This window comes from Panicum hallii, chromosome 2 (genome assembly GCF_002211085.1).
Source record: "Panicum hallii strain FIL2 chromosome 2, PHallii_v3.1, whole genome shotgun sequence".
NCBI lineage: Eukaryota > Viridiplantae > Streptophyta > Magnoliopsida > Poales > Poaceae > Panicum > Panicum hallii.
In genome coordinates this window covers 39,223,810-39,367,575 of record NC_038043.1, presented here as the reverse complement: position 1 = coordinate 39,367,575, position 143,766 = coordinate 39,223,810, and the positions used below count along the sequence as shown (strand labels likewise).

General features: G+C 48.1%; 5 protein-coding genes across 5 annotated transcripts; 1 reads left to right on the top strand and 4 right to left on the bottom strand.

The window, feature by feature from the left end:
* Positions 1–3,626: 3,626 nt before the first annotated feature.
* Positions 3,627–5,986, top strand: LOC112883106 (clavaminate synthase-like protein At3g21360). The gene is made up of 3 exons (XM_025948338.1): positions 3,627–4,252; positions 4,338–4,591; positions 5,541–5,986. The coding sequence occupies exons 1-3, from the start codon at positions 3,680–3,682 to the stop codon at positions 5,884–5,886; spliced, it is 1,173 nt and encodes a 390-aa protein (XP_025804123.1). The 5' UTR covers positions 3,627–3,679; the 3' UTR covers positions 5,887–5,986.
* A 1,973-nt stretch (positions 5,987–7,959) lies between these two features.
* LOC112881023 (UDP-glycosyltransferase 82A1-like) lies at positions 7,960–9,937 on the bottom strand. Its single transcript, XM_025945735.1, has 2 exons — positions 9,451–9,937; positions 7,960–8,936 (listed from the first exon to the last, which is right to left on the bottom strand). The coding sequence occupies exons 1-2, from the start codon at positions 9,935–9,937 to the stop codon at positions 7,960–7,962; spliced, it is 1,464 nt and encodes a 487-aa protein (XP_025801520.1).
* Positions 9,938–28,347: 18,410 nt separating this feature from the next.
* LOC112882224 (ankyrin repeat-containing protein At5g02620-like) lies at positions 28,348–32,331 on the bottom strand. The gene is made up of 4 exons (XM_025947232.1): positions 31,991–32,331; positions 31,394–31,900; positions 29,403–29,962; positions 28,348–29,294 (listed from the first exon to the last, which is right to left on the bottom strand). Exons 1-4 carry the CDS (start codon positions 32,277–32,279, stop codon positions 28,524–28,526), a joined length of 2,127 nt encoding a protein of 708 aa, XP_025803017.1. The 5' UTR covers positions 32,280–32,331; the 3' UTR covers positions 28,348–28,523.
* A 5,984-nt stretch (positions 32,332–38,315) lies between these two features.
* Positions 38,316–79,318, bottom strand: LOC112881022. Its single transcript, XM_025945734.1, has 6 exons — positions 78,884–79,318; positions 77,165–77,456; positions 70,554–70,845; positions 54,002–54,921; positions 39,341–39,897; positions 38,316–39,213 (listed from the first exon to the last, which is right to left on the bottom strand). The coding sequence occupies exons 1-6, from the start codon at positions 79,316–79,318 to the stop codon at positions 38,452–38,454; spliced, it is 3,258 nt and encodes a 1,085-aa protein (XP_025801519.1). The 3' UTR covers positions 38,316–38,451.
* A 4,797-nt stretch (positions 79,319–84,115) lies between these two features.
* LOC112881021 (ankyrin-1-like) lies at positions 84,116–87,960 on the bottom strand. The gene is made up of 4 exons (XM_025945733.1): positions 87,287–87,960; positions 87,033–87,255; positions 85,056–85,633; positions 84,116–84,963 (listed from the first exon to the last, which is right to left on the bottom strand). Exons 1-4 carry the CDS (start codon positions 87,908–87,910, stop codon positions 84,202–84,204), a joined length of 2,187 nt encoding a protein of 728 aa, XP_025801518.1. The 5' UTR covers positions 87,911–87,960; the 3' UTR covers positions 84,116–84,201.
* Between the last annotated feature and the right edge of the window lie 55,806 nt (positions 87,961–143,766).

Below are 143,766 nucleotides of genomic sequence, written 5' to 3'. Positions count from 1 at the left end.
TAGTTTCGTTCAAAGACACCAAAGGGAACTTAGCAATGGAAGATATCGTAAACCTCCAACGAGATGATGTTAGTATGTATGAGTACAGATAAGGTGTTGATTGTGGAAGGGTGCATGGGTATCGTAGCATGTGCTTGGTTTGGAGATGAGTTGGTCCATCCCTATTTTTTGGATTGGATTCAACTTGGATTCTATCTATCTATCTAGTGTTTGGTTAAAGGGATGGTTCCAACCTAGTTTTTTTTTGGTTGGAGAGATTTGCAGGGACGGGATGGACGCCAATTTCACACCGTTAACCACAGTAGCTCGTGGACCGTACATGTCATCCTCTTTTATTTTTTATTTCTTCTTCAAACCCGTCTCCTTCCTCATGCTGAGCAGGGGCGCTCTTCCGGCCGATCGCCGCCTTGCCCCGCGCCGTTCCTCCACCTCACCTCACGCCGCTCCGCCACTCCTCCCTCACGCCGCTACTGTGCCGCACTGCTCCTCTGCGGGCCTCGCTCTCCTCCCCTGCGCCGCTCCTCCATGGGCGTCGTCCCACACCGCTCCTCCGCACGCCCGCTCGCCCACCGCACTTGCCGAGCCGAGCCGCAGCCATGCTTCACGTGCCCTACGTCGGCCCTCCGGCCAAGCCGAACACCGCGGGCCCCCGCGCGCTGCTCCTCTGCATGCCTCGGGCCCCGTGGCCTCGCCCCGCCGGCTGCGCCTCGGGACCCCGCAGCCTCGCCGCAGCTCGCCTCTCCAGCTTCGGCGGCGGCACCCTTGCCTGCGCGACGGAGCTCGGCTCCGCCTGCCTTGCGCCGCCCGCCCCTAGCTCTTGCTCTTGTTCCTGTGAGACGGAGCGTGGCGGTGTTGAAGTGGGTTGGGGTGGTCCGCTCGATTTGGACGACCACTTCGACCCGCATCTGAGAATATTCCCTATCAGGGATGGACCCAACCCACCTTCGATTGCAACCAAACGCAGGTCGAAGTGGGTCAAACCCGTCCCGACCCATTTCGACCCACCAACCAAACACACGCGTAATGTCAGCATGGTGCCTCTATCTATTCTCTACTCTCAATATATTTTAAAAAAAATAGAAAAATCTTTTAGAGCTAAGGATGCAGCTAAGCTAAGGCAAAGATACTAATTAATCACCGCACACCCTACAACAGGTATAATATACTAATTAGCCTTAATGTTTTTCTCTTCCACATTGCCGCTAGGAACTACCACTTTTCGCGGCCAGCAAAGACAGCTTCGTTGTGACACCCCTCTGTCCACCTCCAACTGCACTCCTTTTTTTCGAAGAACCAGTTGCCACCCTTTCACTTTCACGCTACCCTCTGCAAACCGAGGCGGCTGCAAATCCCCACAGCTTGACCCTCCCCACCGGTTGTCCTCTACCACTAGCCTGATGGTTTAGCCGTTAGCCCGGCCTTCCATCCCTCTGAACTGTTGTACATCAAAATTCCAACCCCTAAGCCCAAATCCCCACCCCAGAAACACCGAATCCGAAATGCAGTCCTGCCTCCTTCCTCAACTCGGGACGAACCCCCAACCCTAAATCGTCTTCCTCTTCAACTTTGGCCAGTGATCCAGCCATCACCATACTTCTGATCCAAGATGGAGGAGGGAGGGAGGGAAATACATGCTAGTTATCCCCGCAAAAAGGAAAACAAACAACATGCCAGTTATATGGACCGATATCTTAAAGTGGGGAAGGAGCGTATTTGATTATGTGCATTTTCACTATGCTTAATTAGTTTTCTTGGGATTTTACCTTTCGTGAGATTTGAGATTTCAGCATGCCAAGTTAGGAGACTTGAGATGATGCAGAAAGTGTCCACACATTGGTGAGATTTCAGCAATTGTCCACACTTTGGAAAAGTTAATTTTTTATGCCATGGGTAGTAACAAGAAGAACAATACAAAGAAGCTCCTGTAGAGACTCAGTAATCACGTGCCAACTGGCAACAGTCGGAGAAGTAGCAGCGTGTGAGCCCGCATGATGTTACGTTGTCTGAATGTACTAGGACTGCAAATTATATATTTTCATAAAACATGCAGGACAACAGAAAAATGTTACGCGTTAGCATGTCGATTTCTAATACAAAGTGATTTACACTACAAAATGCAAGTTTAATGTTGTTGTAACTTGTAACCAGACTACAACATGTAGGTGTACGTCTCTGACAGAAACTTCATAATTTTCTTTAGTTGAAGCCGTCTTACCTGCTTGGATACGACGTCTTCATTTATCAGAGATGTCCCACGATTCCATGTTTCCTGCTTGGAGAATGTATACAAACTCAATGCTGCGACATAAACAAGGATTTGATGAAAAAATTGTAGAATAAAAAATTTCCGGTCCACTAATTCTGGTAGAGGTTGCACATATCCATACAGTTTATGTGGTTAGTTTGTTTAATTTTGAAATTGTAATGATTTTGGGGGAGACAGAGACGGCATTCTCAATTAATAGGGAACAAAAGAAAAAAAAAGAGTAGTCCGCAACCCATTGAGGTGTGGTCAAGCCGTCCAGCCACGTCTGGTCATCACCTGGTCGGAGTGAATCACACTTGTCAAATATCCTCCTCCAATTCTTGCTACTTATTTCTCCATCAATTACGTGCCCATGATTTCCAAACACATGGCTTTCTCCAGAAGCATTTGGATGTATTTAGCAGCGATTGATGTATGTAGTATGCACAATCTGATTTGTGTCTGCAAAGAGCGAATTGAATAACAAATCTCTAGCTTAGTAGGACATAAAAGGAATCTTCAGTAAGCATTCTACAGTTTTCCAAGGGAACCTTTGTTTTGGACTATCCAATGGCGTCATGTTTGAACCTGGCTACTTGACTATTGTCATCTTTTTTTTTATTCCAGCACAAAGCTCCAAGCAGAAACATAACGGGGGCTACGAATTGCTTATAAGAGCTGAGAGTATAGCATTATAATTGCTTATAAGAGCTGAGACTATAGCATTATAATTGAAACCACCCTTCAAAACAGCTAAATGGCTAAATGTAAACGGTTTTGATAGTTGTCGAAGATTACTGATTTCGTAGTTGGATGGCTAAAGTCAAACTCAGGTAATAGTTCTATGGTCATAAATGGACTTTTTCCTATTTTATTTATCATCTTAAATTTTTTGGAACTGTTTCCATACAGTTATATGGGTGTCTTAGCCTCAATATGACAACCCATCACAAAGTCAAAAAGTTGCTATATGTCTGTGATAGGTGAAGTTTCAGATGGTGAATCCACCAATGTTGTTTAGGTCGCCAAGTGGAAGACTGGAAGGAGGTATGCCGTCGATTATCGTGAGGCATGCTGCTATTGTTGCTATTTTGCCTCCAAAATTGACCTTCCTTGCTTAGTCCTTACAACAATTGGCAATTACCAGCGCCAGCCATGCCCCACCAATTATCGCAAGATTTCCGATACAAAACTGCCCTTGTTATCTCCTCCATCCAGCAATCTTTCTTTGACAGGGATCCCTTCAAATTATGTCATTTTCTGAACTCCAAAAACTAGAGAGTACTAGAATAGTTCTGGACTGCCTGAATTTCCTGCCTATAAATACCAACATTGTTCTTCCACTGTGTTTGAACCACAGGGGCGGAAAACCGGAGCCTAGATAGAGTTATATTAATCGTTACAATACACAGGAAAAAGGAACAAGAAATCACCATGGAGGGCACTTCAAAAGATGACCAGTTCATCGTTGATGAATGCAAGGATCAAAAGATGATAGGTACCAAGCCGTTAAAAGAAAGCGGAAGCAACGAAGACTACGCAGCTCTCATGGCGGCCCTGAATGCCAACAGGGAGTGGCTGCAAGCGAAGGTCTCCATCAACAACGCGCTCGTCATGGAGGGCGCCTCCCAGTCCCAGTCGCAGCCCAGCGATTTCTTCAGCGTTGGCGAGTGCCAGGGGCAGAAGACCATCGACGGCGAGCAAATGCCGCTGGTCGTCGGCCCCTCGACGGCAGACGAAGATCACACGAGCCACGAGGCTCTCGTCGCCGCGCTGAGGGCCAACCGGGAGTGGCTGGAGGCCAAGGTCGTCGCCAACAGCGCCGTCCTGCTGCGCGGTTTCGACGTCCGCGACGCCGCCGAGTTCGACGCCGTCGTGGAGGCCATGGGATGGTCGGACATCCGGTACGTCGGCCCAGCGCCGCGCACCCACGTCCACGGCCGCGTCTGGACCGCCAACGAGGGACCCCTGGAGCAGTTCGTCTACTTCCATCACGAGATGGTGCTGGTGCGTAGCTGCTTATCATTATTTGCCGTCGATCCTCGTGGCTAGCGCTAGATTTCTTGTGACGTTTGGAACTAATGATGTGCAGATCAAGGAGTTTCCCGAGAAGATTATACTGTTCTGCGAGGTGCCGCCGCCGGAGGGCGGGGAGACACCGTTCGTGCCGAGCTTCCGGGTGACGGAGCGGGCGCTGGAGGAGTTCCCGGAGACGGTGGAGGAGCTGGACGCCAAGGGGCTCCGGTACACGCTGACGGCGCTGAGCAAGAACGACACCAAGTCTATGAGGGGGCGAGGATGGGAGGACGCCTTCGGCACCTCGGACAAGGCAGAGGCGGAGAAGAGGTAATCAAGCACACCGTCAACTTGCTGTCTTTCAGTTTTTCTATCACACTCTCTAGTCTCTACTCTCTAGCTATGTCAATGGGGAAAATCTTAGGTATGTGTATGCTGGCATTGTTCCCTAGGATGCCACCTAAACAATGGTCAAGAAGAAGAGTCCAATATTGGCAAATAATTTATTAGTGAAAGGACGTATGCAACAAGAAACCGTTCCTCAAGAGTCAAGACCAATCAAACCATTCCTCACATAAGTCCATAAATTATGATTCGTGATTGTTTTAAGTGTTGCTCTGTACCGTGACGCTGCTACTGGCTACTGTCTCTGGTTATTGAACATCGACATATTGAGTATTAATGCAATCCCTGCTAATGAAAGGTCTGACAACGCCTATGAAAATCACAGATGCTTGAACACAGGCACACATATGAACGGCTAAGAAAGACTAGACTTGCAGATAGTTAGCCTAATGAAGTCACCAGAAACACCTCAGTGAAAAAGTATACAAATTACAAAACCAACATTTGTTTCTGGACTGATAGAGTACGTATTTACTTTTTATTTGACATTATAATTGATATTTTCCCGGTTAGCAACATTTTTCCTACAAAACCTACATATTCACGCTCCACTTTGAAGCCTTAAAATAGGTGTTTGCAAAACAAAATGTGTAGCTAAGATACCACGTGGACAAAGAGTAAAAGGAAGAGACCTACCTTTACCTAAGAAACAAAAAGATGAAGCCAGATGCATTTGTCCAGTACTTTTTTCTTCATTTCTCGAACTGTTTAACTCAACACATTTTAGCGGTCAAAGCCAAGCAGAAAAAAAAAACATGACAGCACACCATAAGTTTTCTTTTATGAAAAACTATTCAAATGGACCATGGCCTCATTCCTATTTGCCCATCGATATCTCTCCTAGAGTTTCTATTGCTCTTGACAATTCGTGCAGAGCTAAAGCGCTCGGCATGGACCTTGAGTGGCTACCTGACGGCAGCGTCAAGACGATCCTGGGACCGCGCACGCTGACACGGGTCTTCCCGGGCCGGAGGGGCCGGAGGATGTGGTTCAACACGGTGGTGGGGATGCACGGGAAGGACGAGAGCTCCGCCACGGCTGCAGACGGCAGCGAGATCCCGGCAAACTTCGTCCAGCGGATCGGGGAGATCATCGAGGAGGAGAGCGTCCAGTTCCGGTGGCGCAGGGGCGACATCCTCATCCTCGACAACCTCGCCACGCTCCACGCGCGGCGGCCGTCGTTGCCGCCCAGGAGGATCCTCGTCGCTACATGCAAATGAGGACGTCTGTATCGTGCCAATTACCAGTTTTATTGTCCCGGTCTTTGTATCAAGTGACACATCTGGCTGTTCATTATTACATCAAAGAACTTCGCACAGAATCCCCACATCCGTTATTTAACAGTTAGTAGATTTCATTGTCGTGTATTTTTTTTCTCAATAATTACTCAAATGAATTTTCTTTTTTTCCAAAATACGCTGGCCATCTTATATAATATAAGTTTGTATTAAGAAACAAATGAATCATTAAAGACAAAAATCATGGATAAAAAGGAAAGTTTAATAAAATTTGACAGTCATTTTCTCTACCGCATTGACGATCTAGTTTGAGGTCTTTGCACCAAACCAACAATAAGGCAATCTGGTAGTGGTAAAGTGCTTGTGAGGCAAGAAGAATCAGAGAAGAAAAGGTGAATGAACCAAGGCGCGAAGAAAGAGCCATACTGCAGAAGAATGAGAAGGTTACTATCACTGAACAAAAGGAGAAAATGTAGTGTGATGAAAGTAAGATGCTGCCGTCACCCGTGCCTCCCTTTCAAATCGTGGGTAATGGTAAAACTAATCAAGGTATGTGGCATAGTTCAGCCATCAGGAGGTAACTTGGCATTATCTTTAATTTTTTAGCATGACTTAATTTCTTAGATATATCAAGACACTACTAAAAATCGATTCGTAGGGGCACCTAGGGGTGGTCCAAAAGATAACCCGCTCCTACAAATGACGGGGCTATTGTAGCAATTCACCCGCCCTTGTAAATTCATTTTTAGGTGCGGGTGATAGCGTCACCCGTTCCTGAAAATGACCATCATTTTTAGGGCCGGGTGACACCATCACTCGCCCCTAGAAATATAAATTTAGGGGCGGGCAACGCCATCACCCGCTCCTAAAAATGTATTTCTAGGGAGGGGTGATGGCATGACACACTCCTACAAATAGTATCACGCAAAAAAAATTCATAAATTTTTCATATGATCTCGGATGAAGTCAAAATTTATACTAAAATTGCTGAGGTTGAAGAGATCTAAAATTTTATAGTTGATAACTTTTTCATGTAAAATCATTTAGTGGTCCAAAAAATCATTACAAGTTCTCTAATAGTTATGATTGTACAGTATTCTCAAGTCATACTTTGAGATTTGTATAATATTAACCTTTACATACACTGAAGTATACTTAGTATATTTTTTCTGTATCTATAGTTGACAATAACAAAGTTTTACTTTTTTATTTGTTTTGCCATATTTAAAGATTTATATGAATTTTTAGAATAAAATAGAAAAATATTTTTAGGGGCGGGTGATGGCGTCACAGCCCCTAGAAATGGATTTCTAGGGCGAGTGATGGCTTCACCGCTCCTGCAAATCGATTTCAGAGTTAATACAAAAGAGTAGCATACCTTATAGAGTCACAAACGACTGTGTAGTGTGGTGGAAAGGAGGGTACGCGCGAGGCTTGAGGTAAGCGGTTCGAATCCTGTTTACGCAAGTGTGCAAATTTCTTCAAAAAAATTGTAGCTTGGTAGTAGAGTGGCTTGTGGTGGTGGCCGGTTGGTTGGGATATTTTTTTATTTTGCTGTTTTCAAGTTTTTTTATTTTTTTATTTTCTGCAAATTGATTTGTAAGGACGGGTCATGCCATGACCTGACCAACAGGTGAGCTCCACCTGCCCCTACAAATGGATTTTTAGGAGTGGACGCATTACTCGTCCCTGTAAATAGTTATTTCTAGTTGCGAGAAGCAGGGGTGGGTGCCGGTGACCTTATAAATATATTTTTATCTGACTCTAAAATGGTTTTTTAGTAGTGAGATCCATTGTTGTCATTTCTTAAGATAGGGAGGTACGGTGGGAACCATATTGTAGGATGCATGTGATATTTTACATTATTGTGAAGAAGCTCCTTACTGAACTGTTATGGTATTTTACGGGTGCAAGTACATGAAAAACACATTTTGTTAATCGACACAAATAAGTAGATCTATCTAATAACTTTTTAAATTTATTTTACGCCTCTATTCCTACTCTTTCGTAGTAACAAGGTGAAATTGCACATATCAGAGCAAATTCAACCGAGGCTTAGCCACAGTTTTGTGGTGTTACTTGATTTCTTCTGATGTCTTCATCTGACAAATTGTTCTTGATTCTCTCCATGAACAAGCTGAGGCTCCTCTTGGCAACACACATTGCCTCACCAACAGTGATTGTTTTCCTCAGTTTATTTACCATTTGCTGCAAATGCCTTCCCTCTTCGCCTTCCATGACTCTTCCGATGCAATCTTTCACATTGCTCTGGTCACTGCTATCCAGCGCAATCCCAACCTCCCACATGTGAACTATGTATGCGCAGTTGATGAAATGGTCCGAAGAGATTGGGTAGCATATCATGCGAACCCCATGGCGTACAGCTTCCAGCACTGAGTTCCAGCCACAGTGCGTGATATAGCACCCCACTGCCTTGTGCTTAAGAATGTCATCCTGTGGTGCCCATGAAACAATCTTGCCATGGCAGGCGACCTTCTCCATGTACCGGTCAGGGAGGCCTGCTCTCCATGATGGGTGGTTCTTGAGAGCCCACAAGAATGGGCGGCCCGAGGCCTCCAAACCATGCGCAAATCCGCTTATTTTCTCAGGTTCCATAGGTGCAGCCCAGCTTCCGAATGATACATAGATCACTGAACCAACACTCTGCTTGTCTAACCAACCAATGCAAGTCTGGTCAACCTGCCACATTGCAGTCGTCTTCTTCGAGTCATCATTGAACAATAGCGGGCCAACGGGTAGGATTTCCTGACCCTGTGGTGGATCATACAACTCAGAGTCGCCACCCTCACCATTGATGGAGTTGACAAGGATGGAGCGGATGGTTTTCGCACGATTCACTGTTTGTAACCAGAAGGCTAATCTTGATTTCTGGGATACTGCGCTACTGCTAATGAGCCACGGAAGATCTTTGAATCTCAGTTTTAACTTTGCAGGCAATATGTGGAGATCTGCAATGTTCTGGTGTATGTTGCAATGGCCACTGTCGATTTGGTCAGGTGATACTATGGTACCTTCATGTTTGTAAGGGCAATCAATTAGCATATATATGTAAACGCAAAAATAAAATCATACAGAGGCTGAGGCTTATTAAACCCCAATGTTACCATCGCCAAATACCACGATAGACCGCGGAAGCAGAAATATTGATACAGATCTCACGAGAAGTAGAATGGAATTTTAATATTTTTGATCTAGGGAATAAAGAAAAAAACTGAAAAACTGTTTCAAAAAAGGGAATCATGATTGACGCCTGAAGAGGTGCATTTAGGGGTGGTAACAATCATGGCACCAGTACTCTCTTCACAATCCAAATTATCCTTATATATTTTTATATATTTTTAAACTATAAGATTAGAGTCCAGACCTTTTTAGGGTCCGATCCTTAAATTATCTAGCTTATAAGATCTCTTAACAGATGTATCAACAACGTTAAGACATTCCTGCCAAATTCGAAGCTCCCTAGGTGCAGTGCATGGGACTGAAGGCACAAAAAGCAATAGGTCAGCGTGGAGAATGAAGGCATACCAGATTCTGAAATGAGACCCTTGTCCATAAGCTCCGGGATCACCGCCACGGTGCGGTAGGTTGCCGACATCCCCACCCAGAAGCCGACCACCGGCAGGCCGAGGCGCGCAGCCACGGTTATTGCCCATGACGCCAAGAGGTCGACAACCAGGCACGATACACGGCGGGCCCCTACTATGCCGCGCTCTGTCGTCAGCATGCCCTCCAGTTGAGCCGGCATGTAGTGCTCTAGGGCGTGCAGGAAGCTTGGGGGTCCTGGGGGCTCACCGTTGCCGTCATCTTGGATGCCGCTGGGTATGGAGACGAGAGCCACCCCTGGGATGGACAGCTGGGCCATGCGGCAATGGATGAAGTCGGGTACGGCAACGGTGACTGAGACGTCCCCATGGTCCACGAGGGTGCGCGCCAGGCGCAGCGTCGGGGTGACATGGCCCTGCGCTGGAAATGGAACAAAAATGATGGTGTACCGCGCGGCCTTGGCGGCCATATAGTGCCGTTCGATGGAGGCCAAGCCTGAGTTACGACGCGCTATTGTTTGTGTGGTTTCAAAACAACGAGGCGCTGCTGTATTTATAGAGACAGAGCCATGTACTTGATGTCTCGTGTTCGCTTCCTTCCGAGACCAATGTGTCCAGTCAACAGTCATAGCTTTAAATTAAAATAAAAAATGATCAACTGGATACTTTTATATCTCCAGGCTACATACAGACATGTGGATATAGTAGTCATGTTATGGAGATATAGAAATAGGCAAAAGCATCCAATGTGTCCAGTCATAGCTTTAAATTAATAAAATAGAAAAATATCAAGAGAGATACTACTGTATCCCGCTCTAATCTATCTTTGGTCTACCAAATATCATATATAGGAATGGGATCAACAAGATTGTGTCATGAGTGCAATTCACATATTCTATATATTTCAGAGGACACGTGAAGCAAATCGGATTTTCGTATCTGAGAATCTGACTCCCTGTACCTATATCATAGTCCCTGGATCAAGCCCTATCATGTACATAACTCATTGCAGAAACATATCTTAGTCATACAACACAAAAAGTCATTACATGAGTTTAAATAATATATAATCCGTAGGATTGTAGTACAGTTCATTACAAGCCCCTTGGGCTAAATGGATCATGAAGAAAACGGAAACGCAACTTAGTGAATCTCCTCCCATAGGCAACTTTGGGCGAAGCACGAGCCTCAGTCCTTCCCTTTGTAGTCATTGGGGTCGATCTCCAGGACGGATCCCGCATCTAGCCAAACTTTTCTAAATAATAGGATGTATTCACGTCACCATCCGTATGCACGCTTCAAGTGGCGTGAAAGGGTATTTAAAGAGATAGCCAAGAATAGGCCGATGTTTTCCTATGCAAGCAGCAAGCAAGTTTACGACATCATCCATATCTCCTCTACACGGGCCGTCCTGGCATTCCAGGTCCCCGGGTCAACACACACCTTCCATCCACCAAGTCGGTGAGAACTCCCGCTCCTCAAACCTCAGCTGTCCTTCAGGATAGGAGTATCCAACTAGAGGGAGGTAGAAATCAAGTAACACTACTCTTGTTAGCGATGTCAGATCAAAGAGTTGTCCATGACCGAGGACGCGGCTATACGTATAGTTTTCACCCTGCAAGGGTTGCCCACCTGGACCCACTCGAATCGAAGCCAGCCTGGAGTGACCCAACTAAACGATGAGACACTGGTCAATGAACTCTAGGGGTTACGGCACCATCCTGCTTTCCTGGGTTTGGGCGCATCCTCCCGCAAGAGGTCACCCCGGGACTGTGAAGCCTCCTACACCTAGATCCCGCAAGATCCAGCATCTCGGGGGACATGAGGTCAGCATCTGAAGTACCCCGATCAAATAAATCGGAGTTTATTATGTATTACAGTGCCAGTCCCTGGATCAGTAGCTGGCACAATACATAACACAAGTGGTACATAGTCGTATAACACACTAATGACATTCACAACACCTGATCAAGATGATAACGACGACTAAAGCAGCGATGGTCGTTAATAGGAGGGCATTTATTTGGTCTTCACACTCATACATACTAACTAGACGCTACGACTCGACCACAACTCCACATTGAACTCCACAGGCTTGACTTGGTTGAGGACGCGAACTACTCGCAGTCTTCAGGCACGTAATCCGGATCGGCTGCTAAAAACATCAACAATAAAAGAGTGAGTACAAGGTACTCAGCAAGTCCCACCTCGCCAGGGAGGGAGATATATAGAGCAATTAATTAGTGCGACGATCAAATAAATATGCTCAAAGGTGAATGAACTCGAAACTGTAATGCAAATTATCAGGGTATATCCATGCAACAACAATAACTCTATATGCAAACAAATCTTATCCAGAAGCATATCTCATCTCCAAGCATCTCACTCTAGGTGTGATGTCCACACCGTAACCTGTCCTATACCGAGGACACGGCCATTCGAATAGATTTTCAGACTCTGCAGAGCTTGTATACTTTACCCACAAGCCGGAACCGCTCAGCACGGCCCGAACATAGGCGACACCCAGCCATGACCTATCCCGGATAAACCCGTCCAGCACCATCATTATATCCAGACCACTCTCAGTCTCAAATATAAATCAACTCAATCTCAGGACAGTCACCGAAATAGCCAGTGGGATTAGCCTATGCCCTGCCCATACAGGGTCGAGTGGTTGTACGAACAAAGGTTAGGTGAGATGGCACCACAACCACAAATCCTTAATCACAAAACTCGCCTACCCAAGTCTATCACCACGATAGCGCTTGAGCGTAAGCCTACACCAACGGTAGTACTTACACGGCCTTGTCCATAAATCATTATCACTTCTCAAACATAGACAAGTATTTAACCATGCATCCAATAACAAGGAATAATAAATATTAAATGCAGACTCATATCAAGGCATGCAAATTAAGGCAGTCAATGAGGTTCACAACGGCAATGCATTCAACTATGCAATGGTCACCTATCCAGGCTCTACTATAAGCAATCATTCATAGGATAAATATGATCAAAGGGTCAGTGAGACTTGCCTTCGTCCTCGCTAACGTTCCCAACACCCGTCATAGGATCGTTCTGCTCGACGGGATCTTCCTCGGCTACGGCCTCTTTATCGCATCAAATAATCACACAGACAATCAAGCTCAGCACACAATTATCATTATAAAATAGCACTTGAAGTTATATGAATTTAGGAAGAAGAATTGGGTGATTCGGAGTTCGAATGGGTGAGATATGAAATTTACAGTGTGGCTGTGTATTAATTTTGGACATGAAAAACGAGTTCGGAGATTGGCGGGAATGGCTACCTTATTACTGCGAGTTGGAGAAAGCTCAGTGATTCTTGGGAGAGGGTCGATTGGTTTTTCAGTGTTTGGTGAGAGATCGCAAACCAGCGCCGCTGCCTTTTTATAAATGGGATAAGGTGGTTCGGCACAGTGCGAGAAGATAAGGTTGCGCTGCAGCGAGCGTACGACGACGCGTGCTGTGCGCGAACTATTCTTTTTGGTTGATTGCAGCAGAGAGGGCTGGTTACTTGTGTGTGCTTCTGCAGCTTGCCTTTTCACATCAAGGCATAGTAGTCAACTTTGCTTTCGCATGCATGGGACTCCTGACGCTTGTGTCTCTACAGCTTGCCATTTCCCATCCATGCATGGTAGTCAACTTGCACCAGGCATGCATGTCATGTCTCATTTCTCTCCATTCCTTATCACGTTTCATCTCTCTCTCTCTCTCCTCTCACGTCTCATCGCTCTTTCTCCTTTCTTTATGGCTGAGAGACAGGCAGATGGCAGCGGGCAAATGGCTACGCGTGGTCGGGGAAATGGCTGACACAGAATGGCGGTGGCGAGGGAAGGGGCGAGCTCGTTCGAGAAGGTGCTGGCGCTGCGAGACGCTAGCGCGGTACGGAGTTCTATCCGCGCGTATGGAGTTTTGCGTCCGGTGCATGAATGAGTATAGTCTGCGTATTTGTCATTAATCTGGAGAGCCAATATATTGTACAGCTCGATTTAATGTTTAATTTATTTTATTATTATTATTATTTTATTTAGTATATATTATTATATTTTTATTATTTCTCTTCATGTAGATGGGGCTAACGTTGAGGTGTCGTAATTAATCACCACGTGAGCCTTTGGCTGTTAATCAAACTACAGCTGAATAGTTTGTCCGCGGGGTTTGTTCCGTTGTCTGCTAGACACGTACAAGCACTCTTCACCTGTATTATTATTATTATTTTTATTTACTAATCTTTTCTAGTTAAATACTTGGATAGTTATTAATTAAGCTAATTCTAAGGTAATTGCGGAATTAAAAATTCGGGATGTGACAGACCTACCCCACTTAGATTGAATCTCGTCCTCGAGATTCGTTGTGATCCTTGAACAGATAGGGAAACTTCTCCTTAAGCGCATCTTCTCTTTCCCAGGTTGCTTCTGCCTCGGAATGCCGGCTCCATTGAACCTTACACATGTTAATGGTCCTCGTCCGGGTTCTTCTGGCCATGGTGTCCAAGATCTTAATGGGTACTTCTTGATATCTCAGGTCATCTTGTAGGTCCAAAGTGTTGGGTACTACTTGCTCTTCTGGCACACGTAGACACTTTCTTAATTGGGAGACGTGGAAGACGTCATGCACGTCGGACAGTTGCTCTGGTAGCTTCAGCTTATAGGCCACGGCACCTATCTTCTTTGTGATGGGGTATGGGCCAATGTACCGCGGGGCTAACTTTCCACGCACGCGAAATCTTCGTGTCCCGCGAATTGGTGAAACTTTGAGATACACATGATCTCCTACTTCAAATTTTAGCTCTCGTCTTTTCTTGTCAGCGTAGCTTTTCTGGCGTGACTGAGCTATTTTTAAATTCTCTCGCACCTCCGCTATCTTTTCTTCTGCAGCTTTGATGAAGTCAGGGCTTTCGACGATACGATCCGCAACTTCTGACCACATTAGCTGCGTGCGACACTTCCTTCCATAAAGCACCTCGAAAGGGGCCTTCTTTAGACTAGTTTGATATCCATTGTTATAGGAGAACTCTGCAAAGACCAAACTATCTTCCCAGTTCTTGCCATAAGTAAGAACACATGCCCTTAGCATATCCTCTAATACTTGATTAACCCTCTCAGTCTGTCCATCTGTTTGAGGGTGATATGCTGAGCTAAAATCCAATTTGGTTCCAAGTGCCTTGTGTAAACTTTTCCAGAACTTGGATGTGAATTGTGCTCCTCGGTCAGACACTATCCTTTTTGGAATTCCATGTAGCTTCAGAATGTTGTTGACATACAACCTTGCCAATTTATCCCCGCCATATGAGGTACGTACAGGTATGAAGTGCGCGACCTTAGTAAGGCGGTCAACAATTACCCATATGGAGTCATTACCTCTTGGGGTCCTTGGGAGTCCATTAATAAAATCCATACTTATTTCCTCCCACTTCCATTCAGGTACAGGTAATGGCTGAAGTAATCCACTAGGTTTCTGGTGCTCGGCCTTAACCCGCTGGCATACATCACATTGTGCCACGAATCTGGCTATGTCACCTTTCATTCCTTTCGACCAATACTTTTCTCTAATATCCACGTACATCTTAGTGGCTCCCGGGTGAATAGAGTAGGCAGAGTTATGAGCTTCATCCATGATGGTGTTCCTATAATGACCTTGCTCTGGCACACATAACCTCTTCTTAAACCATAAGGTTCCATATTGGTCCACTCTGAAGTCTGGGGCTTTATTTTCTCCAGTTTGGTTCTTAATCTTCATCAATTCTCTATCATCCTTTTGGGCTTCCTTAATTTGGTCATCTAGGACTGGGTGGATGCTAAGGTTGTAATTGAGGGAATGGGGCACAATGGTCAGGTTTAACTTCTTCATTTCTTCACTCAACTCCGGCTTTTGGGTCACCAGGTGGTGGCAATAAGCTTTTCTGCTTAAGGCATCGGCCACTACATTGGCTTTACCAGGATGGTAATGGATCTCCAAGTTATAATCCTTGATCAACTCCAACCATCTTCTTTGTCTCAGGTTCAGGTCTGGTTAGGTGAAGATATATTTAAGACTCTTGTGGTCCGTGTAAATCTCACACTTGTTTCCAATTAAATAATGTCTCCAAATCTTAAGAGCATGGACCACGGCTGCTAATTCTAAGTCATGTGTTGGGTAATTTTGCTCATGGGTCTTCAACTGCCTAGAGGCATAAGCTACTACTCTTCCTTCTTGCATAAGCACACAGCCTAAGCCTTGTCTGGAGGCATCACAATATATGGTGAAGTCTTTGCGAATATCTGGTAGGACTAACACCAGGGCGGTAGTTAGCCTCCTCTTCAACTCACAAAAACTTATTTCACATGCACTGGTCCATTCGAATTTCCTGTCCTTCTGGAGTAGCTTTGTCATTGGTCTGGCTATCTTAGAAAATCCTTCAATAAATCTTCGGTAATAGCCAGCTAGTCCAAGAAAACTCCGAATTTCTGTGACAGTAGTTGGCCTCTTCCAATTTGCCACTGCTGTCACTTTCTCAGGATCCACGGCTACTCCTTCAGCGGTCAGGATGTGTCCTAGGAAGCTTACTTTCTGTAGCCAAAATTCACATTTACTGAACTTGGCATACAGTTGATGATCCCTTAACTTCCCTAGGACAATCCTTAAGTGTTGACCATACTCTTCAGCACTTCGAGAATAGACAAGTATGTCATCGATGAAGACAACGACAAATTTATCTAGCTCTTCCATAAACACCTTGTTCATGAGGTTCATGAAGTAGGCCGGAGCATTGGTTAGTCCAAACAGCATTACTGTGAACTCGTATTGTCCATAACGGGTCACAAAAGCTGTTTTAGGTACGTCCTCAGTCCTAATTCTTAGCTGATAATACCCCAACCTCAGATCTATTTTTGAGAAATACTTGGCTCCCTTTAGTTGATCAAATAGATCATCGATTCTTGGCAGTGGGTACTTATTCTTTATGGTTACTTCATTCAGGGCTCGGTAGTCCACACAAAGTCTCTTGCTTCCATCCTTTTTTGCTACAAAAAGGGCTGGTGCTCCCCACGGTGACGAGCTAGGTCTTATGTATCCTTTTTGCTCAAGCTCAGTGAGTTGCTTCTTAAGTTCTGCTAACTCAGTGGCTGCCATCCTATAGGGTCTCTTGGCAATAGGTGCGGTTCTAGGGACCAGGTCTATCACAAACTCAATTTCTCGTTTGGGTGGCATTCCAGGCAACTCTTCAGGGAACACATCAAGGTACTCCTTTACTATGGGGACATCTTCAGGGTTTTCAACTTTTAGGTTGTGGACAAAGGAGTCAGATAGGCTTGGTCTGATGTGACAAATGATAGTTTTTCCTTGGTGGTTTGTGACAGTAACGGTTCTTTCCGCACAGGCGATGTTCCCTCGGTGTTTGGATAGCCAGTCCATTCCAAGGATTACATCAATCCCGTGGGAATTTAGGACCACTAGGTTGGTGAGGAATACTACCCCACTTAGATTAATAGGAATGTTGATCACTCCTAAGTGGCATGGGATGTGGCCTCTAGGGGATTTAGTTATTAATGGCTTTTTCAAGGCTACGGTGGGTATATCATGGGTTTCCACGAAATATGACGAAATAAAAGAGTGGGAGGCTCCGGAATCAAAAAGTACCATAGCTAGGAAGGATTGGACTAGGAACTCACCGAGTATTACTCCTGGTGCATCCTCGGCTTCCTCAGTATACACATGGTTCACCTTGGCTTTTCCAAAGGATGGTTGTGTCTTATCAGTTGTCCCACGAGTGATCCCAGTCATTGGCTTTGGTCCATTCACAGAGTTGGAGAAGACCGATGGGGTTGCTTTCTTGTAAGGGCAATTGGCAATAAAGTGTCCAACCTCTCTGCAGTTGAAACAAGCCTTCGGATTGGTCACTTGACTTCCTCCCGTCTGCTGCTTCTGGAAAGATCCTTGAGTTTTTGCGGGAGAAGTGGGTGGCTTGTAAGTGGATGGTTGGTAGGTCTTGGTGAGGGCTTGATAAGAATTCTTACTATAGTTCTTCTGTCCAGAGAAGGTAGGTTGCTGCACCTTCAAAGTCTTCTCTTGGGAATAAGCCTTCTTTGCCTCAAATTTTCTTTTCCTGTCTCTCATTTCATCCTGCTTGTTCTTTGCAGTGGTGATGGCCTTATTCACCATGGTGCTAAAATCAGGATAGACAGAAGCTTCAATATAAGTCCTCAGCTCAGGGTCAAGGCCACGAAGGAAAGCATCTTGCTTCTTCTCTTCGGTGTCCACCTCGTACGGGGCATAACGGGATAACTCTGTGAACTTATGCAGGTACTCTGTCACTGATAAGTTCCTCTGTTGAAGGCTCATGAATTCCTGCCTTTTTAACTTCATCACACTGTTAGGGATGTGATGCTCCCTAAACAGTTTAACAAAATCATCCCAGAGCATGGTGCGTGCTTCCGGATTAATTTCCTTATAACTCTGCCACCATGCTAGTGTGGGTCCAGTCAGCTGCTGAACAGCTAAGAGCACCTTATCTCTGTTGTCAGCATGGATAACCTCCAATTTCATCTCGATTTCCCTTAGCCAATCATCAGCTTCAATGGGATTGTCAGATCCTCCAAACTTTGGTGGATGAAGTCTGTGGAAGTCCACAATCCTGTGGGTATATGATGAAGTGGCATGATGACCATTTCCATTTTCATTCCCATTTCTGTTGGTGTTCTGGGTTAGGATGGCATTGGCTAGCAGCTCCAGGATGCGGTTTTGACGGTCCAGGATGGTGGCCAAGTCAACAGCCGGGGGTGGTGGTAACTCTGGATTGTTTTCCTCTACGTGGTCCTCCTGATCACTCGCCCTAGAGTGCTCGGCTAGGAGTGGGTTTGGGGTAGAGAAAGCTCCCCTTGCTCCTGCAGCTCGACGAACTTCACACTCGGCCCTTTGAGCCAAGTTCACCATCTGCTAACCAGGAGGGGATAGGAGGTTAGACTCTTGTATGAAATGTTACTGTTACTGTTTACTTAATAATAAATTTTTATTTTATTATTTTTTTATTATTGTTTTATTATTATTATTATTTATTTATATATATGTTTTAATATTCCTGCTATACCGCAGGCTAATTATTAAGCAATCAATCACACACCAACAAACAGGCACAAACGAGGACACACAAGCAATACATTCATTTAAACCAAGCAGGGCAATAGTCTACTACAACACAAGATACAATACTCGGCATAAAGTCGGCCGGGACGAACTTTAATGCTATGACACCTAAGGGTCTCATCTTCGGGCTTGGCACGGTCACCAAGGTCTTCCTTCTGGGTGGTTCCCTCATCGCGAGGCGATGTCGGTGGAGTGGGTGGCACAGGCTCGCATATTCTTTTAGGAGGGCTAGGCTTGTGAAACAGCGGGATTCCCTCTAGAATTGGTGGGTCAGCATTCTCGGGATGGGATTCCTTTCTTTTAGCACGCTCCACTAAATATACACCTCTGAAAAGCTTGCTGTGGTGGTCGGCCTGCTCCATCAGCTCTTCTTCCAAGGTGATAATACGGCTTTCGGCGTGCGCGGCGCGTGCTTCGGCTTTAGCCAGCTCCACTCGGGACTTGTGCCAACGGGCTTCTGCGGCTTCTGCGCGTGCGGTGAGGCGCTTTACTTGTAAAATCTGCCGGTCGCACACGTCGTCCAGGGCAAGTAAATACCCAGACATGGCTACGACAGTAGGGTCATTCTCTTGGGATCCTAAGTTCTCCAAGGTTCGGACTCTGGCTTCCCAGGCTGGTCGGTTGCGGACCAAGGGTGGGAAATATTTCATGGCAGTGGGTCCCAGATGCCATTCATACATCTGGCAAAGATACTTCAAGGCTTTGCGGGCAACAAGCTGGTAGGTGTCGGTCAAGCGAGTTCCTGTAGCAGTAACGCACCAAGGCTTCATTTCCAAGAACTTATCACTGGCGCCAATATGGACTATGACTTCACAGTACTCCGTGCCTTGCTCCACGTACTCTCGACCTACGTACTCCGGGCGACCCGGAATACCAAGTCGGACAGTGGTGGCATAGAGCACCTTGGGAAAACCTTCTTCATGGATGCAGTAGGTGGTGGTCCAGTCATTCATCATCTGACCGAGAAAATAAATAAGGGTCAGGATTTTCAAACAAATCCTATTTCTACGTGATTCCTACGATTTTTAATTTTTTTATGGGGTTTCTTGACCTAAGACCTATGTCCTAGGGTCTCCTACACCCTACGGTTCGCGTCCTACAGCCAAGTACGGCTCTGATACCACTTGAAGTACCCCGATCAAATAAATCGGAGTTTATTATGTATTACAGTGCCAGTCCCTGGATCAGTAGCTGGCACAATACATAACACAAGTGGTACATAGTCGTATAACACACTAATGACATTCACAACACCTCATCAAGATGATAACGACGACTAAAGCAGCGATGGTCGTTAATAGGAGGGCATTTATTTGGTCTTCACACTCATACATACTAACTAGACGCTACGACTCGACCACAACTCCACATTGAACTCCACAGGCTTGACTTGGTTGCGGACGCGAACTACTCGCAGTCTTCAGGCATGTAATCCGGATCGGCTGCTAAAAACATCAACAATAAAAGAGTGAGTACAAGGTACTCAGCAAGTCCCACCTTGCCAGGGAGGGAGATATATAGAGCAATTAATTAGTGCAACGATCAAATAAATATGCTCAAAGGTGAATGAACTCAAAACTGTAATGCAAATTATCAGGGTATATCCATGCAACAACAATAACTCTATATGCAAACAAATCTTATCCAGAAGCATATCTCATCTCCAAGCATCTCATTCTAGGTGTGATGTCCACACCGTAACCTGTCCTATACCGAGGACACGGCCATTCGAATGGATTTTCAGACTCTGCAGAGCTTGTACACTTTACACAAGCCGGAACCGCTCAGCACGGCCCGAACATAGGCGACACCCAGCCATGGCCTATCCCGGATAAACCCGTCCAGCACCATCATTATATCCAGACCACTTTCGGTCTCAAATATAAATCAACTCAATCTCAGGACAGTCACCGAAATAGCCAGTGGGATTAGCCTATGCCCTGCCCATACAGGGTCGAGTGGTTGTATGAACAAAGGTTAGGTGAGATGGCACCACAACCACAAATCCTTAATCACAAAACTCGCCTACCCAAGTCTATCACCACGATAGCGCTTGAGCGTAAGCCTACACCAACGGTAGTACTTACACGGCCTTGTCCATAAATCATTATCACTTCTCAAACATAGACAAGTATTTAACCATGCATCCAATAACAAGGAATAATAAATATTAAATGCAGACTCATATCAAGGCATGCAAATTAAGGCAGTCAATGAGGTTCACAACGGCAATGCATTCAACTATGCAATGGTCACCTATCCAGGCTCTACTATAAGCAATCATTCATAGGATCAATATGATCAAAGGGTCAGTGAGACTTGCCTTCGTCCTCGCTAACGTTCCCAACACCCGTCATAGGATCGTTCTGCTCGACGGGATCTTCCTCGGGTACGGCCTCTTTATCACATCAAATAATCACACAGACAATCAAGCTCAGCACACAATCATCATTATAAAATAGCACTTGAATTTATATGAATTTACGAAGAAGAATTGGGTGATTCGGAGTTCGAATGGGTGAGATATGAAATTTACAGTGTGGCTGTGTATTAATTTCGGAAATGAAAAACGAGTTCGGAGATTGGCGGGAATGGCTACCTTATTACTGCGAGTTGGAGAAAGCTCAGTGATTCTTGGGAGAGGGTCGATTGGTTTTTCAGTGTTTGGTGAGAGATCGCAAACCAGCGCCGCTGCCTTTTTATAAACAGGATAAGGCGGTTCGGCACAGTGCGAGAAGATAAGGTTGCGCTACAGCGAGCGTACGACGACGCGTGCTGTGCGCGAACTATTCTTTTTGGTTGATTGCAGCAGAGAGGGCTGGTTACTTGTGTGTGCTTCTGCAGCTTGCCTTTTCACATCAAGGCATAGTAGTCAACTTTGCTTTCGCATGCATGGGACTCCTGACGCTTGTGTCTCTACAGCTTGCCATTTCCCATCCATGCATGGTAGTCAACTTGCACCAGGCATGCATGTCATGTCTCATTTCTCTCCATTCCTTATCACGTTTCATCTCTCTCTCTCTCTCTCTCTCTCTCTCCTCTCACGTCTCATCGCTCTTTCTCCTTTCTTTATGGCTGAGAGACAGGCAGATGGCAGCGGGCAAATGGCTACGCGTGGTCGGGGAAATGGCTGACACAGAATGGCGGTGGCGAGGGAAGGGGCGAGCTCGTTCGAGAAGGTGCTGGCGCTGCCAGACGCTAGCGCGGTATGGAGTTCTATCCGCGCGTATGGAGTTTTGCGTCCGGTGCATGAATGAGTATAGTCTGCGTATTTGTCATTAATCTGGAGAGCCAATATATTGTACAGCTCGATTTAATGTTTAATTTATTTTATTATTATTATTATTATTATTATTATTATTATTATTATTATTATTTTATTTAGTATATATTATTATATTTTTATTATTTCTTTTCATGTAGATGGGGCTAACGTTGAGGTGTCGTAATTAATCACCACGTGAGCCTTTGGCTGTTAATCAAACTACAGCTGAATAGTTTGTCCGCGGGGTTTGTTCCGTTGTCTGCTAGACACGTACAAGCACTCTTCACCTGTATTATTATTATTATTTTTATTTACTAATCTTTTCTAGTTAAATACTTGGATAGTTATTAATTAAGCTAATTCTAAGGTAATTGCGGAATTAAAAATTCGGGATGTGACAGCATCTCCTCCCCCTGCACTGATACTCTATCCTCCTTCAGGCTTGGTTCGGCACCAGCTAGCTCGGGCCGGACCCGCCCGCATAACGGTAAGTGGTGTGCACGCTTAATATAGTTTCATCACCAGGGTTAGACTGACGTGGTCCTTACTTGCCGAAGTGAGCGTCACCGTCACATGCGTATCCATCGAATGGTCCACAACTGCAACCGTTATGGGTACCACCAACTCCTCAATGAAGTATCCACAAAAAAGATGTACCCGCCACCGGTACTCCGTAGGGAGTGCCCTACACACACCCCAAGCCATCGATTAGAAGATCGAGTAAAGTTTGCTCGCTCCCGCTAAAAACCCTAATCACCAACTCCTCAAAAGTGTATCTCCACTCACGCCAAGGATATTGCCAGTGCCACGGGAACAGGGGTCCCCCCAGCCCTAGACAAATTAAGGATAAATGGGCTAAAAGACCCTCTTGGCCCATTAGCAGTAATGGGCCAAACTGAGGCGCCTCCTAGAGAACCTGAGACCATGGGAGGCCAAGCGCCTCCCTAGGATGAGGCGGTTCCTTCGTGGAGAAGGGATCGCTTGATGGTGCATTTAATGTCCCCCGCCCTGCTACAACCGGCCGAGGCCCGTAGACGGCGCGCCTTCCCCATAAAATAAAATGATTATGGGGGAGGCGTGCTCACAGACGGCGCGGCGACCGGGACAGAGGGAGCCTCCCCTCCTAGGTCACATCACATCCTCTGGCGATGGGCGGTGGGGTGGCTCCTGCCACTTACACCTCCCGTCACATCGGATAGATATGGAGAGGAGCGCCTGCGGCCTCGGGCAACGCACAGGAAAGACCCCAGGCGATGCATAGAGCCCGAGAGAGACCTCGGAGCATCCCGGGGTCCCTCGAGGAGGACCCTAGGTGACCACAGTCCTGGCCCACGTCATAGGACCCTGCCTGGTGAGCGGGCGCCACTTGCAGGCCGGTGCCCCTCATCAGGCGCCGCATTCACACTTAAGGCAGTAAGCCTCTTCCCGGGGTCCACGGGGAGGGCTATAAATAGAATAGACGGGCAATGTGTAAAGGGATCGAGTCCAATCAAGCCGAACTTGAATTCAGCTCAATACTTCCACCAGCTCCCCACGGGACGTAGGATCTTACGCTCACAGCGGTCCGAACCTGTCTAAACCACCTTGTCTCCCGATCATCACACGGTCGGAATCCTACTACGTGTTACACCCCTAGTCGAATCTCTAAACGGGGTTCCCATAAATCCCTGCTTGCGGCACTCACCCACCAATAGATGGCGTGCCAGGTAGGGGGTGTTGGCGCAAAGGATCTCTATCCCCGACGAAGAACGTTCAAGAGAAACCATGGTGAACCGCTCTGACCGTTCCAATGGTGAGAGCAACGGTGATCATGCCCCCGAAGGGGGCCATCCAATGCGCCGCCTAGCGTGGGGGCGGTGGAACCACATCCCCTCGCACCAGGTGGGCGCCTCACAGCGCTGCCTTGACTTGACGCTCCTAAGTCCGCCTCCGGAGGCACCACCTCCGCCAATGTCAGGTTCGCCCAGTTTCGGGTTGAGGGCTGGAAGTGGGCGATCCTGCAGGCGTCCCGGGCACGAGGGCACCTCGACCTCGGTGGTGTTCCCCCTAGGGAAGCACTGGTGGCAGCCAGTGCGCACCTGCGCCACCCCCCGGTGAGAGCAGAGCCTAGAATGCCTCTGGGGAAGTGGCTCGATGAGCTAGCCAGTCTTGTCGGGAAGGCATGCCCGAGGCTGGGGGCTCAGGGTCCCGCACTATCATCTGAGGTCCCTCCCGTGGGGACTCCCGGCCGCCGTCGCAACAACCCACTCCAGGCCGATCGTGCACCGGCGGATCGCGTGACTTGCGCTCCCGCCTCGATGAGAAGAGAGCCGGAGAAGACGCCCGGACTACCCTCGAGGTACATGTGAGTGGCGCCGAGAGGCCGAGGAGGATCACGCTGTCGGTGTTTAACCGGCTGCCCACCGAGGGATATACCCAAGGTGGTAAGTTTTGGGTGAGGGGACGCCGAGATCAGGAACACGAAGGTGCAAGGAACACAAGACTTAGACAGGTTCGGGCCGCACGGAGTGTAACACCCTACGTCCTGTATGGTTTGTATTGCCTTTGATGTAGAATGACCTAATGATCTTCCTTTTTGAGGGGGGTCCCTGACCTCCCTTATATATCCGAGAGGTCAGAGTTACAAAGATGCTAACCAATACCAGCTAAGGAATCATACTAGAACATATCTCGAGTAGATTCCTCCTATATCGGTTAGCCTTATCTCATATTTAAACGGAATAAATAAGAGATAAATAAGATGAATAAGAGATAAGACGGACTTAATCTCTTAGACCTCTTTAAACTACGTTATGTTGCCAGCCCGGTGGCCCCGGGTCTGACAAGCCCCCGAGCTCTTCGTAGCTGAGTACTGCAGGCTTATCGAGTACTTTCGAAGCAGTCTTCGACTTCCTCTGAAGCTTCGTCTTGAAGTCCTTCTTCGAGTACTTGCTTGGCTGCATCGAAACTATGAGGTGCTCATGCCCTGAATTTTATTTTTGATATGCTGTGCGATTTGAAAAATCGCACTCCATATGGAGTAGCCCCCGAGCCTTAGGTTGAATCGGAGAATCAGGCTGAGGGTCAAATTGAGCTTGAATCCTCCTTACCTACTCTTCGAATAAATTCGAAAAATAAGTAGTCGATGCCACGTACCCGCAGCCCCCGAGCCTTGAACCCAAATCTTCCAGGTTTAGGAAAAAGGATCCAGGAATCGTGGTATTGGTGTTACTCTGAAATCCCGAGAAAAACTCTTCGCTTCCTGCATAGTGAAATTAAGCCTCCCGCTGGTAAATATTTGTGATGAAAGATATTGAAAGTAAAGATAAAAGGCTCATATGACAAGACTTGTGACTAGACTATGATTAAAATGATGATATTGACAAGCAATAAATACTATATGGATTGATTCACGTGTTTGATGGTAACTATTTATTCTCGTATCCAAATGAAGCTTGTTGATAAAGTCATACACTTGCGAGAGAGCGGGTGGAAGGAGGAAGGGGGAAGCTTCCAGGTGGGACCGGGGCGTCAGCGATAGTGGCGAAGGAGGCGTGGCATGGGTGGAGCTAGGCTGGACGTGGGTTGTGTGCGAGCTAGCTGGGCTGGCTCGGGTGCGTAGAGCAGGCTGGTGTGGGCTGTGTCGGACAATATTTCGCATTTTTGCTCGAATAACGTTCAAGAGAATTCCAGGATGTTACAATGAGGACAATATTCATTTCGATAAAAAGAGATAATCTATTGCTTTGTTTGCAGTCCCTGGATATTCTCGAGATGTTGTGATCAAGCTAGCTAGAAGGGGAAAAATGCTAAAGGATCCTCGATCCTGCCATATACTTCTAATATTACCTTAACTTCTTCAGCAACCTGATTGTAACCATCGCCTAGCATGTATTTCCAGGGTTATAATAATCATGTTGGATCTTCTCGAAATATTCTTATCAAGCTAGATAGGAAAGAAATCTTGTATCATACATGTACTATCGGGGCCGTGGCGCGCGCGAATATCGGCGGAACTATCCTAGAACCAGTTTTTTGAGCAGGCGGCGCTCGCTGATGTACAAACTGGAAGCCTGAGCCTGATGGGCCTCCTCACCCCGCACCCTGATGGGGGCGCCCCAGCTCGTTCCTAGCTGGTGGGCCCCCATCGCGCCGCGCTATATAGACAGGTGGGGGCCAGCGACACGGAACACGAGAATCACCGGCCGCCACCCCACCAACACTACAACCCTAGCCGATCTAGATTGAGCGCGGCAGCGGCGGGAAGCACCACCGCCGGCCATCGTCCACGCCTCCGCCTCGACCCCGAGCCCGTGGACGCGACCCGGACCTCGGCCACCACGAGCACGCACGCCTTCGCCTCGGCTACCGCGAGCACCTGCGCTGCACGACCATGGCGGGCACGACGACGTCGGCTGCGACGCAAGGGCACGAAGGTATACTCCGTGCCCCTCTCCTGTCTCTCTCTCTTTGTTGAACGGATTGTTTAAGAATTACACGAGATCTTCTAGTCTAATCAATGCGGTAGCCGATCCAATGCTAACACGTCTATTCATCCCCCCCCTCTAGGCGACATCACGGTCCTTTCAGTGGGCACTCGGCTTCTACCCAGGCCGTGACCGGTGCTCCAGCGGACCGGACTGCAACGCACAACGCTTGGCTGCTGCTGGGCTACGAGGGCTACGGCAAGGCTCCCTGCAAGAAACGGCGACGTGAAGACCGGGCAAAAGCGGAACGGGGCGCATAGGGCTTGCTACAACGGGCTCATCGGTGGCGCGCGGCTCACCAGCAGCAGGAGGTCGGGACAAGGTCGCGCGACTGCTGCACTTACTGGCGAGCTCGAAAGGAGGTGGTTTGGTGCGGTGGCGGGTCGAGGCCGGTCGGGCTGGTGCCATGCAGGACGCGCGACTAAGGTGACATGGTCGATCGGCGGTGGTAGTCCGGTGCCTCCCCTCTTGGCTCGGCGGCGTACTCTGACAGCGGTGCGGCTCCCAACCTTAGGCACTCTTCCTCCTCCTTCACACCTCCTTCCGTCCTTGCTCCTGCTTGGCTCGGTGATAGCATCTTCCTCCCAGGCCCTCTCCTTTTCTCCTCCTCGGGTACGGCGGCGGCGCTGGTTCAGGAAAGGGAAAAACCCCAAGAGGCTAGGGTTTTGCGAACGCGGGCGCCAAGGTCTTATAGGTGGCAGCTAGGGTTCGGCGCAGGCTCGAACATTGAGGGGCGGCGATGGGGTGCGGCTGTGGAGCGGGGACGCGTGGCACGGGGCTAGGGTTTGGCAACGGGCGGACAAGGCCGCGGGGGGAAAGTGAGCGCTGGCGGTTGCAGCTGATGTTAGTGGGCGCGTCGTTGTGCTCTTGTGTCGCGGAGCGGGGGCAGAGTGGTGCGGGCGTTAAGGAGCGGCGAGAGATCGGGTGGAAGGAGGAAGGGGAAAGCTTCCAGGTGGGACCGGGGCGTCAGCGATAGTGGCGCAGGAGGCGTGGCGTGGGTGGAGCTGGGCTGGACGTGGGCGTGCGCGAGCTGGCTGGGCTGGCTCGGGTGCATAGAGCAGACCGGTGTGGGCTGTGTCGGACAATATTTCGCATTTTTGCACGAATAACGTTCAAGAGAATTCCGGGATGTTACAATAAGGACAATATTCATTTCGATAAAAAGAGATAATCTATTGCTTTGTTTGCAGTCCCTGGATATTCTCGAGATATTGTGATCAAGCTAGCTAGATAAGGGGAAAAATGCTAAAGGATCCTCGATCCTGCCATATACTTCTAATATTACCTTAACTTCTTCAGCGACGTGATTGTAACCATCGCCTAGCATGTATTTCCATGGTTATAATAATCATGTTGGATCTTCTCGAAATATCCTTATCAAGCTAGATAGGAAAGAAATCTTGTATCATACATGTACTATCGGGGCCGTGGCGCGCGCGAATATCGGCGGAACTATCCTAGAACCAGTTTTTTGAGCAGGCGGCGCTCGCTGATGTACAAACTGGAAGCCTGAGCGAGAGGTCATTACGTGTCACAGCGAGCGAGCCCGTCATCAACCCCGACGTTTCGCCCTCCCTGCTAGCTTGGCCTCGCTGTAGACCTGTAGTGACTGTAAGTTGTGCCATTTTGTTGATGTGATTTTTGGCACATGTAGTTTTGCACTAAAATTCTTGTTTGCTAGATTCTTTTTTTAAAAAAAATGTGGACGTGCATCTCGGGTAGTCGGGAAATTAATCCAGTTTTGGATCGCTTGACAATAAATCGTCCCTGACTAATTGTGGACAGCCGCTTGCAAAACAGTCTCATTACTATTATTCTCCAATAATATTGTCCACTTGCTAGAATAATAAGATAAGCGACCAATTGGGTCTTATTATGAGTGCGAGAAACACGTGCACCCATACCCGTTTTGCACTGCTCTAAACTTAAGCAGCGATTAGACTTGCAAGATTGCATAATGCAAAATCCATCAAGTGCTTGATAAAGGTTTGCACAAATGAATAAATTTAGGTTCAATAATAGCATTATATTATGCTGGCAAATACAGTCTTCGTTCACAGCTTTAAATCACAGTATTGAGCTGAAAGTCTTATGAAGAGTACACTGAGGGGATTTTCAAAATAGAAAATAATTATGAAGAGTGGAGACACGCCACATGATGATGATATTCATCAGCTGTCTTCAAGCAAACGTGGCTGGAGCTTGTGCTGGTGATACCGCCTTTGAAATGGGATGGTAATAGGAGGGCAAAGCAACCATCATTATGAGCCAAGATACACAGAGCATGTTTCCCGATAGCATGTTTACCAGGACTACCTCCGTATACTTCCGCAATGTCCAGATTGCCCCTTTCCTAACATACAATGGCATTGCAAAACGGGCCCAATTCAGCCAAAAGTCCTTCAAGCTGTATAGCACCACAAGAGGACTCATGACACAGATCACAATGGCAGTCTTTTGAGCGACAGGAGATAGCACCGTGTACACACCGAGTGCAAAGGCAGCCGCCAAGGCCATGATGGAAGTATGCATAAATTCTATGCTGCAGTAAAAGTGGGCCATGCGTCTCTCCAAGTGTAGCATTGCAGACCCCGCATACATGGAAGCAAGTGTAGCAATCGTGGAACAGATGAAAGCCAATGTGTTGGTTACCATGAATGCATGGAAGGCCAACGTCCCAGCGAGTGTAGGTGTACCTCCGTAATCGCTATCATCAGCTCTGTAACCACCAGGCAGGGCAAACATCGCACCGAACGTCACGGTGGCTACTAGAACCGGTCCAATGGATTGGAACTGTGTCGAATCCTTCAGCATCTCCAGCTCTTTTTCTGCGTAGTTCGTCTTTACTCCATGACGATCTTCATAGTTTTCACGAAAATGGTCCTTGCGAGATGCACCTCCTCTAGCCCCGGCAAATTCGAGAGCCGCACCTATCCAGACTTCAGGGTTCGCCTAAGAAATAAAAATAAATAGGTTAAGAAAGGCATTAGTTAATTAAACAGCCATGTAGTATAGTATGTTTCTTAACAAGGGCGGTCGAGGAGAGAACATATATATTACCGTAATGCTCTCATAGAAAGAAGGGCGGATATTATACAGCGCTATGTCTAGAGGAGTTTGCCCGTCCTCATTTGTTAAATTCAAGTTGACTTGCCTATTTCCAAACAGAAGACGGAATATAGCATGGCTTCCATCTTTTACAGCCAGGTGCAGTGCAGTGTTCCCTTGGTTGTCTTGCATATTCAGAACCCATGCTAGAGATCGATCCATATTGCAGGCATATCTGACCACCCTCTCATTCTTCTTCTCGACAGCAACATGAAGGAACGTCCTCCCCTTAGCGTCACGCAAACCGGCGCTACTGGGACATTTGCTCACGAACTTGGCAATGGGATCTTCAGCCGCTCTCGCAGCGGCCGCCACGTGTATGGGCGATAATCCATCGTTGTCCGGTTGGTAGAGTACAGATGTGGTGGCGTCAAACACTTGTGCACACGCGCTTCCTTCTTTTCCTGCCCCTGGCAGGCCTGCTGCAAAGTGAAGTGGCGTACTACCATTTGCATCCCTTCCTGTTGTAAGGTCCATATTCTTGTTCCATTTCAATAACTTTCTTGTAACCTCTGTCAGATTGACGAACGCTTTTGTTAAGAATCAACACATTGGAAAAAGAAAAAAAATCAACACTCGTGACACCCACTTTGAAAGCAAGCTAAATATCATCACAAATGATACTTTTGTCTACCAGATTATGTTAAATTCTGACAAACGCGTAAATCTAGCTGCTGGTTTTTATTTTGTGCATGTCAGAATATTAAAACAGACGCATATATTCTAGCAGATTGTGGTGTAGAAGTTTTAAGTTACATTTCCTACTATAGGCTCCTTTTGGAGCCTACACGTTAATAACCCTAGTGAGGAAAAACTAGAAAAATAAAGAAATTCTAAAAGAAACATCCGACCGTCGATTGTATGGACTCTGTAACAATATAATTTGTTTCTAAATTATCCACATGAAAAAATTATACAAATAATTTAAAGCAACCACAAAATTTCATCTAAATTATCATATGTTGCCATTATGAAAATGATATAAAGTAGCCTCGTAAATTTGTATCTAAATTTCCCAAATCTGACATTATAGAAACTATGTGAAGTAGCACCCTATCTTGTAGCTAAACTACCACACCCTCCATTAAGTAAAAATAATCTAAAATAAGCACGTAATTTACATCTCAAATACATATATATATACATATATATGACATGATTAATAATCTAAGTTAACCACCAAAATCTACATCTAAGTCAAACTATTACTAATTGGAGACTTTTTTGAAGACTCCATATTAATCTTCATGAGATGCACTAGAAAACTAAAGAAAACCTAGAAATTCTCACAAAAATAAAAGCATACAGTGGTCGAATGTGTAGACTTCTCAACAATAGCCATGAGACCTAATCTTCTTCTAAATGATCCACCAGTTTTATTATGAAAATGATATAAAATAATCATATAAACCCGCCATGATGTAAAATAATCTCAAAACGGCCCTCTAAGTTTACATCAAACAGGTACTCATAGTTTCTTATTTTTTCAATTCCAAATTCCACATCCCTACCTCTCTATAACAGAAACTATGCAGAAACATTGGTAACCAGAGCATAAAGATGGTAAACAAGCCTTGGTGTAAGAGCATCTTCAACACATCCTCATTCCCCAATCCATCTACCCAGTGCTCAACTAGATCCCCTTTAACTTTTTTTTTCCTGATTCATTATTACAGCAAACCAATAATCCATCTCAACTCTCCTCAAATAGAGTGGAAGTTGAAACTCTCCTAATATGATAGTTTTATTTGGATGAGATTATTGAAGAACCGCAAAAGTAACTCTCCTAGTAACCATAAAAAATAATAGGATATCCTCATTAGTTGATTTTTAGAAAATATTTATTTAGGAGCTGCTAGGGATGAACATAGTAAATAAAATAAATAAATGCTTACCCGCAAAATAAATAAATAAATAAATGTATGCTTCTAGTAAGTATGTACCTGGGCCTCGCAGAACCGCAGCATGCAATGCATTTTGTCCATTTGGGCCGGAATAGGAGAGAACATTATTTTCACTTTTCTCATACAGCGTCTGCGCAATGGTCTCGTGTTCCAGTAGGATTGCTAGATACAGTGGCGAAGTGCGTTGTTGGGGAAAACAAGCCAAGTTTGGATCGACTTTCAATAAATCCTCGACCAATTCATGAGCCCCATTACGGATAGCCACATGCAAGACGGTCTCATTACTATTGTTCTCTTGTCTTACGAGGTCTTTAACTATATTGTCGCCAGTTGCTAGAACAATAAGATGAGAGAACATTTGGGACTTCCCTGCCCTTGCAGCGCAGTGCAGTGGCGTGTCACCCTTGTAGTTTTGCCTGGACAGCAAGCCTTTATCCTTGCCGTGGATGAGGTCGGCACACTCCACGGAGTTGTTGCCCTCCCCATTGGCTGCAACCAAATGTAGTGCGGTGTCTCCCTCCACGTTAACACCCTTCAGAAGTGACACTGCATTGATGCCTTCTTCCACGTCAGTAGCAGCTGGCCCTGAGGTATATGCCGCTAGCTTGTCAAGAAACTTTTGGCTACGAGTCTTACTCTTACTTGAATGCCCTTCTTGCAGGTCTCCCCCCTCGAGAAGAAAGATAATTTCTTCCCAGTTGCCTGTGCATGCTGCCTCTGCTAGCAGCGGATGCATGCTCGCTGGTGTATGCTTCTTGGCCGGTGCTTCTTTCCTAGACATTACCACCACCATTGTAGTAGCATCCTCCTTGTTCACCAGTTCTTTCAGGCGCTGGCAATCCCCACGATCGGTGGCCACCATCATTTTGGCAGCCACTTCTGGAGCTTTTGCCGCTGTGGCCAAGCAAGGAGGCGGCAGTGCCATAAGTTGTTGCAACTCTGCCTTGAACTTCCTAATTATAGTTGGATGCTCAATGTGTAAGGGTCCGTTTTGCGTTCAAACCCGACGGGGACACCATTAGTATATATGCTGCACTACTACTGCCAATGACATGCTTTAATTCAACGATTTTGTGAGCAGGACGGTTCCTGGTATCATATTCTTTCCATAAAGGTTACCAACCGCGCGCACCATCCTCGAGACTCGTACCAAAGCTCATCATATAAGTTCAATTATATTTGACCGTTGTTTACTTTGCAGTGATGACTAGCACAGATGACAGCGGAGACTCGTGATGTGAGACGTGTGGAGCCAAAAGCAAATGCAGTAGGTTTTGTTTTAAATGGGCATAGTGTATGACCACCTGCTCTCCACTATCGAACCAGGCATCTTAAACCAGTAACAGGAATTGATACGTAATTAGCCACATGGTGACTGTAGAAGCTTTCTTTGATAGAGGCTGTTCATAGTTAAATTCCAACAAGAAAACGACAACAATGATGGCTACGTACACCAGTAACAGGAATTGATACGTAATTAGCCACATGGTGACTGTAGAAGCTTTCTTTGATAGAGGCTGTTCATAGTTAAATTGGTTTAAGATGCCTGGTTCGATAGTGGAGAGCAGGTGGTCATACACTATGCCCATTTAAAACAAAACCCACTGCATTTGCTTTTGGCTCCACACGTCTCACAACATCACGAGTCTCCGCTGTCATCTGTGCTGGTCATCACTGCAAAGTGAAATTCTTCCTCCATTAGAGTTCTCTGACTTAGAACAATGCATTGAATGCATAAAAGGCAAATTCGTAAAGAAAATAAAGAAAAATGCTAAGAGGAGCACAAGTGTATTAGAGATAATTCACACAGATATCTGTGGTCCGTTCAATGTAAAGAGTGTGGATGGCTATGACTCGTTCATAATGTTCACTGACGATTATTCCCGTTATGAATATATTTATCCAATTAAAGAAAAATCTGAGGCTTTGGATAAATTTAAAATATTTAAGGCCGAAGTAGAAAATCAACACGATTTAAAGATTAAAATCGTAAGATCCGATTGTGGAGGGGAATACTACGGTCGATATACCCCGTATGACCAAGTTCCAGGACCTTTTGCGAAGTTCCTGATGGAGCAAGGCATAGTGGCCCAGTACTCGATGCCGGGCGAATCTGCTGCTGAAAGACGTAATCGTACCCTAATAGATATGGTGCAAAGCATGATAAGCTACTCTACGTTGCCAGTGAGTTTATGGATGGAGACCTTGAAAACCGCCATTCATATTCTCAACAGAGTCCCCAGCAAATCAGTGCCGAAAACACCGTATGAGATGTGGACAGGTAGAGTACCCTCAGTGAATCATCTGCGGGTATGGGGGAGTCCTGCTGAGGCAAAAGTATTTAACCCGACCATTGCGAAACTAGATTCGAAAACAGTATCTTGCCATTTCATTGGCTATCCAAAAAGGTCAAAGTGTTTTCATTTCTACTGCCCAGACAGATCCACAAAATTTGTAGAAACGAGACACGCAGTCTTCCTTGAAGATCAAATAATCCGGGGGAGCGGCACAGCTAGGAAGATTGATCTTGAGGAGAAGCGGGTGTATACACCCAATCCCATGATTCAAGAATCTTTCTTCTCGCTGCCCGCTGTATCTGCACCGCCAGTGCAAGTCACTGCGATGCCAACACCTGTAGTGGCTCCTTCAGTGGTAATGATGAATGAGGAAGTGGAACCTATTCATCAGGCTCCTAACGAGCCCATTACCACACAAGAAGGGGAGCAACAGCAGCCCCAAATAGATGAGGCACCGCAGGCTCAGGCTCGTGGGAGACCTCAAAGAACGAGGAAGCCCGCTATTTCTGACGACTATGAAGTCTATAATAGTGAAGAAATTCAAATGGAGGATGATCCCACTTCATTTGAAGAAGCCATGAGAAGTGAATACTCATCGAAATGGCTTGATGCTATGAAAGATGAAATAAAATTGATGAGTACCAACAAAGTGTAGGACTTAGAGGAGATTCCTAAAGGAGCCAAAACAGTAGGCTGCAAATGGATCTACAAAACTAAATATGACTCCCAAGGGAATATAGATAAATTTAAAGCACGACTCGTGGCAAAAGGATACACACAAAGAGAAGGAATTCATTACAATGAGACCTTTTCTCCAGTCTCATGTAAAGATTCTTTCAGAATTATAATGGCTCTTGTGGCTCATTATGATCTAGAATTACATCAGATGGATATGAAGACAGCATTCCTGAATGGGGATCTAGATGAAACCGTCTACATGGCACAGCCGAAAGGTTTTGTCGTGGAAGGTAAAGAGAAATTGGAATGCCGTCTGAAGAAATCGATTTATGGGCTAAAGCAAGCTTCAAGACAGTGGTACTTGAAGTTCGATAAAAACAATAAAAGAATTCGGGTTTAAAGAGAATTTTGAGGACAATTGCGTTTACGCAAAGTTCAAGAATAGGAAGTATGTCTTTCTAATCCTGTATGTGGACGACATTCTACTGGCAAGCAGTGACGTCAGTATGCTACTAGAAATGAAAAAGTTTTTATCCTCGCATTTCGAAATAAAAGATCTTGGTGAAGCAAGATTCGTTCTAGGAATAGAGATTCATCGAGACAGATTGAAAGGGGTATTAGGACTGTCTCAAAAGACATATATAGAAAAGGTCCTAAAGAAATTTAATATGCATAAATGCAGTGCCTCACCTGCACCTATAGTTAAGGGCGATAGATATGGGGAATTTCAATGCCCCAAGACTCAATATGAAATTGATCAAATGAAAATGGTACCATATGCTACAGCTGTGGGAAGCTTACAATATGCACAAGTGTGCACACGTCCTGATATAGCTTACGTTACCGGGTTGCTTGGTAGATTCCAGAGTAATCCAGGACAAGAACACTGGAAGTTAGTAAAGAAGGTTCTGCGCTATTTGCAAGGAACAAAAGGCCTCATGTTAACGTACAGAAAAACAGAATCTCTGCGTATCGTAGGATACTCAGACTCCGATTATGCAGGAGATGATAGAAAATCCACGTCAGGATATGTGTTTACCCTTGCCAGGGGAGCAATATCGTGGAAAAGTTGCAAACGAACCGTCACTACGTCGTCCACAATGTATGCCGAGTTTGTTGCGTGTTATGAGGCTACGGGGCAGGTGAACTGGCTAAAGAAGTTTATACCCGGTCTGAAAATGGTTGATGATATATCTAGACCATTACAGTTGTACTGCGATAATAAGCCCGCAGTAATGTATGCACACAACAACAAGACAAGTGGTGCTGCCAAACACATAGATATAAAGTATTATGTTGTGAAAGATAAAGTTCGAGATCAGATTATAAATCTCGAGTATATAAGCACAGTGAAAATGCTTGCGGATCCGCTAACAAAAGGCTTACCACCCAGCGTGTTCAAGGAACACGTAGCCGGCATGGGGCTAAGGGATAGCCCGTGATCTTTGGACTACAAGGGCCCTAAAGGTTAAAGAATCCGTCTCTGAATGGAAGCGTGTATTGTAGCTGCTAAATCTATCGACCGATGATTGTGACGATAAGGCAAGCTCTATGCACAAATCTATGACGAAACGTGAAAAAGTAAAAGTAAAAGTAAAAGAAAAGTACAGGGTGAGATCAAGGGGGAGACTGTTAGGTTGATCTCCTGTTGACCATCGGACCCTAACGGGCCTGATGGGCCTCCTCACCCCGCACCCTGATGGGGGCGCCCCAGCTCGTTCCTAGCTGGTGGGCCCCCATCGGGCCGCGCTATATAGACAGGTGGGGGCCAGCGACACGGAACACGAGAATCACCGGCCGCCACCCCACCAACACTACAACCCTAGCCGATCTAGATTGAGCGCGGCAGCGGCGGGAAGCACCACCGCCGGCCATCGTCCACGCCTCCGCCTCGACCCCGAGCCCGTGGACGCGACCCGGACCTCGGCCACCATGAGCACGCACGCCTTCGCCTCGGCTACCGCGAGCACCTGCGCTGCACGACCATGGCGGGCACGACGACGTCGGCTGCGACGCAAGGGCACGAAGGTATACTCCGTGCCCCTCTCCTGTCTCTCTCTCTTTGTTGAACGGATTGTTTAAGAATTACACGAGATCTTCTAGTCTAATCAATGCGGTAGCCGATCCAATGCTAACACGTCTATTCATCCCCCCTCTAGGCGACATCACGGTCCTTTCAGTGGGCACTCGGCTTCTACCCAGGCCGTGACCGGTGCTCCAGCGGATCGGACTGCAGCGCACAACGCTTGGCTGCTGCTGGGCTACGAGGGCTACGGCAAGGCTCCCTGCAAGAAACGGCGACGTGAAGACCGGGCAAAAGCGGAACGGGGCGCATAGGGCTTGCTACAACGGGCTCATCGGTGGCGCGCGGCTCACCAGCAGCAGGAGGTCGGGACAAGGTCGCGCGACTGCTGCACTTACTGGCGAGCTTGAAAGGAGGTGGTTTGGTGTGGTGGCGGGTCGAGGCCGGTCGGGCTGGTGCCATGCAGGACGCGCGACTAAGGTGACATGGTCGATCGGCGGTGGTAGTCCGGTGCCTCCCCTCTTGGCTCGGCGGCGTACTCTGACAGCGGTGCGGCTCCCAACCTCAGGCACTCTTCCTCCTCCTTCACACCTCCTTCCGTCCTTGCTCCTGCTTGGCTCGGTGATAGCATCTTCCTCCCAGGCCCTCTCCTTTTCTCCTCCTCGGGTACGGTGGCGGCGCTGGTTCAGGAAAGGGAAAAACCCCAAGAGGCTAGGGTTTTGCGAACGCGGGCGCCAAGGTCTTATAGGTGGCAGCTAGGGTTCGGCGCAGGCTCGAACATTGAGGGGCGGCGATGGGGTGCGGCTGTGGAGCGGGGACGCGTGGCACGGGGCTAGGGTTTGGCAACGGGCGGACAAGGCCGCGGGGGGAAAGTGAGCGCTGGCGGTTGCAGCTGATGTTAGTGGGCGCGTCGTTGTGCTCTTGTGTCGCGGAGCGGGGGCAGAGTGGTGCGGGCGTTAAGGAGCGGCGAGAGATCGGGTGGAAGGAGGAAGGGGAAAGCTTCCAGGTGGGACCGGGGCGTCAGCGATAGTGGCGCAGGAGGCGTGGCGTGGGTGGAGCTGGGCTGGACGTGGGCGTGCGCGAGCTGGCTGGGCTGGCTCGGGTGCATAGAGCAGACCGGTGTGGGCTGTGTCGGACAATATTTCGCATTTTTGCACGAATAACGTTCAAGAGAATTCCGGGATGTTACAATAAGGACAATATTCATTTCGATAAAAAGAGATAATCTATTGCTTTGTTTGCAGTCCCTGGATATTCTCGAGATATTGTGATCAAGCTAGCTAGATAAGGGGAAAAATGCTAAAGGATCCTCGATCCTGCCATATACTTCTAATATTACCTTAACTTCTTCAGCGACGTGATTGTAACCATCGCCTAGCATGTATTTCCATGGTTATAATAATCATGTTGGATCTTCTCGAAATATCCTTATCAAGCTAGATAGGAAAGAAATCTTGTATCATACATGTACTATCGGGGCCGTGGCGCGCGCGAATATTGGCGGAACTATCCTAGAACCAGTTTTTTGAGCAGGCGGCGCTCGCTGATGTACAAACTGGAAGCCTGAGCGAGAGGTCATTACGTCTCACAGTGACTGTAAGTTGTGCCATTTTGTTGATGTGTTTTTTGGCACATGTAGTTTTGCACTAAAATTCTTGTTTGCTAGATTCAAAAAAGGGGACGTGCATCTCGGGTAGTCGGGAAATTAATCCAGTTTTGGATCGCTTGACAATAAATCGTCCCTGACTAATTGTGGACAGCCGCATGCAAAACAGTCTCATTACTATTATTCTCCAATAATATTGTCCACTTGCTAGAATAATAAGATAAGCGACCAATTGGGTCTTATTATGAGTGCGAGAAACACGTGCACCCATACCCGTTTTGCACTGCTCTAAACTTAAGCAGCGATTAGACTTGCAAGATTGCATAATGCAAAATCCATCAAGTGCTTGATACAGTCTTCGTTCACAGCTTTAAATCACAGTATTGAGCTGAAAGTCTTATGAAGAGTACACTGAGGGGATTTTCAAAATAGAAAATAATTATGAAGAGTGGAGACACGCCACACGATCGATGATGATATTCATCAGCTGTCTTCAAGCAAACGTGGCTGGAGCTTGTGCTGGTGATACCGCCTTTGAAATGGGATGGTCCCTTACATTGAAGGCCAAAACAAACACTATAATGAACCAAGATACAGTGAGCATGTGTTGCAGGATTACCCTCGTATACACCCGCAATATCCAGATTGCCCCTTTCCTAACAAACAATGGCATTGCAAAACGGGCCCAATTCAGCCAAAAGTCCTTGAAGTTGTATAGCACCACAAGAGGACTCATGACACAGATCCCAATGGCAGTCTTTTGATCCACAGGAGATAGCACCGTGTACACACCGAGTGCAAAGGTAGCCGCCAAGGCCATGATGGAATTATGCATATATCTTATGCTGTTGTTAAAGTGGGCCTTGCGTCTCTCCAAGTTAAGCCTTGCAGACCCCGCATACATGGAAGCAAGTGTAGCAATCGTGGAACAGATGAAAGCCAATGTGTTGGTTACCATGAATGCATGGAAGGCAAACGTCCCAGCGAGTGTAGGAGTACCTCCGTAATCGCTACCATCAGCTCTGTAACCACCAGGCAAGGCAAACATCGCACCGAACGTCACGGTGGCTATTAGAACCGGTCCAATGGATTGGAACTGTGTCGAATCCTTCAGCATCTCCAGCTCTTTTTCTGCGTAGTTCGTCTTTACTCCATGACGATCTTCATAGTTTTCATCAAAATGGTCCTCGCGAGATGCACCTCCTCTAGCCCCGGCAATTTTGAGAGCCCTATGTATCCAGACTTCAGTGTTCGCCTAAGAAATAAAAATAAATTGGTTAAGAAAGGCATTAGTTACTCCGATCCCCCTCTTTCAATTAAACAGCCATGTAGTACAGTATGTTTCTTAAAAAGGGCGGTCGAGGAGAGAACATATATATTACCTCATGATCATAGAAAGAAGGGCGGATATTATACCGCGCTATGTCTAGAGGAGTTTGCCCGTCCTCATTTGTTAAATTCAAGTTGACTTGCCTATTCCCAAACAGAGGAAGAAATATATCAAGGCTTGCATCTTTTACAGCCAGGTGCAGTGCAGTGTTCCCTTGGTTGTCCTGCATATTCAGAACCCATGCTAGAGATCGATCCATATTGCAGGCATATCTGACCACGCTCTCATTCTTCTTCTCGACAGCAACATGAAGGAACGTCCTCCCCTTAGCGTCACGCAAACCGGCGCTACTGGGACATTTGCTCACGAACTTGGCAATGGGATCTTCAGCCACTCTCGCAGCGGCCGCCACGTGTATGGGCGATAATCCATCGTTGTCCGGTTGGTAGAGTACAGATGTGGTGGCGTCAAACACTTGTGCACACGCGCTTCCTTGCTTTCCTGCCCCTCCCAGGCCTGCTGCAAAGTGAAGTGGCGTACTACCATTTGCATCCCTTCCTGTTGTAAGGTCCTTATTCTCGTTCCATTTCAATAACTTTCTTGTAACCTCTGTCAGATTGACGAAATCTTTTGTTAAGAATCAACACATTGGAAAAAGAAAAAAATTCAACACTCGTGACACCACTTTGAAGGCGAGCTAAATATCATCACAAATGATACTTTTGTCTACCGAATTATGTTAAATTCTGACAAACGCGTAAATCTAGCTGCTGGTTTTTATTTTGTGCATGTCAGAATACTAAAACAGACGCATAATATATTGTAGCAGATTATGGTGTAGAAGTTTTAGGTTACATTTCCTACTATTAGTAACCACGGTGAGGAAAAACTAGAAAAATAAAGAAATTCTAAAAAAACATCCAACCGTCGATTGTATGGACTCTGTAACAATCAGATATAATTTGTTTCTAAATTATCCACATGAAAAAATTATACAAATAATTTAAAGCAACCCCAAAATTTCATCTAAATTATCATATGTTGCGATTATGAAAACGATATAAAGTAGCCTCATAAATTTATATCTAAATTTTCCAAATCTGACATTATAGAAACTATGTGAAGTAGCACCCCTATCTTGTAGCTAAACTATCACACCCTCCATTAAGTAAAAATAATCTAAAATAAGCACGTAATTTAAATCTCAAATACATATATATGACATGATTAATAATCTAAAGTAACCACCAAAATCTACATCTAAGTCAAACTGTTACTAATTGGAGACTTTTTTGAAGACTCCATATTAATCTTCATGAGATGCACTAGAAAACTAAAGAAAACCTAGAAATTCTCACAAAAATAAAAGCATACAATGGTCGAATGTGTAGACTTCTCAACAATAGCCATGAGACCTAAGCTTCTTCTAAATTATCCACCAATTTTATTATGAAAATGATCTAAAATAATCATATAAACCCGCCATTGTCGGAGGAATTCTCCAGCCGGGTGGCGGAAAGCACCCGCCTAATCCTAGTTAAGGATGGGTTTGGAGGAGACTTAGGAGCGCTCGATGGTGGACAGATGAACACAGGAAGGACACGAAGATTTAGAGTGGTTCGGGCCGCCGGAGTGTAATACCCTACGTCCACTTTGGTGTTGTATTGGCTGCGTGAGCCTGAATGGAAAGCAGCATAAGCTTGTGTGTGTGCAACCTGGAACCTGTCTTCTAACGGGTACACTCTCCCTTTTGTAGTTCAAGGGGAGTGCTTACACTGTGCGGGACCCCGACAGGTGGGCCCGGCCAACAGGGGCCGTTCTACGAGAGATAAGGAGGTCTTCTCCTCGAGCTCCTCTCCGTAGTCCTCTCGATCGAGAAGTTGATGTGCGTATCCACAGCCAGGATATGGCCGTGTACAGCCTTGTCTTGTACAGTGTCCGGTGGCAGCGTTGCACAACAGTGAAGCCGTGCTGTCACTGTTGGGATGGGAACTCCTGTCAGGCGGTGAAGCAGTGCTGAGCCGTCGCGCATGCACTGTTACAGCGCACGCCGTGGCTCGCCTATTACAGGCCATCATCACGCGCGCAGCGCCGTGACGGGACAGCACACAGCCCGCGCACTGTGCACGGTGATACGACGCGCCGCCTTCAGATCAGCCGGGCTTACCGTGGTGTCAGCCTACCTGCCCCGTGTGTCAGTGGCAGGCCGCACCTTTTGACTTTGGCGCGCCCGACCCAGCTACCGCATTAAATGCTGGTAGGTGGGGAGGCGACCCGCAAAGGGGCCTCAGGCCGCAGGCACGCGGCAGGGCCAGCTCCGCTCCTCCCGCTGGGCAACACATGGCGGCACCGGACCCCTTCCCGGGGAAGGGGGGCCCGGGGCCCCCGAGGCCGGTCGGAGTGGGCTGGCCTGTGATGGTCCAGTCATCACACGTGGCGGCCCCGGGCCTTCCAGGGGAGGCCGGGTCCGCAGGGGCTACCCGAGAGCTCTCCCGCCCATCTGGGTGTGCAGAGACCCCGGGCCTCATGGAGCTCGGGGGAGGGTCCGGAGACCGCGGTCCCAGCTGTCAGGCCCGGAGGCCGTATGCCACGTGGTCCAGAGGCGAGGGGGAGCACGGATTATGAGAAGCCTAAGACCTGGTCACCCTAGCGGGAGGTACCCCTATCTGTATGTACCGACAGAGGCCCCCGGGCCCACCTCGGGAGAGGGATGAACCCGCAGGTGGGGCCAAATCCCAGCACCGCGCTGGGTGGACAGCTTGTTCCCGCCGGGCAAGGGCATGGATGTCCTTTCGCCCGGCGCGGGATCCCCGAGGGGCCCGTCCTCCGCGCGCACCGTGCGCGTCAGACGGTTCAGATTCTTGTCTTATTCGAGCCCGTCGCGCGGCTCAGGCGGTTCGGATTCTGCCCTTCCCACGACCCTCCAGCACCCACGCCAATGACTGGTGGGCCCGAGCCCACTGGTCATAGAGTGTGAGGGTAGGGGAAGGCGGCGCAGGCGACTGCTCGACTTCTCCTCGGTCGCCGCAGGACGCTAAGGCGGGAGCAGCCTTTTGCATAAAAGGTATGCGCCGAAGGGAACGGCTACCTTTTCGCTCTTGCCAACAACAGACGCCGTAGTGCCCCTTCGTCTCAGCATCCCTTCTCGCGATCGGCTTCCTTTTGCCCGGCTCTTCAATCTTCCTTGCTCCTCCGCAATCCACCCCAAAAATCCTCATGGCCTCGCTTCCTTTCCCGCGCCGCTTCCAGAGCCAGGAACAGTTGGACGCGGTGTGGCGCCTTCTGGGGTGGACTGCGCCGGCGAACGCCGGGAAGGTCAGGGCCGGCGAGGTTCCCCTCCGAGACCTTGCCGCGGGGGAGTTCGTCCTCTTCAATTCGTACATTATGTGCGGGTTGGTTCCTCCGATCTCCCCCTTCTTCCTCCTGCTCCTGGAGGAGTTTGGCCTCCAACTTCATCATCTCACCCCCCCACTCCGTTCTCCTCGCGGCGGTCTTCGCCCACTTCATGGAGATGTTCGTGGGGGTGTGCCCCTGCACCACCATCTTCAAACACTTCTACTCCCTGGTTGGGACCGGGAAGAAGCGCGGCGAGATTGGCGCGTATTACTTCCAGCTCCAACACGGGATGGCGGGCGCCTACATCGCCGCCTTCCCCAGCTCCAAGTGGGAGGACTGGCGTGAAGGCTGGGTCATCGCGGTAACCGACCCCCACGACCGCCTGGAACTGCTGGCAGAGGGTCCCCAGAGCGATCGGGGCACGTGGAAGGCCAGGCCAACAATACCGGTGGAGCTCGACCTGATATTGAGCCGGATCAAGAAGCTGGCTAGGAGCGGCCTGACCTCCATGATGGTGCTGGGCGACTTCCTGAAGCGGCGAATCGCCCCCCTGCAGCAGTGGTCCCGGATGGCCTACGTGTATACGGGGCTAAACGACTGCTGCAGGATCGCGCGCGGGCCCGGCGGCGACTTCACCAGAGCGGAGCTGGAGGCGGCGATCCGGGCGATGACCGGCGAGGCGTTTGTTCCAGAGTCCCTGGTCCTCCCGAGCGGGGTGAAGGCCCTGTGCGAGGACCAGGCACTGCGGTCATCGGTCCTGGCGTCGATGCCGACCCTGGACGAGGGCGGCCTGGCGGTCCGGCAACTGGGGGGTGATCCCAACCGCGGGCTCCAGATCCCTGGCACCACGCCGGACTGCCAGCAACGTTCCAGCGACAGTCCCGGGGGGCCGGGACCCAGTGGTCCGGCCCCCAGCGGGAAAGGGAAAGAGAAGGCGCCGGTGCCAGAGCACCGGCAGAAGGTCCACGCCGGGGCTGCCCCGGCAGAAGGACGCGGCGAGGCCCAGGAGCCAGCACCGGCCCGGAGCTGAAAACCCGAAGGGAGCAAATCCCGGAGGCTCCAGCGAGGCGATGGCACCTTGGTCGGGGAGCTGGCGCCCAAGCGCCAGAAGACCGCGGGAGCGGAGGAGCAGAGCAGGGCTGCACCTCCTCCACCGCAACACCGGCCTGCCCCGAGACAACAGACTCCTCCGCCTCCACCGCCAGAACGGCGGGAAGAGACACCACCACCACCGTCCGAGATCAGGCCACAGTCCCCGTCGCCGCCGCCCGAAGCTTCGAAGGGCGAGGACCCCCACCAAGGGTCCGGGGGGTCCTCAACAGGGAGGAAACTCCCCCGAGCGGCACGGTGCAGGTGGGAGTGGTATGACTACGCGTAAGCATCCTCCCCAGAGTTTTTTCACTATCCCTCTTGGATTCTGGTCCTTAACTATACCGGTGATTCGGCAGGCCGCAATCCCCAGACGTACCAACTGGGGGAGCCGGCCCCCAGCCAGCGCCGGGAGGCCCGACGCCGACCCCAGCAGGGCCCCCGCCTGTGACAGCTCAAGAAACCTACGGACCCATGGGCCCGGAGCCAGAGGCCGCCTCACCGCCACAACCCGAAGCCGCCCCCCAGTTGGAGAACACCAGGTCCGCTGCAACGATCGAGGCGCCGGCGACAGCGCCGGGAGTCGAGGTCGGGCCCTCTCCCGCTGAGCTAGCAGCAGAGGGGGCCGCTGCCACGGTGGAGGCTGCAGCGCCAGAGGCAGCGGAGGCGGTGGAGGTCGCAGCTCCGGAGGTGGCTGCGCCGAAGGCAACAGAGGCGGCGGCACCAGAAGTCGCCGAAGTTGCCAGCAGCGCCGCCCCTCCGGCAGAGGAGGAGGAATCGGAGGTGGTGCTGGGAAGGCGCCTCCTCCCGAGCACAGCGGAGGTCCCACTCCCCCGGCTCATAGCCAAATGCCAGCAAGCTCAACAGGAGCTAGAGGCTGGCATGCGCCGGGAGTGGGAGAAGCTGGAGGCGGAGCGCCAGCGGCTCTCCGACTGGGAGGTCCGCCTGGGGGACCGCATCAACACCGTCTCCGCCCGCTACGCCGAGGAGCGCGCCAAACTCGTGGCGGAGCGCGAGCTCCTGCGGGAGGAGCTGGAGCAGGTGCGCGTCCGAGAGGCAGCAGCGCGCCAGCGGGAGTTGGCAGCCACTCGGCGGGAAGCAGAGGCTCTCCAGGGGCTGATCGCCGTGAAGAGGATGAAGGAGGCGGCGGCGAACAGGGAGCGGGCCGCCCGGGAGCTGGCAGACGCGGCGAGGGAGGCGTTTGCCACGGCCGAGGCGCAACAGGCCGTCCTCGCGGATCAGGCGGCGGCGGCAGCAAAGAAAGAAGAAGAGCTGGCCGCCCGAGAAGCAGAGGGGGTGGCCCGGCTGCAGGAGCTCCAGAAGCGGGAAGAGGCCGTGGAGGAGGAGCTGACAGCCGGGAACCGGAGGCTCCAGGAACGCGAGGCCGCGCTCCAGGAGAGGGAGGCCAAGGTGGAGGGACTCTTGGCAGAGCAGCGAGCCGGCACCGGCCGGTTGACAAGATGGGTCAACGTGGTGAACCCTCTACTAGAGGAGCTCGGAGCCAACCCCATCGGAGCACCGGAGGCCCCTTCTCCGTTTGGTGCCGCGCTCCAACTGCTGGACACCACCGCCAGGCGGCTTCAGGACGTGGAGGCCGGGATGCAGGACCTCCTGGAGACGGAGGGGCGAATAGTTGCTCGGGAAGTGGCTGAATACATCCTCACCAGCTTCCGGAGCCATGACCCCTCCATCCAGCTGACTCCAGTTTTGGTCGGACCCATCCGGGCAACGGCGGCCGCCGCGCGGGAAGGAGTCCTGGAGGCAGCGGGAATGGTTGCATCACGCCTCCGGCGCCGTCCTGAACCTGCAGAAAGTGGGAGCGCCTCCGGACCGCCAGGGCAGTAGTGCCAGTAGCTTTTTAGTTATCTCTTTTGTAATATAACTTCTGTTATTATAAGATAACTTTAAATTGTTGTGCACGTTTTCAGTAATGCGTTTAAGTATTCCATATGTCTACTTTTTTGCAAAAAACTTAGCTGTTTTCTTGATTGTCGATCTGCAAAGTGCTGTTGGGCACACCGAGGTCCCATGGCCCCCTGGGAGGTAGTCGCGATAGGACGGGACTAGCTGCCATAAAACCGAGGTCCTGCACACGACTTAGGATCGACGTTTAGTAGACATCCCCACGGGTTCTCAGTCTGGCCAGCGAAGGCCGTCTAAGTTGTGTAGCAAGCCAGAGCACTAGGACCTACATTCGAGGATTAAAAGGGGTCCCGGTCCCTTGGTACATGGTTCGAGGTACGACGGCGCTCACCCTAGCAGGGCAGGGCGTGTAGGCTTAGGGTACGGAACCAGGCTAAGCGGCTACACAACCCTGGACCCCAGCAAAGGGCGAGCGCGTCTCCCTGAAGCCGTTCACAGGGGTCCGGTTCCTTTCTCTCCTGCGAAACAGAGGTCCGAGGCAGAGACGTTGCGTAGCAACTTAGAGGAGGCTTTCGGCACAGCACAGACGTGAAGAACACGCGGGGGGTTAGCGTAATAAGAAGCGAAAAAATACAGGGTCACATAGACTTCAAGGACGCATTTGAGAACAAATTTTCCCTTAATGAATTGGTACGGAAAAGTTTGTGCGTTGTACGCCAGGGGCCGGGTTTATGAGGGCGGACCTCTACCGCCCTGATCCGCATGGCAATGCTACCAATTACAAAGGAAAATTTTCCTCTCAACCAGGTCCTAGGGATAAAACTTACGGAGGTGCTCAATGTTCCATGGATTGGGTAGTTGCATTCCATCCTCCGCAGCTAGGCGAACAGATCCGGGTCGGCACACCTTTGTCACCTTGAAGGGCCCCTCCCAGCTGGGGGAGAGCTTGTGCATGCCTTCCCGGTTCAGGATTCGCCTTAGGACTAGGTCCCCGACCCGGAGCTCCCTACCTCGCACGAACCGTTGGTGGTAGCGCCGGAGCGCTTGGTTGTACCGTGCGTTGCGGACTGATGCTCGCCATCTACGCTCGTCTACGAGGTCCATGTCTTGGCGACGCTCCTGTTCCTGCATATCTTCATCAAAAGACCGGACTCGAAGAGAGCCCATGGTGATCTCCGGGGGAAGGCACGCTTCGGCTCCGTAGACCAGGAAGAAAGGGGTTTCCCCTGTTGCGCGGCTGGGTGTGGTCCGATTCCCCCATAACACACTCAGAAGCTCTTCAGTCCACCTTGCGCCATGCTTCTCAAGGTCACAGTAGGTCCGGATCTTGAGCCCTCTGAGGATTTCGGCGTTGGCCCGCTCAACTTGGCCATTGCTCCTGGGATGTGCCACTGAGGCGAAACAGAGCTGGATGCCCATATCCTCACAGTACTCCTGGAAGTACTGGCTCGTGAACTGGGTCCCATTGTCGGTGATGACTCGGTTTGGGATCTAGAACCGGCACACAATTGACCTGAGGAAAGCAGTTGCCGACGCCTTGGTAATGTTGACCACCGGGGTTGCCTCTGGCCACTTGGTGAACTTGTCAATGGCGACATAGAGGTACCGGTACCCGCCGACGGCCCTAGGGAAAGGTCCCAAGATATCCAACCCCCACACCGCAAAGGGCCAAGAGGGAGGAATCATCTGCAGTGCCTGAGCTGGAGTGTGTATCTGCTTTGCGTGGAACTGACACGCTTTGCAGGATCTTACCAAGTCAGCTGCATCCTGGAGCGCTGTCGGCCAGTAAAAGCCATGCCGAAAGGCTTTACCAACCAGCGTGCGGGATGAAGAGTGACTTCCGCACTCGCCTCCATGGATCTCCGCGAGCAAGTCACGGCCCTCTTCCTGGGTGATGCACCGCATGAGGACGCCGTTGGCGCCACGGCGATAGAGATCCCCTTCTACCACCGTATATCGCTTAGCCATCCGGACAATGCGCTCAGCAGATGCTTGATCTTCAGGAAGGTAATTATCCTTCAGGTAGTCCCGGACCTTAGAGATCCATGCATCGGGACCCTCCTGAGAAACTGGGCGTGGCTCCCTGAGGTCTTCGGGACCCTCAAGGGAGCACACGGCCCTTGGCGGGCACCACGGATGGAGCACCGCCGGGACCGCTAGCTTCAAGGTGCTAGTCCGACCCCCCTCGCCCAGATCGGCAGGCTGGGCGGAAGGCTTCAGCAGACGCCTCTGGAAGACGCCCTCAGGCTCGGGTGCCTGAGTCGATGCGCTCGCGGAGAGGGCATCAGCTGCTGAATTGCCTTCGCGTGGAACGTGTTGCAGCTCCAGCACATCAAAGTCCTTCTCCAGCCTCTTCACATGGATGAGGTAGGCTGCAAGCTGGGGGTTGTTGCAGCAACACTCCCCCCGGACTTGTCTGATGATGAGTTGAGAGTCCCCTTTGACCAGGAGCTCCCGGACCCCCAGGGACAGAGCCGCCGTGAGCCCAAAGATTAAGGCCTCATACTCCGCCATGTTGTTGGTGGCCTCAAAATCGAGGTGCACCATGTACTTCAATTGCTCGCCTCGTGGGTCGATGAGGACCACGCCAGCCCCGGCCCTCTTGCTGCGGGCGGAACCGTCAAAGAAGAGGGTCCAGTGGGGTCCGGTGAGCACCGGGGCGCTGGCTTCCGGACGTGGGGGGTCCGTCCCATGGTCCGGACCCCCGGAGGCGCTTGGCGCTGGTGTCCATTCCGCCACGAAGTCAGCTAGGACCTGACTCTTGACGGCGTGGCGCGGCTGGAAGTCGAGTTGGAATCCTGCGAGCTCAGCTGCCCACTTGGCGACGTTGCCTGTGGCGTTGGAGTTGTGGAGGATGGCCCTCAAATGGTAGGAGGTTACCACCACAATCTTGTGGGCCTGAAAATAATGACGGAGTTTCCTGGACGCAACAAGTATAGCATAAAGGAGCTTATGCGTCTCAGGGTACCTGGCCTTTGCCTCGTGAAGGACCTCACTGACATAGTAGACCGGCTTTTGGATGGTCCTGACTCTGCCAGGTGGATTGGACCCTTCGGCTTCAGCTGGGTTCCCGTCGGCCCCCAGGCTGCTTAGCGTTCGTCCGGGTCGGGACCCGGCCGGACCCTCCGAAGTAGGGCCGGTTTCCGGAGTGGTGGAGGCCGGACCTCCTTCTCTTGCAGGGGGGTCCGCGGGGGCCCCCTGCGAGAGAGGCTCGGACCTCTCGGTGACCAGCACCATGCTGATCACTTCGGTTGTTGCTGCAAGATAAAGAAACAGTGTCTCACCTGGGTCTGGTGCGACCAGGACAGGCAGGGAGGTAAGGTACTGCTTCATCTCTTGGAAGGCACACTCTGCCTCTTCGGTCCATGTGAATGGGCCAGACCCCCTCATCAACTTGAAGAAGGGGAGTGCCCTCTCCGCCAGCCTCGAAATGAAACGGCTGAGAGCTGCCAGGGACCCCGTCAACCTTTGTACATCCTTGAGGCGCGCAGGGGGTCTCATTGCCTCGATTGCCCGGACCTTGTCCGGGTTGGCTTCGATTCCCCGGTGGGAGACCAGGAATCCAAGGAGCTTCCCCGCCGATACGCCAAAGACACACTTCTCGGGGTTAAGCTTGGTGGAGGTCGCCCGCAACTTGTCAAAAACTCGAGCTAGATTTTCTAATAGAGAACACGACTCTCTAGTCTTGACAACGATGTCATCGACATACACCTCTACTATATCTCTAACCAAATCACCTAAAGTGATATTCATTGCACGAGCAAAGGTGGGTAGAGCGTTAAGCAATCCATAAGGCATCACTATATAACAATAAAGCCCATCCACTGTTACAAAAGCTGTATGCTTCCTATCATCTCTAGCCATTTTGATTTGATGAAAACCAGAATAGGCGTCTATGAAGGACAGCAAGTCACACCCGGAGGTGGAGTCTACAATCTGATCTATACGCGGGAGTGGATAAGGGTCTTTTGGACATGCCTTATTAAGATTGGTGTAGTCGATGCACATCCGAAGCTTCCCGTTGGCCTTTGGGACCACCACCGGGTTGGCCAACCATACAGGATGGTAGACCTCCTCGATGAAGCCAGCCTGCAGCAGCTTGTGGACCTCTTCACGGATGAAGTTTTGCCGCTCAATGGACTGCTTGCGTGGCTTCTGCCGGACCGGCCTGGCGTCGGGGTGGATCTTCAGATGATGCTCAATCACCTCCCTAGGGATCCCGGGCATTTGTGATGGCTCTCAGGCGAACACATCAACATTTGACCGGAGGAAGGCGATGAGCGCGCTTTCCTATTTCTCTCCCAGGTTGCCACCGATGCGGGTGGTCTGGGAGGTCTCCGCTCCGACCTGGATGGTCTTCACGGGAACGTTGTCCGTGTCAGACGGACAGACCCTTGGTGCCTTGGCCGGAACCTTGGCACGCGAGGTTGAGGGGTCAGACCCCTGGGCGCCAGTCACAGGGGCAAGCCCGGTGGCCAGCGCATGGAGCTTTTCGACCGCCACAACAGCAGCGGCACGATCGCTCTAGACGGTGAGGACGCCTGCCGGAGAAGGCATCTTCAGGACCAGGTACCCATAGTGGGCAACGGCCATTAACCGGTACAGAGCCGGTCTGCCGATGATGGCGTTGAAGGGGAGGTTAACTTCCGCAACCTCGAACTGCACGTTCTCGGTACGGAAGTTGTCCTCTGTCCCGAATGTAACTGGTAGGGTGATGGTCCCTACCGGGTACACGGGATCCGGGCCCCCTCCTGAGAATGGGCGTGATGGAGCCAGCTTGGACTCCGGGATCTGCAGGTGCTTGAATGCTGCATAGCTGATGACGCTGAGGCCGGAGCCCCCGTCAATCAGCACATGGTGAAGGCGAACATTGGCGATGGTGGGTGCCGTGATGAGCGGCAGAACTCCCGCGCCCGCCATGTTCTCTGGGCAATCGGATGGCCCGAAGGAGACGGTGGTGCCTTTCCACCGCTGATGGGGCGCCGTCCTCGGCACCCCTGGCTTCACCGAGAGGACCTCCCGGCGAAGGACCTTGACGTCCCGCCGGGAGACGAGCTCCGAACTGCCGCCGTACATAACGTACAGCTTCATGCGGCGCTCGTCCCCGCCGGACTCAGAATCGGACTGCTGGAAAAGTCCCTTGAGGTCTTTGTTGGGGGCTTGATACCCCAACTCTCTCTCCGTCGCAGCTGCGTCGGCATCGGAGGCTTTCTCCTTACCGGACCGGTGCGGTAGGGAGGAGCCCTCCTTGGAGGCTTGATCTCGCCTCTTGCTGAGGCGCTCTGCGAGCTTCTGGATCTCGCGGCACTCGGTGGCGCTGTGGCGAGCCCCCGGATGAACAGGGCACGACCCGGGGTCGGTGCGCTGCTGTCGCGGGCGCTTGCCACGGGAGTTCTGGCCCCCGGTCGTCGCGGCTGCGACGGCCAGACCTCCAATCCGTGACTTGTCGAAGCCACGGACCTTCTTGTTCTTCTTCTTGCCGCTGCCAGGGGCAGCGACGCTGGGTCCGCTCGTCTGAGCGGGACCTGCCTGGGTTGCAGAGTGCCATGCACGGCCTTCTGCAGCCCGGGCGCATTTGTCCGCCAGAGCGAACAGGGTGGTGACGGCTTCCACTTGGTGGGTCGCCAGCTTCTCTAGCATCTTCTCGTCTCGGACCCCCTGTCGGAAAGCCGTGATAATAGACGCATCGGAGATACGTGGGATAGTTCCACGTACCCTTATGAAGCGGGAGATGAAGGCCCGGAGGGTTTCCCCGGGTTGCTGCCTCACGGCGTGGAGGTGGGCTTCCACGCCATGCTGCTGGTACGCGCTGGCGAAGTTCGCAGTGAACTGTGCGCAGAGCTCACCCCAGAACTGGATGGATCCTGGGGTGAGGTTCATGAGCCAGGTCCGGGCTGGCCCGGTCAAGGCTACATGAAAGTAACTGGCCATGTCGGCTTCGTTACCTCCGGCCGCCGTGATGGCAGTGATGTAGGCCTGCAGGAACTCTGACGGGTTGGAGGACCCGTCATATTTTTCCGGCAGGTGAGGCCGAAACTTGGACGGCCAGGCGACCGCGCGAAGGTGGTCTGCGAGCGCTGCACAGCCCACGCCCGACACCGGTGCCTGGGGGAGTCCCTGCGACCTGGCCGCAGCCGCATCGAGCTCGGGCGCAAGGTTCCGACCCTCAATATTGAGTCGTTGGTTGCGCGCCCGCTCGATGGAGACCCTGGCGTCCTCTCCTGCATGCCTGCGGTTGAGCTCCGCCCGGAGGTCTTCGGTCCGTGCACTCCTCACGGATGGTGAGTGCACGGAACCGGATGCACCACCCTGGCGACGGCGCTGCCTGGAAACAGACCCCCCCGCAGAGCCTGGGGAAGCCTGTGCCAGGTTGAGGAGACGGTCGACGTCGTCACGCCATTGTCTGTGCGCGTCTGGCGACGCTGCCTCGCCAGGGGGGTTGCGGAGCAACTCCCTGGCTGCCATGAGGGGCCCGCTCGGTGGAAGCACCGATTGGGCCACAGAGGCCCGCTCCGCTGCACACGGTGGAGCAGCACGCGGGGCCACTCTGGAGGCGGGATGGCGCGAGGCGTGTGGCGCCGTTGACGCCACTTCTTCACCGATCAGGAGGTCATGGTGACCATTCTCCTGCGCCATTGAGGTCGCGAAGGTCGACCGAGCGCAAACCAAACCTAAGCCCCCTACCTGGCGCGCCAAATGTCGGAGGAATTCTCCAGCCGGGTGGCGGAAAGCACCCGCCTAATCCTAGTTAAGGATGGGTTTGGAGGAGACTTAGGAGCGCTCGATGGTGGACAGATGAACACAGGAAGGACACGAAGATTTAGAGTGGTTCGGGCCGCCGGAGCGTAATACCCTACGTCCACTTTGGTGTTGTATTGGCTGCGTGAGCCTGAATGGAAAGCAGCATAAGCTTGTGTGTGTGCAACCTGGAACCTGTCTTCTAACGGGTACACTCTCCCTTTTATAGTTCAAGGGGAGTGCTTACACTGTGCGGGACCCCGACAGGTGGGCCCGGCCAACAGGGGCCGTTCTACGAGAGATAAGGAGGTCTTCTCCTCGAGCTCCTCTCCGTAGTCCTCTCGATCGAGAAGTTGATGTGCGTATCCACAGCCAGGATATGGCCGTGTACAGCCTTGTCTTGTACAGTGTCCGGTGGCAGCGTTGCTCAACAGTGAAGCCGTGCTGACACTGTTGGGATGGGAACTCCTGTCAGGCGGTGAAGCAGTGCTGACCCGTCGCGCATGCACTGTTACAGCGCACGCCGTGGCTCGCCTATTACAGGCCATCATCACGCGCGCAGCGCCGTGACGGGACAGCACACAGCCCGCGCACTGTGCACGGTGATACGACGCGCCGCCTTCAGATCAGCCGGGCTTACCGTGGTGTCAGCCTACCTGCCCCGTGTGTCAGTGGCAGGCCGCACCTTTTGACTTTGGCGCGCCCGACCCAGCTACCGCATTAAATGCTGGTAGGTGGGGAGGCGACCCGCAAAGGGGCCTCAGGCCGCAGGCACGCGGCGGGGCCAGCTCCGCTCCTCCCGCTGGGCAACACATGGCGGCACCGGACCCCTTCCCGGGGGAAGGGGGGCCCGGGGCCCCCGAGGCCGGTCGGAGTGGGCTGGCCTGTGATGGTCCGGTCATCACACGTGGCGGCCCCGGGCCTCCCAGGGGAGGCCGGGTCCGCAGGGGCTACCCGAGAGCTCTCCCGCCCATCTGGGTGTGCAGAGACCCCGGGCCTCATGGAGCTCGGGGGAGGGTCCGGAGACCGCGGTCCCAGCTGTCAGGCCCGGAGGCCGTATGCCACGTGGCCCAGAGGCGAGGGGGAGCACGGATTATGAGAAGCCTAAGACCTGGTCACCCTAGCGGGAGGTACCCCTATCTGTATGTACCGACAGCCATGATGTAAAATAATCTCAAAACGGCCCTCTGAGTTTACCTCAAACAGGTACTCATAGTTTCTTATTTTTTTTCAATTCCAAATTCCACATCCCTACCTCTATGTAACAGAACCTATGCAGAAACATTGGTAACCAGAGCATAAAGATGGTAAACAAGCCTTGGTGTAAGAGCATCTTCAACACATCCTCATTCCCCAATCCATCTACCCAGTGCTCAACTAGATCCCTTTAACGTTTTCTTTTCCTGATTCATTATTATAGCAAACCAATAATCCATCTCAACTCTCCTCAAATAGAGTGGAAGTTGAAACTCCCCCAATATGGTAGTTTTATTTGGATGAGATTACTGAAGAACTACAAAAGTAACTCTCCCAATAACCATAAAAAATAATGGGATATCCTCATTAGTTGATTTTTAGAAAATATTTATTTAGGAGCTGCTAGGGATGAACATAGTAAATAAAATAAATATATGCTTACCCGCAAAATAAATAAATAAATAAATGTATGCTTCTAGTAAGTATGTACCTGGGCCTCGCAGAACCGCAGCATGCAATGCATTTTGTCCATTTGGGCCGGAATAGGAGAGAACATTATTTTCACTTTTCTCATACAGCGTCTGCGCAATGGTCTCGTGTTCCAGTAGGATTGCTAGATACAGTGGCGAAGTGCCTTGTTGGGGAAAACAAGCCAAGTTTGGATCGACTTTCAATAAATCATCGACCAATTCATGAGCCCCATTACGGATAGCCACATGCAAGACGGTCTCATTACTATTGTTCTCTTGTCTTACGAGGTCTTTAACTATATTGTCGCCAGTTGCTAGATCAATAAGATGAGAGACCATTTGGGACTTCGTCCCTGCCCTTGCAGCGCAGTGCAGTGGCGTGTCGCCCTTGTAGTTTTGCCTGGACAGCAAGCCTTTATCCTTGCCGTGGATGAGGTCGGCACACTCCACGAAGTTGTTGCCCTCCCCATTGGCTGCCACCAAATGTAGTGCGGTGTCTCCCTCCACGGTAACACCCTTCAGAAGTGACACTGCGTCGATGCCTTCTTCCACGTCAGTAGCAGCTGGCCCTGAGGTATATGCCGCTAGCTTGTCAAGAAACTTTTGGCTACGAGTCTTACTCTTACTTGAATGCCCTTCTTGCAGGTCTTCCCCCTCGAGAAGAAAGTTAATTTCTTCCCAGTTGCCTGTGCATGCTGCCTCTGCTAGCAGCGGATGCATGCTCGCTGGTGTGTGCTTCTTGGCCGGTGCTTCTTTCCTAGACATTACCACCACCATTGTAGTAGCATCCTCCTTGTTCACCAGTTCTTTCAGGCGCTGGCAATCCCCACGATCGGTGGCCACCATCATTTTGGCGGCAGCCACTTCTGGAGCTTTTGCCGCTGTGGCCAAGCAAGGAGGCGGCAGTGCCATAAGTTGTTGCAACTCTGCCTTGAACTTCCTAATTACAGTTAGGATGCTCAATGTGTAAGGGTCGGTTTTGCGTTCAAACCCGACGGGGACAACATTAGTATATATGATGCACTACTACTGCCAATGACAAGCTTTAATTCAACGATTTTGTGAGGAGGACGGTTCCTGGTATCATATTCTTTTAATGGCGTGGTGTTGTGAAGAGATGCTGGACAAGCCAACAGAGCATCTGTCCCAAGACAGGATGCGAGAAGTAGTACCAGCATAGGGGATGCATAGGATCTGTCCCAAGATTTTGGATTGATCTTGATAAAACCTATAGCAGCAGCAACTTAATAGTATCCTGACATTTTTTTATCCGTTTTAGTTTAATTTTCTTAAATTACATTATGTATTGAAGTTAGATATTAGTTACAAATATGATTCTTCATAAATTAAGAAATTAGTTTATAATAACTAGATTAGTAGGATATATTAAACTGTAAATATACTTGAATGAACTTAATAATGCAAACAAAGCGACCCTGCAAATTTTGAGTATTGCCTTCTGCAATGAAAAATGTAAAGAAGTTGTTTGAATACTTCAGGATTTTAAATGGATTTCTGAGGATTGACGGCTTGATGTGCTTTGTATGTCTCAGTAAAGCAATAATAAAGCAGGGCATAAGCACAACTTGGTTGTTTACTGATTTTGTGAACAGGAAGGCTGTCTTTAACGCCTTCAAAGATCATGACAAGTCCAATGGCTGTGCAGCAATAAAAGCCTAAGTTTCATTAACCACGTTATGGAAAGGCAGAGTGTGAGCCTGGGAGCTGAAGTCTCTCCAGGTAAGCATGAAAAGATCACTGCAGACCACAGCTAGACCAGTGATATAGAAGGCCCGCATAACTTTTGATCAACCACAGGGAAATTAAATAAAGGTTTGGTGCCAACATAAAATTAGTATGCAGAGGCACGATTGCCACATCGAATTAAAAATTAAGGCCAATGTAGCTGCACATACAACAGTGTGTTTCACGGGCCAGTCACGCCAATGCCAGGGACGCAGGGACCGGATGCATTGCAAGGAATGAAGCATTCCCTTCTGGGTGGGGCTACGCTTTTCTTTTTCTTTTTTTGATGGCAACGCTCGTTACTTTATTAACCAGCCGTGGAATCACGGACCAAGAGACTGTTTGCAAAACTTGGGAGGGGATGCATCCATATGATCGGAGTATCCGGGTCCCGTTCACGACCAGGACGAGCTTTGTTCAACGTGCGCTTTGGTCCAGATGTTCCTTTTGTTTCCTCTACTTACACGAAAGAATGTTTATGGCAGTCGCATGCTATCAAACGCTGCACGGTGGAGCAACGTATCGGATATTTAATGTAGCAAACACAAAAGGTATCAGATTTCAAAGCTGCACGCTCTCAAGAATGATAACGAGGTAGCAGAACCTTGAATGTCATGACAATCACGTTACTACGCTTCCAGAAACTGTAAATCATCGCGAATTCCCCTTGGTTACATTCACATTTTTTTCCCGTACTTTGTCGCGCACCTCACGTCGAGAAAACATTTGCACGAAAGACATGGTAGGAACATGTCACGTTAACTATGGGGAAAAAGTTACACAAAAGTCAGATTACTAAAACACAACGTTGGCTCTCTTTGTTGTCACGTTAACTGTAGAAAAAGGCTTACACACAAAACATGTGTCAGGAGTCATTACTAACACATTACGTTGACTTGTCCCAACACAAACTAATCACGCATGCAGGCATGCAACTAGATCTACAAATCACTCTTGGCGCATGCAATTAAGATTCAATCCAAAATATTTTTTTTTATATTTATCCTATCTCACAAAATATAAAAATGCATAAAATCTGGACATCATCTAGACATTATCTGGTGAAGAAAAGGACCAGACCGACCGGCCTAGGGTGTTTCTGGGCCTTTTGCAGGGTCGCATCTTTTGTAGCCTTGTTCTTAGCTCTATGTCTTGGTTGTTTGTGCTCCAATTTAGACCAATTTTCGGTAAAATAGAATCTTCAAAACACAAGACATATGAAAATATGATCTGATTATCAAGTATGATCAATAATAATGGTACTATTTTCATGCCAATATCAAAAACAAATATGGGTGAAAAAGTATTGTTAATGAGTGCCAACATGTACACACCCGAATTCGTCACCAAAGGTTGAATAGTAGCATAATAGCATCACAATATATAGCTAATTTTACCCCCATGGAATTCAAATTGGTTCAGCAAATGTTCCGGTGATGAGAAGTTGAATAGCACTAGACTGCCCGGAGTTAAAGAGATGAGTAGTGGAGTTCAACGGCTGTGAACTACACTAACTGAATGATCTGGTCATGCAAAAGGGAACACACCGGAGCATCTAGTGTTCATAGTTCCTAGTGACCAGTTGGAGCATGGCACGGAACTATTCAAGAGAACCAGGGAAGAATAAAAATAATTGAGAACCCAAGGTTGGATGCTACTCTTCATTATAAATTTCACAATTTGGCACATAATAATCGAGCTTTCTAGTAGACGGTACACTTGACAACCTCAGTAGTTGAAGACCAAATCAATGAATGCGCAAATACTTCTAGGAGTCTTTGTATTTTACAGCACCAATTGCTGAGTAAAGCACACCTGAAGGAAAAAAAAAGAAGTTCGAGTAAAGGTTCAAAACAAAAAGAAAAAGTTAGAGAAATTCTCTAGCTCATGTAAGAAGGTGTCTCAAATAAGAACCTAAGGACCTTTTTATGATTTTTTTTTTACCCAGCAAGGCTATGTCGCTGATTTCCATATATCCCTCCCCCGTACAAAGGACCTAAGAGCATCTCCAAGAGTGTCCAAAATTGATACCTAAAACTAAATTTTTGACGTGCTCATAGAAATTCCAACTCCAACAGTGCCCAATACCGACGCCCAATTTTCCGCATGCCCAAAACTCCTGGATTCTGGAGCAGATATCCGCACGCACTCAGCACTCCCAATCGCGAATTGACGCCTTTGCTGGGCAAATATCGTGCGCGCTGGCCTGCATCTTCACGCGCGCGGCCGCAGTTGCATCGCGACGTCCCGCCGCCGGCGCTGCATTGGTCCATATGATCTGTGCCCCTAAAGCGAGGAGATCGTCGCCTCGTTGGTGATGGTGCTGATGATGCAGTCCTCCTTATCCTACCCATTCGATTAGGATTAGTGCTTCCCCTTTGCCTGCTTGTCGTGCCCCAAATTGAAGCAGCGGCCATGGTACGGTGTTCTTGCATATTAATGGAGCTAACCTTGATCGAGGCGTTCGATGAAATAAAAACACGGAGAAAGGATTGCGACGCCTAATCATCTGTGATGATGCGGCAGGTTTTAAAATACTTTTGGAACCAAAAATAAGGCCACTGTTGGAGGGATGGATTTTTTTTTGCCTAAAATCGTTTAGGAAGCCTGATATCATATTATTGGAAGTGGAAATATTGATCACGCCTCCTCCGGTGTAAATATTTATGATGAAAAATATTGAAAGTAAAGATAAAAGGTTGATATGACAAGACTTGTGACTAGGTTATGATTAAAATGATAATATTGACAAGCAATGAATACTATATGGATTGATTCACGTGTTGGATGACAACTATTAATTCTCATATCCAAATGGAGCTTGTTGACAAAGTCATAGCAGTAGAAGGGAATTTCTTATGAAGAAATGGAAAATCTATCAATAGAAGATATAAGTTGTAAAGAATTATGAAGAATGGATTTCATGAATGATTTAATTGTGATACAAACTTTTATGGAGATCTATGTGATATAAGGATGAAGGGTTGGAATTCAGGATAGTGTTTCAAGGGACTAAGCTTGGAGAAGGGCAATGGGTTTGTGCCGAGGAACCAACGCTAGGGTGAATAAACTTTCTTTGAATTCAACTTGAAAAATCTTGATCATGTATGGTGTTCAAATTAGCAAGTATCAATCTTTCTAGAAACATATTTTGAAGATGGTGATTTGAACTAGAAGTGGATTTTATTCAAAGATGATGTTTCAAGTCATTAGCTCAAGGAATATGTGCTCAAAGAAAAGAAACAGAACTGATCGCACCCCTCAGGTTGAGATTGATCGAGGCACGGCTTGGTACACTTTTGAGAAGCTCAAGTGGTTGAAATCTAATCTACCTTTGATCTTGAGTATAGGTATGCCGCATTATCAAGAGGGATGAATCATAGTGTGTTTTGGTTTAGTCTCAGTGCTCAAGCAACCCAGGTGAGTTGAGAGAGATACAAAAACCTTAAATGCACATTGGTTAGAACTAACAGGGGCAACCCGGAAGTTCCGGGTTTTGCATACGTTGTACTAATGGCTAGTTGGTTTGAAAATATGGAAGTTCCGAGTATAGAAATTTGGAAGTTCCGGGTTCTAACTGTCACATAACAGCTAGTTCCTTTGGACCCAGTTATATATACCATATATACTCTTGAGCCCCCTTCTTGGTGGGCTACTGTTCCGAGCACTGTTTAACTACTTGCTGGTCGTCCTAGAAAGCTTGGTAGCCTTGTTGAGCTCTCCCGAACCTCTCTTTATGAGATTGTGTGATTCTTGTAATATCATTGAGTTGGGTTTGAGAGAGTGATTGCTTGAGATCACCAGAGAGCACAGCAAACCTTGAGTACTTGAGTTTGACCGAAATCATGTGTTTCGCATTTGTTGCTCTTGGAGGTCTTGCCTCCTAGATGGTTGGAGGTTGTCCGGTGATCTCCCAATCGTGTGGTGAGCCGCGGGAAGTTTGTGCAAGTTGCACTTCGCCTCCGCCAAGGCAGAAGCAAGCTTAGTGAAGTGGGGAAGTGGTTGGAAGAAGACCCGACTCGGTGGAAGTGAGGTGGAATAGACTCACATCCTAAAGAGTTTCTCAATGGAGAGTAGGATTTACTGTGCTTTAGTAGCATCTTTGGTAGCAAGCAGTGAATTCAAACTTTGATAAAACAAATCTTTGTGTTCCCCACAGTTTTGCTTCCCATTGCACTAATTGTGATATTTGTGAAATTGGTTGATCTACTCGATTGGTAGTGTTTTTGTGTGCAGGAACTGTGTGGACCTGCTCCAAAACTTCACTGAGCCCACTCTGCATTTGGGGTTTGAATTTGTATTCATTTACTCGTACTAGATTTATTGTGTTCACTCTGCTTTGTGTAAACCTGGAAGTTCCAGTTTGCAAAACCCGGAAGTTTCGAGTTCATCTACTGCCCTGCTCAGATTCTGAAGTTTCGGATTTGCAAACCCGGAAGTTCTGGGTTTGGCAGATAGTGAATTTTATCTACTACTTTGGACTGAAAATTTGTATGTGGGCCTATTCATCCCCCCCCCTCTAGGCGACATCACGGTCCTTTCAGTGGGCACTCGGCTTCGACCGAGGCCGCGACTGGCGCTCCAACGGATCGGACTGCAGCGCACAACGCTTGGCTACTGCTGGGCTACGGCAAGGCTCCCTGCAAGAAACGGCGACGTGAAGACCAGGTAAAAGGGGAACGGGGCGCATAGGGCTTGCTACAACGGGCTCATCGGTGGCGCGCAGCTCACCAGCAGCAGGAGGTCGGGACAAGGTCGCGCGGCTGCTGCACTTACCAGCGAGCTCGAAAGGAGGCGGTTTGGTGCGATGGCGGGTAGAGGCCGGTCAGGCGGAGCTAGGGTTTCGCGGGGAAGAGGAGACGACGCGTTTGAATGGGAGTGGAGAGGAGAGAGCGGGCGGCCGCGGGGTTAACCCCGCCCGAGGCCACGCTGGTCCAACCGGCGGGCGTCGAAGCGACGCCGCCGCGCGGCTGACCAATGGGCGGGGGCGGAGGCGCGGGGAAGACGGAGGGAGGGGCTGACAGGTGGGGCCGGGGGCGCGGGGAGAGACTGACCGGTGGGGCCGGGCAGGAAAAATAACCGAAAAAGCAAAGCTCTAAATTCTAAATTCAAAAACTGCTACGTCCTGGGCTCCAAAATTTCCCAAATGTTTACTGGAACAATATCACACTACCAAGAAGACATTGCTGCATCAAACACTCAAAAATCTATTAAGCATTGCTCACAGAAATTCAAACAAAATTGCAGTTTTTAAAACTTCCAAGACTTTTATGGCTCGGGATAAGCATCAATAAATTGAGGAAAAATACTTACAAATCACCATTTGAAATCTAATATTTGAATAAAATGTTTGGGGTCATAGTTACTTAATAAAATTTGAACTTGCTTCACAACATTCATTCACACCAAGCAAGAAAAAATAAATTTCTCAATAAAAAAAATGCACATGATGATTGATTATGATTGGATGATGCTCATGATGGTGTGGTATTAATCTTAATCATGTTTTTCATTAACTTGGTTTGTGACAAATCTTCCCCCCTTAAGAAAATCTCATCCCGAGATTTGGTAGAATCAAAAGCGATAAGGCCTCGGGTGAATTAAGGTCATATTCACCTAGACAAGATGAACATGTACAAGAGAATGTACAAAGCATGGGTGGTGGGGAGTGGTAGGACATTCCTAGTTCTCTTTGATGGTGATTGTGTACACATATATGATATTTAGAAAGATGAACTTCATAAAGAAAGTTGGGTGCGGTGGGGGAGGGCTTGAGGACTCACTCATGGAAGAAGAAATCGGGGTAGTCTTGACACAAACGATCCTCACGTTCCCATGTGGCTTCATCTTCGGAGTGGTTGCTCCATTGAACTTTCACAAACTTCACCATACTTCGCTTCACCTTCCTTTCATCATAATCAAGGATGGCAATAGGATGTTCTTCGTAGGTAAGACCCGCTTGAAGATCAAGTGTTTCAAGGTCGATGGCGTCGGTCAGGACACGGAGACACTTCTTCAATTGAGAGATATGGAACACATTGTGAACGGTGGAAATTGATTGGGAAAGATCCAATTGATAAGCCACCATTCCAACCCTTTTAGTGACTCGGAAAGGTCCGACGAAACGAGGTGCCAATTTGCCCTTAACCCGGAAGCGACGAGTGCCCTTGAAAGGAGAGACCTTAAGACAGACATGATCACCAACCTTGAAATGGAGCTCACAGCGGCGACAATCGGTGTATATCTTTTGACGGGATTGAGCAATGCGAAGGTTTTCGCGAATAATCTTGACTTGGTCCTCAGCATCCTTCACTAAATCCGGGCCGAAGAAAGGCCTTTCCCCAGACTCGGACCAATTGATAGGCGTTCGACACCACCGTCCATAGAGAGCTTCAAAAGGAACCATCTTGATACTTGCTTGGTAGCTATAGTTATAAGAAAATTCCGCAAACGGCAAGCAAGTGGCCCATTTCTTCTCATACACTAGAACATGTCACACCCGGTTTAAGAAAAGCAACCGAATGCATCCCATATGTGCGTCAGGATCAAGTTTCGCACATACAGTAGACGTCACAAGCGAATATCCGAAACAATGCATTAACGAAAGGAGTATAATGGTACTTTATTACATGACCGACAGTCTTAATCTTAAGCGAATAAATAAACGTCCATAAATAGCAGCGGACTTCAACTTCACAGGCAGTTGACTGGGAGACATACGCCTAGAATTCTCCAATATCTTCAGGAAACTCCGGAAAGTTATCTTGTTCTGAGCAGCATTGGTTTTAATAAAGCAAGCGTGAGTACACTTATGGTTGGTACTCAGCAAGTGGAGTAAATTATATGACATGCTAGGTCAAATCAAGGATAAGCTGACATGGTTTGACTGCGATAAGCATTTTTAGTTGGTCAAGTTTTATTTAGCAAGCATTAGTTAGGTTTAAGTTTATACCAACCCTTATATAAAAGACTGAACAAATAAACAACAACAATATAAACAAAATAGAGAACACCAGCTTAAATCATCTTTAAGTTCAATTATCATGTGAGGGTCCAAGCCGCTCTTAACCGTGAGCACGGCTGATATATTAGTTTTCACTCTGCAGAGGTTGTACACTTTACCCACAGCTCGTGTTTCCCTTGATGCCCGGGTTTGCAAAGCCCTTAAACACTTCCGAGGTGAGTGGCAGGGATTCACTACGAGGCCTTTTACAAAGATTCCCTAACTTGTATTGATCCGCTAAGGTTTCAGGCCGCAGTGGTCATAACCCCCCCTAATGAGGAAATACCTTAGCCAAGGACCACATAGCCATGTGCCTCAAAAGGACCGAGCTATACCCCATCAACGCACTCCCCTCTTGCCCTTTCGGTAAGACCTTTACAAGCTAAGGTTTCTAATTAATTAGTCAAGACCAGAGCCATGTAGTACTGTGGTTGTACTGTTTTCCTAGGTGGTTCTCCATGTTCCAATTCATTCAATAATCTTATTTATCACCAAACAATATTTCAAAGGTCATGAAGGATACAGGAGGTAACATGATTTCCAACCATCCAAAATCTACTTTTAAGCAACTAGCGTAGCTATAACATAAATGTAAACACCCAGGTTTAACCAAGGAAGGTAATTGAAGCTAGGCATGTCCTTAACTTGGATTCCATCATTTTCTAGACACATGCATGCATATAAAGTAAAGGTGTAATTGTGATATTAATAGGAGTGAAACATGATCAAGGACCACTTGCCTTCGTTAGCAAACTGCTGCTGCTCATGAAATTCTTCAAAGTCTTGACCCTGCGGATCCTCGAACTGCGCACCGTCTATCGCGACACACGAGCACATACAAACAAACAAACGCAATAAAATAAGAACAGTACACTAATCAAGAAAACAGAACAAAATAATGCTTTAAAATCATTGTATACGTCATAAGGATCGCGTGAGTGCAAGAATCGATGAAATCAGAGTTAAAACGAAGAAATTAGGGCTAAAACAGGGTTCCAGGGGCTTTTCTGCGAAAGATTTGGATCTAAAAGGACCTATAACAAAGAAAACAGGGGCTAGATCATATTTAAACCCTAAACAGAGGGGTTAGAACGCAAAACCGAGGGATATTGGACGGCGGGTTCTATTTTGAAAAACTACAGGGGTCTAAACGAAAGAAAAAGGACTAAAACGCGATTACTTTTGAGCTGAGATGGAGCGCGGGTTGATTTCCGGAAAATGCAAGGGCTAATCCGCAAAAGACACACGGTTGACCGGTATCTAAAACAATTGACCCGGGCTAGATCGGTTCTGGGCCGTTGGATCTAGATCCAACGGCCGGGTGGCACAGGGCGGCGCGGGTACGGCGGCGGGGCGCCGGCGGCGAGGTGGGGACGGCGGCGCCTCGCCGGAATTACGCGATATCGTGCTTCCGGCCACGGGTTGGCCTCGGGTTTGGTTGGGGAGGTAGAGCGCGCGACGTGGAACCCATTTAGGGGGTCGCGAGGGGCCACTGGGGGCTATAGGAGGCGGCCGACGACGAGGGGCGGCGCGGGTAGGACGGCGGAGCCGGGCGGACGCGGGGAAGCCGGAGAGGGGGAAAGGAGAGGCGGCCGGAGGTCCTCACCACCACGCGGTGCTTCGGGATAGCTCGAGCAACGGCGGGGAGCAGTGAAGCGGTGGTGCGGCGGCGGCCCGAGGCGCGAGCGGCAAGGGCGGCGGTGGCGGGCGCGGCTGCTAGGGTTAGGGCGCGAGGCGGTGGCTGCGGCTAGGGTTTAGGGGCACGGGGACTGGCGGTGCTTAAATAGGGGCGGCTGCGCTCCTAGGCGTGCGGGCCCGAGGCGGAGACGGCGGAGGGCGGAGATCTCGCGGGGGGTGAGCGAGCCGGACTCGGACCTGAGTCCGGTGCGGCGCGGGGAAGAGGATCCCGCGCCAGAGAGAGAGAGAGCGGGGAAAGGAGCGGGGCTTGGCGGGTTGGGCCGGAAGCGAGGGGCTAGGCCGAGCGCGCGGGGGAAAGAAGCAAGGAAGGGAAAGAAGAGAAAGGCCGCGCGCGGGGGAGAGGAAAAAGAAGGAGAGGGGCCGCGGCTGGGCTGCCAGGGGGAAAAGGAAGAAAGGGAGAGGAGAAAAGGGGCCGGCTGGGCTGGGCCCAAAGGAGAAGAGAGGGAGGGGGAGAAAGAAAGAAGAAAAACAAAATACTTTTGAGTTTAAACCTGAAATTTAATTTAAATCCACATAAAAATGCACCCAATGAAACAATGCAAAGAGCATGAGATGCACAAACATATGGTTTTTCCTATATTCATTTTTATACTTAAGAAGAAAATTGTTTATCAGAATTCTATGACCCTATAACCTATCATTTTATTAAATTTTGTACTTTGCAAAATTTAGGGTGTTACAAACCTACCCCCCTTAAAAGGAATCTCGTCCTCGAGATCCGGCTGGGCTAGCAAAGAGCTGGGGAAATTCTACTTGTAACTCATCCTCTCGTTCCCAGGTAGCCTCATCCTCTGAATGGTGACTCCACTGAACCCTGCACATCCGAATTCTCTTACTCCGGGTAATTCTCTCTGCTGTGTCCAGTATCTTGATCGGGTGCTCCTCATAAGTCAAATCCTCCTGCACATCCAGTTCCTCCAGTGGCAATTGCTCCTCGGGTACCCTCAAACATTTCTTCAACTGAGAGATATGAAACACATTGTGCACATCTGACAACCGTGCAGGTAACTCTAGTTGGTAGGCCACCTCGCCTTTCCGTTCTAGGATCTTGAACGGACCAATGTAACGAGGCGACAATTTCCCTTTCACCTTGAATCTGCGCAAAGGTCAACTCTCGTCGTCAGATATACGTAGTCCCCTTCATCAAAGGTCAACTCTCGTTGTCGAGTGTCTGCATAGCTTTTCTGCCTCGACTGAGCCACCTTCAGGTTCTCACGAACAACCTATACCTGCCTTTCAGCCTCTTTAATAATCTCAGGCCCAAACAACTGACTTTCGCCTGTCTCACTCCAATACAGCGGAGTCCTGCACTTCCTGCCATACAGTGCCTCAAACGGTGCCATCTTTAAACTGGCCTGATAACTGTTGTTATAAGAGAACTCTGCAAACGGCAAACTCTTATCCCAACTGCCTCCATGTTTCAATGCACAAGCTCTGAGCATATCCTCTAACACCTGATTTGTCCTTTCTGTCTGCCCATCAGTCTGCGGATGATAAGCGGAGCTGAAATTCAACTTCGTATCCATTGACTCATGCAACTTTTGCCAAAATCGAGACGTGAACTGAGTACCCCTGTCTGACACTATCTTCTTAGGTACCCCATGCAAACACACAATTCGAGAGATGTACAACTCTGCCAATCGTGCACCTGTATATGTAGTCTTTACCGGAATAAAGTGAGCCACCTTGGTCAGTCGATCCACTATAACCCATATAGAATCGTAACCATCTCGGGTACGTGGCAACCGCACAATGAAATCCATACCGATTTCTTCCCACTTCCATTCCGGCACCTTCAAAGGCTGTAACAATCTGGCTGGTCTCTGATGTTCTGCCTTAACGCTCTGACACACATCACACAATGCCACATGAGCTGCAACGTCGCGTTTCATGCCATACCACCAATACCTTTCCTTCAAATCCTGATACATCTTAGTACTGCCAGGATGGATAGAATAAGCCGAGTCATGAGCTTCCTGCAAAATTTTCTCTCGGAGGTGGTCCACATCTGGCACACATATCCTCTTTCTGAACCATACTGTTCCATGTTCATCTTCAGTAAAATCTGGTGCCTTGCCTGCTTCTATCATTTCCTTTATCTCCTGTATCTTAGAGTCCTCAAGCTGACCCTTTCGTATATCCTGCTCGAGGGTTGGCTCGACTTCTATAGTGATTCCTTCCGTATGAGCGACGAACCCCAGGTTCAGTCGTTCAAATTCCTTGTACAATTCCCGAGGCATCTGACTAATCATTGTCGCGTTCACATAACTCTTGCGACTCAAGGCATCAGCAACCACATTTGCCTTCCCTGGATGGTAGTGTATCTCCAGATCATAATCCTTGATAAGCTCTAACCATCTCCGCTGCCTTAAATTGAGGTCATTCTGAGTGAAAATGTACTTCAAACTCTTATGATCAGTGTATATCTGGCATCGGTGACCCAGCAAATAGTGCCTCCATATTTTCAAAGCATGTACCACTGCTGCTAACTCCAGATCGTGCGTGGGGTAGTTCTGTTCATGCTTCCTCAATTGACGGGACGCATATGCAATCACATGTCCCTCTTGCATCAATACACAACCAAGACCCTGCTTAGATGCGTCGCAGTAGATGTCGAAACTTTTGTAAATATCAGGCATAGCCAACACTGGTGCAGTTGTCAACCTCCTTTTCAGCTCCTCGAAACTGTCCTGACATGCCGCTGACCATATAAATTTCTTGTCCTTCTCTAGCAGTGATGTAAGGGGTTTCACTATCTTAGAGAAACCTTCAATAAATCTCCTGTAGTATCCCGCAAGTCCTAGGAAACTCCGGATTTCCGAAACTGTCGTTGGGGGCTCCCATTTCAACACATCTTTTACTTTCCCTGGATCCACTGCAATACCTCCGTCTGTGATGACATGACCCAGAAATGAGACCTCATTCAACCAGAATTCACACTTACTGAACTTGGCATACAGCTGATTTTCCCTGAGTTTCTGCAGAACAAGCCTCAAATGTTCCTCATGTTCCTCCTCATTCCTGGAGTACACCAGAATATCATCAATGAATACCACCACAAACTTATCAAGATACTCCATGAACACCTTATTCATCAGATACATGAAGTAAGCTGGAGCATTAGTCAATCCGAACGACATCACCGTGTATTCATATAGCCCATATCTGGTAGTAAATGCTGTCTTGGCAATATCCGAGGGTCGTATCCTTAGCTGATGACAATCTGACCTCAAATCAATCTTTGAGAATACCTTGGCTCCCTTCAACTGATCAAACAAATCTTCTATACGCGGCAATGGATACTTGTTCTTGATAGTCACCTCATTCAAGGCTCTATAATCAACACACATCCTCTGTGTACCATCTTTCTTTTCAACGAAGATCACAGGTGCTCCCCAAGGTGAAGAACTAGGATGACTGTACCCCTTGTCTAGCAATTCTTTCAGTTGTTTCTTAAGTTCCTCTAATTCACCAACTGACATTCTATATGGCCTCTTAGCAATAGGTGCAGTACCAGGTAAAAGATCTATAATAAATTCAATGTCACGTTCAGGTGGCATACCTGGGAAGACATCTGGGTACTCGCTGACAACTCTGATATCCTCCATCGAACTTGCCTTCAACTGATTCACTGCACAATCTGCTGCTGACGGACATGTTGCCACGAACTCGAATCTTTCACCTTCCTGACTAGTGAGAACCACTGATCACTTGGAACAGTGAATCACTGCGTCGTATTTTGTCAACCATCCCATTCCGAGAATAATATCAACACCACTCGATGGCAAGACTACCGGGTTTGCACAGAATTCCTTGCCCATGATTTGTATTTTTACCCCGAGACACCGATACACAGCCCTCATATTTCCCCCAGGTGAATTTACTAACATGGAGCTAGGCATGGTGCATAGGGGAATGGAGTACTTAGCAACGTAATCAGCAGAGATGAATGTATGCGATGCTCCAGAATCGAATAAAACTGATGCAGGGGCTGAGTTGACAAGAAACATACCGAACACAACGTCCTGAGCCTCCTGAGCGGTCTCCGCGGCCACATAGTTCACACGCCCGCGGACGTAGTTTTGCTGACCCCTGTTGCTCTGGGGCGTCTGCGTGTTGTTTCGGGGCGGTTGTTGCTGCTGCGGAGTCTGCCTCTGTCCGCTGTTGTTGAACTGGCCTGGGGTGTTCTGAGTATTTTTCTTGGGACACCCATTGGCATAATGTCCCGGTTCACCACATCTGAAGCATGTGTTACCACTGGCGGGAGCAGTGGCATTGTTTCTCATCGGTGTGCCCGTTGGAGTGCTCTGGCGATTCTGCTGAAAGTTGGAGCGCTGCACTCACAGTCCTGCATACTGACCCTGCTGTTGCTGTTGACCCTGTTGGTTGAAGCGCTGGTACTGATTTTGCCCGAAGTTGACATTGTGTCCTCCTGAGCGGAGAGGTGTTCCCTGAGGGGTGTTGAAACGAGGACGTGCATTGCTGCTGGACTGCGTCGATGACTCGTACTTTCTCTTCTGCTCACCCATCTCCTTGCGAGCATGTTCCACCATGATGGCTTTGTCCCCCATCTTCTGGAAACTATCGAACGTGTGCACCATTAATTGATACTTGATAGGATCAATCAGATCCTCCCTGAAATGATCCTGCTTCTCCTCATCATCTGTGACATCTGTAGGGGCGTAACGAGACAGTTGGATGAACTTGTCCCGATACTCACTCACGGACATTGTCCCTTGTTTTAGGGCAAGGAACTCTTGTTTCTTGAGCTTCATCAGCCCCTTGGGTATGTGCTGCTCCCTGAATCTGCTTCTGAACTCCTGCCAAGTGATGGTGTCGGGGTTGTCATGAGCTGCCGTGTAAGCATCCCACCAATCTGCGGCGGTCCCTTCCAGTCTGCCTGAGGCGTACAAGACCTTCTCCCTGTCGGTGCACTGAGCGAGGTTGAGCATCTTCTCCACAGTCTTGATCCAGTCATCAGCTTGAAGTGGATCAGGTGAATGAGAGAATGTGGGAGGCTTGTGACTCATGAACTCCCTGTGCCTGTCCCTTGCTGGTGGTGGTGGAGGTGGTGGAGCTTGATTCATCTGAGCCTGCATGTTGGCGATGGTGTTCGCCATGTTGGTCAGCAGCTGAGTCTGGGCGGCGAGGAACTGCTCCATCCCCGCGGGTGGCGTCTGGTGCGGTTGGCTTGGTGGCGGGTTGGGGTTGGTGTTGTTGCGCGCACTTCGTCGCTGCGCTGCAGGCTGATCAACTCCTGACCCGGACCTGGTGTTCACCATCTGATTGGGTTAGAAAAAGGAGACTCATGAATCCAATCATGGAAAAAGGACAGGAACATGGGTAAGATAAAGATAGCAAAGAAACAGACATCCCCAACATCTTACTAACTATATATTTGTATTAATAGCTTGATATGGTTGTGGTCATCACTCCACAACCTATTGCAATCATTACAAAGATCCAAATCACACCATTATCACAAAACCAAGCACACCTTCACATTAATCTAATTTAGCACACTATTAAGATCGTTCGTACTAGCGATTACAAAAAAACTCTTAGAAACTCCTACCTAGTAAAAGATATACTCCTATCTTAACCCTAGATCCATCCTCTAACGATAGCTGGTGCGGTAGCCGGGCTCTCCGTAGTGAACACGCTTGCGAGGGGGTGACTCAGGCAGGTACTCCCTCGGCTCGTCACTGTCGTACTCCGGGGGTAACACGGGATCTCCTCTCAGCCGAGCCTCCAGAATTGCCTTCTCCCTGATAGTCTTCAGCAGCTTTTCCTTGACCTCCAGGAGTTCTATCCCGGCTGCGTTAAGATCCATGCTGAGAGCGGCGACCAGCTCCTGCGTAGTGTCCATGAGCAGGCTCCATTCCCCAGAGGGTGGGGCAGGAATCTGCGCACAAGTAGCTCCCCTCTTGCGTCGTGGGAACTGCTGAAACTCCGTGCCCTGAAGTTCATTCTTGTAAGCGTGGCAAAGATAGTAGAGTGCCCTCCTAGCGGCTTCACTAGTCCCTGCCTCCAAGGTCCTCCTGGGCACCTTGTCAAAGTGCTTCGAGTACTCCACCCAGCATCCAGGTCTCTCATCTGGGACACAGATCAACATTGACACCAACCATTCTTCCTCCTGCTGGGCATTCCTGAACAAGTGAGCCTCATAATGCGGCTTCCACGGAAAACCAATCCTCTGCATAGCCCTCCAGAGAAGCGCGGGGAGTGGTCCCTCCGCAGAGTCCAAGTGAAGTATCTGCTTCTCATAGCGTGGCTCAGGTGGCGGTGGGTTTGTGGCGCCGGCTGGCTCTGGATCATCATCTGGATCGTTGTCGTCATCTCCTGGTGCATCAGAGTCATCATCATCACCCTCATCCTTATCTCCCTCTGCAGCACCTGAATCACCACCATCTCCTCCTGCAGGGCCCTCATTGCTGCCACTTGAGACCTCTGGATGGTCCTCTGGCAACTCCATGGGCTCCTCTTCAGTGTCGGTGTCCAACCATCCCCCATTGGGAGGATCGTGGAAGTCGTGGTTGTCCTCTGGGTCAGACACCTCCTGTGAGTGATGAATCGGATGCGGTGGTCCGCGGGTGCTCTTACGGGCAGTCTGCCTAGTCCTGACCATCTGCAACAGAAGTGAGGGCAACGCAAGATAGAGGACATTTAGAAGAATGCTATGAGTGACCTTAAAGCAAGAATGCATTTTTTTGTAAAACATCAACACACTTGGGAGACAAGCATGAGTTCAAGGAGAAAAAGATAGTGATGTAATAAAGAAATAAGCAGTTTTCAAAAGCAAGCAGGCAGAAGCTTGGTTTCTAAGCAAGATAAGACTTAAAATTCGACCATTACTAGCTAGGCTAACGTCCTACAGTCAACACTGCTCTGATACCACTTCTGTCACACCCGGTTTAAGAAAAGCAACCGAATGCATCCCATATGTGCGCTAGGATCAAGTTTCGCACATACAGTAGACGTCACAAGCGAATATCCGAAACAATGCATTAACGAAAGGAGTATAATGGTACTTTATTACACGACCGACAGTCTTAATCTTAAGCGAATAAATAAACGTCGATAAATAGCAGCGGACTTCAACTTCACAGGCAGTTGACTGGGAGACATATGCCTAGAATTCTCCAATATCTTCAGGAAACTCCGGAAAGTTATCTTGTTCTGAGCAGCATTGGTTTTAATAAAGTAAGCGTGAGTACACTTATGGTTAGTACTCAGCAAGTGGAGTAAATTATATGACATGCTTGGCCAAATCAAGGATAAGATGACATGGTTTGACTGCGATAAGCATTTTTAGTTGGTCAAATTTTATTTAGCAAGCATTAGCTAGGTGTAAGTTTATACCAACCCTTATATAAAAGACTGAACAAATAAACAACAACAATATAAACAAAATAGAGAACACTAGCTTAAATCATCTTTAAGTTCAATTATCATGTGAGGGTCCAAGCCGCTCTTAACCGTGAGCACGGCTGATATATCAGTTTTCACTCTGCAGAGGTTGTACACTTTACCCACAGCTCGTGTTTCCCTTGATGCCCGGGTTTGCAAAGCCCTTAAACACTTCCGAGGTGAGTGACAGGGATTCACTACGAGGCCTTTTACAAAGATTCCCTAACTTGTATTGATCCGCTAAGGTTTCAGGCCGCAGTGGTCATAACCCTCCCTAATGAGGAAATACCTTAGCCAAGGACCACATAGCCATGTGCCTCAAAAGGACCGAGCTATACCCCATCAACGCACTCCCCTCTTTCCCTTTCGGTAAGACCTTTACAAGCTAAGGTTTCTAATTAATTAGCCAAGACCAGAGCCATGTAGTACTGTGGTTGTACTGTTTTCCTGGGTGGTTCTCCATGTTCCAATTCATTCAATAATCTTATTTATCACCAAACAATATTTCAAAGGTCATGAAGGATACAGGAGGTAACATGATTTCCAACCATCCAAAATCTACTTTTAAGCAACTAGCGTAGCTATAACATAAATGTAAACACCCAGGTTTAACCAAGGAAGGTAATTGAAACTAGGCATATCCTTAACTTGGATTCCATCATTTTCTAGACACATGCATGCATATAAAGTAAAGGTGTAATTGTGATATTAATAGGACTGAAACATGATCAAGGACCACTTGCCTTCGTTAGCAAACTGCTGCTGCTCAGGATATTCTTCAAAGTCTTGACCCTGCGGATCCTCAAACTGCGCACCGTCTATCGCGACACACGAGCACATACAAACAAACAAACGCAATAAAATAAGAACAGTACACCAATCAATGAAAACAGAACAAAATAATGCTTTAAAATCATTGTATACGTCGTAAGGATCGCGTGAGCGCAAGAATCGATGAAATCGGAGTTAAAACAGAGAAATTAGGGCTAAAACAGGGTTCCAGGGGCTTTTCTGCGAAAGATTTGGATCTAAAAGGACTTATAACAAAGAAAACAGGGGCTAGATCATATTTAAACCCTAGACAGAGGGGTTAGAATGCAAAACCGAGGGATATTGGATGGCGGGTTCTATTTTGAAAAACTACAGGGGTCTAAACGAAATAAAAAGGACTAAAACGCGATTACTTTTGAGTTGAGATGGAGCGCGGGTTGATTTCCGGAAAACGCAAGGGCTAATCCGCAAAAGACACACGGTTGATCGGTATCTAAAACAATTGACCCGGGCTAGATCGGTTCTGGGCCGTTGGATCTAGATCCAACGGCCGGGTGGCACAGGGCGGCGCGGGTACGGCGGCGGGGCGCCGGCGGCGAGGCGGGTGGTTGGCCTCGGGTTTGGTCGGGGAGGTAGAGCGCGCAACGGGGAACCCATTTAGGGGGTCGCGAGGGGCCACTGGGGGCTATAGGAGGCGGCCGACGACGAGGGGGGCGCGGGTAGGACGGCGGAGCCGGGCGGACGCGGGGAAGCCGGAGAGGGGGAAAGGAGAGGCGGCCGGAGGTCCTCACCACCACGCGGTGCTTCGGGATAGCTCGAGCGACGGCGGGGAGCAGCGAAGCGGTGGTGCGGCGGCGGCCCGAGGCGCGAGCGGCAAGGGCGGCGGTGGCGGGTGCGGCTGCTAGGGTTAGGGCGCGAGGCGGCGGCTGCGGCTAGGGTTTAGGGGCACGGGGACTGGTGGTGCTTAAATAGGGGCGGCTGCGCTCCTGGGCGTGCGGGCTCGAGGCGGAGACGGCGGAGGGCGGAGATCTCACGGGGGGTGAGCGAGCCGGACTCGGACCTGAGTCCGGTGCAGCGCGGGGAAGAGGATCCCGACAGGCGGGACCCTCGCGCCAGAGAGAGAGAGAGCGGGGAAAGGAGCGGGGCTCGCGGGTTGGGCCGGAAGCGAGGGGCTGGGCCGAGCGCGCGCGGGGGAAAGAAGCAAGGAAGGGAAAGAAGAGAAAGGCCGCGCGCGGGGGAGAGAAAAAAGAAGGAGAGGGGCCGCGGCTGGGCTGCCAGGGGGAAAAGGAAGAAAGGGAGAGGAGAAAAGGGGCCGGCTGGGCTGGGCCCAAAGGAGAAGAGAGGGAGGGGGAGAAAGAAAGAAGAAAAACAAAATGCTTTTGAGTTTAAACATGAAATTTGAATTTAAATCCACATAAAAATGCACCCAATGAAACAATGCAAAGAGCATGAGATGCACAAACATATGGTTTTTCCTATATTCATTTTTATACTTAAGAAGAAAATTGTTTATCAGAATTCTATGACCCTATAACCTATCATTTTATTAAATTTTGTACTTTGCAAAATTTAGGGTGTTACAGAACACAAGCTCTTAGCATATCTTCAAGGATTTGATTCACTCTCTCAGTTTGGCTGTCGGTTTGAGGGTGGTAAGCGGTGCTATAGGTAAGGTCGGTTCCCATGGCTTCATGAAGACTTCTCCGAAAGTGGGCAACAAATTGAGGACCACGATCGGAGACAATTGTTTTTGGAACACCATCAAGGCATACAATGCGAGTGAGATATAACTCCGCATTTTGTTTAGCTCGGTAGGTAGTCTTGACCGATAGAAAGTGTGCCGATTTGATTAGACGGTCAACGATTACCCAAATAGAATCATACCCTTGAGTAGTCTTCGGAAACCCGGTGATAAAATCAATTCCAATATTTTCCCACTTCCATGATGGAATAGGCAAAGGTTGAAGAGTACCGGCCGGTTTGAGATGTACGGCCTTAACCCTTTGGCAAACATCGCACTCGACGACGTATCGAGCGATTTCCCGCTTCATACGAGTCCACCAAAACCTTTTCTTGAGATCTTGAAACATTTTGGTACTACCCATATGAATAGAGAATTGAGAGTTATGAGCTTCGTCAAGAATTAGGCGCCTTAAGTGGTGATCCTTAGGCACGACAATATGCTTCCCAAAGAATAGGACTCCTTGATGATCACAAGAAAAACATTGAGCTTTACCCTCCTTCATCAAAGTACGAATTCGGTCCATACCTTTGTTGTTCTTTTGATCTTCCTTAAGTTGATCGTAGAGGTCGGATTTGATTATGAGAGCACCAAGATAACCCTCCTTGACCATTCCCATTTCAAGTTTCCGGAATTCATCACAAAGAGTATGGAGAGGAGGTCCCATAGTCAAACAATTGCATTGGGCCTTGCGGCTTAGTGCATCGGCAATGACATTCACCTTACCGGGATGATAGTGAACTTCAAGATCATAATCTTTGATTAATTCAAGCCACCTACGTTGCCTCATGTTGAGATCGGATTGGGTGAAGATATATTTAAGATTCTTATGATTGGTGTAGATATTGCAATGATTACTAAGAAGATAGTGGCGCCATATCTTTAGAGCATGGACAACGGCCGCAAGCTCCAAATCATGGGTCGGATAATTCTCTTCATGTCGCTTGAGTTGATGGGAGGCATAGGCCACCACTTGGTCTTCTTGCATAAGAACACAACCGAGACCGATGTGAGAGGCATCACAATAGACATCAAAGTTCTTGTGAATATTCGGTTGAGCGAGAACGGGAGCGGTAGTAAGAAGATCTTTGAGAGTTTGAAAGGCTTCCTCACAAGCTTGGGACCATTCGAATCTGACCCCATTTGTCAATAACTCGGTCATAGGCTTGGCAATTTTTGAAAAGTTTTCTATGAACCGGCGATAGTATCCCGCAAGTCCAAGAAAACTCCGGATATCGGTGACATTTCGAGGTTGTTTCCATTCAAGAACATCTTGCACCTTGCTAGGATCCACGGCGACGCCATCCTTGGAGAGAATATGACCAAGAAAAGATACTTTCTCAAGGCAAAACTCGCACTTGCTAAACTTGGCATATAGACGATGCTCCCGAAGTTTTTACAATACAATGTGGATATGACGAGCATGATCATCTCGAGTCTTCGAATAGATGAGAATATCATCAATGAAGATAACCACGAAGACATCCAGTTCCTCCATGAAGATACTATTCATCAAGTACATGAAATATGCTGTTGCATTGGTGAGGTCAAAGGACATGACGGTGAATTCATAAAGACCATATCTAGTAGAGAAAGCCGTTTTTGGAATATCTTCTTGGCGAATCTTAATTTGATGATAACCCAACCTTAGATCAATCTTGGAGAAATAGCAAGCTCCCGAAAGTTGGTCAAATAAGATATCAATGTGAGGAAGAGGGTATTTATTTTTAATGGTGACCTCATTCAACGGACGGTAGTCAACACACATCCGTAAGCTATCATCCTTCTTCACGAAGAGAGCCGGGCATCCCCAAGGAGAGGAACTCGGATGAATGAAACCCTTATCCAATAGGACATTGAGTTGCTCTTTCAATTCCTTCAACTCATTAGGGGGCATACGGTAAGGACGCTTGGAAATGGGAGCCATCCCGGGCATTAGCTCAATAACGAACTCCACCTCATGATCGGGAGGCATGCCCGGTAATTCTTCCGGAAAGACATCCGGATACTCGCAAACCACGGGAATATTTTCCAACGCCGTGGTTTCGATACCCGTCATGGCATAGAGACAAACTTCCTTTTTGACGAGAGAGAGAAGAACCCTATTCCCGGAGGGGTGCAAGAGATCGATGGTGCGTAGCCCACATTTAATGACCCCATCATGTTTTCCCAACCAATTCATTCCAAGGATCACATCTAAACCTAGCTTATCTAGGATGAAAAGATTTGCTCGAAAGGTAGCTCCCTCAATAAGAATTGGAACTTTATCTACAAAATGTTTTGAGATGATTTCCCCACCCGGTGATTCTATGTGATATGGTAGTGGTAGGGTTTGCATTTGAAGATTACCATGCGTCATGAATTTCTTGTTAATGAAAGGAAGGGTTGCTCTGGAATCAAAAAGAACAAGGGCGGGATGAGAATTTATGAGAAGCGTACCCATGAGCACGTCGGCATCCTCCGGAATCTCTTCCGCGGTGGTGTAGTTGAGGCGGCCACGCTTAGGAGCTTGTGATGGCTTGGCGTCTTGATGTGGCGCTTGCGGTGGAGGGTTGTTGGGCCTCGGTGCATCGGAGGCACCGCCTTACCTTGGAGATGGACAATTCTTGGAGATGTGGCCCATGCCACTACAATTGTAGCATGGACCCCTTGCGGCACCGCTTGGGTTGTTCCAATAAGCATTGGCCGGCCTTGGAGCTTATCCTTGAGGTTGTTGAGGGTGGCGTACAACCCACATAGGGCGTGGTGGTTGCGCACCCGGCGCACGAGGTGGGGGAGGTTGTGGCCCCACATGTGGGCGGGAGGAGCTACCACCTGCCGAGTTAGGAGCGGAACGCTTGTTCTTGGCCTCAAGTCTCTTCATCTTATGTTCAGTGTGAATAACAATATTCACCAAGTCATTGAAGTCATCAAACTTGGTGGTAGAGAGCTTGTCTTGCAATTCCTCCGAGAGGCCGTCATAAAACCTCTCCCGCTTCTTAGCATCGGTGGACACTTCGTCGGGTGCATATTGAGAGAGAGCGTTGAAGGCATTGACATAAGACATTACATCCTGATGACCTTGAGTGAGATTGAGTAATTCATTTTTCTTGATGTCCATGATACCCTTGGGGATGTGGAAGGAGCGAAATGTCGTCCGGAATTCCTTCCACGTGAAGCGATGATTCGCGGGTTGCGAGGCCTTCCAATTCCGCCACCAAGCCCCCGGGGCATCATGAAGTTGGTGAGCGGCGAATAAAACCTTCTCATGTTGCTCACATTGGATGAGATTGAGATTGTCCTCAATAACATGAAGCCAAAAATCCGCATCAAGAGGATCCTTGGAGCCACGGAAGATGGGTGGGTTGGTGCGGAAGAAATCCCCATACTTGTTCACTTGGGGCTCTTCTCTAGGAGCTTGGTTGCCGGCGTTGCCCAAGTTGCCAATATGGTTGACCAATTGCCCGAGGAGTTGAGTTTGTTGGGCAAGCACATCCGCGAGAGTGGGGTGGATGGGAGGGTTGGGAAGATCGTTGTTGTTGTTGTTGTTGTTGTTGTTGTTGTTGTTGTTGTTGTTGTTGTTGTTATTCCCACCCGAACCGTTCCCGCAGTTCGTGCCGATTCTTGAACACAAATTCATCCTAGCAAGAATTAAGATAGGTTAGTGACCGAGGAAGAAAGGTAATGATCTTAAGGAGAAGCGATGAAATGATAAAGTGTAGATAATGATTTGACATAAAACCGAGATTCGAGCGATAACTATCAAAGCAAAATTATAAATATCCGGTTACTAGAGACATAAGTTTGACAAGCGCAAATGATTTGGGCATCAACATTCTAGATTACTTAGGGCAGATTTGGAGATCAAAAAGGATGAGAAACGGTCACTTACATATTTCATAAATTATAATATGCGTATGAGTGCATGCATGCAACATATGAGTGCAATATGTCATTACCTCACATCGTTCCCACACAATAATATAAGGCTCATAATAAGTTTCTAGCAAGCATGCAAAGATTATGCAAGATTAACTTGCATAAATACGCTACACTAATAGCATTTAGGCATAATCATAACCATAAGGCTGACTTAACTTTAGTCCACAAGCATTCAACAAGTTCAACCAACACAAAATGAGCATGTTTTAACGTCCTAGCGCTTAATTCCACCTTACAACCACATTACTCAAAGTGCTACGCCCCTCCTACTAGCACTTGGAATAATGGGCGACTCTCTCTCTCTCTCACCAAACGATAAACGAGTTGCGGGTCAATTAGCTCCGGGAATCCCAAAAGATTCACGCGGGTGACGGGCTTCACATGGAACCGACGCACGTGCAACCCCATCGAAATGGGATTGTATGTTTCTCTCGCCTCGGCCCATGCACCCACCACGTGCGGAAAGCGATGCGAAGGAGGCACCTCCTCTTGTGGCGTGTTCCGCGGCCAATCATCCATGATCTTCTTAGGCAACCTCATTGACCGAAGGTAGGGCTCCAATTGGTTTTGGAGGCGGACGAGACGACTCCTTGTCTCCTCCAACTCCCATACCAAACTCCGGTGCGCCATCTCATAGGCGGAAACGGTGTCCACCATGCCCTTCTCCAAGGTGTAAGGCCCAGCCGGAGGCGAGACAACGTGAGCAATGGGAGCCTCGGGTCCCCGCACCGGGAGGTAAGTGAAAGGAGCCTCCCAAAGCTCGCGGTGCTCGTGGTGAAGGCGGGTGATGGCTTCACGTGCCACCTCTTGAATGACCATCTCCACCGAGGTACCACAAGCGTGGAAGTCGTACTTCACTACCCCCACCACCATCCTTGCCTCAAGGTGGAGGGTCCCCATGTAGTCCACCAATCCGACTCCATAACCACTAGCGTAGACCTCATACTCGGGCTGAAAAGTGTAGTGCACCCTCCTCAACATCTCATTGAGGATCGCAGGGAACCCAATCGTCTCCGGAGCGCGGGTCGCCATGATCAACTTGGCCATCTATCCATACAGACATGAGAGATTAAGCACATTTAATTAATAGGTGAAGCAATAGAGGGAAAAATAGCTCTAAGACCAAGGGAGGAAGTTAGCAATTAATCCTTAGGTTCAAATTTTACAAGAAATAAATATTATTGCAAGTACCAAATTTTATTTCGCTCTCAACCCCCTTGAGCAAAATTTTAAGTTCACTTCATGGAACCTCGGCTCTAATACCCGCTGTGAGAACCGCCCAATTTAACATCATTTTAAGCGAACCGCCGGTACTTATCATGAAGATGAGGACTAACACGCGCTCGCACTAATGGCATGCCACGGGTTAACCCACATTTAAATTATAAAGGACCAACCCATCATTCGCCAAAAATGATATCAAATCCGGTAGTCCCGGTATGTGCTCCACCATATGCCCAAGATCATGCATACACACATACCGTCACAAGCCCATATATCACCAGTGATCCACAAAGAGCAAGTTTTAATACAAAGTTAAACAACTAGTCATTACAAGAGTAATATAGAGGAAGGTTCCAAATCTAAAATTTAAAGGTTTAAATACGAGATACAAGCCTTGGGCTCACAATTAACATTAGAGAGGGGCATAAATCATAAAGTTTAATGTTCAAAATGATATCCCCAATACGAATGCACAGCGGAAAAACATAATGAGATAGAACAATGGCATGTTGCTCAAGGACACCATCCTATCCACATCGGTCTACTCCTCACCTGCGCCGGAATCGGCGGGGTAGAAGCAGCCAAACACCACATCCGGCTCACCTGCAACTTAGTTAATAAAGCAACATGAGTACAAAAGGTACTCGCAAGACTTACGCGAATAAATAATAACCAAGGATTATGCACATGAAGGCTCACAAAAATAAGGCTTTAAGGTTAAGTAATATTAAATAAGCATGAGCTCCCTAATTCCACCACCTAGCTCTCTAGCATTTTAATTAACTTGCCCAACCCACCTCACGTTTTGGTTAATTGAATCAACCAACACTATGCATCATAAAAGAGGTAACATGTACCGATCCAACAAAACCGATACTTCTATGAAGAATTCATAGGATAAAGAGCTTGCTCATGACCGAGAGCGCAGCAATTCGAATTGATTGGTTAACCTTGCAAGGGTGTACTTCTTTACCCACACGACGTAAGGACCATGCGACTTACCCAACCGATCACGTTAGGCAAGGGGGTACTCATGTCAACCTTTTCCGACAAGTTCTAATCGTTGAACATCACGCCTAACTTGCGCGGAGAGTTACTTAGGTCCACTGGGGACACCCCTAAGCCTCTGTACAAAGCCCTATGGCCACGCATCTAGGACCGTGCATCAAAGATTAAAACTAGAAGGTAATCGGTTTATCCACCCCATGAATGGATATGTGGTAGTACGATAAATGCTCAAAACTGAGATTATCCACGGACGGTCCTTAATCGATTCAAGCGGTACCTCCGAGACTCCTTTCTCTAGGCCCTACCTTCCGCTCGAATCGCGAAACAACTTCCCAACTAAACCGTTCCGAACTTCCAAACTTTTTAAACCGAACAAGCGCGAACATAGCTAAAAGTAGTGTAGTGAGCAAGGTGACCCTATTCCAATGTTTCTTGCAAACTAAAAACCAACTCTAAGCATGGCTAGTCATTTGCTTAATCAATTAGTTGTTAACTACGTGTGGCAAGGATATGAAAGTAAAAGCAAGGAAAGTCATAGCATGAAATTAGGATCGACGATGCAATAGATAAACATATATACTCAAGTGAGATAACTAATTCTAAACAAGTTAAGCGGGTCAAGGAATCATATTTAGCTGCTTGCCTTGGTTATCTTCTTGCTCAACGACAAACTCGGCTCCCGGCTCGGCTTCGACGGTCTCGGCGGGCTCAACGGGTTCGTCCTCCGGCTTTTCGGTCACTATAATGCATGAATGAGATGTATTCATTAGAATGATGCCGATGATGTGAAAATGATGTGGTATGTATGATATGAAATAGAAGAAAAATATCACTCCAAACCAGGAAGCAATACAAACGATAAGGACAAGGAAACTCAATCACTACAGACCGATAACCGAAATTCGCTCAAACAAGGGACTTAACAAGCATAAATAATGATTTACATTATGCACACAGGGAATCTCAAAAGGAACTCATGGGAGTTGAATTTGCAGCAAAATTATTTTTATAGAATTACTTATGCATTTTACAATTTTCAGCTGCTCTAAAAAAGTTAAATCTTAAAAGGCATGCAAGACATTTCCATAATTCCTCAGAAAATTACCAGGGAGAATGAACATGACGAAAAAGGTAACTGAAGTGGTTTTGCCATTTTATGACTTTTTAAACTATAGTTATGGAATTAATAAGCTTGCAGGACAGAAAACTATTAAGCACATTAAACCCTACCAAAAGGCCTAGGGTCACTTATACAAGTTACACCATTAGATATATCATTTCACAAGGAATCTAACAAGATTTAATTTGGCATTTTTAGAGCATCACACAGCAAGTTAAGCAATTAAATTGATTTGGAAAGATTAAAATCTAACTCAAAGCATAGGACTCTAACATGCTCAACCATACTTTTTCCAGGTAGATCTATCATAGAGCAAACAAAGAAAACAAATTTCACCATTTTTGGAGATCTACACAAATTTCTATGAATTTTACAAGATCACAGCATAAATACAATGGATCAAAACGTGGAAAAAGGCTAGATCCACCCGGATTTGGCACTCCCGGGCGCCGACAGGTGGGCCCGGGCTGCTAGTCCCGGCCGGGCGGAGTCAAGGCCAGCCGCGGGCCTTGACTCGCCATGGGCCGCGGCCGGTGAGCGCCCGCGACGTGGCCCGCGCGCGAACGTGCGCGCGCGCGGCACGACGTCGCGGCGGCACGGCCCGAGGCACGAACAGGGCGGAGGGGCGTGCGCCGGAGCAGCGCAGCACGGCGGTGGTGCTCACGCATGGCTCGAGTGAGCGGGGCGAGGTGGCGAGCGGCAGCGCGGCGAAGAGCGGCGGCGGTGGAAGGAGGCGAATGTCGGGGAGCGGCTGCAGGCGGGGAGAGAGGCGGCGGAGGTTTAGAACCGAGTGAGGAGGAGGAGGGGACGGTGCACCCGCGGGCAATCGAGCGGAGGCTCACCGACGGCTGTGGATTGCGGCTGCCGGCGGGCGGAGGGAAGAGGAGGCGGCGTTCAGGCGGAGCTAGGTTTCGCGGGGAAGAGGAGACGACGCGTTTGAATGGGAAGGGAGAGGGGAGAGCGGGCGGCCGCGGGGTTAACCCCGCCCGAGGCCACGCTGGCCCAACCGGTGGGCGTCGAAGCGACGCCGCCGCGCGGCCGGCCAACGGGCAGGGGCGGAGGCGTGGGGAAGACGGAGGGAGGGGCTGATGGGGCTGGGGGCGCGGGGAGAGATTGATCGGTGGGGCCGGGCAGGAAAAATAACCGAAACAGCAAAGCTCTAAATTCTAAATTCAAAAACTGCTACGGCTCCAAAATTTCCCAAATTTTTACTGGAGCAAGATCACACTACCAAGAACACATTTATGCAACATACACTCAATAATCTACTAAGAATTGCTCACAGAAATTCAAATAAAATTGCAGTTTTCAAAACTTCTAAGAATTTTATGGCTCGGGATAAGCATTAATAAATTGAGGAAAAAATACTTAAAAATCACCATTTGAAATCTAGCATTTGAATAAAATGTTAGGGGGCATAGTTATTTAACAAAATTTGAACTTGCTTCACAACATTCATTCACACCAAGCAAGAAAAAAATAAATTTCTCAATAAAAAAATGCACATGACGCTTGATTATGATTGGATGATGCTCATGATGGTGTGGTATTAATCTTAATCATGTTTTTCATTAACTTGGGTCGTGACAACGTGCATCTCGGGTAGTCGAGAAATTAATCTAGTTTAGGATCGCTTGACAATAAATCGTCCCTGACTAATTGTGGACAGCCACTTGCAAAACAGTCTCATTACTATTATTCTCCTATCTTAGGAGACCTTCCACAATAATATTGTCCACTTGGGTATGGCGGCAGCGCTGGTTCAAGAAAGGGAAAAATCCTAAGAGGCTAGGGTTTCACGAACGCGGGCGCTAGGGTCTTATAGGTGGCAGCTAGGGTTCGGCGCAGGCTCGAACATTGAGGGGCGGCGATGGGGTGCGGCTGCAGAGTGGGGACACGCGGCACGGGGCTAGGGTTTAGCAACGGGCGGTCAAAGCCACAGGGGGAAAGGGAGCGCGGGCGGTTGCAGCTGATGTTGGTGGGCGCATCGTTGTGCTCTTCTGTCGCGGAGCGGGGGCAGAGCAGTGCGGGTGTTGAGGAGCGGCGAGAGAGTGGGTGGAAGGAGGAAGGGGAAAGCTTCCAGGTGGGACTGGGGCGTCAGCGATAGTGGAGAAGGAGGCGTGGCGTGGGTGGAGCTGGGCTGGACGTGGACCGTGCGCGAGCTGGCTAGGCTGGCTCGGGTGCGTAGAGCAGGCCGGTGTGGGCTGTGTCGGACAATATTTTGCATTTTTGCACGAATAACGTTCAAGAGAATTCCGGGATGTTACAACGAGGACAATATTCATTTCGATATTCACCCTCCCTGCTAGCTTGGCCTCGCTGTAGTGACTATAAGTTGTGCCATTTTGTTGATGTGTTTTTTGGCATATGTAGTTTTGCACTAAAATTCTTGTTTGCTAGAAATTTTTTTTAAAAAAAATATGTGGACGTGCATCTCGGGTAGTCGGGAAATTAATCCAGTTTTGGACAGCCGCATGCAAAACAGTCTCATTACTATTATTGTCCAGCTGTCTTCAAGCAAACGTGGCTTGCAAAACACTAGTATGAGCCACACGATGATGATATTCATCAGCTATCTTCAAGCAAACGTGGCTGGAGCTTGTGCTGGTGATACCGCCTTTGAAATGGGATGGTCCCTTCCATAGGAGGCCCAAACAAACACTAGTATGAGCCAAGATACACTGAACATGTTTCCCAGGACTACCTGCGTATACAGCCACAATGTCCAGATTGCCCCTCTCCTAGCAAGCAATGGCATTGCAAAACGGGCCCAATTCAGCCAAAAGTCCTTGAAGTTGTATAGCACCACAAGAGGACTCATGACACAGATCACAATGGCAGTCTTGTGAGCCACAGGAGATAGCACCGTGTACACACCGAGTGCAAAGGCAGCCGCCAAGGCCATGATGGAATTATGCATAAAAGCTATGCTGAAGTCAAAGTGGTCCTTGCGTCTCTCCAAGTTAAGCCTTGCAGACCCCGCATACATGGAAGCAAGTGTAGCAATCGTGGAACAGATGAAAGCCAATGTGTTGGTTACCATGAATGCATGGAAGGCAAACGTCCCAGCGAGTGTAGGTGTACCTCCGTAATCGCTACCATCCGCTCTGTAACCACCAGGCAAGGCAAACATTGCACCGAACGTCACGGTGGCTATTAGAACCGGTCCAATGGATTGGAACTGTGTCGAATCCTTCAGCATCTCCAGCTCTTTTTCTGCGTAGTTCGTCTTTACTCCATGACGATCTTCATAGTTTTCACGAAAATGGTCCCAGCGAGTTGCACCTCCTCTAGCCCCGGCAATTTTGAGAGCCCTAGGTATCCAGACTTCAGGGTCCGCCTAAGAAATAAAAAATAAATAGGTTAAGAAAGGCATTAGTTACTCCGATCCCCCTCTTTCAATTAAACAGCCATGTAGAACATATATATTACCGTTCTATCATAGAAAGAAGGGCGCATATTATACCGCGCTATGTCTACAGGAGTTTGCCCGTCCTCATTTGTTAAATTCAAGTTGACTTGCCTATTCCCAAACAGAAGACGAAATATAGCAAGGTTTCCATCTTTTACAGCCAGGTGCAGTGCAGTGTTCCCTTGGTTGTCTTGCATATTCAGAACCCATGCTAGAGGTCGATCACTATGGCAAGCATATCTGACCACCCTCACATTCTTCTTCTCGACAGCAACATGAAGGAACGTCCTCCCCTTAGCGTCACGCAAACCGGCGCTACTGGGACATTTGCTCACGAACTGGGCAATGGCGGGAACTTTTGGAAAAAACGTGGCACTGGCCGCTCCCACAGTGGCCGCCACGTGTATGGGCGATAATCCATCGTTGTCCCGTTGGTAGAGTACAGATGTGGTGGCGTCAAACACTTGGGCACACGCGCTTCCTTCATTTTCTGCCCCTCGCAGGCCTGCTGCAAAGTGAAGTGGCGTACTACCATTTGCATCCCTCCCTGTTGTAAGGTCCTTATTCTTGTTCCATTTCAATAACTTTCTTGTAATCTCTGTCAGATTGACGAACTCTTTTGTTAAGAATCAACACATTGGAAAAAGAAAAAAAATCAACACTCGTGACACCCACTTTGAAGGCGAGCTAAATATCATCACAAATGATACTTTTGTCTACCAGATTATGTTAAATTCTGACAAACGCGTAAATCTAGCTGCTGGTTTTTATTTTGTGCATGTCAGAATATTAAAACAGACGCATAATATATTGTAGCAGATTATGGTGTAGAAGTTTTAGGTTACATTTCCTACTATTAATAACCCCGGTGAGGAAAAACTAGAAAAATAAAGAAATTCTAAAAAAACATCCAACCGTCGATTGTATGGACTCTGTAATAATCAGATATAATTTGTCTCTAAATTATCCACATGAAAAAGTTATACAAATAATTTAAAGCAACCCCAAAATTTCATCTAAATTATCATATGTTGCCATTATGAAAACAACATAAAGTAGCCTCATAAATTTATATCTAAATTTCCCTAATCTGACATTATGGAAACTATGTGAAGTAGCACCCCTATCTTGTAGCTAAACTACCACACCCTCCATTAAGTAAAAATAATCTAAAATAAGCACGTAATTTACATTTCAAATACATATATATGACATGATTAATAATCTAAAGTAACCACCAAAATCTACATCTAAGTCAAAATATTACTAATTGGAGACTTTTTTGAAGACTCCATATTAATCTTCATGAGATGCACTAGAAAACTAAAGAAAACCTAGAAATTCTCACAAAAATTAAAGCATACAATGGTCGAATGTGTAGACTTCTCAACAATAGCCATGAGACCTAATCTTCTTCTAAATTATCCACCAGTTTTATTATGAAAATAATCTAAAATAATCATATAAACCCGCCATGGTGTAAAATAATCTCAAAACAGCCCTATAAGTTTACATCAAGCAGGTACTCATAGTTTCTTATTTTTTCAATTCCAAATTCCACATCCCTACCTCTCTGTAACAGAACCTGTGCAGAAACATTGGTAACCAGAGCATAAAGATGGTAAACAAGCCTTGGTGTAAGAGCATCTTCAACACATCCTCATTCCCCAATCCATCTACCCAGTGCTCAACTAGATCCCTTTAACTTTTTCTTTTCCTAATTCATTATTACAGCAAACCAATAATCCATCTCAACTCTCCTCAAATAGAGTGGAAGTTGAAACTCTCCCAATATGGTAATTTTATTTGGATGAGATTATTGGAGAACTGCAAAAGTAACTCTCTCCGTAACCATAAAAAATAATGGGATATCCTCATTAGTTGATTTTTAGAAAATATTTATTTAGGAGCTGCTAGGGATGAACATAGTAAATAAAATAAATATATGCTTACCCGCAAAATAAATAAATAAATGTATGCTTCTAGTAAGTATGTACCTGGGCCTCGCAGAACCGCAGCATGCAATGCATTTTGTCCATTTGGGCCGGAATAGGAGAGAACATTATTTTCACTTTTCTCATACAGCGTCTGTGCAATGGTCTCGTGTTCCAGTAGGATTGCTAGATACAGTGGCGAAGTTCCTTGTTGGGGAAAACAAGCCAAGTTTGGATCGACTTTCAATAAATCCTCGACCAATCCATGAGCCCCATTACGGATAGCCACATGCATTACTATTGTTCTCTTGTCTTACGAGGTCTTTAACTATATTGTCGCCAGTTGCTAGATCAATAAGATGAGAGACCATTTGGGACATCCCTGCCCTTGCAGCGCAGTGCAGTGGCGTGTCGCCCTTGTAGTTTTGCCTGGACAGCAAGCCTTTATCCTTGCCGTGGATGAGGTCGGCACACTCCACGAAGTTGTTGCCCTCCCCATTGGCTGCCACCAAATGTAGTGCGGTGTCTCCCTCCACGGTAACACCCTTCAGAAGTGACACTGCATGGATGCCTTCTTCCACGTCAGTAGCAGCTGGCCCTGAGGGATATGCCGCTAGCTTGTCAAGAAACTTTTGGCTACGAGTATTACTCTTACTTGAATGCCCTTCTTGCAGGTCTTCCCCCTCGAGAAGAAAGTTAATTTCTTCCCAGTTGCCGGTGCATGCTGCCTCTGCTAGCAGCGGATGCATGCTCGCTGGTGTATGCTTCTTGGCCGGTGCTTCTTTCCTAGACATTACCACCACCATTGTAGTAGCATCCTCCTTGTTCGCCAGTTCTTTCAGGCGCTGGCAATCCCCACGATTGGTGGCCACCATCATTTTGGCGGCAGCCACTTCTGGAGCTTTTGCCGCTGTGGCCAAGCAAGGAGGCGGCAGTTCCATAAGTTGTTTCAACTCTGCCTTGAACTTCCTAATTACAGTTGGATGCTCAATGTGTAAGGGTCGGTTTTGCGCTCAAACCCGACGGGGACTGTCACGACCCAAAAATTGAAAGCACGGGATTAAAAATTAAGCAACATCATCATGAGCATCATCAAAGCATTTTGGAGCATCATATGCACTTAATTACATGTGACCATCCATTTTTCTTGTGTGAATTTTGTATAAGTTGTGAAGTAAGTTTGAATTTGGCTATGTGACTGTGCCTCCAAATATTTTATTCAAATACTAGATTTCAAATGGTGATTTTTGGATATTTTTGTGCAATTTTTGAATGCCTAACCCGAGCCATAAAATTCTTGGAAAGTTTGAAAACTGCAATGTTGTTTGAATTTTTGTGAACAATCCATAACGGATTTTTGAGCTCTTGTTGTTGCACTGTGTTCTTGATGATTTAATCTTGCTTCCATAAAATTTTGGTGATTTTTGGAGCCCGGGAAGTGCACGTTTTTAAATTTGCAAGACGAACCGTTGCTTTTCCCTTTTTTTTTCCCTCCTCCCGGCCCCACCGGTCAGCCTCCTCCCCCTCTCCTCCGCGCGCCTGGGCCCACGGGTCAGCGCCTCCCTCCGCGTCCCCCGCGCCTCTGCGCCTGCCCGTTGGGCGTCCGCGCGGTGGCGCACGCCGGCGGCCGCTGGGCCGTCCAGCGTGGCCGCCGCCCCTCGTGTCCCGCGCGCCGCGCCTCTTCTCCTCCCCCGAGCCGCCGTTTTCTCTTCCTCCTTCCCCATTCAAACCGCGCCCCTGCCTCTTCTTCTCCCCCGCTCCAATCCGCCGCCGCCGCGCCGCAATCCGCCGCCGCCGCTCCACCTCCGCCCAATCCCGCGCGCACCGAGCTCCCCCGCCACCTCCTCGTTCAGCCCCGATCCCCAACCGCTCCTCTCCTCCGCCGCCCGAGCTTCCCCGCGAGCGCCTCCGCCCGCCGCCGCCGCTCTCCGCCGTCCAGCTCTCCGCCGCCCCGCCTCGCTCGTCCGCGCTGCGGGTGAGCGCCCCCTCCCCGCTGCGCTGCCCGTGCGCGCCCCGCCTGGGCGCGTTCGCGCCCGTGGGCCGCGGTCCCGTGCCGGCCGTCGCCGCGTCGCGCCGCGCCGCGTGCGCGCGCGTTCGCGCGCGGGCCGCGCCGTGGGCGCGTGCTGGCGCCCCTCGTGGCGAGTCAAGGCCGCGGCCGGCCTTGACTCCGCCTGGGCCGCGCGCTGGCCGCCTGGGCCCACCTGTCGGTGCCCAGGGGTGCTAGATCCGGGTGGATCTAGCGCCGGCCGCCCCGTTCTCCGTTTTATCATTTCATGTGATTTTGTTATTTGCATAGGAAATGTTGTAGGCCTCCAAAAATTGTGAAATTTGTTTTGTTTGAATCCTCTATGGTAGATCTGCTTAGATAAATTAAGTTCATACATGTTAGAGTTCTGTATTTTAAGTTATAAATTATTCTTGTTAAACCAAGTTAATTGTTGATCTTATTTTGTGGTGCTCTAAAAATGCCAAACTAAAGTTTGTTATATTCCCTGTCAAATGCTCTTTCTCATAGTGCAAGTGGTGTATATGTTCCAGTACTGTTTGATAGGTTTTTAATGTGTTTTTAGTTTTGCTGCCTGCAATCTTATAAAATGAATATCTTTTGATAGAAAATTGATAAAATGGTAAAACCACTTCTGTTATCCTTGTTATCATGTCTTGTACCTCTGGTAATTTTATTAGGATTTTTGAAAATGTTTTGCATGGCTTGTAAGATTTATCTTGAGTTTAGCTGCTGAAAATTGTAAATATCATAAGTAATTCTGCAAATAAGTTTTTGATGCAAACTCAACTCTCATGAGTTTATTTTGATATCCTCTGGGTGCAGAAATTAAATCATGAATTGTTCTTGTTAATTTGTTGCATGAGCGAGTTTGCCTTCGGGCTTAGTATTTAAATTAGTAATCGAGCTTGTATTACCATAATGATATCGCTTGCACGTTGATGTGACTTTTCTCTTCTATTGTATGTCATTGCATATCATCTCATTCTCACATCATTGGCATCATCCTAATGCATGCATTTCATTCATACATTTTAGTGACCGAGACGCCGGAGGACGTACCCGTTGAGCCCGCCGAGTTCGTTGAGACCGAGCCGGGAGCCGAGTGTGTGGTCGAGCAAGAAGAGAACCAAGGCAAGCAGCTAAGCATGATTCCTTGACCTATTCAACTTGCTTAAATTTAGTTACTTCACTTGGGTATCTATGCTTATGATAATTACTTATCTATTGCATCGTTGGTCCTATTTTCATGCAATGTCCTCCCTTGAGTTGTATATCCATGTCCTTGGCACACATAGCTAGTTGCAACTTAATTAACTAAATGCTTAGTTGTGCTTAGAGTTGGTATATATCTTGTAGGGAAGGTTGGAATAGGATCACTTGTTTCACCACCTTTGTTTATCTTGATCTTTTTATCCGGTGTCGGGTTGTTGGTTGGATCGGTCTAGTTGGAAGTGGGTTTTTGGGGTTTGAGCGGAAGGTAGGGCCTAGAGAAAGGAGTCTCGGAGGCTTAGTCCGCTCGAACCAATTAAGGACCGTCCGTGGATGACCTTGGAAATTGAGCACTTATCGTACTACCACATATCCATTCATGGGGTGGATAAACCAAATACCCTCTAGTTTTAATCGTTGATGCACGGTCCTAGATGCGTGGCCGTGGGGCTTTGTAGAGAGCCTTAGGGGTGTCCCCGGTGGACCTAGGTAACTCTCCGCGCAAGTTAGGCGTGATGTTCAACGGTTAGAACTCGTCGGGAAAGGTTGACGCGAGTACCCCCTCACCCCACGTGATCGGTTGGGTGAGTCGCATGGTCCTTGTGTCGTGTGGGTAAAGTTGTACACCCTTGCAAGGTTAATGAATCAATTCGAATTGCCGCGCTCTCGGTTATGAGCAAGCTCAAGTTTCGACGAATTCTTCGTAGTGTATCGATCTTGGTCGCATGTGGTTTATGATGCTTATGTCACCTCTTATGGTTGGTCAATGTTTAATTAAAATTTTGTGGTGGGTTGGGCAAGATAATTAAAATGCTAGGATGCTAGAATAGGTTTGGATAGTAAGTTCATGCTTATTTAAATTACTTAACCCTAAAGCTTTCTTGTGAGCCCTCATTTGCATCCTCCTTGTTTATTTAACCGCGTAAGTCTTGCGAGTACCTTTGTACTCATGTTGCTATATATCTTAACTAAGTTGCAGGTGAGCCGGAAGTGGTGTTTGGCCATTTCTACCCCGCCGAACCCGGCGCGGGCGAGGAATAGGTCAATATGGTCAATGGCGTCCTTGAGCAAGACGTCATTAATATTATTTCTTATCGTTATCTTTCCGCTGCGTATCGTATTTGGGATATCATGTTGAACATTAAACTTTATGGTTTTTATATCTTCTATGTTATTTGTGAGCCCGAGGCTTGTATCCCTCCTTCGCACCTTAATAGACTTGGAACCTTTCTTTATGTTAAATTGTAATGATTAATGGCTTAACCTTGTATTAAAATTGCTCTTTGTGGATCAATGGTGATGTACGAGCTTGTGACGGTATGTGCATATGCGTGATTCTGGGCATATGTTGGAGCGCATACCGGGACTACCGGGTTTAATGTTATTTTCGGCGAAAGGCTAAGTTGGTCCTTAGTAGTTTAGATGTGGGTTAACCCGTAGCGCGCCATTGGTGCGAGTGCGTGTTAGCTCTCATCTTTACAATAAAGACCGACGGTTCGCTTAAAATGATATTAAATTGGGCGGTTCTCACAGCGGGTATCAGAGCCAGGTTTCGCAAAGTGAACTTAAAAGTTTGCTAAAAAGGGGTTGAGAGCGAAATAAAATTGAATACTTGCATTAATATTTATTTTTCAAAAATTTGAACTTAAGGATTGATTGCTAACTTTCTCCCTTTGTCTTAGAGCTATTATTCTCTCTAATGCTTCACCTGTCAATTAAATATGCTTAATTTCTTATGTTTTATTGAATAGATGGCTACTTTGATCATGGCGACTCGCGCTCCGGACACGATCGGGTTCCCGGCGATCCTCAACGAGATGTTGAGGAGCTCGCACTACTTTTTCCAGCCCGAGTATGAGGTCTATGCTCGCGGCTGTGGTGTTGGTTTGGTGGACTACATGGCGAGCCTCCACCTTGAGCCAAGGTGGATGGTGGGAGCTGTGAGGTACGACTTCCGCGCCTGTGGTACCTCCGTGCAGATGGTGATTCAAGAGGTGGCACGTGAAGCCATCGCCCGTCTTCGTCACGAGCACCGTGAGCTTTGGGAGGCTCCGTTCACCTACCTTCCGGTGAGGGGACCGGAGGATCCCATTGCCCATGTTGTCTCGCCTCCGATGGGACCGTACACTTTGGAGACGTGCATGGCGGACACCATTTCCGCCTACGAGATGGCGCACCGGAGTTTGGTATGGGAGTTGGAGGAGACAAGGAGTCGTCTCGTCCGCCTCCAATACCAAGTGGAGCCGTACCTTCGTTCGATGAAGTTGCCAAGGAAGATCATGGACGACTGGGCGCGGAACACGCCGCATGAGGAAGCTCCTCCGTCGCACCGCTTTCCGCATGTGGTGGGTACTTGGGCCGAGACGCGGGGTTCTTACAATCCCATTACGATGGGGTTGCCCGTGCGTCGGTTCCGCATGGTGCCCACCACCCGTGCGAGTCTCTTGGGGTTTCCGGAGCCTTTTGACCCATGATGGCTTATCGATTAGAGAGAGGGGAAGACGCCCATTAGTCCAAGTGCTAGTAGGAGGGACGTGGCACTTGGGGTAATGTGGTTGTAAGGTGGAGCTAAGCGCTAGAACGTTAAGACGCGCTCATTTTGTGATGGTTAAACTCTTTTGGATGCTTGTGAGTTAAGGACAAGTTAATTGCATGATTATGGTTATGCCTCGATGTGTTACTAGTATTTTAATTATGTGAGTTATTTGAATGTTTTCATACGTGCTCCCTTAAGAAGTTATATATGAGCCCTATATTATCATGTGGAAACGATGTGAGGTGACGACATATTGCACTTATATGTTGCATGCATGCACGCATACGCAAATAACAAATATAAATCATGTGGGTGACCGTTTTCCGTCTTTCTTGCTCTCTAAATCTGCCCTAGCGACTTTGAATGGTAATGATCAAATCTTGATACTCGGCACTTTATTATATTTTCTTTGATAAGTTACCGTTCGAATCTCGATCTTAAGTCAAGTCATTATCTACGCTTTATCATTCCGTTGTTCTCCTTGAGATTATCATTTCTTCCTCGGCCGCTAACTTATCTTAAATTCTTGCTAGGATGAATTTGCGTTCGGGAACCGGCGCGAACCGCGGGAACGGTTCGGGTGGGAACAACAATAACAACAACAACAACAACAACAACAACAACAACAACAACAACGATCTTCCCGGACCTCCCGTCCACCCCACTTTCGCGGATGTGCTTGCCCAACAAACTCAACTACTTGGGCAATTGGTCAATCACATCGGCAACTTGGGCAACATTGGAGTTCAAGCTCCTAGGGAGGAGCCGCAAGTAAACAAGTTTGGGGATTTCTTCCGCACCAACCCACCAATCTTCCGTGGCTCCAAGGACCCTCTTGACGCGGATTTTTGGCTTCACGTCATTGAGGAGAAGCTTAATCTCATCCAATGTGATGAGCATGATAAGGTCTTATTCGCCGCTCACCAACTCCACGATGCCCCGGGGGCTTGGTGGCGGAATTGGAAGGCTTCCCAACCCGCCAATCACCGTTTCACGTGGGAAGGATTCCGGACGGCTTTTCGCTCCTTCCATATTCCTAAAGGTATCATCGACATCAAGAAAAAGGAATTCCTCAATCTCACCCAAGGCCATCGGGATGTAATGGCCTATGTCAATGCCTTCAACACTCTATCACAATATGCACCCGATGAAGTGTCCTCCGATGCCAAGAAGCGGGAGAGGTTCTATGACGGCCTCTCGGAAGAGCTACAAGACAAACTATCCACCACCAAGTTTGATGATTTCAACGACTTGGTGAATATTGCTATCCGTGCCGAGCACAAGATGAAGAGACTCGAAGCTAAGCACAAGCGTCCCGCTCCTACCTCGGCGGGTGGTAGCTCATCTCGCCCACGTGTGGGGCCACCTCCCCCACCGCGCGCGCCGGGTGCGCAACCACCGCGCCCGATGTGGGTGGTACGTCATCCTCAACCACCTCAAGGACAACCCCCAAGGCCGGCCAACGCCTTTTGGAACAACCCAAGCGGCGCTCCAAGGGGTCCGTGCTACAATTGTGGTGGCACGGGTCACATCTCCAAGTATTGTCCTTCACCAAGGCAAGGCGGCACCTCCAATGCACCAAGACCGAACAACCCTCCACCGCAAGCCCCACGCCAAGGAGCCAAGCCATCGCAAGCTCCTAAGCGTGGCCGTCTCAACTACACCACCGCGGAGGAGGTTCCGGACGATGCCGAAGTGCTCATGGGTACGCTTCTTATAAACTCCCATTCCGCCCTCGTTCTTTTCGATTCCGGAGCAACCCTTTCCTTCATTAACAAGAAATTCATGATGCATAGCAAGCTCCAAATGCAAACCCTACCACAACCTTACCACATAGAATCACCGGGTGGGGAAATCATCTCTAAGCACTTTGTAGATAAAGTCCCGATTCTTATTGAGGGAGCCACTTTTCGAGCAAATCTTCTCATCCTAGATAAGCTAGGCTTAGATGTAATTCTTGGGATGAATTGGTTGGGAAAACATGATGGGGTTATCAAATGTGGGCCACGCACCATCGATCTCTTGCACCCCTCCGGGGATAGGGTTCTTCTCTCTCTCGCCACAAAGAAAGCTTGTCTCTATTCCTTGGCGGGTACCGAAACCACGGCGTTGGAAGATATTCCCGTGGTTTGCGAGTATCCGGATGTCTTTCCGGAAGAATTACCGGGCATGCCTCCCGATCGTGAGGTGGAGTTCGTTATTGAAATAATGCCCGGGACGGCCCCCATTTCCAAACGTCCCTACCGTATGCCACCTAATGAGCTAAGAGAATTGAAAGAGCAACTCAAGGTCCTTTTGGATAAGGGTTTTATTCGTCCGAGCTCCTCTCCTTGGGGATGCCCGGCTCTCTTTGTGAAGAAGAAGGATGATAGTCTACGGATGTGCGTTGACTACCGTCCGTTGAATGAGGTCACCGTCAAGAACAAGTATCCTCTTCCTCGAATCGATATCTTGTTTGACCAATTATCGGGGGCTCGCTATTTCTCCAAGATTGATCTAAGATTGGGGTATCATCAAATTAAAATTCGTCAAGAGGATATTCCAAAAACGGCTTTCTCTACTAGATATGGTCTCTATGAATACACCGTCATGTCCTTTGGCCTCACCAACGCCCCGGCATATTTCATGTACTTAATGAATAGTATCTTCATGGAGGAACTCGATATCTTCGTGGTTATCTTTATTGATGATATTCTTATCTACTCGAAGACTCGGGATGATCATGCTCACCATATCCATGTTGTATTACAAAAACTTCGGAAGCATCGTCTTTATGCTAAGTTTAGCAAGTGCGAGTTTTGGCTCGAGAAAGTATCCTTCCTTGGTCACATTCTTTCCAAGGATGGAGTCGCCGTCGATCCTAGCAAGGTGCAAGATGTCCTTGATTGGAAGCAACCTCGAAGCATCACCGATATTCGGAGTTTTCTTGGGCTTGCGGGATATTATCGCCGGTTCATAGAAAACTTCTCAAAAATTGCCAAGCCTATGACCGAATTGTTGAAAAATGGGGTCAAGTTTGAATGGTCTCAAGCTTGCGAAGAAGCCTTTCAAACTCTTAAAGATCGTCTTACTACCGCTCCCGTTCTAGCTCAACCAAATATTCACAAGAACTTCGATGTCTATTGTGACGCCTCTCGCGTCGGTCTTGGTTGTGTTCTTATGCAAGAAGGCCAAGTGGTGGCTTATGCCTCTCGTCAACTCAAGCGTCATGAAGAGAACTATCCAACCCATGATTTGGAGCTTGCGGCCGTGGTCCATGCTCTAAAGATTTGGCGTCACTATCTTCTTGGAAATCATTGCAATATCTACACCGATCACAAGAGTCTTAAATATATCTTCACCCAATCCGATCTCAACATGAGGCAACGCCGATGGCTTGAGTTGATCAAAGATTATGATCTTGAAGTTCACTATCATCCCGGCAAGGCAAATGTCGTTGCCGATGCACTAAGCCGCAAGGCTCAATGCAATTGTTTGACCATGGGACCTCCTCTTCGTACTCTTTGTGATGAATTCCGGAAACTTGAATTAGGCATGGTCAAGGAAGGTCATCTCGGTGCTCTTATAATCAAGTCCGATCTTTATGATCAAATTAAGGAAGCTCAAAGAAATAACAAAGGTATGGCCCGAATTCGTACACTCATGAAGGAGGGTAAAGCTCAATGTTTTTCTTATGATGATCAAGGGGTCCTATTCTTTGGGAAACGTATTGTCGTGCCTAAGGACCACAACTTGAGGCGCTTAATTCTTGATGAGGCTCATAATTCTCAATTCTCGATTCACCCGGGTAGCACCAAGATGTTTCAAGATCTCAAGCAAAGATTTTGGTGGACTCGCATGAAGCGGGAAATCGCTCGATATGTCGCCGAGTGCGATGTTTGCCAAAGGGTTAAAGCCGTGCATCTCAAACCGGCCGGTACCCTTCAACCTTTGCCTATTCCATCTTGGAAGTGGGAAAATATTGGAATGGACTTTATCACCGGGTTGCCGAAGACTATTCACGGGTATGATTCTATTTGGGTAATTGTTGACCGCTTAACCAAATCGGCTCATTTTCTTCCGATCAAAACTACCTACCGAGCCAAGCAATATGCGGAATTGTATCTTACTCGCATTGTATGTCTTCATGGTGTTCCTAAAACAATTGTCTCCGATCGTGGTCCGCAATTTGTTGCCCACTTTTGGAGAAGTCTTCATGAAGCCATGGGAACCGACCTCACCTATAGTACCGCTTACCACCCTCAAACCGATGGTCAAACCGAGAGGGTGAATCAAATCCTTGAAGATATGTTACGGGCATGTGTTCTAGTATATGAGAAGAAGTGGGCCACTTGTTTGCCTTTTGCGGAATTCTCTTATAATAATAGCTATCAAGCAAGTATCAAGATGTCCCCCTTTGAAGCTCTTTATGGACGGCGTTGTAGAACGCCCATCAATTGGTCCGAATCCGGGGAAAGGCCTTTCTTTGGCCCGGATTTGGTGAAAGATGCCGAAGACCAAGTTAAGATCATTCGCGAAAATCTTCGCATTGCCCAATCCCGTCAAAAGCTATATGCCGATCGTCGCCGCCGTGAACTCCATTTCAAAGTCGGTGAGTACGTCTATCTTAAGGTCTCTCCTTTCAAGGGTACTCGTCGCTTCCGGGTCAAGGGTAAATTGGCACCTCGTTTCGTCGGACCTTTCCAAGTCACAAAAAGGATTGGAATGGTGGCTTATCAATTGGATCTTCCCCAATCACTTTCCACCGTTCACAACGTGTTTCACATATCTCAATTGAAGAAATGCCTTCGTGCTCCTACCGACGCCATCGATCTTGAATCACTCGATCTTCAAGCGGGTCTTACCTACGAAGAGCATCCTATTGCCATCCTAGATCGCGTTGAAAGGAAAGTAAAGCGAAGTATGGTGAAGTTTGTGAAAGTTCAATGGAGCAACCACTCCGAAGACGAAGCCACATGGGAACGCGAGGATCGTTTGCGTCAAGACTACCCCGACTTCTTCTTCCAATGAGTGAGTCCTCAAGCTTTTCCCACCGCACCCAACCTTCTTTAAGAAGTTCATCCTTCTAGATATCTTATATGTGTACACAATCACCATCGAAGAGAAATTAAAGGTGTCCTACCGTTCCACACCACCCATGTCTTGTGTATCCTTTCTTCGATGTTTATCTTGTCTAGGTGAATATGGCCTTAATGCACCCGAAGTTCTATCGTCTTTTGTCTACCAAATCTCGGGACGAGATTTTCTTAAGGGGGGGAGAATTGTCACGACCCAAAAATTGAAAGCACGGGATTAAAAATTAAGCAACATCATCATGAGCATCATCAAAGCATTTTGGAGCATCATATGCACTTAATTACATGTGACCATCCATTTTTCTTGTGTGAATTTTGTATAAGTTGTGAAGTAAGTTTGAATTTGGCTATGTGACTGTGCCTCCAAATATTTTATTCAAATACTAGATTTCAAATGGTGATTTTTGGATATTTTTGTGCAATTTTTGAATGCCTAACCCGAGCCATAAAATTCTTGGAAAGTTTGAAAACTGCAATGTTGTTTGAATTTTTGTGAACAATCCATAACGGATTTTTGAGCTCTTGTTGTTGCACTGTGTTCTTGATGATTTAATCTTGCTTCCATAAAATTTTGGTGATTTTTGGAGCCCGGGAAGTGCACGTTTTTAAATTTGCAAGACGAACCGTTGCTTTTCCCTTTTTTTTTCCCTCCTCCCGGCCCCACCGGTCAGCCTCCTCCCCCTCTCCTCCGCGCGCCTGGGCCCACGGGTCAGCGCCTCCCTCCGCGTCCCCCGCGCCTCTGCGCCTGCCCGTTGGGCGTCCGCGCGGTGGCGCACGCCGGCGGCCGCTGGGCCGTCCAGCGTGGCCGCCGCCCCTCGTGTCCCGCGCGCCGCGCCTCTTCTCCTCCCCCGAGCCGCCGTTTTCTCTTCCTCCTTCCCCATTCAAACCGCGCCCCTGCCTCTTCTTCTCCCCCGCTCCAATCCGCCGCCGCCGCGCCGCAATCCGCCGCCGCCGCTCCACCTCCGCCCAATCCCGCGCGCACCGAGCTCCCCCGCCACCTCCTCGTTCAGCCCCGATCCCCAACCGCTCCTCTCCTCCGCCGCCCGAGCTTCCCCGCGAGCGCCTCCGCCCGCCGCCGCCGCTCTCCGCCGTCCAGCTCTCCGCCGCCCCGCCTCGCTCGTCCGCGCTGCGGGTGAGCGCCCCCTCCCCGCTGCGCTGCCCGTGCGCGCCCCGCCTGGGCGCGTTCGCGCCCGTGGGCCGCGGTCCCGTGCCGGCCGTCGCCGCGTCGCGCCGCGCCGCGTGCGCGCGCGTTCGCGCGCGGGCCGCGCCGTGGGCGCGTGCTGGCGCCCCTCGTGGCGAGTCAAGGCCGCGGCCGGCCTTGACTCCGCCTGGGCCGCGCGCTGGCCGCCTGGGCCCACCTGTCGGTGCCCAGGGGTGCTAGATCCGGGTGGATCTAGCGCCGGCCGCCCCGTTCTCCGTTTTATCATTTCATGTGATTTTGTTATTTGCATAGGAAATGTTGTAGGCCTCCAAAAATTGTGAAATTTGTTTTGTTTGAATCCTCTATGGTAGATCTGCTTAGATAAATTAAGTTCATACATGTTAGAGTTCTGTATTTTAAGTTATAAATTATTCTTGTTAAACCAAGTTAATTGTTGATCTTATTTTGTGGTGCTCTAAAAATGCCAAACTAAAGTTTGTTATATTCCCTGTCAAATGCTCTTTCTCATAGTGCAAGTGGTGTATATGTTCCAGTACTGTTTGATAGGTTTTTAATGTGTTTTTAGTTTTGCTGCCTGCAATCTTATAAAATGAATATCTTTTGATAGAAAATTGATAAAATGGTAAAACCACTTCTGTTATCCTTGTTATCATGTCTTGTACCTCTGGTAATTTTATTAGGATTTTTGAAAATGTTTTGCATGGCTTGTAAGATTTATCTTGAGTTTAGCTGCTGAAAATTGTAAATATCATAAGTAATTCTGCAAATAAGTTTTTGATGCAAACTCAACTCTCATGAGTTTATTTTGATATCCTCTGGGTGCAGAAATTAAATCATGAATTGTTCTTGTTAATTTGTTGCATGAGCGAGTTTGCCTTCGGGCTTAGTATTTAAATTAGTAATCGAGCTTGTATTACCATAATGATATCGCTTGCACGTTGATGTGACTTTTCTCTTCTATTGTATGTCATTGCATATCATCTCATTCTCACATCATTGGCATCATCCTAATGCATGCATTTCATTCATACATTTTAGTGACCGAGACGCCGGAGGACGTACCCGTTGAGCCCGCCGAGTTCGTTGAGACCGAGCCGGGAGCCGAGTGTGTGGTCGAGCAAGAAGAGAACCAAGGCAAGCAGCTAAGCATGATTCCTTGACCTATTCAACTTGCTTAAATTTAGTTACTTCACTTGGGTATCTATGCTTATGATAATTACTTATCTATTGCATCGTTGGTCCTATTTTCATGCAATGTCCTCCCTTGAGTTGTATATCCATGTCCTTGGCACACATAGCTAGTTGCAACTTAATTAACTAAATGCTTAGTTGTGCTTAGAGTTGGTATATATCTTGTAGGGAAGGTTGGAATAGGATCACTTGTTTCACCACCTTTGTTTATCTTGATCTTTTTATCCGGTGTCGGGTTGTTGGTTGGATCGGTCTAGTTGGAAGTGGGTTTTTGGGGTTTGAGCGGAAGGTAGGGCCTAGAGAAAGGAGTCTCGGAGGCTTAGTCCGCTCGAACCAATTAAGGACCGTCCGTGGATGACCTTGGAAATTGAGCACTTATCGTACTACCACATATCCATTCATGGGGTGGATAAACCAAATACCCTCTAGTTTTAATCGTTGATGCACGGTCCTAGATGCGTGGCCGTGGGGCTTTGTAGAGAGCCTTAGGGGTGTCCCCGGTGGACCTAGGTAACTCTCCGCGCAAGTTAGGCGTGATGTTCAACGGTTAGAACTCGTCGGGAAAGGTTGACGCGAGTACCCCCTCACCCCACGTGATCGGTTGGGTGAGTCGCATGGTCCTTGTGTCGTGTGGGTAAAGTTGTACACCCTTGCAAGGTTAATGAATCAATTCGAATTGCCGCGCTCTCGGTTATGAGCAAGCTCAAGTTTCGACGAATTCTTCGTAGTGTATCGATCTTGGTCGCATGTGGTTTATGATGCTTATGTCACCTCTTATGGTTGGTCAATGTTTAATTAAAATTTTGTGGTGGGTTGGGCAAGATAATTAAAATGCTAGGATGCTAGAATAGGTTTGGATAGTAAGTTCATGCTTATTTAAATTACTTAACCCTAAAGCTTTCTTGTGAGCCCTCATTTGCATACTCCTTGTTTATTTAACCGCGTAAGTCTTGCGAGTACCTTTGTACTCATGTTGCTATATATCTTAACTAAGTTGCAGGTGAGCCGGAAGTGGTGTTTGGCCATTTCTACCCCGCCGAACCCGGCGCGGGCGAGGAATAGGTCAATATGGTCAATGGCGTCCTTGAGCAAGACGTCATTAATATTATTTCTTATCGTTATCTTTCCGCTGCGTATCGTATTTGGGATATCATGTTGAACATTAAACTTTATGGTTTTTATATCTTCTATGTTATTTGTGAGCCCGAGGCTTGTATCCCTCCTTCGCACCTTAATAGACTTGGAACCTTTCTTTATGTTAAATTGTAATGATTAATGGCTTAACCTTGTATTAAAATTGCTCTTTGTGGATCAATGGTGATGTACGAGCTTGTGACGGTATGTGCATATGCGTGATTCTGGGCATATGTTGGAGCGCATACCGGGACTACCGGGTTTAATGTTATTTTCGGCGAAAGGCTAAGTTGGTCCTTAGTAGTTTAGATGTGGGTTAACCCGTAGCGCGCCATTGGTGCGAGTGCGTGTTAGCTCTCATCTTTACAATAAAGACCGACGGTTCGCTTAAAATGATATTAAATTGGGCGGTTCTCACAGGGACAACATTAGTATATATGCTGCACTACTACTGCCAATGACATGCTAAGCACATCAAGCCGTCAATCCTCAGAAATCCTCATAAAGGTTACCAACCGCGCGCACCATCCTCAAGACTCGTACCAAAGCTCATCATATAAGTTCAATTATATTTGACCGTTGTTTACTTTGCAGTGATGACAGCGGAGACTCGTGATGTCGTGAGACGTGTGGAGCCAAAAGCAAATGCAGTGGGTTTTGTCTTAAATGGGCATAGTGTATGACCACCTGCTCTCCACTATCGAACCAGGCATCTTAAACCAATTCCTCCAACAAGAAAACGACAACAATGATGGCTACGTACACCAGTAACAGGAATTGATATGTAATTAGCCACATGGTGAATGTAGAAGCTTTCTTTGATAGAGGCTGTTCATAGTTAAATTCCAACAAGAAAACGACAACAATGATGGCTACGTACACCAGTAACAGGAATTGATATGTAATTAGCCACATGGTGACTGTAGAAGCTTTCTTTGATAGAGGCTGTTCATAGTTAAATTGGTTTAAGATGACTGGTTCGATAGTGGAGAGCAGGTGGTCATACACTATGCCCATTTAAGACAAAACCCACTGCATTTGCTTTTGGCTCCACACGTCTCACAACATCACGCGAGTCTCCGCTGTCATCTGTGCTAGTCATCACTGCAAAGTAAACAACGGTCAAATATAATTGAACTTATATGATGAGCTTTGGTACGAGTCTCAAGGATGGTGCGCGCGGTTGGTAACCTTTATGGAAAGCCCCCATGGCCTGTGAGGCAGTGACTTTATTTGGTAGCCATTTCCCATGTGTTGGGTCGAAGCTACCATGAAGATCCTACATGGCCAGATCGCCCATTCGACCACTAGTACATTGCGCGCAAAGGCGCGCACTCATGAATACTTTGTTGCTATTTGGTCATAAATAATTGTTTATAAATAGGAAAAAAATGATAAGTAGATTAATTATTTTATAGGAAAAGATATATTAGAACTTCAAATGCTAACAAACTTATGAACCAAAATGATGGAAATTGTAGGGTCTGATTGATTCGTTTCCAAAATGTTGGCATGCTAAAATGTGGACAAGTCTATAAATTTTGGCACTCGTTTAGTTGAAGGTAAAAAGCCAGTCTGATTGCCCACTTCACCGTGCACCCCATCCCCTCTCGGTTCCTGAGGATGTGGCCGAGGGGGTACGAGGTAACCACAATGACCTGATGTGCGTGGAAATAATGCCGCAGCTTGTGGGATGCCATGAGGATGGAGTACAACATCTTCTTTGCCTGCGGGTAACGCTCTTTCGCATCTCGGAGTATCTTGCTCACGAATTACACCGGGTGTTGCACGCATCGAGGCCGCCTTAGGGGCCCGTGCGGGATGATCCTGGGGTCCGGGGTCGGCGGCCCTTCCGTAGCCCCTCGTGGCTCCCCTCTCCCAAGGTCCGGGCTTCCGTCTCCGGGGTCTTCCTCTTCTCTCTCGACAACCAGCACCGCACTTACGACTTGTGGGGTGGCCGAGATGTAGAGGAGTAGTTCATCCTTGTCGTGGGGTGCCATCAGCACCAGGGGGGAGGAAAGGTATTCCTTCAAACCCCGGAATGCCTGATCCGCTTCCACGGTCCACTCGAAACCCCCGGCCTTCTTGAGGTGCTTGAAGAGCGGAAGGCCCCTCTCTCCGTGCTTGGAGATGAACCACCCGAGAGCTGCCATGCACCCCGTGAGGCGTTGAGCCTCCTTCAAATGGGTCGGGGCCTACATGCGATCAATTTCTTCCACCTTCTCTGAGTTCACTTCGATGCCGCGACTTAACACGAGGAAGCCCAGGAGCTTCCCCGCCGGTATCCCAAACACGCACTTCTCGGGGTTGAGCTTGAGCTTGGTGGTTCGCAGGCTATCGAAGGCTTCCGACAGGTCCTACAGGAGGGTCTCCTGTTGTCGGGTCTTCACCACAATGTCGTTGATATAAGCTTCGACGTTGTGGCTCTGCAAGTCCTTCAAGGTAATACGCATGGTCCGTTGGAATGTCGGCCCAACGTTCTTGAGCCCGAAGGGCATGCGGACGTAGCAGTAGGTTCCCACCAGGGTGGTGAACAAAGTTTGCTACTTATTCTCCTTTGCCATGTTTATCTGGTGGTACCCAGAGTACGCGTCCAGAAAACAAAGGAGGTCGCACCCCACCATGGAATCGACAATTTGGTCGATGCGTGGTAGCAGAAAAGGATCTTTGGGGCAGGCTTTGTTGAGGTCGCTGTAGTCCACGCACATGCGAAGCTTGCCGTTGGCCTTCGGGATAATGACCGGGTTGGCCAGCCACTCGGGATGAAAAACCTCCTAGATGAAGCCCGCTTCCCACATCTTCCGCACTTGCTCGCAGATGAAGACTTGCCTCTCCGGTGCCTGACGCTGGACTTTCTGCTGGATGGGCCGTTCTTCGGGGTGCACGGCCAGGCGGTGCTCGATCACTTCCCTGGGGACTCCGAGCAAATGGGGACTCCGGGCATATCCAACGGTTTCCGAAGGCGGTGCTCGATCAACCCCCCACCCCCCTCGCTCGACGCCGCCCCGCCCCACCCCGCCCGCCGCCGCCCCAACGCCCGTCGCCACCCCGCCCTGCCCGCCCTAGCGCTGCGCCGCCCCAGCCGCCCCGACGCCCATCGCCACCCCGCCTCGGCCCACGCCGTCGCCGCCCCGCCCCGCCCGCCGCCCCACCCCACCCCACCCGCCGCCGCCTCGCCCGTTGGGGCTCTGTCTTGCCTGTGCTTTTCCCATATCAATCTTGCAAAATGTTTTTCCACAAGAGCAGTTGAACAATGCTTGGCTTGGCCATTCAGAAAAACATTCAGACAACCAAGCATTGTTTTAGAATCTGATAGTTAGTGTCATGTGCAGCAACCATGAATCCTGAACGGATATTGCAAGTACGATGTGAACTGTAGATTGTCACACCCTAAAATATTTAATTTTAGGATGTGAGTATCTTTTAGAAAGTATTCATCCATCAATAGGGTTTCCCAAGAATGTTCCAGAATTTTTTTGGAAATTATTCACTTTTTGCGTAGAGCTAAATCCATTTATTGGAAAGTTCTAAAATCTTTTTCCTGGGCTCCGAGTATTTTATTTGGACTCATCGTGTCCTAGATTTTTCCCCAAAATTTTGGGATTCTTCTGGATATATTTTTTTATGGTTTAAAATATTTATCTAGATTTTTCTAGATAGATTTTAAGCTTGAAAATATATTCTGGAAAATGAATTCATTTTCTTTCCTCTCGAGCTGGAAATAACTCATTTTGGGTCTATTCCGCCTTAAACCCTACAAACGTGCCGCGTGCGAGCTTCAGCTCGGTCACCACCACTAACTCGTTGTGTCGCGTTTCATCGAGAAAATAGACCAGAAGCTTCTCTTTGAGGAACCCTAAGCGAACCCCCTTGTTTCCCTTTCTTTTTGTATTCTGGAGTTTGATTGCTTGTCGAAGCTAGCGTACTGCTAGTTCCGACAACCAGAATTGCCGCTGCAAGGTCCTGAACTGATCCGCCAATGATCCAGCCTGATTCTCCCTTCTCTTTTTCGCGCTCTCGAATAACCGTTCACGTTCAACCAGCACTGTCAGTTCGTTTTCATGTTCGGCCCTCACCCGAACCTATTCGGCCCATAACCGAACCCCTCAGCCTCACGCCCACCTGAATGCCGCACGCCCTCAGCCTCGCCCCCTGCGCGGCCGACGTCCCTGCTGCCACACGCATTCCGCTTCTCCGCTTGCCTCTTGCTCAGCCGCCACCCGAGCTCGCGCTAGCGGCGCCGCCGCTGCTTGCGAGGCCGTGCGCCCACGATAGAAGTCACGAGCACCGAGTCAGCGCGACCCTCCTGCTCGCAAGGCCGAGCGCCCGAACCCTCGCGCCCCTGCAGCTAGGACGTTGTGCCTATAAATCGTGAGGCCCGAGCCCTCCCGTGAGTCCTGCGTCCTACACCCCATGCTCATGCTCTCCCCTTGAGAAACCAGAGCCGCACGTCGCCGGTCCTAGCCTCCCCACGACTCCCTGCTGCTTGTGCCCCTTCTACATCGCCCCGAGTTCCTGCAGCCAGCGCCGCGTCGCCCTCCCCTCGCTTGTGCCCCCTGCTGCTTGTGCCTCCCCCCCTCGTGCGCAGCCCTGCACCGCTGCCCTCCACTGTTCTGTGTTGCGTCGTCACCCAGGAACAAGGCAGGCACCCGAGCCCCTGCGTGCCCGAGGCCCTGCATCCCGTGCGCCCAGACCTGCCCCTGTGCGTCACGCTCCTCCACGCCCAGCCCGAGCCCCTGTAGCCATGGCCCCCCTGCAGGCCGCCCCTGCCCAGCGCTGCCCCCCTCCCTCCCGCACGTCCGCTTCCACGAAAAGAGAAGCGCCGCCGCCCGCAGCAGAGCACCGCCGCCCTCTTCTCGGGCGAAATCCAGCCACCACGATGCATCCCCGCGGTAAGTAAGGTATGGAATCGAATCCCCTCATCGTCCTCTTTCATTTGCCCCACTCCTCGCGATCTCCCGTACCCTAGAACACCGGGAATTTGGCCAACAGTAGCTGCCGGCCACCATGGGGCTGTCTCAAGCCTTTTGCAATTTAGCCCCCTAAAAATCTTGTAATTCCTGCAGTTTTTCATGTGTCTTGCAAAATCTGCAGAAAACCCTCTGGATCTATTACATCTTTTCAATCCAACCCCACCTATGGTCTTTTTCAGATCCAACCCTAAACCTTTCTTTATTTGCGAGCACTATTTACTGTGTCTTGCAGATCTTTCGTGCTAGCCCCTGAAATCTATAGTTAGTTACTTATAGGTCCCTACAACCATGTTTCATCCGTAGTTTCCACGTTTTAGATTCATTTTGATCCGTTCTTTTTGCGTTAGTCTTCTAAAACCCTAAGATATCATTTTGTAGCGTTGTTGTTGTATCGTAGTTCCTATTTTTAAAATTTAATATAGATTTAAATTGATTAATGCTCTCTCATCTAGTTTTTCCAACTAAAATCCAATTAAGTCTTTACTCCAATTTTCTTAATTAATGTTAATTTGATTAATATCAACTTAAATTTTAAGTGTTTTAGTTATAATTTGTTTAGTTCAACACGAACCATAAATTTCGACGTTTAGATGCTCTCACCAGCTTATTTGCTAATTATTGTTTAACTAGTGTAATTTATACCTAGACAATTATAAATAAATTGGACTAAGTTCTATTTCGTCTTTATGAATGCAAATACAATATGAGTTAATTATAATTAGGGATATTATCTTTTGAATATCTTTTACATTATTTTTATAAATTAAAATAAATAAAAGCCTATAGTTCTTTTATTCCTTTTATAACACAAATCTTCCAAATAGTTGTTTCTTTTCAACCGTAGCTCCTTTTTTCGTGTCTCTTGCGCTCTTGTGACCGTAGCAACGAGTCCTATCCTTTTGTACGCTCTTTTTAAGCTTCTTTTTGTTTTGTGTATTGTTCTTAGTTGTTCTTGTTTGTTTATTTGCTTGTATGGTTGGGCCCGATGCTTGTGTGACATTAGAAGGAGCACGATCGAAGAGTTTTGAAGATTAATAGTTTTAAGAACAAGAGTTGAAGACTTTGAGTAGCTATTCACTAAAAGAAAGGTAAGTGTTTTCTTGATCATTCTTTTGTCCTAATAATCATAATAAATATAACTTTTTCTATATTGTTATCGCCATAATTTAGGCAGGCTAGAAAGGTGGGCCGTGGAGCAAGATGGGTTTGAAGGATAGTCATAATGGGCTTGCGAATCGGACCCTATGCAGGTGTTTGGGGGCCAAGGTTGGCCGTGTATCTAGTAGGCATGTATGTTTAAACAGTTTAGATAGAGATGGTTAAGATTTGTGTCGTATTTAGTTAGGATTGGTTAGAAGAAGCAAGTCTACGGACTATAAATATGTACCCTGGATAAATAATAAAGAGATAGAATCATTCATCAACAACTCTCGGCGCATCGCCACCCCTGTTCTAGGGTTTTTCTGGTAAGCGCCGTGCGACCCCTATCACGTTCTGCATGATCGGGGTAGTATCGTTCTTACTTATTTACTTTTCGTGTTCCTCGTTCTGAAGCGTTGTTGATGGTGAGTAACATTAGTTATCTTAGCGTTTATAGAGTAAGCATCGGCTCTTCCATGTGCTAATCGTGATTTGCTTGTTACTTGTAAAAGCTCGATTTCTCCTGTACCCAACTTAGGGTATAAGAGCGGTGCCTTGTTTCATATCTGTTTAGTAGATCCAATCTGTTCTGGTTAATCTTCATCAATCGAGGATTTAGTTTAATATCTGCATGATTAGGCCCTGTAAACGGATTGAATGTTCCGGCAGTGTCCTGGGTATTTTATAATAGCGTAAGAAGGGATTGTTCCGGGAATCGGCTTTTAGTTGGTTTTTAGGCCTCTGCTTAGGTTGTTGTTTTATTACCCTCCGTATCTGTTAGGCTCGATTACATGCAGGATGTTCCGATTATGTCATGAGAGCTTTAACCATCGTAGATTGGATTAACTCGATGCTTGTGAAGCAAGATTCGTATTGCCACTAGATATATTTGCTGTATTTCTAGATCCGATCCGGTACTAAATACAATCGGCTCTTTACAGCCAATACTGGGAATCATCCAATGTGCCGATCACGACTCGGTCTAATGTTTGTACGTGTCTGTGTGTGTAGGAAACTAACGCATAACACCTTCCTGATCAGGTACAAGGTCAGGTGGCACGCCTAGCAATCCAGAAGCCAGGACGTGTGCCGGATCTCGGGCCGTTGACGGACGGCCCGGGGCCCACCAGCAATCCCGGGAGCCTCTCGGCTCCTCGTGTTGCCTGTCGCTGCTCGCCAGTGGGTTTTGACCGACAACACATTGTGGCATGCCCAGTGGGACCGTCTTCATCATCTTCATCATCTTCATCATCTTTACCGTCTTCATCATCTTCATCACCATCACCATTTTCACCATCTTCATCGACTCCATCGGCTTTGGTTGGCGGGATGAGGAGGGACGAGCCGATCACCTACGAGGAGCTTCCTGCTAAACATAAGCAGAAGTATGATGAGATTAAGGCTCTCTTCGAAGCTGATCTCATCAGCTCCTTTGAGGAGACCCGCCACCACGGCGTTAGGTGGAAAGGATTTTCACCCGAAGGCGCCCTTGATGGGGTGGATCTGTCCACCCCATCGGAAAATCGTACCAGGGCTCTACGTCAGGAAGTAAACTACGTGGTGGCCCACTCGCTACACCGACATTCCGAGAGCTTGGCTAACGCTTTCGAGCGTGTGGCGCTGCGTGTGGTCTAGGAAATTATGAAGCATCAATACTCTCCAACGGAACCTACCTTGGGAAGTTACAAGGGAGAATTGCCATTCCAAGCTAGGCCACCACTGCCTTATGCGCTCACGGCTGCGGAGTCACATGGCTCTCCGGCCTATGTTGTTTACAAGGTGGGAGGTGATCCTGTGGATCACCAATTCTTCAGTGAGCCGCCCAAGGAGATCCCGTATGGATATATGTGTGCTTATATACCGGATAGCAGTAATCCGGTACATTCAGTGCAGAGGGCGGCTGGAGGAGTTCCTGGAACAGATGCAGACAAACAAGTGTGGCTAGCAGCCTATGCCACAGGGCTGAGTCACCATAATGGGCACTCGGCCCTAGGATCACAGACGGCGAAACAAATCAGTGCCATCCTAAGAGATCAGTTTAGTATTCTACCAAAAAGGAGGGCGATCGGCTATACTAAACCGTATCCTAGTGATTATGACTTAATTCCCCTACCGCCTAAGTATCGGCTTCCTGAATTCACTAAATTCAGTCGAGCAGAAGGATCCAGCTCCATCGAGCACGTGAGCCGATACTTAGCGCAATTAGGGATGATCTCGGCGTCGAATCCCTTGCGAGTGAGGTTTTTCTCACAATCTCTCACAGGGCCAGCCTTTGGGTGGTATACGTCATTGGGCCCTGATTCGGTTCGCACCTGGAAGCAGCTGGAGGAGCAATTTCATATCCAGTATCACTCGGAGGCTGCAGAAGCAAGAATTGCTGACTTGGCGCAGGTACAGCAGAAGTGTGGGGAAACCGTGGTAGAATATATCCGGCACTTCAGAGAGATGAAGAACCGGTGTTACTCGATGCGGATTTCAGAGAAGGAGGCGGTCGAGTTGGCATCTTTGGGATTACTGAAGCCGATCAGGGACCTGGCTTTCCAGTTGGAGTTTACTTCTCTAGCGTATTTGGTGCAAAACCTAACAACGCATGAGTAGCGCCACCCAGAGCTATACCAAGATAAGTTCAAGCGTCAAGTGGTATTGATTGACACAGAGGAAGCTGAAGACTCTGGGGATGAGCAGGAAGTGGTAGTCGCAGAATGGACTCGGGGGGCAAACCCCGTACCCTGTAAGTGGGTGAAACAGAAGGGGCCCGTGAAAGGTTTCGACTTCGACGTGAGCAAAGTTGAACAGATATTCGATCTGTTATTGAAAGAAAAATAGTTGAAGTTACCTGAGGGTTATAAGTCTCCTACAGCGCAGGAACTGAAGGGGAGATCATATTGCAAGTGGCATGATTCTTTTACCCACAACACAAGCAACTGCAAGGAGCTCCGTCGACAGATCCAATCGGCTATCGAGCAAGGCCGATTGATTTTGAGCCAAACCGCCATGAAAGTCGATACCCAGCCCTTCCCGTGTGTGAACATGGTGGAAGGTTATGACCGGTCTGCAAGGCAGCAATTGGATTTCGCGCTCGGCATCAACATGGTGGGGTTAGCGTCACATCGCCAAACCAAGAATGAAGAGGCTGATCCTTGCGATCAGCCCCAAAAAGGAGAAAAGGCATATATCACAGAGGAGCAAGTGAGGCATGTCAGGAATCAGCGGCCGACTTCTTCTGATCTCCTCTAGAAGTACGAGTACCAGTACCAGTAGTGTTTCTGGCGAGAATTAGAGGAAGAGGAGTATGAGCGCCGTGCTGGAAAGCGTTTGAAGAAACATGAAGACGCGCGTGATCATTGGCATTGCCTGTTCTTCATTGGGATTCTGGCATGAGTCGATTGCCTACTACCAGAGATTGCCCAGAGTGCGGACCTGTGAAACCAGATGCAAAGGGATTCTCGGTTTTCCGGCGTTTAGGACCTGTTCCAAATCAGCAGGAGCAGATTCAATCACCACAAAGGAGGGTGGACTTTGAAGAAGAAGAAGAAGATAAGTATCATCGTCCACGATGGTGCCCTGATGGACTCAATCGTTCTCAGAAATGCAGGGTTCAGCGGTTGCGCAGCCTGAAAGAAGCTGAGGCTTGATATCTTGAGTCACTAAGGAAAGCGCACCCGGATTTGGCGGATAAGGTCCACCATGTGCAGAAAAGGGAGTCTTGCCCTCCCAGGAAGTAGTGGCGGCCGAAGTCGACAAGAGCTGATGTGAGGACATCGGCTGATACACATATGGTATTTGTGCTCCCCACAGAGTTCCACGCTCGAGCCCATGAGGAGTTATCGGTAGCCCAGCTTGACTTGGGGCCGCGGCCGGTAATATTTGAGAAACCACAAGCAAAGAACTACAAACATTTGACGGCCTTATATCTCAAAGGTTACATAAACGGCCAGCCCGTCAACAAGATATTGGTTGACACAGAAGCGGCAGTTAATATAATGCCGTACTCAGTACTTCGCCATTTGGGGCGGTCAACTGGGGACCTGATCAAAACCAACATCACACTAAGTGACTTCAACGGATAGACTTCAGAAGCTCAAGGTGTTCTTAGTGTGGATCTGACCGTTGGAAATAAGACTATCCCGACTTCCTTCTTCATCGTCAACAGCAGAGCACATACAATGTCTTGCTTGGCAGGGATTGGATCCATACCAACTGCTGCATCCCTTCCACAATGCATCAGTGTCTAATTCAGTGGGATGGAGATGAGGTAGAGGTGGTTCACGCAGATAACTCGATTGAGATCTCATATGCTGCCATGAGCATTTGGGACGTGGAGGACCAGGAGCCGATCTCAGGGATCAGTTTGGAAGAATGTGACCGCATTGAAGCTACAAAAAACGAGGTGAGGCTGGTCTTATCCACTGGCTTTACAGAGTAGATGAGTCACGGATAACGAGATGCTCCGACGTACTTAATGAGGCCGATTCCCGCAATCGGTCCCAAGGAATAAAGTGTAAAACCTTGATTTCGAGTGCTGAATATGGTAGTTACAGGAAGGCCCGCTTTGTCGGCCGGCCAAACTATTATTGTAATATTTCAAAAGGGAATGAAGGACTTAAGGCGGCCGATCTCGACGATCGGCCGAAATTCTTTTTGTTATCTTCTTTGTCCATCTGCAGTGTTGATTTAACAGATGATGGGAAACTAGGATATGGGTTTACATCGGCTGATGAGCTCGAAGAAATAGATATTGGTCCTGGGGATAAGCCACGACCAACATTTGTTAGCAAAAAGTTACGCCCATGTTTACAAGAGCCGATGATAGCCTTGCTAAAGGAATACGCAAATTGCTTCGCCTAGGATTACACGGAGATGCCTGGGTTGGACAGAAGCATAGTCGAGAATCAGCTCCCTCTCAAGAATGGATTTCAGCCGTTTCAGCAGCGGGCACGACAGATGAAGGTTGAGGTCCTGGTTGAAGTTAAAAAGGAAGTGGAGAAAATGCTAGAAGCAGGATTTATCATCAGGCCTTGCAGGTATACTGAGTGGATTTCAAGTGTTGTACCTATGCAGAAGAAGGACGGCCGATGGCGAGTCTGCGTGGACTTCAGAGACCTCAACAGGGCTACTCCAAAGGATGAATATCCGATGCCTGTTGCAGAGACATTAATTAACACGGCTGCCGATCATAAGATCTTGAGTTTCATGGATGGCAACGCCGGTTATAACCAGATCTTTATGGCTCCCGAGGATATAAACAAAACTGCATTCAGAGTACCTGGGGTAGTGGGTCTGTTCGAATATGTGATTATGACTTTTGGGTTGAAGAATGCTGGCGCTACATATCAACGTGCCATGAACTACATTTTTCATGACTTGATAGGCAAGTTGGTGGAAATTTATATTAATGATGTCGTGGTGAAGTCTGCGTCGGTTGAAGGACACTTGGAGGACTTACGACAGGTTCTGGAATGAACTAGAAGGTTCGGGCTTAGGATGAATCCGAAGAAGTGTGCTTTTGGAGTATCGGCCGGTCAGTTTTTGGGTTTTTTGGTTCATGAAAGGGGAATCGAGATTGGCCTAAAAACCAACTAAAAGCCGTGCGCACTATGGTGCCACCTACTACGAAGAAGGAGCTCCAGCAGCTCATTGGCAAAATTAACTTTGTTAGGAGGTTTATTTCCAATCTTTCCAGACGGATTGAACCTTTTATGGAGTTGGTGAAAGTTAAAGCCAATGAAGAGTTTCGCTGGGGGGTAGAGCAGCAACGGGCATTTGAAGAGATCAAGGAGTATCTGTCAAAACCACCTGTGCTTGTCCCACCCCAACAAGATAGGCCATTTTACGTGTACCTGTCAGTAGATGATACCTCCATCGCGTCAGTAGTGATACAAATACATGATAACAAAGAAAGGGTTGTATTTTACCTCAGTAGAAGGATGCTAGACGTGGAGACAAAGTATCCCGATATCAAAAAGTTGTGCCTTTGTTTGTTCTTCATAGGCTCCAAGCTTCATCATATCCTACTAGCAGCCGAGGTAATTATTATCTGCAAATCGGATGTTATAAAACATATGCTATCGGCTCCAGTGTTAAAAGGCCGATTAGGGAAATGGATGTTTGCATTATCAGAGTTCGACATCCGGTATCAACCCACGAAGGCGGTGAAAGGACAAGAGTTGGCGGATCTTATTGCAGAAAGGGTTAATACTAATATAGCAGTACTTTCCGTACGAGCATGGGCCATGTACTTTGACGGGTCGGTTTGTGGAGATGGATGTGGTATATGTATCTTGCTTGTATCGCCTCGGGGAGTAACATATTCTTTTTCAATCAGTCTATCTACCCCTTGCACCAATAACCTCGCAGAATATGAAACGGTGCATAAAGGTATGGAATTGCTTCTGGAGGCCGGGGCTGAAGCAGTGGAAATTTTTAGGGACTCGAAATTGGTAATCTCACAGCTCATAGAAGATTACAGATGTGAGACCGAGTCGCTTTTCCCGTTATGGGTACGATGTCAAGAGCTGATGACCCATTTCAGGTACATAAATTTCTACTGGATACCTAGAGCGCGAAATTCTGAAGCTAATGATTTGGCACAGATGGCTTTGGGGTACAAAGCTGTGGCAGATGGAACCAATCTTCACGTGTACCTACTGGACCAAGGAGATTGGAGAGCCGATATCTTCAATTATTTGAAGGATTCGGCTCGGGGGGCACCCAAGAGGATACGCTACAAGGCTATGAGATATGTCCTGATAGGAGATGACATGTTCTACAGGACTTTGGAAGGACTGCTGCTCAAGTGCCTAGGGCCGATCGAGTCCAATCGGCTCTTACATGAAGTCCACGAAGGAACCTACGGGACTCACCAATCGGCTCACAAGATGATGTGGCTCATTAGGCGATCAGGGTATTACTGGCCCACCATGCTTGAAGACTGCTTGAAATATTATAAAGGATGTCAAGCATGTCAGAGGTTCGGAAAGATTCAGATGGTACCAGCGTCAGTGATGAATCCCATTATCAAACCGTGGTCATTTAGAGGCTGGGGGATGGACATGATCGGCAAAATTAATCCTCCATCCAGCAAAGGCCACCAATTTATTTTGGCCATCACAGACTACTTTACCAAGTGGGTAGAGGTGGTTCCCATGAAGTCAGTGGCATTCAAAAATGTTATCAATTTTGTCAAGGAGCATATCATTCATAGGTTCGGGATCCCTCAGACCATTACAACAGATGGAGGCTCGGTCTTTATTTCAGAAGAATTCAAGAAATTTGCCGCTGACATGGGCATCAAGTTGATCAGGTCATCTCCATATTATGCCCAAGCAAATGGACAAGCTGAAGCATCCAACCAGAGCCTTATCAAGTTGATCAAGAGAAAGATTGACGAATATCCTAGGCGCTGGCACGAGGTCTTATCAGAGGCATTGTGGGCATACCGTATCTGTTGCCATGGAGCAACAAAAACCTCTCCTTACCACCTAGTGTATGGACAGGAGGCTATTTTTCCATGGGAAATTACAGCCGGTTCAAGGTGTATAGAGTTCCAGAATGACTTAACAGCTGAAAAGTATGCTGCTCTAATGAATGATAATGTGGAGGACCTCACGGAGATTAGGCTTTGGTCATTTGAAAAGATCATGGAAAATAAAGCCAAAGTAGCCCGCGCGTACAACAAGAAAGTCAAGCCAAAGTAATTCCGAGTTGGAGATTTGGTCTGGGAAGGAGTGCTACCATTGGGGACCAAAGATGCGGCGTATGGCAAGTGGTCTCCAAACTGGCATGGGCCTTACAGGGTTGACCAAGTCCTATCTAGGAATGTATATATGCTTGAAGAATTAGATGGCGTCAAGTTCCCGGTGGCGGTCAACGGTCAACATCTCAAGAAATACTTCCTGAGCATGTGGGATGCTGAGCAGTAAAGCCGATGCCATACATCAGGCTATAAGCCGATATGATCAACGGGCCCGAATAAGAGAGAGCCGAGGCTGTGCGGAAGGGTATGAACTGACAGAACCCGATGGCCCATACATATGAAGCTGGTGACATGTGCCAAGATAAGAACAAGGAAAGAAGGTCGATGCGTGCAATCGGCCCACATATATAAAAGAGAAAGACTTCATACTCGACATATTAAGTTGATCGAATAGCCGATGTGTGACCATCAACTTTAGAGTCTTAAAGTGCCTAACATATTGGGTCGATCGAACAGCCAATGTATGACCATCGACTTTAGAGTTTAAAATATACACATATAGGTTTATCTGTTAGGAAGCAAGCCTACTGAAGGAATTCGTCAATGGCAGCGATGGCCTCGAGACGGACACGATCAGCTTCAGCAATCACTGCTTCATCTTTCTCATCCACTCCTGGCACCACCTGCTTACTCAAAGCACTCAGCTCGGCCAGATCCACCTTCAGTTGAGCGGTCAGGGCTTCTGCTTCCCGTTTGGAGCTTGCAATAAGGTCTTTCTCTTTTTGGATGCGCTGCTCGGTGGCCCGGACTTTAGCCTTGAGGTCTTCTAATTCCTTCTCCAGAAGTAGAAGCCGTTGAGAATGAGCAGATGTATCAGCCTTGGTGTCCAGAACCACTTTCTTCTCATTAAGCAACCGGCACCTCTCGGCAATGTTGGCCTTCAGGGGGTTTGAGAGCGACGGGTCTCAATCCTGTGACGAGCCTGTGCTACTATTGCCCGAAAGAAGGGGAGGTGCCCGGTCGGCTAGAGATTTATCTGAAGAGCTACGGGAAGTTGAGAGTTGATCTCCTCGAGGATCTGCCTTACTGCACTGGAGTCCTGGACCAAGGCGTTGATCGGAGCTGATAAAAGGTCCTTCACACGGAGAAGCTGACTGGCGACTCTGGTCGAATCCGGTTGAGGATCATCGACTTCTAATATGGCTGAGCCAATAGATGCTGGATCAAACGCGAGCAACTCCAAGAGGTTCAGACCCTAAAAGGAGGCATGTGAGTAGGGCGGCATAGAGAAGGACGAAAACGATCGGGTGGTAAAACATACCTGTCCTGGGGGGGAGTAGCGACAGACGATGAAGTAATGATCGGCTCCTGAGGACGCGTCTTTTCTGGAGGAGGAGCGGTGACAGCGGGAGAAGCGATGGTCGGCTCTTGGGGGTTCACCCTTTCAGAAGGAGGAGTGACAGTTGACGAAGCAGCGGTCGGCTCTTGCAGGCGCGCCCCTTTCGAAGGAAGACTGGTAGTCGACAAAGCGATAGCTAGCCTCTCCAGAGAGGAGCTAACGACCGGGGCGGCAACAACCGGCTCCTGCAGACCTTGAAGAGCGACCGGAGCATCAACCAGCGCCGTAGGGTCTTCTAGAGCTTGTGAGTCAAGATCCCAAAGGGCAACCAGAGCGCTGATCGGTGCCAGAAAATCTTCTGGAGCTTCTGGAGCTGAGTCTTTTTGGCATGCAGGTTCCTCCCCACTGGAAATGTCCACAATGATGGACTGCAAGAAAGTGGAGCGTAATCAAGAAAAAATTTACATGTGCAGAAGGTTAATTATGAAAGGGGTGATCCAAACCTGGCTAGCAACCGGAGCTTCTTGACTGGTGGAAGATGTCCCAGCTGCCTTCCGGATTTTCCTGACAAGCATCTTTCTCGAATAGTGTGGGCCCGGGGGGCAACAACGTCAGAAGACCGTCTCCGCTTGGGGGTCAACTTTGCGGTGCTGGGCTGGATCTGCATGATGCTTTTTGAAGGGGGAGGTGCATTTTTGCCAAACAGAACCGCAGGGGCAACTGGCGAGAACTGGAAGATAGATCCATCATCGTTTTGGGGCTCCAGGCCATCTTCCTGCTGCAAGAAGAGCGAATGGAATCAGAAAAGGGATTCAGCAAAGTCAAAAGTAGGAACGATGGGCGGATGCTAATACCTCTTCTTCAGGGACTTCATACTCAGCATGAATCTGCTGCAGCATCGGCCCCAGGGCTCTCTGGAAGACATGGGTCTTCCACATCGACCACCAGTCCTCGAAGCCGACAGCCGAAGAAATGAATGCGAGCTCAACAGGAATTGGGATGAAAAGGTCTAAAAATAGGTTGTAGCATCTTTGGGTGGTGACGGCGTCAAGTAGATCTACCCTGTTTGATGTCAAATGATGAAGGAGGAAGTGCGGAGGAACTTGCCCAAGACCAAATTGCCGGGCTGCTGCAACCGGCTGATAAAACTTGTATCCCGGTTTGATGATCCAGTTGGAAGTGCTCATACCGACTGGGAGGAGACAAGGGCGAATCATGATAGAATACAAGCGCCGGGTGTCGACATCATCGGCGAAGTCAGCCAACCGGAACGTGGCCGGGCTCTCAAAAATTTCAGACTCAGCATAAGGGAGGAAGATTGGGTTGTCCGGGCCCTTGTAGAAAATCCTAAACCAGTGTGAAGCATCTAAAGGATTCAACTTGCCGCCAGGGAGACTCTACAAGGTCTGGCCGAAGCTGGTGCATCGGATCTGCCTCCCACTTTGGTCCGGAAAAGAATTGTTGGCCAAAGGGGGGAAGTTTGGGATGAAATCTTGAAAGTAAAGGTGAGCCCACAGCTGGATGAACCACCAGGGACCACCAGTCCTAAGTTTTTTCTGGGAAAGAAGGCTCAAGGACATCAGATGAAGGTATCTGTAGATTTCTCCAAGGAATAATTTACCAAGGCCAATAGTATGACTTTTGGCCAGCTCATATGCCACAGGAAGATAATTCTTGGTTGGAGCAAGGGAAGGACCACCGAAGAGAAAGTGTTCTAGCCCAAGATTCAAGAAGGTTGTGTGTTCCTTCTCTATCACAGGGCCTTTGGTTTTCAGGTGTTGATTCAGATATGCGCCCCAGTTCGTGCACTCTGCTTTGGAAGATAGTTTGAAAGGAACTTCAGATAGTTTATAAGCAGAGGGACAGGTTGATCAGATGTCCAGACCAGTGATCACCATTACGTCCAGAAGGGTTGGAGTCATCGGACCATGTCCAAAGAGAAAACAGTTCAAGGCATCAGACCAAAAGTAGCCGATGGTCTTCAGAAGATTCTCATCCTTTTTGAGAGGGGAAAGAGATAGAGACAGAGCATCGGCTATCCCTATGGATTCCCATGTAGGCTGGTAGGTGTTCGCCAACCTGTTATACCAAGTTATCCAGCCCTCGGGAGGGTTCGACCAGGCACGAAGGCTGTCGGACCAGGAGTCTAGTATGACACTCAGGTAATTAGTGTTGTCACACCCTAGATTTAAGTATAATGTTATGTGCAAAATGTGGTAAAAGTGTGTTTAGAGATTTAAATGCTAAGGGAAAAGGGTTGTTTATATAATTATTTTATAATAAAGGTCCTTTAGTGCTAAATGGATGAACATGGAGGGTAGAATTCAAATGTATGAGGGTTATTTTGCAAAAGTCAAAACTTGTGTTTAAATCGCAAAAGTAGGTGAAACTACCCTTTGGATATATTTGTAGTGTAGTTTTAAGATAGGGTTTGTATAAAGTTTAGAATCTTTGCTAAATTTTATTTCAACTCCAACTCCTTAGCTCTTCTGTAGATGAACCTTAAAGCAAAGTTGTATATTTTCAAAAACTACACATTTTTGCTTTTGGGCCCATCTCCATTTGAGCACTGGTTGGAAAGTTATCTATACATTACAGTAGGGTCCCTGCTTTTCTGTGATATTGCACTTAGGTCCTCCATTGTCTTCCTCGAGTCCTCGATCTCCCCTACCTCTGCGCGCGCGCGTGACCCGCCGCCGTTGGCCACTTCCTGAGCTCCTGCAGCTCTGCGCCGCCCTTCCACGCGTCGCCCCACCCCTCCTCCCACCGCCCGTGCCGCCTCCGCTGTCCTCCCCTCGCCTTGCCACGTCGGGCCGCCGGAGCCGAGCGGCTGCCACGCACCCGAGGGCACGCCGGCGCCGCCCGCCGTCCTGGGCTCAGCCCGTGACCGCCCCCCCCTCTCTCCCTCTCCTCTACAAGGCCGTGCCCTCCTATAAAGCCCAACCCGAACCCCCTTTCCCCGCTTGCTTCCCCCTTCTTCCTCCTCGCGACACCGTGCTCGCCGCCGCATTCCTCGCCGGAATTCACCGCGACCGCGCCACCCCGCCCGAATCCCCGCTGCCCGCCGCTTCCCCACCTTCTCCCCTAGCTCCCCGACCTGATCCGGTCCAGCCCCCGGCCTTCCTTCGCCGGAATTTCTCCAACCCTGTGCCGCCTTCACCGGAGCCGCCCGTGGACGACCTCACCGTCGACGACCTACTTCCACTTCTTCCCCAGTCAATTTTGGTACGGGAATTACTTCCTCACTTTCCCCTGATGCTCGTGCGCGCCTTACTTGCCCATGTTCACCGGCCCTTCACCGGGAACGCCGGTGACCCGACACGGCCGCCGCCCCTCCCCATCGCCGGTCGTGTTCCACCGCTGCCCGTCGAGCACATCCCCTCCCAAACAGTCCCCTAGGTCCCGTAGATCATGCCCGGTCAGCCCCTCCCCGCCGGTAACCTCGCCGCCGGCGAGAACGTGCCGGAGCCGATCGGCTGGCCGCCGTCGGGGCCCGGCAGGGGCATATGTGCAAGTCTATCTTTTGTTCTAGGGACCCAGGCGCAAAAATACTAAGGACCCCCCCCAAGTGGTTTGTTATTTCATGTGAGCTAAGTTGCTGCCTTGTAAAATTCATAGAAAACGGTAGAAAAATTCAAAAATTGCCAAACTAATTTTTTTGGAAACTAGATTTCAAACCCTACAACTTTTACTAAGGGAGTTTGGTTTGAAACTAAGTATTTTTGAATCTATATTAAACTTAAGATTAAAAGGTATAATGTGCATAACTACTACATACTAACTTTGTTTCTTATGATTTTTGATATGTAACTTCTATAGATCATGTATGGACTTGTGTAAAAGTTTCAAACTTAGCACTGTTTTGTAACTAAAGTTCTTTTGAATTTGGGTAATTCAAATTTGAGATGATTTGAAGTTAACTAAGCATGTTCCTTAGGTTTATTTAATTAGATCTTTTTATCATATTCTAATATGTTGATAATTAGTCTACGATTAAATTTTTAGGACTCTATAATTTTATTTACCTAAGTTTTGAATTTAAACTTGAAATTTGAATTCAAATTCAAATGTTTTAGTTCCTGTTTTCATTAAATCCAATACTATAATCATAACTTAAATATAAATGATAATTCAAGACTAAAGCCCTTGTTTCATGAGTTCATGTGTGTTAATTATTGGATTGCAACTTTATCGTGAAATAAAATCTTAAACTCAAGCACCATCTCAATTAAATTATTGCATGTCATGTAGAATCAACGACGCTCGATGACGGAGACTACGAGTTGGTCTTGGGACAAGACCGAGGGTTTTCTGAAGACCCGATAAACGTCGCCGAGGATCTAACTGAAGCCCCGAACCAAAGTTCGGAAGTCCGTGACACTCCTGCCCCCAACCCCACTCAAGAAGGCAAGCCCCGATGCATACCCCAGTATTTCAATTTATTACCATTTCATTATTATATTATATAATTTGCATTACGTCTAGGAGTTGAAATGAAAACCTAGTTGCATAAAATCTTAGGGATCCAATGTATTGTACCCGAGTCCTTATCGCATAGACGCTCTGCTTAATAGGACCGGTAAAAGACGAGTGATTTCCTGTCACTCGCACGATATAGGAGTTGCATGTTTACAATTCTGCAATCACTATAAGGATAATGGACAGGGTCATGTGCAATATCATGACCTGGAGGTTTACCCTGTCTGTTATGATAAAGTTATTAAGGTAGCAGCGTGTGGTAGTGGTGGCTAAGCGTTTGAAAGTACTAGCCACATACCGCGAAATATGGTAAAGCGGTAAGCCTAGTAACCAATCGGCCCGGCAAGTGGACATACCTCCCACCACTCGTAATTTGGTTTTTCTCACGCACCGACGTGTGGGAGTACGTTCTGCAAAGCAGACAGGAATACGGGATCATGTAGTCGCGCTACAGACGTATGTCCTGCACAATTGGTGTGCGTATGGTCCTACAGTCGCTTATGGTGGCCCTGTTCCACGACCCGGAATGAGAGGCAAACGGTTGCTTCGGAACGATCTTTGGATGTTCCAAGCGTGTGAGTTAGGTTTACCCTTGCAAGGTTAAAATTCGATTCAGAATCGTCCGTTTCTCGTGGAGATTGAGACTGCTTATTCCTTCTGCCACATAGAGTAAGAACTGTAACCTTTGTTGGGATAATCTTGATGGCCTTCGAGGATCCCACGGATAGTTCTGCATGGCCAACTTCTGTGCCTTTTGGCTGGTCCGTGGAATGGGATCCGTCCCCGGCTGGCAATGATCCTCCTGAGTGACACCAGGCCTTGGGCTGAGCATGGTGTCTACCTTCGCGGCGCGTGTAGTCACGAGTTTACTTTTCTTCCGCTGTGAACCTGGACAAGCTGTTTAGCTTGCCGTTTTAAACACTGTTTGTATAAGTTTTACTTTGAGTTTGAACAAGGTTTGTAATAATATTTGAGTATCTAGTTGATGAGCTGTACTGTGATTGTAAACTCGCCTTCGTGCGAGGTAAACCTACTTCGATCCTGTTGAACCGTGGTTGTATCGGGCGGAGACCCGACAGACCAATGGGTTGTTCCGTTTGAAGTGCGTTGAGTTAGTATCGGCTAAATAGCGATGACTAGCGCACTTGAGCCGGAATAATTCAGGCGATTCTGCCACAGCTGGTATTAGAGCTGTAGGTTTGCTTTTACAACTACAGTAGCTCTTAAAAAATGTTTTCAGGATAAAATTTGCCAACAAATGAGTTTACAACGTATGTTGGATCCGTTAAGGTTGATGCTTAGAACGCAAAGCCCTAGGGATGTGTATGGGTAATATTAGGTGGCTGCTAGAATATGTATATATGTATAGATAGCTCTGACTTGCAGCACTACTTTCCGTCAAAACTTAAATTCATGCACAACCCGACCTTACTTCCTGTAACGACATCTGCGATCGTGAGGTAAGAAGGTAAGGATTGTCAGCTAACTGGGGAGTTAGCCTTCCTGTCAGTGATGCGAACCGAACGCTGATTCTCAAGCAGTGGCCTACTTGAGATGCTGCCAATATATCAACTTAGGTTGATTATATTGGGAGTATATGGTTCGGCGCAGGGTATGGCGATCGCTGTTCATACCCCCGCATTTTGCGGTACCCCCGTGAATATGTTGTTTCGATAACGTATGTTAACGTTGTCTATACGGCGGTAATTGTACAGATGGTGTTTCTATAGTAAACAGTACTGTTTGGGGACGCTTTCATGTCGTGCTGCCATGAAAGGTTCATGTTATATATATGTGGTCTTCTGCAGGTACACTAACCACGATTAAGCGATTAGGACGAATAGGATTTATCGACTAGTTAATAGGGAGTATCGTATGTGTTTTGCCACCGAAATTAACCGCGTAAGTCCGAACATATTCGGTAGTTGTTTTTGGTTGTGAGGATGAATAGTACGTGCATGCATCATCAAACAAATGAATGCAATGTATGTTTAATTCTATTAAGGATGAATAGTGAGTTGTTTATATCTAGAATGGGTTGATAGGATTCTCATGGTAGTTCTAAGTTGAGTATCTTAAGTACCTTAGGCATCCATCTGATTTCCAGTCTTTGTTGTTATCAGAATTGATTATCTCGTTCCATTTATCTTGTGATTTCTCAGCAAGGTAAATAAGTCTCACCATTTGCATTCTTGTTGCAGATGGCAGCTCCTTCCAACGTCTTTTGGGATCCGGCAGGACATCTTCACACAAATGCCTTGCACTGGGAGGGTTTCCCTCGTCTTCTTTGGGAGTCACTACGTTCGCTCCTTTATACCGAGCCTCCACAGTATGATGTAGTGGAATATCAGGAGGAGGGTGTTCGCCGATGTTGAGTTAGGATGACTATTCCTCAGCATCCCTTCCGCTCCCAATGGCAACCCATCGATGTTAATGTGGTGGGTCATCGGATAGTCGATACGATTGAGGGAGCAGCTTTGGAAGCTATCTATCTGTTCTGCAACCAGCACCCAAGGGAAGTTGCAGGACAGCCTATTGGACTATTTTCTACCACAGATCCTAACGATCCTGAGTGGAATCTCAGGATAGTCCCTGAAGGTCACAGATTGGAGGGCTCAACAGAAGAAGCGCTTCAGGGTACTATGCGAATCATGAGTGTTCAGCATCACTATCAGCTTTTACTCCATCGCGGTATGGGTCAATTGATCAGTGTCGCGCAAGGTCACTTTAGGAATGCTGAACGACAAGTCACCCAAATACAGCAGCTTCAAGCTTCGGTGACCGAAAAGGAAGAAATCATCGCTGCCCGTGAGGAGACCATTCATCACCGAGAAGACCAGATCAATGAGAGTGATGCGATAATCACCCAACGCAACACAATCATTGAGTTTCTCCAAGAGCAGATCCACGACCTCATCCTGGAGGTTGATGATGCCCAAGCCCAGATTAATGAACTCCAACAGCAGCCAGCACCTCCTGCTGTACCAGCTCCTGAAGAAAAAGAAGATCCTGAAGAAATCGAAGGAGTCTCCGAGATCGATTCTGAGCACTGAGATCCTGTTATCAGTCCCCATCATTCTTCTTCTGGCAGTCAGTCATCAGTGGGCAACTTTGATGACTTTTAGTTTTGTTTGAGTGGGTGACAGTCTAGTTGTAATTAGTGTAGAAAGATGTGACATAGGTAGTGTGTAGTAGATCAAGGGCCACTTGTTGTGTTATGTGTGGCATGTGTACTTAGGAAATGGCTTATGGTAGTTGAAGTACGTTGATGTAAGATGTAAGGGCTACCAGTGTTTGAATAGTAATCCAAACCCTGTGTTCTACCATCCTACTTCATCCTTTTGTATCTGAAATGAGTTGATTGAATGGAGCTTATGAATTACATTCTGGCAATTGTATATCATCTGAAATTGGAATAAGGATATGATTGATAATGGATATTTCCTTTGTTTCAGATGGTTGGAGCTACTCGCGGAATCCCGAAAGGATTCCGGGCAGATCAGGCCAGCGGTTCTCAGCAACCACCACCGCCACCTCCAAATTTGGCCGAAGTCATGGCCCGACAAACAGAACTCCTCAACCAGCTTGTGCAGGCTCAAATGGGCCACTTCCATCAGCAATCCCGAGGCCAAGATGAACCTCCGTCGGCCAGTTATCAAGACTTCCTCAGTACTCAGCCTCCACTATTCCATAAGGCGGATGAGCCTCTTGACGCCGACGCCTGGCTCCGCACCATTGAGTCCAAGTTCACCTTATTGCCAGCCCCATGTTCAGATGAGAACAAGGCGCTCTTTGTAGCCCAGCAACTCCGTGGCACAGCTCGCCTATGGTGGGATCATTTTCACGCCATGCAGCCTGCCGATCATGTCGTCACTTGGGACGAGTTTCGAACTGCCTTTCGAGCTCATCACATCCCCGAAGGACTCATTGAGCGAAAGCTCAATGAATTTTTGAATCTGACTCAAGGAACCCGCACCGTTATGCAATACGCACAAGTTTTCAACCACTTGTGCCAATATGCGGGATACCATGCGGACACTGATGCCCGCAAACATGACCGTTTTCGTCGAGGCCTGGATACCAAGTTGAAGGAGCGATTAAATTTGGTGAAGGCCGATAATTTCAATGAGCTGGTCAACATGGCCATCACCCAGGAAGACTGTATCTCAGCCCGCAGAGCAGAGAAGAAAAGAAAAGTACCTACAGGTCCTTCAGCTCCACAACCGTCGAGGTATCGCTTAGTTCAGAACGCTGCTACCCGAGCATCACCTCAAAGTAATTTGCTTGGCAGATGGGTAGCTAGACCCCCTCAGCAAGCACGATTCAATCGACCACCGACCCCTCAACCTCAGCAGCAGCAACAACAGGGTCCGCGGCCGAGTTTTCCGCCAGTTAACCAAGGAAACAACAGCTACCGTTGTTTCAATTGCGGAAGCCCATCCCACTTTATCAAGGATTGCCCTCAACCTAGGAGATCCTTCCAAGGGCAAACATCCAACCCAGCTAACAAGGGCAAGGGCAAGAAGCAAGTAGTCCAAGTCCACCAGGGAAGGGTGAACCTCACCACTCTCTCCGAATTCCCCAAAGGAACGCCTATAATGACGGGTACTTTTTCTATCAACCATCAACCCGTTGTTGTTCTTTTTGACTCTGGTGCCACCCATAGTTTTATCAGCACCAACTGTGGAACTAAAGTAGGCTTGGATATCTACTCTATTAATGAAGCCTATAGGATCATAACTCCTGGTGGTAAAATTTCATCCAATCAAATCTGTAGAAAAGTACCAATCCAGCTGGGTAGTCATCAAATCAAAATCGATCTACTGATACTAGGCCTAGAGGGAATGGATGTTCTCTTAGGTATGAATTGGATGACCCAAAATCAAGTGTCATTAGATATCTCTTCCCGAACTGTGGAGATAAATTCTCCCGAATATGAGCCTACCATTCTTTATCTTCCACCAAGGGAATGCATCAATTCTTGCACCTATGCAGCCACAGAGATTAAATTAAAAGATATCCCTGTTGTTTGTGAATACCCAGAAGTCTTTCCAGATGATTTGCCTAGAATGCCCCCAGATAGAGATATCGTGTTTATCATAGAATTCCAACCTGGTACAGCCCCTATCTCTAAAAGACCTTATCGTATGCCTCCTAACGAGTTAGCCGAGTTAAAAATCCAACTCCAGGACCTCCTCGATAAGGGTTTCATTCGTCCAAGTGCATCACCATGGGGTTGTCCGGCCTTATTTGTGAAGAAGAAAGATAATAGCTTAAGGCTATGTGTAGATTATCGTCCTCTCAATGCGGTGACTATCAAAAATAAATATCCCCTACCCCGCATTGATATTCTCTTCGATCAGTTAGCCGGAGCTAAGGTATTTTCCAAGATTGATCTTCGTTCCGGCTATCACCAAATCAAGATTCGACCCAGTGACATTCCAAAAACGGCTTTTTCCACCCGATATGGTCTACATGAATATCTCGTCATGTCGTTTGGTCTCACCAATGCCCCAGCATATTTCATGTATCTCATGAATTCTGTCTTCATGCAAGAACTCGACAATTTTGTTGTGGTCTTCATTGATGACATTCTGATTTATTCCAAAAACTCACAAGATCATGCCAAACATCTTCATATCATTATTCAGCATTTAAGAGACCACCACTTATACGCCAAATTCTCCAAGTGCGAGTTCTGGTTAGATACCGTGAAATTTCTGGGCCATACTATCTCTGGTGATGGTATATCCGTTGATCCCAACAAAGTACAAGAAGTAATGGATTGGAAACCTCCCACATCAGTCCATCAGATCTGTAGCTTTCTTGGTCTAGTAGGCTATTATCGCCGCTTTATCCCTGACTTCTCCAGAATAGCCAAACCTATGACCGAACTACTAAAGAAGGGTGTCAAATTCTCTTGGGATCAAAAATGCGAAGACGCATTCCACACTCTCCGAGATCATCTTACTACTGCTCCAGTCTTCGCTCAACCAGACGTGTCAAAACCCTTTGACATCTATTGTGATGCATCAGGAACCGGACTTGGTTGTGTGCTTATGCAAGACAACCGAGTAATTGCATATGCATCACGAGCACTCAGGGTTCATGAACAGAACTACCCTACCCATGATCTTGAACTTGCAGCAGTCATTCATGCCTTGAAGATCTGGAGACGTCATTTGATGGGTACGAAATGTCACGTTTATACTGATCACAAAAGCCTCAAGTACATCTTTACACAGGCAGATTTAAATATGAGGCAAAGACGCTGGCTAGAGCTTATCAAAGATTACGATTTGGAAGTACACTATCATCCAGGCAAGGCCAATGACATGGCGGATGCACTTAGTCGCAAGGCACATTGCTCTTGCCTATCTGTAGAAGCTTTTAATGAGACTCTATGTCGGGAGATGAGAAAACTTAATCTCGAGATTATTCCTCAAGGCAGTCTGAATCATCTCTCAATCGAAACTACACTTTGGGATGACATTGTTCTAGCTCAACAGCGCAACAAAGGGGTCAAAATTGTTAAGCAGAAAGTAACACAAGGAGAAGGGAAGTATAAGGGTTTCCGAGTAGATCCGGAAGGAGTTTTATGATTCAACGAACGTATCGTTGTACCTAAGAACCATAAGCTCCATAAACAGATATTGGATGAAGCCCACCTATCCAAATTCTCTATGCACCCTGGCAGTACGAAGATGTACCAGGATCTGAAATAGAACTTCTGGTGGACTCGTATGAGATGAGAAATTGCGAAGTATGTCTTAGAATGTGATATCTGCCAAAGAGTCAAAGCCAGTCATTTAAAAACTACTGGTATTCTTCAACCTCTACCTATTCCCTCTTGAAAATGGGAGGATATCAGTATGGACTTTATTGTTGGCTTACCCAACACTTCTCTAAAGCATGACTCTATTTGGGTAATCGTTGATCGATTGACCAAGACTGCACATTTCCTTCCTGTGTATACTACATATAATGCCAAGAAGTATGCCGAGATTTACTTGGATCAAATTGTTCGTCTTCATGGAGTACCTAAGACGATAATTTCTGATCGTGGAGCACAATTTATCGCTCAGTTCTGGGAGCAACTTCAAGATGCTCTTGGAACTAAGTTAATTCGAAGCTCTGCATATCATCCTCAAATGGATGGACAGACTGAAAGAGTAAATCAGATATTGAAAGATATGCTTAGAGCCTGTGTCCTCCAGTATGACAAGAATTGGGACAAATGCTTGCCACTGGCAGAATTCTCGTACAACAATAGCCATCAGACCAGTCTCAAAATGGCCCCATTCGAAGCATTGTACGGTCGCCGGTGCCGAACTCCTTTGAGTTGGTCACAAACCGGCGAGCGTAAAATCTTTGGACCCGACCTAGTCATTGAAGCAGAGGATAAAGTAAAGATTATCCAGAACAATTTAAAGGCAGCCCAATCTCGACAGAAAAGCTACGCTGATATACGAAGAAGGCCATTACAGTTTCAAGTCGGAGACTTCGTATATCTTCGAGTATCTCCTACTCGAGGTATTCAAAGGTTCGGCGTAAAAGGGAAACTTGCTCCTCGATACATTGGACCCTTTGAAATTCTTGAAATCTGTGGACCCGTAGCTTACCGTCTTCAACTTCCTTCTAAATTAGCGGCCATTCATAACATCTTCCATGTATCCCAACTTAGGAAGTGTGTTAAGATTCCTACCGAGATCATCGATTCCCAAACCATCGAAATCGAACCTGATCTGACCTATACAGAACATCCAATCAGAGTGTTAGACACCAAAAAAAAAGCATTAGGAGAGAGACCATTAGAATGTACAAAATTCAGTAGAACCATCACACAGAAGAAGAGGCAACATGGGAAACCGAATCTTATCTTCGGCAAAATTTTCCAGACTTCTCCCAAGCCAACCTCCGAACCTGATCATTCAATTATATCTTGTTCTGGAATCTCGGGACGAGATTCTTTTTAGGGGGAAGGCTGTGACACTCAGGTAATTAGTGTTGTCACACCCTAGATTTAAGTATAATGTTATGTGCAAAATGTGGTAAAAGTGTGTTTAGAGATTTAAATGCAAAGGGAAAAGGGTTGTTTATATAATTATTTTATAATAAAGGTCCTTTAGTGCTAAATGGGTGAACATGGAGGGTAGAATTCAAATGTATGAGGGTTATTTTGCAAAAGTCAAAACATGTGTTTAAGTCGCAAAAGTAGGTGAAACTACCCTTTGGATATATTTGTAGTGTAGTTTTAAGATAGGGTTTGTATAAAGTTTAGAATCTTTGCTAAATTTTATTTTAAATCCAACTCCTTAGCTCTTCTGTAGATGAACCTTAAAGCAAAGTTGTATATTTTGAAAAACCATACATTTTTGCTTTTGGGCCCATCTCCATATGAGCACTGGTTGGAAAGTTATCTATACATTACAGTAGGGTCCCTGCTTTTCTATGATATTGCACTTAGGTCCTCCATCGTCTTCCTCGAGTCCTCGATCTCCCCTGCCTCTGCGCGCGCGCGACCCGCCGCCGTCGGCCACTTCCCGAGCTCCTACAGCTCTGCGCCGCCCTTCCACGCGTCGCCCCACCCCTCCTCCCACCGCCTATGCCGCCTCCGCTGTCCTCCCCTCGCCTTGCCACGTCGGGCCGCCGGAGCCAAGCGGCTGACACGCACCCGAGGGCACGCCGGCACCGCCCGCCGTCCTGGGCTCAGCCTGTGACCGCGCACCCCCCCCCTCTCTCCCTCTCCTCTACAAGGCCGTGCCCTCCTATAAAGCCCAACCTGGACCCCCTTTCCCCGCTTGCTTCCCCCTTCTTCCTCCTCGCGACACCGTGCTCGCCGTCGCATTCCTCACCGGAATTCACCGCGACCGCGCCACCCCGCCCGAATCCCCGCTGCCCGCCGCTTCCCCACCTTCTCCCCTAGCTCCCCGACCTGATCCGGTCCAGCCCCCGGCCTTCCTTCGCTGGAATTTCTCCAACCCTGTGCCGCCTTCACCGGAGCCGCCCGCGGACGACCTCACCGTCGATGACCTACTTCCACTCCTTCCCCAGTCAATTTGGGTACGGGAATTACTTCCTCACTTTCCCCTGATGCTCGTGCGCGCCTTACTTGCCCATGTTCACCGGCCCTTCGCCGGGAACGCTGGTGACCCAACACGGCCGCCGCCCCTCCCCGTCGCCGGCCGTGTTCCACCGCCGCCCGTCGAGCACATCCCCTCCCAAACAGTCCCCTAGGTCTCGTAGATCGTGCCCGGTCAGTCCCTCCCCGCCGGTAACCTCGCCGCCGGCAAGAATGTGCCGGAGCCGATCGGCCGGCCGCCGTCGGGGCCCGGATGGGGCATATGTGCAAGTCTATCTTTTGTTCTAGGGACCTAGGCGCAAAAATACTAAGGACCCCCCCCCCCCCAAGTGGTTTGTTATTTCATGTGAGCTAAGTTGCTGCCTTGTAAAATTCATAGAAAACTGTAGAAAAATTCAAAAATTGCCAAACTAATTTTTTTGGAAACTAGATTTCAAACCCTACAACTTTTATTAAGGGAGTTTGGTTTGAAACTAAGTATTTTTGAATCTATATTAAACTTAAGATTAAAAGGTATAATGTGCATAACTACTACATACTAGCTTTGTTTCTTATGATTTTTGATATGTAACTTCTATAGATCATGTATGGACTTGTGTAAAAGTTTCAAACTTAGCACTGTTTTGTAGCTTAAGTTATTTTGAATTTGGTTAATTCAAATTTGAGATGATTTGAAGTTAATTAAGCATGTTCCTTAGGTTTATTTAATTAGATCTTTTTATCATAATCTAATATGTTGATAATTAGTCTACAATTAAATTTTTAGGACTTTATAATTTTATTTACCTAAGTTTTGAATTTAAACTTGAAATTTGAATTCAAATTCAAATGTTTTAGTTCCTATTTTCATTAAATCCAATAGTATAATCATAACTTAAATATAAATGATAATTCAAGACTAAAGCCCTTGTTTCATGAGTTCATGTGTGTTAATTATTGGATTGCAACTTTATCATGAAATAAAATCTTAAACTCAAGCACCATCTCAATTAAATTATTGCATATCATGTAGAATCAATGACGCTCGACGACGGAGACTACGAGTTGGTCTTGGGACAAGACCAAGGGTTTTCTGAAGAGCCGATAAACGTTGCCGAGGATCTAACTGAAGCCCCGAACCAAAGTTCGGAAGTCTCTAACACTCTTGCCCCCAACCCCACTCAAGACGTATGTCCTGCACAATTGGTGTGCGTACGGTCCTACAGTCGCTTGTGGTGGCCCTGTTCCACAACCCGGAATGAGAGGCAAACGGTTGCTTCGGAACGATCTTTGTTTGTTCCAAGCGTGTGAGTTAGGTTTACCCTTGCAAGGTTAAAATTCGATTCAGAATCGTCCGTTTCTCGCGGAGATTGAGACTGCTTATTCCTTCTGCCACATAGAGTAAGAACCGTAACCTTTGTTGGGATAATCTTGATGGATGTTAATCACTACCTTGCTTGTTTAGTGTAGGTGCTTACTTAGAATTGCTAATCAAGTTAGAATCTGAAAGCTAGAACTTGAAAGTAGATCATACTCTTTGTTGCTTTTCAGCTAAAAATAAACCCAGAACCTTTGCAATGCCTTCATGAGTCTAGTTATGGGCAAAATGCACTCAATCCTGGGTAAGACTTGCTGAGTATTAGTATACTCAGTCTTGCTAGTATCATTTTCAGGTATGGCCTTCGAGGATCCCACGGATAGTTCTGCATGGCCAACTTCTGTGCCTTTTGGCTGGTCCGTGGAATGGGATCCATCCCCGGCTGGCAGTGACTCTCCTGAGTGACACCAGGCCTTGGGCAGAGCATGGTGTCTACCTTCGCGGCGCGTGTAGTCGCGAGTTTACTTTTCTTCCGCTGTGAACCTGGACAAGCTATTTAGCTTGCTATTTTAAACACTGTTTGTATAAGTTTTACTTTGAGTTTGAACAAGGTTTGTAATAATATTTGAATATCTAGTTGATGAGCTATACTGTGATTGTAAACTCGCCTTCGTGCGAGGTAAACCTGCTTCGATCCTGTTGAACCGTGGTTGTATCGAGCGGAGATCCGACAGACCAATGGGTTGTTCCGTTTGAAGTGCGTTGAGTTAGTATCGGCTAAATAGCGAAGACTAGCGCACTTGAGCCGGAATAATTTTGGCTCACGAATGGGATCGGATTAGCCTCGCAAGAAATTAGATCTATGGGCTTCTCGTAAGAACGGAGCCCAAGATAGAAAGAATTGGGGGAAGAAGGATGCGGCAAGAGGATATCGGAAGCCTGAAGAAATCCAGGAAAGACAAAATAATCGAAGAAAGGTCATTTAATAGCGTAGGGAATCTCGTGATTACTGCATTAAATTAACAAAGGTTGGAGTTTTACCTTGAGACCAAAGACATTCACATCGGTGTTCGAAGACTCCGCCATCGGAAACCTTGATGAAGGTCGAGGACTCGGGGAATAGATCTAGGGTTGGCGGTGCAAGATTGAGTGCGTGTTCTGAGGATCAGGGGTGAATTTGGTGGCTAGGGTTTATAAGCAAAGGGGTTTGGAAATAACTTGGATTTGGGGAATCTTCAGAGATCTATTTTGGAGAAGGATCTGGATTCAGGCAGAAAATGAAATGAATTGAAGAACCGGTTCGAATCCAGATCGGCATATTTTGAGGGAAGGGACCGATGCGTTGCCATCGGCTTTTAACGGATCAGCTTTTAAAGAAATCGCGGTTGAAAAGAAGATCTTATTTACAATAAGGGAGTAAGTAAAAAAGAGGAGCCGATTGCTCCTAGAGCCAATCTATCGGTTTGGTGCTACAATCTACCACTAGTAGACGCCGGAGGTCTTACGACGCTTGATTGGCGGAGCCGTGCTGACGTCGCTATCGTCGTCGCTGCTGTTGTCATCGCTATCATCATCTCATCTGCTGCTGCTGGTGAAGCTGCCGTCATCTTTGGTTTCTTTATCGTCTTCAGCGGCATCTTCTGATGATCCGCCAAGGAGGAAGTTTCCTGTTACCGAATCCTCCTCGGTTGAGGAGGAATCGGCTTCTTCCTCCGAAGAAGAGGAGAAGTCCTCTTCCTAGGATGCGTCGTCTTCATCATCTTCCTCCAGCTCGTCACCAAGGAGTAGCAGGAGATCTTCACCATCAGTCAGGGACTCGTCATCCTCTGACCAAGATCGGAAGTCCCATTCCCCCGCATCCCAATGCAGGGGGGCAAGGATCTCGTAGGCGGCTATCAGATCATATTCCGGAGTGGGCTCTCGGGAGGATTCAGATTCAAAGGAGATGATGGAAGAGGCAGAGGAAGAGGAAGAAGCCATTACGAGAGGAAAATTGAATCAGGTACGGTTGCTAATGGCTGAAGGAAAGGGATGAGAGAAAGAAAGCTACTGGGGGCAAGTTTATAAAGATGGAGTGGAAGGTGAATCGGCACCGTAGCGGTTTCCAAGGAGTTTGATGCAGAGCAGTCACATACCCTGGAAGTTGAAGAGGCACGCCTGTACGGATTTCGGAAGACGAAGAGGCGGGGCGATTAAAAGAGAAATGGTTTCGGAATAATTATTGCTGAAACCAGGGGGCATGTGTTATCGCCATAATTTAGGCGGGCCAGAAAGGTGGGCCGTGGAGCAAGATGGGTTTGAAGGATAGTCATAATAGGCTTGCAAATCGGACCCTATGCAGGTGTTTGGGGGCCAAGGTTGGCCGTGTATCTAGATAGGCATGTATGTTTAAACAGTTTAGATAGAGATGGTTAAGATTTGTGTCGTATTTAGTTAGGATTGGTTAGAAGAAGCAAGTCTACAGACTATAAATATGTACCCTAGGTAAATAATAAAGAGATAGAATCATTCACTAACAACTCTCGGCACATCGCCACCCCCGTTCTAGGGTTTCTCGGGTAAGCGCCGTGCGACCCCGATCATGTTCTGCGTGATCGGGGTAGCATCATTCTTACTAATTTACTTTTCGTGTTCCTCGTTCTGAAGCGTTGTTGATGGCGAGTAACATTAATTATCTTAGCGTTTATAGAGTAAGCATCGGCTCTTCCATGTGCTAATCGTGATTTGCTTGTTACTGTGGCAAAACCGCCTTAATTATTCCGGCTCAAGTGCGCTAGTCATCGCTATATAGCCGATACTAACTCAACGCACGGAACAACCCATTGGTCTGTCGGGTCACCGCCCGATACAACCACGGTTCAACAGGATCGAAGCAGGTTTACCTCGCACGAAGGCGAGTTTACAATCGCACAACAGTTCACCAACTTTTAATCCACAGGATAATTAAACATTATTAAAAACCGTTTCAAACTTAACGTAAACTTATACAAACACTTTTTGAAAACCACAAGCTATGCAAGTGTAACACCCTAATTTTTGCAAAGTACAAAAATAATTCGAATGGCATGATAGGTTAAAGGGTTACATGAATTTTGATAAGCAATTTTCTTAAGGTATAAAAATAAATATAGGAAAATATATATGTCATGTGCATTCATGCTCTTTGCATTGCTTTATTGGTTGTAGTTTATTTGGATTAAATTTGAGTTCAAATTTCAGTTCAAATTCAAAAGCCCTTTTGATTTTGTTTGATCTTCTCTTTTCCCTCTCCTTTTCCCCCTTGGGCCCAGCCCAGCCCGACTGGCCACCCTTCTCTCCTCCCTCTCTTTTTTTCCTCTGCAGCGCGGCCCGCTTCCCTCCTGGCCGGCCCAGCCGCGGCCTCCCTTCTCCCTTCTCCCTCCCCCTCGCGCAGGCCGCCAAACACCCCGGCCCAGCCCGTTTCCTCCCCCCCCGCGTCCCTCTCCTTCTCTCCCTCTCTCCGGCGCTGACAGGCGGGGCCCGCCTGTCAGGCCCTTCCCCTCCCCCGCGCCCGAGCCGGACCCGAGCTCGAGTCCGAGCTCGGTCCGTCCTCCGCGCCGTCCCCGCCTCGGGCCCGCACGCCCAGGCGCTCCTCGGCCCCCCTACTTAAGCCGCCGCACCCCGTGCCCTAAACCCTAGTCGCACCTGCCCCCGCGCCCCAACCCTAGCCGCCGCCTCGCCATCCGCGCCTCGGGCCGCCGTCGACTCGCCGGACCGCCGCCGTTTTCCGGCCATCCTCCGCATCCGAAGAACCGCGTGGTGGTGAGATAGTCCCCCGGCCGCTTCTCCCTCGTCCTCCCGCTCTCCCGAGCCCGCGCGTCGCTTCCCGTCGGGCCGCGCCGCCCCTCGCCGTCGGCCGCCGTCCACGGCCGCCCTCGCCCCTCCCCAGTGCCCCAAACCAACTTCCCTCGTTCCCCTCTATCTTCCCGGCCAAACCCCGTCCCGAATGGTCGCCGGAGACGCGAGATCGCGTAACTCCGGCGAGCCTCCGCCGCTCGGGTCGCCGCCGGCGACCCCCCCCCTCCGCCGCTCGAGCCCGCTCGCCCCCTGGCCGTGGGATCGGGATCCAACGGCTCAGCTCCGCCCTACCCCGCGGGTCAATTAGATCCATACCGGTCAACCGCGCCAATTTCGCAATTAAGCCCTTAAGTTTCCCCGAAATCAACCCGCCGTCCTGCCCAATTCAAAAGTATTCGCGTTTAGGTCCAAATTCTTCCGTTTAGACCCCTGTGGTTTTCCAAAATAGAACCCGCCGTCCTAGACCTGTTAGTTTTGCGTTCTAACCCCTCTGTCTAGGGTTTAATTTCGTTTTAGCCCCTGGTTTCTTTGTTTTGAGTCCTTTTAGATCCAAACCTTCGCAGATAAGCCCCTGAAACCCCGTTTTAGCCCTAACTCCTCCGTTTTAACTCCGATTTCAACGATTCTTGCGCTCACGCGATCCTTACGACTTATGCAATGTTTCTAAAACATTATTTTGTTCTGCTTTCATTGATTGGTGTACTGTTCTTATTTTATTGTGTTTGTTTGTTTGTATGTGCTCGTGTGTTGCGATAGACGGTGCGCAGTTCGAGGATCCGCAGGGTCAAGACTTTGAAGAATTTCCTGAGCAGCAGCAGTTTGCTAACGAAGGCAAGTGGTCCTTGATCATGATTTCAGTCCTATTAATATCACAATCACACCTTTACTTTTATGCATGCATGTGTCTAGAATATGATGGAACCCAACTAAGGATACGACTAGATTTTATTTAACTTCCTTGTTTAAACCTGGGTTGTTTTATTTATGTTATAGTTACGCTAGTTGCTTAATAATAGTTTTTGGGATGTTTGGAAAGCATGTTACTTCCTATATCCCTCATGTCCTTTGGAATATTGTTATGGCAATCAAACAAGCTTATCGAATGAATTGGAACATGGAGAACCACCCAGGAAAACAGTACAACCACAGTACTATATGGCTCTGGTCTTGGCTAATTAATTAGAAACTTTGGCTTATGATGATCTTACCGCAAGGGCAAGAGGGGTTGCATCGTCGGGGTATAGCTCGGTCCTCTTGAGGGTGTGATATGATCCTGGGTAAGGCGTCCACCTCATTAGGAGGAGTTATGACCGCTTTGACTTGAAACCTTAGCGGATTGTCATAAGTTAGGGAATCTTTGTAAAGGCCTCGTAGTGAATCCCTGCCACTCACCGCGGAAGTGTTTAAGGGCCTTGCAAACCCGGGCATCAAGGGAAACACGAGCTGTGGGTAAAGTGTACAACCTCTGCAGAGTGAAAACTGATATATCAGCCGTGCTCACGGTTAAGAGCGGCTTGGACCCTCACATGATAATTGAACTTGAAGATGACTTAAGCTGTTGTTCATTGTGGTTGATGTTGTTTGTTTACTCAGTTTTTATATAAGGGTTGGTATAAACTTAAACCTAGTTAATGCTTGCTAAATAAAACTTGACCAACTAAAATGCTTATCGCAGTCAAACCCTGTCAGCTTGTCCTTGATTTGGCCTTGCATGTCATATAATTTACTCCACTTGCTGAGTACCAACCATAAGTGTACTCACGCTTGCTTTATTAAAACCAATGCTGCTCAGAACAAGACAACTTTCCGGAGTTTCCCGAGGATATTGGAGATTTCTAGGCGAGTGTCACCCAGTCAACTGCCTGTGAAGTTGAAGTCCGCTGCTATTTATCGACATCTATTTATTTCGCTTAAGGTTAAGACTGTCGGTCATGTAATAAAGTGCTATTATACTCTTATTCGTTAATGCATTGTTCGGATATTCGCTTGTGACGTCTACTGTATGTGCGGAACTTGATCCTGGCGCACATATGGGATGCATTCGGTTACCTTTTCTAAACCGGGTGTGACAGAAGTGGTATCAGAGCCGTGTTGACTGTAGGACGTTAGCCTAGCTAGTAATGGTCGAATTTTAAGTCTTATCTTGCCTAGTAGCCAAGCTCCTGCCTTCTTGCTTTTGAAAATTTCTTATATTCTTGATTATATCGTTATTCTTCTACCTTTTTCTCTTTGAAAACATGCTTGTCTCTCAAGTGTGTTGATGTTTGCAAAAATGCCATCTTGCTTTAAGGTCACTCGTAGCATCTTCCTCTAAATATTCTTTATCTTGCGTTGCTCTCGTTTCTGTTGCAGATGGTCAGAATCAGGCAGACTGCCCGTAAGAGCACCCGTGGACCACCGCATCCGATTCATCACTCGCAGGAAGTGTCCGACCCACTGGATGACGATCACCACGACCATTCCAATGGAGGGTGGGTGGACACCGACACTGAGGAGGAGCCCATGGAGTTGCCAGACGACCATCCAGAGGTTTCAAGTGGCAGCAATGAGGGCCCTGCAGGAGGAGATGGTGGTGATTCAGGTACTGCAGATGGAGACAAGGATAAGGGGGATGCTGAGGAATCCGAGGCGCCAGGAGATGACGATGACGATCCAGATGAGGGTCCCGAGCCAGCTGTCGCCACGACCCCACCACCACCTGAGCCTCGCTACGAGAAGCAGATACTTCACTTGGAATCTGCCGAGGGTCCAATCCCCGCGCTTCTCTGGAGGGCCATGCAGAGGATTGGCTTTCCGCGGAAGCCACATTTTGAGGCTCACTTGTTCAAGAATGCCCAGCAGGAAGAAGAATGGTTGGTGTCTGTGTTGATTTGCGTTCCGGATGAGAGACCTGGATGCTGGGTGGAATACTCTAAGCACATTGATGAGGTGCCCAGGAGGACTTTGGAGGCAGGGACTAGTGAAGCTGCCAGGAGGGCACTCTACTTTCTTTGCTACGCTTACAAGGAAGAGCTCCAGGGCACTGAGTTCCAGCAGTTTCCGCAACGCAAGAGGGGAGCTACATGTGCGCAGATTCCTGCTCCACCCCCGGGGGAAGGAAGCCTGCTCATGGACACCACACAGGAGCTGGTCGCCGCTCTCAGCACGGATCTAGATGCAGCCGGAGCAGAGATCCAGGAGGTCAAGAAGAAGCTGATGAAGACCATCCGGGAGAAGGCAATTCTGGAGGCTCGGCTGAGAGGAGATCCAGTGTTACCTCCGGAGTGCGACAGCATTGAACCAAAGGAGTACTTGCCGGAGTCACCCCCTCGCAAGCGTATTCATTATGGAGAGCCCGGCTATCGCACCACCTACCGTTAGAGGATAGTTTTAGGAGTTAAGATAGGAGTAAATTTTCTTTCTAGATAGGAGTTTTCCAAGAGTCTTTTGCAATCGTTAGTACGAACGATCTTAATAGTGTGTTAAATTAGATTAATGTGAAAGTGTGCTTGGTTTTGTGACAATGTTTGAGTTGGATCTTTGTAATGATTGCGATAGGTTGTGGAGTGATGACCACAACCATATCAAGTTATTAATACAAATATATAGTTAGTAAAATTTTGGGGTTGTTTTTCTTCCGTTGCTATCTTCATCTTGCCCTTGTTCCTATCCATTTTCCATGATTGAGTTCATGAGTCTCTTTTCTCTAACTCGATCAGATGGTGAACACCAGGTCCGGATCAGGAGTTGATCAACCTGCAGCGCCGCGACGGAGGGTGCGCAACAACACCAACCCTAACCCGCCACCAAGTCAACCGCACCAGACGCCACCTGCAGGAATGGAGCAGTTTCTCGCCGCCCAGACTGAGCTGCTGACCAACATGGCGAACACCATCGCCAACATGCAAGCTCAGATGAACCAAGCGCCACCACCTTCACCACCACCAGCAAGGGACAGGCACAGGGAGTTCATGAGTCACAAGCCTCCCACATTTTCTCATTCACCGGATCCACTCCAAGCTGATGACTGGATCAAGACTGTGGAGAAGATGCTCAACCTCGCCCAGTGTACCGACAGGGAGAAGGTTCTTTATGCTTCAGGTAGACTGGAAGGGACCGCAGCGGATTGGTGGGATGCTTACACAGCAGCTCACGACAACCCCGACGCTATCGGCTGGCAGGAGTTCAGGAGCAAATTCAGGGAGCAGCACATACCCAAGGGCCTGATGAAGCTCAAGAAGCAGGAGTTCCTTGCTTTGAAGCAAGGGGCCATGTCTGTGAGTGAGTATCGGGACAAGTTCATCCAACTGTCTCGTTACGCCCCTGCAGATGTCGCAGATGATGAGGAGAAGCAGGACCACTTCAGGGAAGGTCTGATTGGTCCTATCAAATATCAACTAATGGTGCATACTTTCGACAGTTTCCAGAAAATGGTGGATAAAGCCATCATGGTGGAGCATGCTCGCAAGGAGATGGGTGAGCAGAAAAGGAAGTACGAGTCATCGACGCAGTTCAGCAGTAATGCACGTCCTCGCTTCAACGCCCCGCAGGGAACACCTTTCCGCTCAGGGGGACAGAATGTCAACTTCGGGCAGAGTCAGTACCCGCGCTTCAACCAACAGGGGCAGCAGCAGCAAGCTCAACATGCCAGTCAGTCAGTGCAGCGTTCCAACTTTCAGCAGAATCGCCAGGGCACCCCTACAGGCACACCGATGAGAAACAATGCCACCGCTCCCGCCGGTGGTAATACTTGCTACAGATGTGGTGAAGCGGGACACTATGCAAACCGTTGTCCCAAGGGAAATGGCCAGAACACTCCAGGCCAGTTTAACAACAGCGGACAGAGGCAGACACTGCAGCAGCAGCAACAGCCCCGAAACAACACGCAGACGCCCCAGAGCAACAAGGGTCAGCAGGACTACGTCCGCGGGCGCGTGAATCATGTCGCTGAGGAGACCGCTCAGGAAGCTCAGGACGTTGTGTTCAGTATGTTCCTAGTCAACTCTGCCCCTGCATCAGTTTTGTTTGATTCAGGCGCATCGCATTCTTTTATTTCCGCTCAGTTTGTTGCAAAACATGGCATTCCCGTGCATTCTATGTCAAACCACATGCTAGTTAGTTCACCTGGGGGAAATATGAGGGCCATGTATCAGTGTCTTGGGGTCAATTTCAGAATGGTGGGCAGAGAGTTTCGTGCAAACTTTGTGGTGCTGGATTCCAAGGGAATCGATGTCATACTCGGAATGGGATGGCTGAGCAAAGTTGATGCAGTAATTCAGTGTGCCAAGAGGTCAGTACTTCTCACTAGTCCAGAAGGTGAAAGATTCGAGTTTGTTGCAACGCTTCCGTCGGCAGCAGATTGTGCCGTGAATCAGTTGAAGGCAAGTTCGATGGAGGATATCAGAGTGGTCAGCGAGTACCCGGACGTCTTCCCTGATGATTTGCCAGGTATGCCACCTGAACGTGACATTGAATTTATTATAGATCTTTTACCTGGTACTGCACCCATTGCCAAGAGGCCATATAGAATGTCAGTTGGTGAATTAGAGGAACTTAAGAAACAACTGAAGGAATTGTTAGGTAAGGGGTACATTCGTCCTAGCTCGTCACCTTGGGGAGCACCCGTGATATTCGTTGAAAAGAAAGATGGTACACAGCGGATGTGTGTTGACTACAGGGCCTTGAATGAGGTGACTATCAAGAACAAGTATCCATTGCCGCGTATAGAAGACTTGTTTGATCAGTTGAGGGGAGCCAAGGTATTCTCAAAGATTGACTTGAGGTCAGGTTATCATCAGCTGAGGATACGACCATCAGATATTGCCAAGACAGCATTCACTACCAGGTATGGGTTATATGAGTATACGGTGATGTCGTTCGGGTTGACTAATGCTCCAGCTTACTTTATGTACCTGATGAACAAAGTGTTCATGGAGTATCTCGACAAGTTTGTGGTGGTGTTCATAGATGATATTCTGGTATACTCCAAGGACGAGGAAGAACATGAGGAGCACTTGAGGCTCGTCTTGCAGAAGCTCCGGGATAATCAGTTGTATGCTAAACTCAGCAAGTGTGAGTTTTGGCTGAATGAGGTCTCATTTCTGGGTCATGTCATTACCGGCGGAGGTATTGCAGTGGATCCAGGGAAAGTAAAAGATGTGTTGAAATGGGAGCCACCCACGACCGTTTCGGAAATCCGGAGTTTCCTAGGACTTGCGGGATATTACAGGAGGTTTATTGAAGGCTTCTCAAAGATAGTGAAACCCCTTACGTCACTGCTAGAGAAGGACAAGAAATTTATATGGTCTGCGGCATGTCAGGACAGTTTCGAGGAGCTGAAAAAGAGGTTGACAACTGCACCGGTGTTGGCTATGCCGGATATTTACAAAAGTTTCGATATCTACTGTGACGCATCTAAGCAGGGTCTCGGTTGTGTATTGATGCAAGAGGGACACGTGATTGCATATGCATCCCGTCAATTGAGAAAGCATGAACAGAACTACCCCACGCACGATCTGGAGTTGGCAGCAGTGGTACATGCTCTGAAAATTTGGAGGCACTACTTGTTGGGTCACCGATGCCAGATATACACCGATCATAAGAGTTTGAAGTACATTTTCACTCAGAATGATCTCAATTTAAGGCAGCGCAGATGGTTAGAACTTATCAAGGATTATGACCTGGAGATACACTACCATCCCGGGAAGGCAAATGTGGTTGCGGATGCCTTGAGTCGCAAGAGCTATATGAACGCGACGATGATTAACCAGATGCCTCGGGAGTTGTACAAGGAATTTGAACGACTCAACCTGGGGTTCGTCGCTCATACGGAGGGAATCACTATAGAGGTTGAGCCGACCCTCGACCAAGACATACGGAAGGGTCAGCTTGAGGACTCTAAGATACAGGAGATAAAAGGAATGATAGAAGCAGGCAAGGCACCAGATTTTACTGAAGATGAACATGGGACAGTATGGTTCAGAAAGAGGATATGTGTACCAGATGTGGACCACCTCCGAGAGAAAATTCTGCAGGAAGCTCATGACTCAGCTTATTCTATCCATCCTGGCAGTACTAAGATGTATCAGGATTTGAAGGAAAGATATTGGTGGTATGGCATGAAACGTGACGTTGCAGCTCACGTGGCATTGTGTGACGTGTGTCAGAGAGTTAAGGCAGAACATCAGAGACCAGCCGGATTGTTACAACCTTTGCAGGTACCGGAGTGGAAATGGGAAGAAATCGGTATGGATTTCATTGTGGGGTTGCCACGAACACGAGATGGTTATGATTCGATATGGGTCATAGTGGATCGACTGACCAAGGTAGCTCACTTTATACCGGTAAAGACTACATATACAGGTGCACGACTGGCAGAATTGTACATCTCGCGAATTGTGTGCTTGCATGGAGTACCTAAGAAGATAGTGTCAGACAGGGGTACTCAGTTTACGTCTCGATTCTGGCAAAAGCTGCATGAGTCAATGGATACGAAGTTGAACTTTAGCTCTGCTTATCATCCGCAGACTGATGGGCAGACCGAAAGGACAAATCAGGTGTTAGAGGATATGCTCCGAGCCTGTGCACTGAAACATGGAGGCAGTTGGGACAAGAGTTTGCCGTTCGCAGAGTTCTCCTATAATAACAGTTATCAGGCCAGTTTAAAGATGGCGCCGTTCGAGGCACTGTATGGCAGGAAGTGCAGGACTCCGTTGTATTGGAGTGAGACAGGTGAAAGTCAGCTGTTCGGGCCTGAGATCATTAAAGAGGCTGAAAGGCAGGTACAGGTTGTTCGTGAGAACTTGAAGGTGGCTCAGTCAAGACAGAAAAGCTATGCAGATACTCGACGACGGGAGTTGACCTTTGAGGAAGGTGACTATGTATATCTGAAGGTGTCACCTATCAGAGGTTTGCGCAGATTCAAGGTCAAAGGGAAATTGTCGCCTCGTTACATTGGTCCGTTCAAGATTCTAGAACGGAAAGGCGAGGTGGCTTACCAACTAGAGTTACCTGCACGGTTGTCAGATGTGCACAATGTGTTTCATATCTCTCAGTTGAAGAAATGCTTGAGGGTACCTGAGGAGCAGTTACCGCTGGAGGAACTGGATGTGCAGGAGGACTTGACTTACGAGGAGCACCCGATCAAAATACTGGATACGGCAGAGAGAATTACCCGGAGTAAGAGGATACGAATGTGCAGAGTTCAGTGGAGTCACCATTCAGAGGATGAGGCTACCTGGGAACGAGAGGATGAGTTACAGTCAGATTTTCCTCAGCTTTTTGCTAGCCCAGCCGAATCTCGAGGACGAGATTCCTTTTAAGGGGGGTAGGTTTGTAACACCCTAATTTTTGCAAAGTACAAAAATAATTCGAATGGCATGATAGGTTAAAGGGTTACATGAATTTTGATAAGCAATTTTCTTAAGGTATAAAAATAAATATAGGAAAATATATATGTCATGTGCATTCATGCTCTTTGCATTGCTTTATTGGTTGTAGTTTATTTGGATTAAATTTGAGTTCAAATTTCAGTTCAAATTCAAAAGCCCTTTTGATTTTGTTTGATCTTCTCTTTTCCCTCTCCTTTTCCCCCTTGGGCCCAGCCCAGCCCGACTGGCCACCCTTCTCTCCTCCCTCTCTTTTTTTCCTCTGCAGCGCGGCCCGCTTCCCTCCTGGCCGGC

Bases quoted from the DNA above. Each gene is read 5' to 3' on its own strand.
- LOC112883106 (XM_025948338.1), top strand. From the start codon at position 3,680: ATGGAGGGCACTTCAAAAGATGACCAGTTCATCGTTGATGAATGCAAG. The intron at 4,253-4,337 runs GTGCGTAGCTGC...AATGATGTGCAG, and splicing joins TCCATCACGAGATGGTGCTG to ATCAAGGAGTTTCCCGAGAA. The intron at 4,592-5,540 runs GTAATCAAGCAC...CAATTCGTGCAG, and splicing joins AAGGCAGAGGCGGAGAAGAG to AGCTAAAGCGCTCGGCATGG.
- LOC112881023 (XM_025945735.1), bottom strand. From the start codon at position 9,937: ATGGCCGCCAAGGCCGCGCGGTACACCATCATTTTTGTTCCATTTCCA. The intron at 8,937-9,450 runs GTATGCCTTCAT...ACAAACATGAAG, and splicing joins GGGTCTCATTTCAGAATCTG to GTACCATAGTATCACCTGAC.
- LOC112882224 (XM_025947232.1), bottom strand. From the start codon at position 32,279: ATGGCACTGCCGCCTCCTTGCTTGGCCACAGCGGCAAAAGCTCCAGAA. The intron at 29,963-31,393 runs GTACATACTTAC...TCAATCTGACAG, and splicing joins TGCGGTTCTGCGAGGCCCAG to AGGTTACAAGAAAGTTATTG. The intron at 29,295-29,402 runs GTAATATATATG...TTTATTTCTTAG, and splicing joins CTTTCTATGAGAGCATTACG to GCGAACCCTGAAGTCTGGAT.
- LOC112881022 (XM_025945734.1), bottom strand. From the start codon at position 79,318: ATGGCCAAGTTGATCATGGCGACCCGCGCTCCGGAGACGATTGGGTTC. The intron at 39,898-54,001 runs GTACATACTTAC...TCAATCTGACAG, and splicing joins TGCGGTTCTGCGAGGCCCAG to AGGTTACAAGAAAGTTATTG. The intron at 39,214-39,340 runs GTAATATATATG...TTTATTTCTTAG, and splicing joins CTTCTTTCTATGATCATGAG to GCGAACACTGAAGTCTGGAT.
- LOC112881021 (XM_025945733.1), bottom strand. From the start codon at position 87,910: ATGGAACTGCCGCCTCCTTGCTTGGCCACAGCGGCAAAAGCTCCAGAA. The intron at 87,256-87,286 runs GTAAGACAAGAG...GTAATGCATGTG, and splicing joins ACAATATAGTTAAAGACCTC to GCTATCCGTAATGGGGCTCA. The intron at 84,964-85,055 runs GTAATATATATG...TTTATTTCTTAG, and splicing joins CTTCTTTCTATGATAGAACG to GCGGACCCTGAAGTCTGGAT.